The following is a 144,179-nucleotide window of genomic DNA, read 5'->3' on the forward strand; positions in this document are numbered from 1 at the left end:
CCTACCAGACAGAAAAACGCAGCAAAGCCTCTTTATCGTCAGCATATACAGTCCTCCTCGGGACCAACTTCCGGAATTCGACCACTTTATTCGTGAACTCAGGAAACGCACGAAAGGCCATCAAGTTGTCATCATGGGAGATTTCAACGCCCCACACACAGCATGGGCGTATCCAAATACCACCAAGAAGGGAGCCCGCGTACACGATACTGCCCAACAACACAGGCTGACCCTCTGGAACGACCCGCTACAGGCCACGAGAGTCGGAAACAGTGTCTCCAGGGACACAAACCCGGACCTAACCTTCACATCGAACGTCCTCTGGGCCGAGTGGAGCCGACTCTCGGAGACGCTCGGAAGCGACCACCACATTCTCCAACTTGACATCGCCCACAACCGGAAGCAAACCAAGACTGGAGTTGCCCGACTAACAGACTGGAAGTCTTTCAGAGACAACCTCAGCGGCAACACAACAATCGACGACGTTGACCATTGGCTCAAGGGCCTTCTCATCACCGCAGAACACCACACCAAGAACATCCAACTAAGCACCAACAGCCCCGCAGTCGACCCGCATCTCCTTCATCTCTGGGAGGCCAAAAGAAGCCTCCTGAGGAGGTGGAAGAGGCAGAAACTGAATAGAAAACTTAAGCAACGAATCGCCCTTCTCACCATACAGGCCCAAGATTACGCGGAGCAACTTATTAGGCAAAATTGGCACACCTTTTGTGGCAGCCTACAAGGAACACTCAGCACCAAGAAAACCTGGCACCTCCTACGCGCTCTCTTAGCTACCGACCGCAGCAAAATGCAACAACGGCAAGATCTGCGCAGACTAATCCACAACCACGCTGGATCGGAGCATGATCTCCTTCGTGAACTTCAGCAGAAACTTAGCTGCGACAAGCCCATTTCGTCGGTGAGCGGCAAGGCGTACGACGGCGCACCAAACCCAGACCTTGATCGACCATTCACGCAAGCAGAGCTCCACGCAGCCTTAGCCAAACTCACTAGAAACACTAGTCCCGGCAAGGACAGAATCACTAATAAGCTCCTACGCAACCTTCCGCAATCGGCCGCAACAGCACTACTCCAGTACTACAACGACTGCTGGGAAAAGGGGGACCTACCAGCAGCCTGGAAGCATTCGGAGGTCACCATGATCCCCAAACCCAACAAACCCCTTCGCATCGAAAACCTCCCTCCCATCTCCCTCACGTCCTGCGTGGGCAAACTCCTCGAGCACATGGTGCACGACCGGTTAACCCCATACCTCGAGGACAACGGATACTTGCCGCACACCATGTTTGGATTCCGACAGCATTTGTCCACGCAGGATGTACTCCTGCTCCTCAAGGAAGACCTGCTCGACTACCTTGATCGCAGACGCAAATCATCAATACTGGCAGTCGACGTAAAGGGCGCATTTGACAACGTAAGCCACGAAGCCATCCTCCGCAACCTCGAAGATACAGGCTGTGGAGCCCGGATCTATAACTATATCAGCAGCTTTTTGACACACCGAACAGCAACAGTAGGCGTCTGCAATCTCCGCAGCGATAAATTTCGGCTACCCAACAAAGGAACTCCACAAGGATCAGTTATTTCACCACTCCTTTTCAACATCGCAATGATCAAGCTGCCAAAACAACTCAATGCCATCCCAAACCTATGTCATGCCCTTTACGCCGATGACATCACACTCTGGACAAAAGCACCTACTACTGGACAACAAGAACGCAGTCTACAAGAAGCCATCGACGCCATCGAAAGCTACCTCCGAGACTGCGGTCTCCAATGCGCAGCTGAAAAGTCGGAGCTTCTCGTGCTCAGAGCACGGACGCGAGGACGACCGCCAAACTATATCGAACCCGATCCTAGCGTCTTCCTCAACGGAACCCAAATCCCTACAGTCGACTCCATTCGCGTACTCGGTCTTCACATCCACAAAGACGGATCAGGAGCGGCCACTCTTCCGCGTCTCCAACGTACACTGTCACAAGTTACGCACCTTGTCAAGAGGATAACCAATCACAGAAGCGGACTTAAGGAGGAGGACACGCTAAGGATAATTCAAGCTCTCCTAAGTAGCCGTATCACCTACGGCACCCCCTACCTGACACTCAAACCGGCTGAAATCAAGAAACTGAATGTCATCATTCGAAAGGCAATCAAAGTAGCCTTGACCCTTCCACCCACGGCATCAACGGAGAAACTCCTCAAGCTCGGCGTCCACAATACGTGGGAAGAGCTCTCCGAGGCTCATAAAATCAGCCAACTAGAGCGGCTCAAGCTCACACCCACCGGACGTGAAGTTTTGCGCTACCTCAACTACAGTGAAAGCTACATTGCCGAAACAGACCAGAAAGCAAGAATCCCACCCGCACTCCGTGAGTGTATCAGCGTTGCGCGCATACCGCGCAATATGCATCCGACTTACCATAAGGAGCGTCGGCAAAGCAGAATCCGCGCACTCAGCAAGAAATACGCGACAAACCCTGATACGACGTACACCGATGCTGCCCGGTATATTCAACGAAACGCCTTTGCCATAAGTGTCACGGATCCCCAAGGCAATGAACTCGCCGCTGTCACCATCCGGGCAAAAGCCGCCGAGACTGCAGAGGAAACGGCAATTGCTCTGGCGATAACTTGCCCTGAAGTAGCCGTAATCCTCACTGATTCCCAAGCAGCAGCTCGCAACTATCAAAAAGGACGCATATCAGCAACCGCACTCAAGATACTTCAAAATCACATCGCACTCGCCCCGCTCCCCGACACCCACATCAACTGGATTCCAGGCCATCAGGGCATGACAGGAAATGAGGCGGCACACGCCGCTGCCCGCGAGCATACCAGCCGGGCTTTCCTGCCATTCCACACTAGGCCGGCCACCAACGTTGATGACATCGCTCTAAAGTTCTCGGAGATTCTGCAACACCACCGATTCAGCAGAAGAACGTATCCATAACCACACAAGAAGCTGAGCAAAGAGGAACAAGTCATCCTCCGCCGCCTACAGACAAACACCTATGTACACGGAATAATCATGCACAGACTATATCCTACACAGTACTCATACACATGCACCCACTGTGACGTCCCAGACACCCTGCAACACATGGTCCAAGATACCATGCAAACACCATCCGCTAAATGCGCACTGCAAGTCCTGGACTCCCTTGAACCAGTACTTGCAGGTCTACAGTAACAAGATGGCTTGCCATCCACAACCACTGCGGCCTTTCCGGGAACAAGTCAAGTGCGCTTCCATACTTCAATGGAATGCCAGAGGGCTGCAGTCACGGATGTCAGAATTTCGGCACTATGTTTTTGAGAACAAGTTCCCGATTATCATCATTTGTGAGCCCCATTTTTCAAAAACAATTCGACTGTCGGGTTACGAGTCATTCGTTTCTTCATCATGTGTTGAACGAAGTCAAGTTGTTGTGTATATTCGCAAGGAGCTCACATATGTTCAACAAAAAGTGCAGCCTCACGACGACAATCATTACGTATGCCTCCGTGTCAAAAAGAAGAAGGTTTCCTTCACACTAATAGGCGCCTACCTATCACCATCACGTCGACTTGATCGACAGAGACTAAACGACATACTCATGAAAACTCCAGGTCCTTGGATAATCATGGGTGACTTTAACGCCCATCATCCACTTTGGGGAAGCTTCAGGACTAATCAACGAGGCACGAGTCTAGTTGATCTCGCTGCCGAGCACGGACTGAGAGTTTTGAACGATGGCAGTCCGACTTATCTCCGAGGGGCGACTTACAGTAGCTGTTTGGACTTGACATTAGTGTCTCATAGTATACATTCTAAAGTTCAATGGTTCACAGACATTGAAACTCATGGCAGTGACCATATGCCTACCTACATTAATGTCAGAGGCTTTGACAGTTCTAGTTCGCCTATGCTGTCAAGACAGACTGACTGGCAAGCATACCGACTTTCGATCGAGGACAAGTGCAGACAGGAACATCCCGAGGCCCTTGAAGACATTATCATACAAGCGCTGCAGGCTTCTACGCGGACGTATACACCATCGACAAGACGCACAGATTTCGACCAAGAACTGGAGAGGCTTCGTGCGATCCGCCGGCGGGCCGAGAGACGATATAGGCGTACTAAGTCTATTTATGACTTGAGGGAAGCCCGACGCATTCAGAAGAAAATTCAGCGTGAGATGAACAAACTTCAGCATCGACGATGGAAGAGCTTCTGCGATTCCCTGGATCCTCGCAAGCCGTTATCCCCCGTGTGGAGAACTCTTCAGGGTCTTCGATCACTTCCACAGCAACGTCGTCCCTTCACAGCACTAGCTCTACATCAAAGTCGACCAGAGCTTGAAGTCGCTGGTGATTTTTGTGCAAAGGTTACTGGTGACATCGTTCCACTGATGGACCTCTCGCTACATGACGTCCCTGTCGCGAGAGATCAAAGTATGGAAGTGCCTTTTACTATGGAAGAAATGCAAGCGGCTTTGGCTATGTGCAGGCGGTCGTCATCACCCGGTCCCGATGGGGTGACCTACGCTGCCTTAAGACACTTGGGTTCAACAGCGCAACGCTGTTTGCTGGATATCTTCAATAAGTCTTGGCATGACGGCATAGTCCTCGACGAGTGGAAGTGCAGCCGATTGGTGCCTCTATTGAAGCCTGGAAAGTCTCCGCTGGACCTTACATCGTACCGACCGATTGCACTCGCGAGTTGCATCGGTAAGGTCATGGAGAGGATGTTGCTGACACGTCTGGAGTGGTACCTTGAATACTATAACATCTACCCTGATGCTATGGCTGGTTTTCGACGTGGACGGTCTTCAATAGACAACGTCATTGATCTTGTGACCTCCGTGCAGCAACAAAAAGCTATGAAGCGTCTCTCTGTGGCACTCTTCTTAGACGTAAAAGGTGCCTACGACAACGTAACCCACGAAGTCATTCTCCAAGCTCTTGAGGCTGCAGAACTTGGAGGCCACGTTTTTCGATGGATTAGGAGCTATCTCTCAAGGAGATCAGTGTTTGTTCTTACAGAAGATGGCCCGACAAATAGATATATTTCCAGTCGTGGTGTCCCACAAGGCGGAGTGTTGAGTCCGACTCTTTTCAACCTCGTTCTAGTGGGGCTTACCGAAACGCTACCACAGACAGCCAATGTCTCGCTCTACGCAGATGATATTTGCATCTGGGCGTCCGGCGTGACACGGCCACAAGTGCGCGCTAGAATACAGAAAGCAGCAACCCTGACAGTGGCATACCTTCGCCGACAAGGTCTGACAATATCTACGGAAAAATGTGCACTAGTGGCATTTACACGAAAACCGATGTATTTCTACCCGGTGCGCATCGAGGGCCACTCAATTGCATATAAAAAAACTCACAGGTTTTTAGGCGTTATTGTGGATCGAGACCTCACCTGGAGTCCCCATGTCTCATACATGAAGAAAAAACTCATTTGTATTGAGAATATGTTTAAGTTCATAGCTGGAAAATCGTGGGGACCATCCGTGCGCTCTATGTTACAGCTATACACGGCACTATTTCTCGAATTTCTTCGCTACAGTCTTCCAGTCTTGTCGAACACATGCAAGACTAATCTCCTTGCACTACAGAGCGTACAAGCCCAAGCACTTCGGACATGTCTTGGCCTCCCGAGATGTTCTTCGACAGCTGCGACGATTGTCATTGCACAGGAGCATCCGATCACCACCCATATCGTCGCAGAGACGCTAAGAGCGCACATTCGACACCTTTCACGACTACCATCCCACCATTTAGCCAGTTTGCCAGCGCGACGCCCACAGGCTACATACTGTAGTATTGTGACGAGACAACACGAGTCGATACCTTCTGGCTTCAAGCCTGCAAAACGCCCAACATCGGCATTGTGGTGTCTGCGGCAAATTCGCGTGTGCCTCTCAGTTCCTGGGATTGCTAAGAAATCAGACCTGTCACCCTTAGCCCTGAAGCAGTTGTCCCTGCTTTGCCTACACGAGTCTTATCTTGACCGAATACATATTTACACGGACGGTTCTACTAATTCCAACAGTTCAACCGGAGCAGTGGTTGTTCCATCGGACGCCGTCTATTTGCAATTTAAGTACTCTCACAACACCACGTCGACAGCAGCAGAACTTGCGGCTCTTCAAGGTGCAATCCAATACGTGCTCCAGCAACCGCCAAATCGCTGGGCCATTTTCTGCGATTCGAAAGCAGCCCTACAAACTCTGCAGTTTGCCCTACGTCACGAGTTACACGAACAGCTAGTGTACGAAATAAGACAAGCTCATCACCACGCGATTGGGAAAGGACACGACATCGTATTTCAGTGGTTGCCGAGCCACTGCGGAATTGTTGGCAACGACAGCGCCGATGAAGCTGCTCGCTCGGCTCATCAAAAACATCAGCGAGTGCCTATACCACTCTCAAGAACGGACGCTGCGCGGCAACTTCAATCACTTGCTCGCCACATCACACTTCAAAGATGGAATTCACCAGGTTTCAGCAACTCACGCTTGCATTCTCTCGACCCTGAATTGCGACTTCGCCTGCCACCTGGACTCTCCCGTGGAGAAGCAACTTTACTGTGTCGCGTGTGGTTGGGCGTCGCATTTACAAATTCCTATTCATTCCTAATAGGAATGACTAACAGTGCGGCATGCAATTTGTGCGGCTGCGATGAGACGCTAGAGCACCTTCTGTGTCATTGCCCAGCTTTTGACGCTCAGCGACGGATACTTCAAACTCAACTCAGCATGTTAGATAGCAGAGTGCTGTCAGAGGAAAAGATTCTGGGACCATGGCCTACGCATTCCTGCATGCGAAAGGCCACAAAAGCTCTTCTTCAGTTCTTGAAGGAGACTGGACTATATGAGCGCTTGTGACAGTGGATCTTCCCCTGCGACTGACTGTGTGAATAACTGACTATTTATGTGTTTTTTCTATTTTTTTTCGTATTCTCGCTCCTTATCTATTCTTCCCCTTTCCCTCTCCCCAAGCGTAGGGTAGCCAACCGGGCACGTCCTTGGTTAACCTCCCTACCTTTCCCTTCTCGTTTCTCTCTCTCTCTATGGTCCAAGATTGCCCACTGCGTGACACATCCCCAGACCCCAACTCACAAGCTCAACAAGACGACACAAGACACGAGGAGCATTCCAACTCAGCGCACTTCTCTACCACCCCTGAAACGTGGGAGGCGAAGCTTTCCTCTGACGACCTGGACGATCAACGCAGTCTTGTCGCCCGGGCCAAGGAGGCAGCCCAAGCCAGAGGGTTCCTGGAATAAGAAATCCTCCCACCTAGGGTGAACCGGGTCCTGACTCGGATTACCGTTTTGGAAAATAAAAGTTTATTTCTCTCTCTCTCTCTCTCCTAACTGCAGCAGCTACTACCTTTTGCAGACACTTGATAACTAGTTACCAGCGCTTTACTCACGCTCACGCATACAGGTGAAATTGCCCTACAGGACCCGCCGTGGTTGCTCAGTGGCTATGGTGTTGGGCTGCTAAGCACGAGGTCGCGGGATCGAATCCCGGCCACGGCGGCCGCATTGCGATAGGGGCGAAATGCGAAAACACCCGTGTAGTTAGATTTAGGTGCACGTTAAAGAACCCCAGGTGGCCCAATTTCCGCAGTCCTCCACCACGGCGTGCCTCATAATCAGATCGTGGTTTTGGCACGTAAAACCCTATAATTTAATTTAATTTAATTTTTGAAATTGCCCTACAGGAACAAAGCTAAAGATGTGTTGAACACCGCAATCATTGGGATCCGGAATGGGTTGATGTAGCATAAAGAGAGAGAAAATTCAATGAAAAGCGGCACGATGCAAGGTGCAATGAGTTGCAACAAAGGAAACAAATAAAAATACCAAAAATACCTACGAATTAGCAAAGAGGCATCAGCCCGCACCCTGACGTCACTTCTGCAAGAAACACCGTTTAACACATGGCTCTCTTAAAATGTCACTATTGTCACCTGTCACTATTAAAAAAAACACCGCATATCCACGGGGTGAATGATGATGAGTGGGCGAAGCTCCGGAGGGAATCATCGGTAAACCGTGAATCTTCCGTGTAATTCGCCCAGTCTCGCCGCACTAAATCGAACGATTGACTTCCACCAATGACACGCGCCATATGTGACGTCATTCCTATTTTAGAACAGCGCCCTTCATTATAATTGCACCATCTCCCGCTTAAGGGGACGCTAGCACAAACGCGTTAGAAACGTGCAGTACTCTCTAGTAAGGGGGAGAGGCCACAGCGTCTTACGCAGCCGTTTACACATGCCGGAACGTGCACCGTGTTTGCCGACGCCATCACATGACTGCTGAGAGAGTATAACCCCCGTATTCATAAACGCTCCTCGACTTGAACTTGACTTGCTACCGCCTTCAACGCGTTTCGAACGCGCTGCCCAAGGCGGTGGCAAGTCAAGTTCAAGTCGAGGAGCGTTTATGAATACGGGGGTAAGGCGGAGAGGTCACAGCGTCTTACACCAGCTTCTTACACGGGCCGTAACGCGGTAGCACAAACGCGTTAGAAACGCGCAGTCTTTCGTTAATGTTGGGTATTTATTGTCATCGTGGTGCGTGTGTCCATGTGCGCTTCGTGGCGTAGTGGTTAGCGCCGCGCGTTCAGAAGCGAGTGGTCCCTGGTTCGATTCCGCGCAACAGACACAACTTTCGGAATTTTTTTTCTGATAAAAGTAGACGTGGCTACCTACTACGACGACTACTACTACTACATACTACAGAGGAGGGACAGACCCACATCCTAAGGAGCATCGCCCCTAAAAGATGTGCAGATCCAGCGCACATGTTGGAATCAGTGTGAGACCAAGCTTTGATGAAGCGGTTAATTACTTGCTTTAGAACGAATGGCGGTGCGTTCAGTTTGATGCGATTCGAAGTGTAATCTGATGGAATGTTTATGTTTACCCATTACAACTGTCACAATTTTATTGGCATGCCATTTTTATGTTTACGCACTACATCGCTCCAAAGCTACGCGTAAATAGAGCCTTCAAATCAGGCTGATAAATGCTAGACGTTTACGTAGCGAGGTCACAAGGACTAGGGCCATGTATCAAGCTTGTCGAGAGAACAATCGTAATGGCAAGTGTTTGCACAGTAAACGACCCATAACATATAAAAATTCTGCACCTCTCTTGTGTCACAATTGGACACACCTATTCTGGAGGATTGGCAAAGAACGGATACACACCCCGTGTCACATACGAAGTGACTAAATAAAAGAAAATGAAGTAAATGACAGAATCCGCTAAATGTAATTCAACGATTTTATTAAATTCTAGGGTCTTCAGTTTTATTTCAGTATTATCTTCCAGAAAACAAAATACACATTTCTGGTAGGTATACCTGGCAAAAAGCTGTTTTTTTTCTTCTTTTACAGCTTGACTGAGCCCGGGCAACCTAGAAACTTTTAGCAGTGGTGACATTCAAGAGATCAAACAGATAATCGATAAAAAAGTTAGCCATCAATAACACATACAGGTGACATGCACATATTCTTGCACATATGCTCACATATATACTAACACACGCATATATTGTTAACACAGAAATAAACCTACTTTCCAAATTAGTTGCCAAAACCACGATTTAATAATGAGGCACGCTGTAATGGGGGACTCTGGAAATTTTGAACACCTGCAGGTCTTTAACGTGCACGCAATGCACAGCACAGGGTCATTTTTGCATTTGGCCCCCATCGAAATGCGGGCGCCGTGGTCGGGACTCGATCCCGAGACCTCGTCCTTCCCAGCGCAATGCCATAGTCGCTAAGCAACCATGGTGGATCAATAAATGCAATTCACTATTCTATTAGCAGATCGGCGTGCTTTAGGAATGCCTGGGAGCCGACATTGTGTATTAAGGCTTTATGCAGACAGTTTTTTTTTGTTGTTTTTTATATAGATGATGATAAAGGCTGTCGCGTTACACTGGTACATACCGTGTGGTGTGACAAGTTACCGGTGTCACATATGAAATCATCGCCGCCGACTCCTCAGCGTCATCATCAGCTGCAACTGATATCGTTCACGTAGCGAGACTAAAGCCATACCCCACACCTTTCACCGCGGATGTGTAGCTTTCTACTGCCGGGCGTGACGAAACAGCCGCCACAGTGTGGCTGCACTAAAGAGGAACGAGACGACGTGTTCCCGCTTGATACAGCGTCGCTTCTTGGCTTCCGTTGGCTTCCGTGTAAATAAATTGTAAATAGCCCTGGACATCAGCTACATCTAACTTTATTTGCGCAGAACACAGTTGCCATACTTGGTCAGCATACATGGATTATACAGGGTGCCCCCGCTATCACGCCGCACGATTTAAAAAAAGAGGAACGGCGTTACGCGAAGCAAACCTAGTGCGTATTGTTTCCAGTGCAGTGGAGTAGCCGCCAGTAATTTTTTCGTTGCTGAGATTTTTATTTTATTTTTATTTATTTGGTACATACTGCCGGCCATTTTTGGAGGCCTTAGGCAGGAGTGGGAACAGGAATATAATCAAATACAAGCTCAGTGTACTAAAGCAAAACAAAATCACATAATAAAAGAAAAGAAAACATCAAAGGACACACGCGCCAATGCGTACAAGCAAAGCACAAGAAAAGCTATCAACATTGATTCAAATACATAAAATGATAACGTGCGCACACACTACAGGTGTGATAGCGCCTACGGCGCTCAATTTCTGATCGCTTGTAGGAATGAATCAATATTTGGCTGTTCAACCACATCAGGAGATAAGGCGTTCCAATCTACAATAGTCCGAGGAAAGAAGGACTACATGAACGCGTTAGCCACTCATTTAAGCTCAGAAACCTTTTTTGGCTGAAGAGACCGAGTAAAGCGGCTTATGGCAGGCGCTATGAATTCGGATTGAATATTTCTTAACATGTTGTGATACAACGAATAAAAAAGTTTTAACCTGTTATGATAACGCCTCGTTTCAAGTTTTTCTAGTTCTGCTTTTTGTATGAGGTTAGATGGGAATACTTTCCAGGTATAGCAGTTCAAGATGAACCTAATAGATTTTCTTTGGATGCTTTATAGTATTACTTTGTTAGCTTCTGTCCAGGGATTCCAGGCCGCTGCAGCATACTCCAGTATGGGCCTAATAAACGTCTTGTACGCCAAACGCTTTATTTCTGTTGTTGAGTGACCCAGCGTACGCCGAAGATATCCCAATTTTCTGAGCGCTTTTTTTTTGTAATGAACGCCACATGTTCATTCCAACGCAAATCAGAGGTTATCAGCACTCCCAAATACTTGTAGCTATGCACTATTCTTAAAGGTTGGTTATTGATGCAATAGGTAAATTCAAGTGGTTGCTTGTTACGGGTTATGGTCATTGCTACCGTTTTCCCACTATTTATGGTCATCTGTCATGTGCTACACCAGTTCGCAATTGTGCTTAATGCTTCGTTCAGTAAGACCTGATCATTAGAGCTAGAGATTTCCTGGTATATGACGCAGTCATCCGCGAACAGCCGGATTTGGACGCCTACATCCTGAACAATATCATTAATGAACAAAAGAAAGAAAACAGGGCCGAGAACGGAGCCCTGCGGAACACCAGACGCCACAGAAGCTGAAGAGGAAGCTATACCATCAATGGCTACAAACTGGCGCCTTGACGAGAGGTATGCAGCAATCCATGCCAGAAGGCGATCGTTTTTAAGAATGGGCTTCACTTTTAGTGCTAGCTTAGAATGAGATACCTTGTCGAAGGTTTTCTCGAAATTCAAAAATATTATGTCCACCTGATTATGTCTGTCTAATGCTATAGCAATGTCATGTATTGTTACTATTAGTTCGGTTACTGTAGATACTCCTCTAGGAAATGCATGTTGCCGGTGGTCAAGTAGGTTATTGCTCTCAATAAAGGAGGATATGAGCTTAAATATAATATGTTGAAGAAATTTCACTGAAGTACATAGAATTGATATAAGCCTGTACGAGGAAGGTGATGAATGCTCGTCCGCTTAAGGTATGGGAGTAATATTAGCAAATCTTCAATCGTCCGGAAGTTCCGCACGAGTCAATGATTTGCGAAATAATAGTGTTAGATACTTCGCGCACCATTCGGCATATCGTACTAGGAACGCGTTCGGTATCTCATCAATACCAGGTGATTTCTTGATATTTAAATTCAGAAGCATCGTCAGGACACCATCCTCACTAACAGATACATCATCTATAGGCAGTATTTCTTCGAAAAGCGAGATGTTTGGAGTGTTACCAATATCCTGCGTGAACGCAGAACAGAAGTATGTATTAAGTGTTTTAGCTGTTTCAAAATTATCGTCCAGAACTGTATCACCAATAGATAGACGTGGCATTGACTTCTTTTTCGTCAACAAGTATCGCCAGAACTTCCACATGAAAGAAGAAAGTTCTTCGATTGCACGTTCTGAAAATGGTCTTTCGCTTTTTTTGATGCTGTTTCCTAATATGACGCGTAGCTCGGTAATCTTTTCCGCGTTAGCGTTTGTTGGATGGCGCTAATGCTTATTTCTCGCTTTTTTAAGATTACGCCCCAAACGAACGAGGTCCTTCGTCAACCAGGGGTTACAGCTGCGCACAGTGACGGTGACAAGAACATTTAATTGCGCACAGTCTCTCGTTTTTTTTTTTTTTGGTACCAACTGCGCAATGCATCGACGAACCAATTCCTTTAAAAAAACCTCACTTGTTCGACGGAGGCATCAGCTGATTCGTAAATAGTGTTGAAATCAGACAACAAGCTACCAAGCATATCCAGTACGTCGACGTCACTAGCACGTGTAAACAACGGGACTATAATTTCTTTTTTTTAAGTTTCGAAGAAAAATGCATTTCTATCGACAATGATACAATGCTGTGATCAGATATGCCATCAAAATGTTGATACTTGGATTCCTCAGTAATAGCTTACTGGAAACAAGAAAAAGGTCCAATATAGACTCTGCATTCGGTTGAGCGCGTGTGGGTAATTTAACTAATTGAGTTAAATTGTGCAATATGACGATGTCAACGAAAGTTTGAGACGCGTCATTAAGAGCTTCTGGAAAATCGGCGGACCATTTTATAGTTGGTAAGTGGAAATCGCCTGTCAGTAACAAGTTGCAGGAACGAATGGTGTTTGTACACAGGAATTCGTACGTGCTACATAAAAGTGTTTTTCCGAGCGTGAAAGACGCCCGCGAATACACGCAAAGTGCCTCGAGCGACATGTCGCGCGGCAATTCTGCGTGTATTCGCGGGTTCCTTTCACACTCGGAAAAACACTTTTATGTAGCACGTATTGAGCAAGAGAAAGCTGTATCGGGAGTTTTTCATGTTGCTCTACAATTTTCTCATTGACACTTTGATAATTAGGGCAGTACTTCCCGAGTTAGATAATTAATTACAATTAGGTAATTAAAGCTCAGCAACGAAAAAAGTTTCCGGCGGCTACTCCAGTACAATGGAAACAGTACGCACTAGGTTTGCTTCGCGTAACGCCGTTCCTCTTTTTTTAAATCGTGCTGCGTGTTAGCTGGGACACCCTGTATAGGGCTGTTCAATTGTATTTTCATTTGACGCACACATAACGTTTCCACGTAAAGCCACAAATATATTCGCCGAGCTAACTAACGACCCAACAGCACCCAGCAGCTTTGCTGCCACGCCTAACCCCGGAAAGGAGGATGATATAAGGATGATGCTATAGCTAGATAAACACACAACCTGATGATCCATCAACCTCAGCATCTAACCGTCACTAAAGGAAAAAACGGGCCTACGTGGAATCTATTAGTGACATGGCAAAGAACGTGGCAAACTTAATCAAGGTGCGTAGAGCAACGCGAAGAAAGCTCCATGAATCAAACCAAGGCTAGGCGAGTGAAACCAAAGCTCTGAAACGAAAGGACTTGTTCGGCCATCTAGCGGGAACACACGTAACCATCAATAGGCAAGCAAAATAGCCTCAAAGATTGCGCAGCGCTGCGGAGGGAACACCAACGCTCAGCACGGTGTGCGCGTGCGCGCGCGCGTGTGTGTGTACAATAGAAGTGAACTCTTTGAAAAATTGGTAAGTGTGTCTTTAAAATGAAAGAACATGATGCGGTGGATCGTTCGAGGCTGAGGAGCGTGCTGTTGACGACGAGTTGCCAGTTTTCGCGTTCCCCTGAGAATTCTCAACGTAGTCTTGCGATTGGGAAGATTCTTGGCATGTCGTCACTAAGCTTGGAGCTTCGACATAGCCGCAATATAAAACTGCAATGGGCCGAAAGGCGCTGTCATTGCTCTGCCGATGATCCAAATTGGAGGCGAGGCCGGTTTGAAAATCGCTGATACGGAAAATACTTGAAACGGGTTATTAATGTATGTCGAGTCTTGATCTACATTGAGGTATCACGCAAGTGACGACTACCAAAGGCATATCCGTGTGCAATGTGGTGTGCAGCGCCAGTGTAACATCCCCATCTAGGCAACCAGCAGCACTCCGAGAAGACAATTTAGGGTAGCGTTAGTGCTCCTAAAATTTCCGCGATACGATTTTGTAGGCATTGTTTACCTGACATCTAGCTAGGCACCGAGCTATAGAACTGTAACATTAACCAGACCGGAGAGGTCGTTAACACAGAATACTCTATAAAACGATCTGGTGACAATGACCGTGAATATGCCACGATCATACAGACACACGCGACACGTTGAACAAATATTGGGGCCCTAAGGTCTCGGGTGGTGCCTGCGCAAAGACACCTCGTCGACTCCAGAGAGTTGGAAAAAATGTTGGAGTTTCACCCGAAAGGTGAAGCATCGATTGTGATAGCAAATTATTGGACAGCTACATTAAGTAAGGATCCTTCTTGTGTTATCCTTCTTCATAGTATATTAACAACATATACTTCCGTTGCGTGACAGAGGCAAAGCACTTTGGTGTGCATTTCACAAGTACTCTTTCCTGGTACGACAATACCACCTGAACAACAAATAAGGCAAATAAAACTCCCATGTTCGTGGCCCGTACTTTTCATGGCAGTCCTACAAGCATAAAAAAACTTCTGTGCAAAACATACCTAAGACCTTTTCACGAATGCACCTGTGTGCTGCGCACCGAAATCAGCAAAACGTAAACGACTTTCTGGAAAGCATACAAAATCGAGCCGCCAGATTTATCATCACTAATTATTGTCGTCTCAATAACGTCACAACGATGAAGACAACATTACAGCTGCCTTTGCTATGCCACCGTAGGCGCTTCCTCCTTTCAAGGTTATTTCATATTTACAACGAGCTCACCGGCATAAACAAATCAAGATATATCTTAAAACATATCTCAATGACCAGACCATGGCTTCCAAGTTCGGAAAATAAAATCTAGAACCAATTAACTAACATACTCGTTTTTTCCGCCTACAAGTTCTCAATTCAACTCACTTTCTGAAGAAGTGTTGAGCATTGAATCAAATTCAGTATTCTACAATCGAATTTAATGTATATAAGAATGAAAATACATTGTAATCTTGTTTTACTTCTTCATATCCTTGCCTTTTTCTCCTTGTTTTCATGTAATGGCTCTGCATCACCGTGTTTCTATATGCTGCGTTTTATTGTAGACTGTTTTTAATGTACTATTTTTATAGCCGTGTTTGACTTCGCGTGTCACCGTGAGCCACGCTGTTGCATAAAAGAAAAGCAAGCAGAATTACCCTCTCCCTCTCCTCTATAATGGCCTGAGGTCAATGGGTTATTGTTATTATTATTGTTATTATTATTATATTGTTATGTTATTATATTGTTATTATTATTATGTTATTGTGACTAATTAATTTTGAGGGGAACACAGACTATAATGCAGGTATACTCACATGCGCATGCGTACGCCTCTCCATATTGGTTCTGTCGTCTCTTGTCTTTTGCTGCGCCTCAGTTCTGGTGAAAAGAGCAGCACATACACCGTCAGTGGGCCCGCACGACAATGTGGGTGGCGGCACCGATGGTGTTAATGCGCCTCTAGCGTCTGACATTGCCGCGAGGCCCAACTGGCAGCACACGAGCCACTTTGATTGACAATGGTCTACAGCATCATATTCTCGCCTTGTGGTGACGTTGAAGAATAAGGCGGTGACACGACTACGAGTCATGAAGCTCTTTATTGGCCGTACTTGTGACCACAAAACAACATTCAAGCACAATGATAACGGCGAGCACAGTCGGCGACCACCGAAATCTCATGTGAGATCAACAAGCGCGGTCCCTTTTTAAACATGAATCTTTGAAGGTTGCAGCGTAATCGCTGGTGCCTGCATGCCTTACTGAAAGTACAACATTATTCGCGTCACGCACACAGTCATTAGGTTAGGCGACAACATAGACAACAGATGGAATCAACGATAACATTCGGGAAAGTTTCGATGTATGTAAGGCGCGCCCTCCACTGAGAGACACCTTTAAGTTGTTAATGTGTCAAAAGCTATTGCCGAAAAAAGGATGAACAAATTATAATGTGCGCGTGTTCATTCATTAGCGCTCAACCATTAGCGCTCAACCGTGACGCAATCCTGCCTTTCTGCCTTTCAGGATGAACCACAAGAACTGCACATTGGTTTTCTCTCGAAGACAGTTTGCGCAGTACCGAAGAAGAACACTGTTTCGCTGGCATACAATTAACCAGACTACTCCACCCTCCCCTCCTAACGAAACAAAAAAGGAACCTGCCAATATATTTTATGTATGTGCGTACTTTATATGGAACAGTGTGACCAAGCATGCATTACAGCACTTTCTGTAACGATGTAAATTCGTCAATCGCGGAATAATAAGGAATCGTCAATATCTCGAGGAAAATATACAGCGGAACGCGTATATCAATAAAGAAAAACACGAGTTGTGTTTGCTGGGAATCAAATGATGGAAATACGCCTTTTGATTTCTGTGTTTCGCAATGAGACTATGTATAAATAAGGTAGTGGCATTTCTTACAGCGGCCAAACAAACCTTAGCATTGTCATTTTTATACCTGTTTTTACTCTTTGAGGAGCCGGCCATTTTTTCGCCACGGCGCAGTTTCGCCAAGGGCACCACCAACATAGACACCTAAGGCTTAAAAAGCATAGGCACTGAGTCGACAGACGTGTCGGAGCTGCAGACTGGCACGACAGAGCAAGAGCCTCCTAAGTCAACTACTTCTAGTACAAATCCAGCACAACCTGTAATTGATCTTCCGACAGGTTGTGCACAAGTTTCTGCGTCCATAAAACCTCAGAGCAGTGGCCAAGAGACCATGAGAGTGCTGAAATGAGAGTGCCAGACCGACTAGGAATGGCAAACCAAGCGCAATGTCTGCTCGTAGTCGTCACTAGAAGCGAGCGTCCTATATCAGCGCCACACCAGAGCAGAAGAAGGAAGATGAAGAAGATATATGGCGGCTCGCGTCCTCTGGTCTTTTTATAAACAGCTTAATACGCATCTTATTTTCTTGTGAATTACATGGTATGTTCATTTATAGGCTATAAAGGGACTAGCTCGCCTTGCATAGCCTAGTAATTTGCGCTGTGTTGCTCCTACTGTATACAAGACAGATCTACAACGGAACGCCCTTGTGCCTTGTTCCATGCTGTCTTCGGCATGTGTGCAGTAAACTATATTGCAAGCAAAAAATTATGGTGTTTTACATGCCAAAACCACGATTTGATTTGGAGGCATGCGTTAGTGTGGAATTTCGGAATAATTTGGACCACCGGGAGTTCTTGAACGCACACCTAAATCTAAGTACACGGGTGTTTTCGCATCTCGCCCCTATCGAAATGTGACCTCCGGGGCAGGCATTCAATCGCGCGGCCTCGTGCTCCACCACACCACAGCCACTAAGCAAGCACGGCGGGTGCAAGTCATTCAAGCTGGGTATATGCAATGGAATATACTACTTTCGTCTATTGTTATTGTAAGTACGCGCGAAACTCAACCTGGTGGATCCTTAATTTAAGGATCTCATAACGAGAGGAATTGGTCAGCAGTGAGTGCAACAATGGCTATCTAGGAACCTTTGAAGAGAAAGAAAGTGAACACTGTCGCGCTGGCATAAAGATATAATGATCAAGCTCCGTGTTAGACTAGTGGTTTCATGCTTTACATGATGCTAGCGACTACCATATTGGGATGACAATCAGGAATAGCTCCTCTGTTTGCCTTAGGACAAGCCGAACACTTATTAGTGCATCAAAATAAAGGATGTGTAATATGGTACATTGATTACATGTTTCCCTTTTAAGTTGTTTTCAGGTGTGTGACCACTTCAACGCCTAAGTGCACATGGGGAGGTATGCAACTTATGCGTCAGAAAATCTTCGCACCACGCTAATTTTGGAACTAGACGTTGTTCTGGCCTAATATATCGAATTTTAAAAAGCGATTCACTTACTGCCTGTGTAATAAAAATACCGACCCCACTTTCTCATGTTTATTTCCTTTGAAATCCTGCTAAGAATACTCAGCAAATGCAGAGGATGTTAATTCTATTAAATTCTGACGTATACGTGGCAAAACCAGGATTTGATTACGAGGCATGCGGCCGAGGGCACACCGCAATAAGTTTTACAACCTGAGCGAGGAGCTTTGAACTGAAGTGTGTGGTGACGACGTAGGCAATAGAAAAAACATTTCCACAGAACTTATCTCAGGGTAACTGCTGACGGTAATACGATTACTATTCCAACAATGCAGTGAAAAACAACATTTCTGGAAAATAATGATGTAGGCTGCAGAAAATTCAGGTATTTCGCAGCACGCTTATCGCTTAAATGCTTCAAGGGTAATCGCATTAACTTTGTCATTCATCGCCACATGGGCTTTGCCGCAATTTTATTGCTTGCTCAATCTTTCGGATTTTATAAATTCAAATGTCTCTTTTTTCTAGTTTATCAGCTTCGTCAGTTGCATTGCTACTTTGGAGAGCTTGCGTACTTGTGGCAATTGATTGAAAACATTTTTACTCGAGATGAAAATACGAGTCGAATGGGATGGCAGCCAGGTCTGGCCACCCTCCGGTTTCCTCCCCTGCCAGGTCCCGACTGATGAGCCATTGCACCCGGTCAGGGTCATCGCTGCAATGGATGGCCTCCGGTTGCCCAAAAGTGGGGTTGGGGTTAAACAAGGGAATTGAACTGGCAAGCCTATGTTTCGTGGTATTGGTCGGTGAGATCTCCGCAGTAAAGGCAGTGTTAAAATATATCTGATATATTCCTTGGAATGAAGATATGGTGAAATCAGAGTTGATGCAGCGTAATCGATGCAGTGAAAGTTGACTTCAACAAACATCGTATTGATTGCAATGCTGCCAATGCTGGACATCTCGTTTTGACACTGCCACCATATCATCATCAGGCTATATTTATGTCCACTGCAGGACGCAGGCCTCTCCCTGCGAAATCCAGTTACCCCTGTCTTGCGCTAGCTGATTCCAATTTGCGCCTGCAAATTTCCTAACTTCATCACCCCAACTAGTTTTCTGCAGTCCTCGACTGCCACTTACCTTCTCTTGGTATCCATTCTGTAACTCTATTGGTCCACCGGTTATCCATCCTACGCATTACATGGCATGATATATATATATATATATATATACGACACGAATACCAAGATAGCTGTTTCTAGGAAAGGAATAGCGGGGGCGTTCATGGTGAGAAATAAAACTAGGGGCCTGGGTGAATCACACCGGTGATGGCACTGATCATAGCAGCGTTATTCCAAAATTCTTGTTTCAGAAGAAAATGAACTAATCAATAGTGTGGCACACATAAAATGGCGTAGCTAGCGTACATTCTAAAAAAATATATGCACAATGATTAAGTCGCAGGTAAGTATGTTGCTCGATATAAATGCATGACTGTGGTGTCAATAAGTCAGAGGCATTCGCGCAAACATGAGAAAATAAACCCTTAATTCTGTAGACGAGCACCATAGGAGGTTCCAAGTAGAGATTGCGTATTTTAAGGAAACTCGTATTTATTTATTTATTTATTTATTTATTTATTTATTTATTTATTTATTTATTTAAAGATACCTTACAGGCCCAAAGGGGATTGAGTAAGGGGGGTTTACTCAATACAATGAAAGCACAAGCAAACTAGTATAGAACAGGGTTACAATGCAAGTGAACATCAAAACGCAACGCAACAGAGTAAATTGCAAAATGTAAAGCAAGTTTCCAACGCACGTGAAAAAAAATGCAGCACAACAGAATACGTTTCCGAAATAAGCACTAAAAGAGCCTTTGAGTGCAAGTGAAGAAAAGAAAAACGCAATACATCGCAAAATAAGCAAAAGAACTTAAACGACGAGACAATGTCACAGCCCTATTTAACGAAAAATATGTACCTCAAGCTTGTGGCGAAATGTGTTAAGGTTATTATCACAGGCGATATCATCGGGAAGATCATTCCACATGCAGATGGCTTGTGGAAGTGCGGATGTGTTAAAAGCGTTCGTATTGCCAAAGGTGCGCGTGAAGCTGAGGTGATTATGTAGCCTGCGTGACGTGAAAAGGGGGTGTTCAAGGTGTAACGAGTCTATTTTATTGCTGTAGGCGTACTTGTGGAACAAGCATAGGAGAGACATTTGACGGCGGATGGCCAATGGTTGAAGGGAATGATCAAGTTTAAGTTGTCACACTTGAATGATTGTCATAGTTCCTTGATATGTAACGGGCGGCTCTGTTCTGAACTGTTTCAAGCATGTTAATTTGATAATGAGCGGAAGGGGACCAAACAGATGAGGCATATTCAAGTTGTGGGCGGACGAAAGTTAGATAGGACAATTTGCGAACGTTTGAGGGGCAATTGACGGAGGTTGTCGTAGATACCCTAAAGTTTTTGAGGCTTTCGCGCACGCAGCAGTGATGTGTTGAAACCATAAGAGGCCTGGTGTAAGGTAGACGCCAAAATATTTATAACATGATGCTCGGGAAAGCTTGTCTCCCTGTATGTTGTAGGAAAAAATGGGAACGCCACGCTTACGTCTGAAAGAAATAATTTTACATTTGTCAGTATTTAGGCTCATCAGCCTGGTGCTACACCAGATAGAGATAATGTTGAGATCGTCTTGAAGGATCAGGTGGTCTGTTTATTGCTCTGTATAACATGCAGTCATCAGCAAAGATTCCAATACTTGATGTGTTATTTGGCAGGTCATTTATATAGATCAGGAAAAGAAGCGGGCCTAGAACGCTGCCCTGTGGAACGCCAGAAAAGACGTAGGAAGAGTGATCGTAATATTATCTATCCCCTATAGACGTAGGAAGAGACATCTATCCCCTAAAGCCTACCTACTGACATAAATAAAATGACTGTATATAAACACACAACATTAACAGCGATGTTCCATCAGGATTACGGCACACACATGTCCTGTTCGGTGCAAAGCGCAAGCGCAAGCTACAAGACGACGCACTTTTTCACCGGATTTAGCGGGGCGCCTGACGAGCAGCCGAAAGCCGAGCTGAAAGTCGACACATGGCGAAGGGCGGTGCTGCACTTGTCGGATAGGGGTTCCGAGTATCCGCGGCACTTCGCGAAGCACCAGGAGACGAAAAGCAGCTGTGTCGCCGTGAAGCCCCTCACGCCAGCCAGGGTGTAGCGCGAGCCGTGCGCTTCGTACGCGTCCGCCAGAACGTTCAAAGCCGCGATGTCCTTCAGCGTAGCCCACGCGCCTCTACGGTAAGAGCTGTTGGTGCACCTCAGCGCTTCGTTCAACGCTGCGTGGGTCGAACTGCTGTAGCGAAGGTAGTGCGAGAGGGCAAGTCCGGCCGAAGCTGTAGCCACGACTCCACCGAGCGCGCCGAATTTCACGGCGTCCACCAGATCGACGTCGTACAGCGGGAAGGAGAGGGCGTAGGGGATGAGGACAAAGTCACCGCGCCAATATTCGAACAGCACGAATCCTCTCGAAGCCAAGGGTCCCAGCACACGCGAAACCCGGCCTCCGCTTCCCGACGACCGGTATTTCCACGCAGTCTGCCAGTTTCTCGCCAGCGATTCGTGCATATCGGGGAGGAGCATGTCGGCAAGACCACTGGCGTTGTCGCTCTCAGGTGTGGCTTGTTTCAGAACGGCCATCACGGTGTCGAGAGAGGACCACTGGAACTCCGTGTAGTTTTTTGTCACCTTGGATGTTCCCGTTGCTGCGAGGTGAGCAGCGAACGCGTTTCTGATTGCGAGGACGATGCGTTCCACGTCCAGGCGCACCTCAGGGAGAAAAACGTGAGCATTGTACGGAGCGAACAGCAAGTCTCCGATGAAATTGTAGACGAGTGCGAAGCACCACCGCACCTGCTTGTATTTGATCGTTTCGTAATTTGTTGTGCCGTAGAAGTTGGAGATGAGCACGTGGTTGGAGAATGTACTGACGTACCGCGCTGCCATCCAGGAGACAAAAAGGTGAGCTCTCGCTTCACCTGATTGGCTCCACAGGTCGAAGAATGTCCTCACGTAATCTACGCTGTCGCTCTCGAATCTGCTCACCGCGGTCAGGTTGAATTCCGGGAGCAAGTAATTCCATCTGTCTTCATCTGTATTGTTCACCAGTTGCAGACCAGTGTGCTTCCGGGCGTCTGCGAGGGGATGAAAGAAGACCTCCTCCAATTCAGTGGTGTCCTCGAATGTGACAGCCTCTTCATCGTGGCCTTCGGAGAAGTGCGTTTTGAGTAACTCGAAGCTTCGTTTCCGCCTTTCATCGTTGTGTAGTCTGCCTTTTTCTTCCGCAGCCAACAAAAAGGAGTAGGGCACGCTGATCCACATAGTTTGCTTGGACACAGACATGGTAACCACTACTGGCCAGTTTAGCAGCATGTTCAGGCTCAATAGCGTACGCGCAACGTTAGGCGTCGCCGATCTCCGAGGCCACACGATACCCGCACGCACTAAGTAGTCGCGAATCACGGGCAGCTCATCGCGTTCGCCGCGCCAGACAACGTCACAGGAGCGGTAGAAGCGCCCGGCCTTGTCGAGGTTCGTCTGTACGGTTGTGTCTGTTCCTTTGTCCTTGCTGACGACCTTGGTCATGACGTCTACCGCATGCATGACCAGCTCTGCGTTCACCGAGTACTTTTGTGTCCTTTGCCAGCGACTGCAGACGTACGCGTCGAAGTTGCTGCAGGGATCGACGGACTGGTCCACACTGTTGGCGATGAGCTTGGCGAACTCGCTGCAGGCAGGAGTGGTGCACACCACGCTGTCCCAGTGTCCCCTGAAGAAGTCTAGGACACCGATGAGCACCAGGACGCATGCGCCCAGCAGAATCGCTGTGGTGGCTGCCACTGCGGCGGCGATGCGAAGCCCCGAAGGGGTCGATCGAGCACTCGGAGAAGTCAGGCCCTATTGTGGAGTGAAAAGTCAACAGAGAAAAAAAGATCCTATTGTGGAGTGAAAAGTCAACAGAGAAAAAAGATAAGAAAATCTAGGTCTAGGAAAACACCACAAAGCACAAACTGACGAGTAACGTACACAGGCAGACAGCGAGTAAATAATACGTGAAAAATTGCGATTACGATTACCACATTTAGCGCACGTTGATTCTTTCGTTTCACAATCAAACACTAACAAGTTAACGCTAACTAGACCCCATTCGGCCATTTTGTTCCTCCTTTCTGATATTCTAATGTCGGCTTCGGTTAGCTTTTTTTTTCACTCCAGCACCTCTAGCGAGTGACAGAGTAAATAGCGCTAGAATAATCACCGTTTTCAACTTTACACGTCATGTAGAGTTCTATTTTATATTTTCCCTGTCTTCTTTAGTCAAATACCATTCAACGACTACGCAGAAACGTGAAAGTTATGATTTATTAAGAATTCAGTAAACTTTTGTTTCGTCACTAGTTGCGTGGTATTTGACATTCAACTTGCCTTTTCCAAGTCAACTTCGCCGCATGCCTTTACCTTCCCATGGCATGTGCTATCCCACCGGCGTGCCCCCCACTGGTTAGATCTCGGAGTCAACATCTCGTTCACTGATGGATGGCGCTACCTTCACGCATGGCTTTACAACTCCCCCCCGTCAGCTTGCCGTTCTGACGTTTTACCGTCAATAATCGATCACTCCTACTGGAGCCAAAACAGCTGTTCGCTGTCTATGATGCATGGCTATGTCACGCAACAAATTTCTTCTATCTTAACAATTTACGCTAGTAGCAATGTCACATTTTGTTGTTTAACGTACGCATGGTGTGGTGGCGCTCACAGAGGTGGCCCGGCTCGTGTGAGTAAAGGGTGAAGTCGGTCCGGAGACGTAGAAAACGGGCGAAATAGGCGCCGGTCTTCTCGGCATCGATCTGCGTCATTCAGTGTGAGATAAGGAGAGAAACGTCAAGTGCTTTGGGCGTGTTTAGAGGAAGTAATATTGTAGGGAGTTGAACATCCACTATAAATTGTGAATGTTAAATTGCGGACGCAGCTGAAGGGGAGTCTTTTTTGAGTGAAGGTGTTTACTAACCGAGTTTAGAGAAAGTAAACTTAGAGAGTTGGACAAAAAAAAAAATGTGTAGGTTGAATCAGGAATGCAGCCGAACAAAGGGGTAAGTAAAACATCTTGTGCGTGCTGTTCAGGGTGTATGAACACTAGTCTACAGAAATGAAGTGAACAAATTGACAAAGGTAATTTATTCACGCATTACAAAAGCATATATGCTTAACTTGCGGTACAGCCAAGAGGGGAGGGTCCACCCTTGCAGTTGTGCAGCGTTAGACCTATTCGTACTGGGCTCGCTGTGATGCAATGTGGTGGGCGAAGATTGGTATCACTCTGTCCTTCTGCCCGAGTCCATTCACACCATTTCTGGATCCTACCTGACGAACGCGGGGGCGCTATAGCCGAGCAATCATCAAATTTCTGCATCGAATTGCACACCTAAAAGAGTCCAATACACTAATGAGCACAACTTTGAGTTTGAATAATCATGCCAAATATGGCAGAGGGAGCTCTCTCAAACGCGACCACTCCCTCTCGGACCGCTAAATATACTGTCCAGTTAGGTCGCTATTACCGGCAAGAGAGAGAAAAAATTTAGCTGCGTTTGCGTCATGCGTGGCGCGACAACAGTGCCATCTGTGCATCATCTGTGCAGTCATGACTTCTTCCCTCTACACAAAAATAACGACGTAAGGCAAGTGGTTTGTTCGGTTGCATGCGAAGATATGAGAGATAGTAGCGTTACAAGTTTTCGTTGCATTTCGTTACGTACATGTACACGCCGCGGAGGCTTAGCGGCTACGGTGTTGCGCTGGTAAGCACGAGGTCATTTCGATGGGGGCGAAATGCCAAAACGCCCGTGTTCCGTGCAGTGGGTGCGCCTTAAAGATCCCATGGTGGTCAAATAATCCGGAGCCCCCCCCACCACCACCACACACACACACTACGGCGTGCCTGACGTTCAAATCGTGGTTTTGGCACCTAACACCTCAGAAAACATTCGTTACGTATATGTAACGTTCCGTGCAGTTTTACCAAGCGACGCCTTACGCTTAGCGAAATAAAAGATGCTCGAGGGACGCAAATTGAGGACGTGAGGTTGATATACCTGGTGGTCTTTACGATACTTAAACACCTTCAGAAGACATGCCGTGGGAAAGCAAACGAAGACAGTGGGGGCTGAATGTTAGTTGAAGTGATAAATAGATAATTTCGAGGCATATGCACACGACACTCTTTCTTTTTTTGAGATAATGCAGAGTTTTCTTTTTTTTCTTTTCAATGGTTATCAGTTTAGCGAAGGTGATATTTTTGCAGAGGAGATACAAGACGAGGCGAGCAAAGTCTACCGCTAATTAAATGACGTTCAGAATACGAATTCGCAAAAATTAATTGACCTTTTATTTGCACTTTCTAGAGACTCGAGCAAACAATGATGAATGGAAGCCGGCATAGATCAGATAGATTTGTGTACAGAAAATTTGGACATGGTCAGCTACAGATCGAGTACTTTTCTAAGAGAATGCATAGTTATGAGCACTCTACTGACTCAGTTTCAATAAAAAAAATCTCGTCGTCTTACTCACGGTCTAGCGCTCTTCGGAAGAGACCTTGCTTGTTTGCTTCCTAGACTTCAGAGCCAGAAGCGGCGAAGCAGATACCGTCTTCTTCTTTTTCCTCTTCTTCTTCTGCAACACCGCGTGTCACCTAATGCACGTGGTGGGCAACAAATGGTTGCGAGGTTGTTGTTTTATTATTTATTTTTTTCCATTAAAAAAAACAACTAGCGTAGCTTGCACTGGAGGCGCAATGCTAAAGAGACAACGGAGCCGTTGGGCACCTAGCTAGTCCTGGCTTTAGGCTAAGCTAAGCTCTACCAAGTCATCCCCAGCATTTTCCGGAATTTATTGATTATTGATCGATTATCGATTAGCTAATGATTGGCTATCGATTAGCTACCACAAGGTATTAGCCACGTATTTGGGCTAGACTGAGCAGTACAAATTCCTCGCCAATATTTTCCGGAATTTATTGGTTATTGGAGCTTCGGGGATCGGACGAGAACCGGCTTATTCAGCATGGTATGGCCGATGGCGATTATCGAAGATCGCAGGGAGAGGCCTTCGTCCTGTAGTGGACATAAATATAGTCTGATGATGATGATTGATTATTGATTGGTTGTCGATTAGCTATTGATTGGCTATCGATTAGTTAACGCAAGGTAATGGCTACGTATTTGGGCTAGGCTAGGCACTACCCCAGAATTTTCCAGAATTTATTGATCATTGACGATTGATTATCGATTAGCAATTGATTGGGTATTGCAACGTGTTGGCTACGTATTCGGACTAGGCTAAACACTACCAAGACATCCCCAGCATTTTCCGGATTTTATTGAATATTGATTGAGTAACGAGGCGGTGGGAATCGAACCCACAACCTCCCGCAGCCGTGGCCTCGTGGAAGAGCGCCCGCCTCGACTGCGGGAGGTTGTGGGTTGGATTCCCACCGCCGCCGGGCACCCACTGGCTCAAAAGGGTACAAGCGTACCCCAGCCTGGCGTTCGGCTTCCTTCAGGGGTGATACGCTTGGGAAAGGAGCCTGCGCCCTGAATTGCCGTCGAAACCCTCGTGAAGACAAAAAACAGAAGCTATTTATTGGCTACCGATTGGCTATCGATGACTGACTAAGCTTAAGTAGTCCCCAACCATGCTTAGCTATACTTAACCAGGCTCAGCTTCGCTAGTTCTCAGGGGTGCAGGACATTGAGCTTGGCCCCTTTCTGCCCGACCGCCAGGATCGGCCCACATTTTTTTTTTTTTTGCGGACGACTAACGGAATAACGGCCGCCTTAAACAGCTCCGCTGTTAAAACTGCGAAATTTAACCTAGGCTAGTTCTTGAACAAAAGTTCTTCATAGTTGTATTTCCAGTACGAAAAAAAAAAACATCACACATTTGCTACATTGCAGAATCGAAGCCCAATTTCAAGGGAGGCTGTTTTCTTCAAGTAGTTGCATTTAGGACTCAGCTGCTTGAAATTAACGACAAGGCATTGAAACGTTGCTCAAATATACCACGCCCGTTTAAAACCTTGTCCCCGTATAAGGCTTTCGAGCACTTTATTGAAAAAGTTCATACAGATTCTCTACTCTATCAGCACGCATTTGAATTTGTAATAATAATACATTAATACATAAATCCCCCCAATACATAAAAGCCACCCATAGGTAGTAAGTTGTTTTCCGTTCAGTTTCATTTCCCTTAAGCTTATCACGTCTACACATCAATTAGAAACTACCGATGATTTCCTATACGCTTTCCTTTTCTTCGTTATCTGTTGGATTCATATGGCTCCTCGGTCTCTCTTCTTCTCTTTTATATAGATTTATCGGGGCGCTGGGAAATCTAACTTAAGATGACCGCAAGGCTCCTTCGAGCACTTTCTTAATAAACAGTTTTTTTTTTCTTTTTTTTTTTACAGGTCACGCCTGCAAACAAGCAAGCCTGTATATATACATATATATTTTTCATTTTTCTTGAAGAAATGTTTATTCCTCATTCTCGCGGCAAAATACGCTGGCAAGTGGCGCGAGGAGGCAGGTAAACCTTGGAATATGCGTATAAATATACAACGACAATCAAGTACGCACACAATGGAGAAGGGCATGCTCCACTGTAAAATTTTTTTTTCGATACTTCATTTAAAGCTACCCGGTTCTTTGCCAATCATTCAAAAGTAGGCGTGTCCAACTTCCTTACAAGGTTATACATAGAGAACATCACGACAACGAGAACAAGACGCAGCGGCGTGCAAGTCCGGCAGCGAAGGCAAAATAAAAGATCAATTGACCATAGTTTTTACAGCGAAGCTGTTAAGGGCTCACTCTTCGATGGTCGCGTCCGGCAATAGAAAAATACTCTCATTGGCCGTATGCTGTATGTGTGAGTGAAATCGCGCGAGAGCGAGGAACGCGTGCTTTCACGGGGACCGAACGCACGGCGGAGAGCAAACACGACTTCCCAGTGGAAGGGGAGCGGTGGGCGAAGAGGGCATCGAGGCACCCTATACTGTGCGTGTGCGTCTCCGCTCTCCCACTGCGGCGCATGCGCGCCGCACTGCCGGCCTCTAAGTCACATAGCCCTGCCGGGCGTCACGTAGCCAGCGTTTTGACAGCGCTTGTGTGCGGTCACTCAAACAACGCGCACAATGTGCACAAGGCGTATGATGAAGTTAGCCACACTGCTATACTTGACATTATGCGTTGCGTGGGACTACCCGAGCGCGTCTGTAATTTTGTAAACTGCTTCCTCACTCAACGGACGTTTGACGGGAGACGCAACCGGCAGCTTCAACGCAAAGCGGGGCGTGCCCCAGGGGTCTGCGCTTGCAGCGTTGCTCTTTAACCTGGCAATGTTACCCCTCGGGTGAGCTCTGGCAGTGATCTCAGACATATACTACATTATATACGCCGATGATATTACTCTATGGAGTGTACACAACGACTTGCAACGACAGGAATTCGCCTTAGAGCAAGCACTCAACGCAGCCGACGAGTAGTGTCAATCCACAGGACTGACACTTCCAACAAAGAAGACGCTCTACATGTCGGTTGCGAACAGCTGGGGCCGTCGACGGCTTCTGAACACGCCTATCTACCTGCATCTATCTGGATATGCTCTGACACCAGCTCCCCAGCTACGCGTACTAGGCGTCGTCATCACGGCAAATGGCTCAGCAAAAGCTTAGATCCGCGAAATTAGGCAGCAAGAGCACCGGGTGCTTCATCTGATCAGACGCATTTGCTCCAAGGCGGGGGGAGCCCATCGGCCCGCCTCCGAAATCCGGTCCCTCGCCCATCGGCTACCTTGCGCCGCCATAAGAAGAAACCGATGCCGCACTCCTGACAGGTTCACTGGTGGCCTACACCGATGCGAGCTGCACGGACATACAAGTGGTTACGTCCAGCGTGGATCAAGGGCGCCCGTCCATAAGTGCTAATTATGTGTACCGTCTGACAACTCCGGTCCCATCGGTCAGTTCTGAGCTTTGGTCATACGAGACGCAATAAACTTGGTGACGGCTACTTCCACGTCGCCAGCACCGGTTATAATAATGCGCACTGACTCCACCTCGGCCATAAAGGAGATTCGGAAGGTATACAATGCCCACACTGTCGCAGACGAAATACACCGAATGACTGCACAGATGCCCGGTCAGATTCGGATACAGTGTATATTTCTGCTGACCCACAGTGAGCTGCCACTAGCTGTGGAAGCACATTTCCCAAGTGACCCCCAGGGCGATTTCCTCCACCGCAAGGAGATTCTCCACCGCACCACACGAGATTTAATTCCACCGTGTGGCTCAAACCTCCCAGGCGGCCTTACACGCCAGGAGGAGGTGGTGTTGCGGAGACTGCGTGCGGGGGTGACACTTACGCCATCGAGCACCTATGCCTGGCCACAACACCTCCGTGGATCATTTGTGGATACTTGCCCATATTGCTCTGCTCAAGCGTCCGCGGTAACAATCAAACACCTGTTGTGGACATGCCCTGGTCTATACCAGGTACGACGGCGCTACCTGCAAACAGTGGGCCTTCATCCTACGCGACCACCGGATTATGTATAATGACTCTATGGAAGCAACCATCGAGCACTATTGCTGTTCATAGCCGAAACCAGCCTACATTTCTATATTTATTGGTTTATGCCGTTGGGCGAACTTTATAAATAAAAAAAACTGTGGTCGACGGCGGCGGCAATTTCCCCGCGTTCGCACCGAACGCACGCGGCGTTACTGACGTGTTTATGAAGAACGTGCCAACTTTTTCCGTACACCCTATGGCAATGTACCGTAGCAAATCATACGACCATGGTGCCTGTGGTCACTAAATACATGAAAACCACCAGATCATATATATTTCTCATTGTTTAATAGTTCAAATAACCAATTACGCCATCCCATCTTATTAGTCATAATTGTAAATACATAATTCCCACCATAGTACAGTTTCGCTGTTCTTCCATCTCCACCCCAGTGGAAGGGCTCACAGTTTTTTTTTATTTTTTACTAGAATCAACCTCATTTGTAGAAATCATTCCTAAATAAAACACCTTGACATCAAATTTGCCTAACTGAAGCGTCACAATATGTGTGGTAGAAAATTTATATTCAGTTTTTCTTTTTCTTTTTTATAGGCAGTTAAAGCGTCCAGCTGCTTGGGCAGCCCTGACGATGGACGAAATAAAATGTCATGGAGGACGGAAATAAAATAGTAGAGGAAATTACGTCACGTAGGCAGCCTTGGCAAGCGAAGTCTCCGTGAAGCCATTGTCCTCACTTTCCCCCTCTGAGTATCGGGCGGACATGTTACCTCTGAGACTCAGTGTATTGGCTGGTAAATACTATTTGGTTCCCGGTAGCTTGTTATCGATGCGCACTTATTCGGCTTCCATGCCGTAGCTCTGCCTGCCGAGCGGAAGCCCTAAAACCTACTGTGTGCTCTGACGTGGCGATCACGTGTTGAGCCGACACGGTTGTTGAGCCGTACCGTTGCTTTTCTTGCCTCAAAACATAGCCGAATCCTGATGCCGCAATGCTCTCTCCTAATAATTTTCGTCTTTCATACAGAGTACATTTGGCGTGCTTGAAGTGGGCGGTTTACGCGTGGTTTCTGTTCGCATGAGCGTCTCGGCGGTTAGCCCGACAGGGTTGCTTCAGGCGTTCTCTCCCGTGTGCAAGGGGTGTGTGGCAGAGTGGTTTCGAAATGTTATGAAGCACACGACAAAGCGCTGGCCGTGCACTTGCCAAAATGGCGGTCGCTGTGACCTCAGAGGCACCAACTTCGAATTGAAAATGTCGGCTTAAAAAGTGCACTCGGAGCCCTGATTTTTTGTGTGTAACCTTGTTAGGCCCTTGACTTTCAGAAGCAATCATAAATTTAGATTTCTTGAGAGACCGCGCCATGGACCGTTTAGGCTATAGAAAGCACGGTAAATTTTTAAAACGCTGTGTTGATCACAGACTCATTCATTGTACCTTTTGTGAAAGCAAAATTGACTAATTTCTCCACCCGTGCTCCGCTGAGCATGGATAATTCCCAGACATACCAGAATGGAAGAGGTGGGATATGGTGAAACTCGTCTCGTGGTGGCCGAAGAAGAAATAGAAGAAGATCGAAGCAGGCTCAAGAACAAGCAAGCCAGCAAGGTTGGCAACCGGCATTAGAAACCAGAGAAGTATGGGACACAGGCAAAGCCGGCCCAGCATCCACACGACACCTGACCCTCTGTCCGCGGACGGCGTGATCACGCCGAACGTGATGGTGCGCACGAGCACCTCTTCCAGCTCGCCTAGCGTCGCCATCATGGCACCGAATGACGGGAGCCGATTCGGCACGGAATGGTGAGCGTCGAATGCTGCTTCTTTAAGAGACGTTTGCATGTTTAGGAGGGAGCTCGCCATGAGGTCCTCTAAAGTCGACTACGTGCAAAGAGTAGTAGCAACCGTAGTATGGCTTCATTTGCTCCTTAGATTGTTATGCCCAGTGTCATGAGCCAGGACCCCATTCGCTGTCGCAATCCGGCTGAACTAGTTTTTGCTGGTCGTCCACGACTGTACAGTAAAGAGCGAGTTTTCTCTAATTTGGCCTCATTCAACAGATTTCATGGATACTGTGTATTTAAGGGAGCAAAAATATTAACCGCGACCCATAACTTCTTTTTTTTTGTACAGAAGTTGGTAAATTTTAGAAGAGAAAACGTAAGAAATTTAGTCATGAAATTGGGAACACTCAAACTTGCAACGAGAAATTTATATCAAGGCAGTAAAATTGAAATAATAGCGCATCGAAAGCTAATAATATTGCTGTCGTTCGCAAGTGCTTTTAGAAACAGACAAAAACGTTTATTCAGGGCAAATCTGCAGTAGAACCCGCTGGGAAGCAGGGGATGCCGATGTAGAATATAGCGACCACACTAAGACCGCCAGTCGAGTGGCTTGGAATAGAAAAATTACAATATGACTCTTGCATGCTTTTAAGTCAGTGTCGGGAGGCGAAAATAGACTTGCCTCCCTTCTTTTTTTCACGGTAATATCAATTTGGTACAGAAGTTATGACTTCATTGAATTCTAAACTACTATATAAGGTTCGTCTGCTTTTAAATATCACTGGGTGCGTTTTACTTGATTACGATGTCATATTTTGATTAACGCTTACTTTGTAGCGAACTTTATACATTTATGTTCTTATTTTCTCATTTTTGTTGTTTCTGTGAAACTTTCGTTGGATGAAATTGCTACATATATTGTGACGAATTTGTCGAGCAATGCTTCTATTCAACGACAACAATCTTATTTCCTTTCATGAATCACTGAGGAACACTGCTAAAGGCCATCAGAGGATTTGACATACTTAGGCTAATGAAAGAATTTGCGCCATCAGCTCAACCGTCCTCTTGCAGGAATTTTTAAATGTTTACGCTTCCTCAGCGCAGAGTATGTTGTGATTTTGAGGCTATGTATCGAAAACACAGCCGAATTTATAGTGGAACATACCCGACCTGTTCAAACGTAACGTAGCTTCGTTTGACACTGTCTTGCTTTCCTAAATTCTTTGATTCCGTAAAACTTCCTAATCTCACTCTACCTAACAATCATTTACCGCCCTCTAATGTGTTTCACGAACTTTATATACATTGTTTTATTCTAATAGATGACAGGACATTTGCTCTTTGCATTACAATATTTACCAGGTTGAACTTCTTAATCCCGGCTGCAATAACTGCTACAAGCGTTTGCTTTCTAACTCATGCTGTTTTCTTCCCGCATATAACGTCAGGCCATTGATGTTCCGCTTTATCTCTTGTTGCGTGGTCCTGAGTTTCAGTTCAAATTTATTTCTGATTTTGCAAGGTTTGTTGATAACACGGCAAGAGGCGACATAAATGGATGCATCCCTAAAGCTTTGTAACTGAATTAATTAGCTGAATTACCTTTACCAAATGATAGAGAACCTTAAGCGGCCCTGTTTAAGGTTAAGTTTGAAGAATATGGTACAGAAAGCAACAAGCAAGCTTCAGTGTCGTGGAAAGGAAACAAGAGCTTGACAGTGACAGTTAATTTTCAAATCACTGACAGAGGTGGTAAAAGGGATTAGGATACTGACAGGCTTAGAACTAAATAGAACTAATTATGGAAGCAGCATATAAACTACCAATTTCCCATTTTGGTAAATGGAATAAGGCAGAAAATTAGCTTTAATGAACGCTTCAATAAAAGGCATCTTGGAAGATTAGTGTTGGAATTTGGTACTGTGAAAAATTTAGAGTTTCTTCTGTGTTCACTGTCTGTCTGTCCGTCTTCTGTGTTTTCATGAGAATCTTACTTCTATTCTTTCATGTGCGTTTTGAATACATTAAGTGTAGGCGTGAATGTATTTTATGTGAACAAAAACCATGTTTCAATTGTCTCAGTTATCTTGTGCGACATTATTGTTCTCAGTGTTTTTATGTATTAGAGTGCGTTTACACATTGTACGTGAATATGTACAATGGAATTGCATCACATTTCATTGCGCGTCTGTGCGCTTTCCCAGCTTGAAATGCTGACTGGAGCAAGAGCCCTTTTCCAGCTATGTGCCTTTAGCTCTTGCTTCACTTTGTTTTGTATGTGGAAAAAAAGAATAAACTTCTTCAAACAATATCTACTGACGTAATAAAGTGGTTTACAGAGCATGTGACACTCTTCTGGCAGCTTAATAATATTCTTAAGCAGTACGCAATCCATACACCAAGTCAGTACTAAATGATTGGTTCGAAACTCCGATGAAGAAAAAGAAAACTGAAAGCATATTAGTTATAAAACGAGTGGCAAAAACGAAAGCGATAGGCTTAACGGTAATTATAGGACCACAAGAAGGAATGAAGCAGGGGGCCGAATGAAGAGAATCGCAGTCGGGCTCAGCAGATAATTAGGTGTTCTAATGAGCACAGAAACTTTCCTGTCATATGATAAACTATGTTTACGCAATACATTAACTGGATATCGCCGTTGGAGGCATCCTTGCTATGGTGGTCAAAAACACGCTACATATGAAAAGCGTATGAGTGGTGTAATGATGAGAGCTGATTCCCCATGGTAGCGATAACTTTGCCACGAAGTTCAATAAAAAGAATATGTTAATAAATCCCTACCTTAGGAGGTTATACGTGCCAAAACCGCGATGGGAAGATGGAGCACAACGTAGTGGGCGACTGCCAAATAAATTTCAGCACTTTGGTTTCGTTAACGCACACCTAAATCTAAGTACACGAACATTTTTGCATTTCTACCGCATCGAAACGCCACCGCCGTGGCCGGATCTGTCCCACGACCTCAAGCTGAGCAGAGCACCGCTGTTGCTACAGGGCAAGTGCGGCGGGTAATGAGGTCATGTATGGACAGTCCAAGCGCATTTCTGCCGTCGCCGTGAGGCTCCGTATAAAGTCTAAACACGGTAACATTGTCGTCGCGCGCCGTAGCCTGTATGTGCGACTGAAACCTTGCGAGGATCAGCCGACGATCGCGGCTCAATCTTGCGCGCGCGAGGGAGGAAGGCGGGGCGGAAGAGGGCCGACTTCGTCGCAAGCGAGTCACAGTGGGGGGGAGGCGGGGCGTTCTACTCCCCAGCTGCTGCTTACGGCACGGCTGTATCTTGAAAGCGATCTGCGACGTCGCGAAAGTTCACGCCCGCGCGGGCCTCATCTTAAACACTATTTGCCATGTGGACTAAGTGCGCCACGCTGAGTGCCGGTAGCTTCGTATTCGCTGTGCTTTCGACGTTTAGTTGGCGTTGAAGCGAGAGACAGCACGAAGGCCAATTCGCTCGCTGCTGCTGCAGCGCCTTCTCAATCCGGACAGCGAGTTCGCGTGGTCTTCGAGCGAAACGTGCGGATTACCTCAGTGCGCGTGACAGCGTGCTTGTTAATTTAGTTAGTAAGCGAACGTTAAGAGCTTCATACGGTCGAAAAAACGATCCTTAGTTCGTAGAGCTGTCTATCGCAATGAATGCTTCGCCTTTCGGGTGGAACTGTGACAGTTTTATTCAGTTCTTCCGCAGCAAAGTAAGTATAGTGAAAGTGGCAGGATGACTAAACAGGCTGGTGACTGTGGCGCACTTCCGTAGTCTTACCATCCTTATGTTCCCTGTCTTATGGTCCGTCCTTAGCGGGCTTTACGTTGTTTGTTCTAGACGTCAGCAAACTCCGTTGCAGGCTGCCACCCACACTGACGGCCGACGCTGAGGCGTCCGTGTCGCGTGGTGTACTGCAACTGGGCATCGACCTCCTGCGTGAACTGCGCCGCTCCGACCCCGGCGAGGCCAACGTGGTCCTGTCCCCGTACGCTGCCGCGAGCGCCCTGGAAGAGCTCCTGGTCGGATCCCGTGGAATCACGGCCGCGCAGATTTCGGCAGCGCTGTGCATCCCGCCAGGACAGAGGGTACGCTTCCCGGGGAACGTCATACAGCTTTTTGCAGATTGTTTCTTTAGGCTCTACAGGCTCTTTATAGCAAAGAGGTCATTAGGGTTTGAAGCGGGTGCTTCCGAAAAGAAGTTCTTGTGCAAAGCTGACGTAATTCCAGTAGAATATTTTGCTGCAATTCCTATAAAAATGACTTAATAGCTTAGGGCCGGTTGTTTATATGGCAAAACTCCACGCAGTCACATGTCATTGTACCCCTATTTTTTAAATGCTCAAAATCGCAGATAATTAGACATGCTCAACATTGAATTTCGATGCTCAGTCCAGGCAATATAAATACTGAGCGTGCCTGGAGTGCAGGAAAGGCAGCTCTGTCATCGTATTTAACGTAAATGCCCCAAAAACCAAAAGAAAAAAAGAACGCGACGACGAGCCAGAAAGGGCAGATACTGATACGGCACGTTTTCCCTTGAAAGCATGTGCCGCGATGCGTTGTATCAATATTTGCCACGACATGCCATCATTCAAATTTCGAAACGCACTTCGTCACGGCGTGTTTCCGCCTGATGCATTATTAGGCTACATTTCCTGCGTTGCGGGCGCGCCCGGTTCGTATATTGCCCGGATCTTAGGATGGCTATGCCTGGACTGAGTGTAATAATGCAATGAATAATATCCCGAATTAGCTGCGATTTTCAAGATTAAGTAAAATTAAGGATTGCTTGTAAAAGTGACTGCCATGCCATTATGGCTCCTAAATAAGTGCCCCCCCCCCCCCCCCAAGATTATAATAGAAAGCATAATGGTACGATTTTATTTTTGCTGTTCCGACACTCGCGTATAACCGAGAAAGCATGCCTTCCTTGTCCTACAACTCCTCCACGATAACGCCAGTTGGCTGCGCCCGTAGACGCCTTATAAAATTGAATATTCTGGAAAAAAACCTATAGAGTTAAATGAAGAACCAATTTGGCTTGTAAAAATTTTATTTCATGATTTCCGACGATTCTGCAATCTATGGATACGGCGCACAATTGACAACTAGGCATGAAGACCCGTCCTTGTACCTCAGCAAAACTGCCGTCCCACAGTTCACTAGTTGCCATTCTGCAAGGACGCCAGTACACTATGCAGGAAGAAATCAGAATAAAAAAATCCACTTTTAATGCGAGAGCAATATAGGCTCCGCTCCGTTCACCCACTTTTGAGGTATCAGATTCGTGTTACGAAATAGATGCGCCGAAGGAAATGCAGTCTAATACAACGTCTCACTCACGGGAGACCCTGATCATGAGAAAGAAATTTACAGTGGAACAAAATTGGGTTGGAATGCATACGGCAGGCATTGTCAAAGCCTGACTGGGAGCTTATCACTGTCGTTGAAAAGAAAATTGAACAGTCATTGCATTCTACCGCTGCTAACATATGGGGCAGAAACTTCGAGGTTAACAAAGAAGCTCGAGAACAAGTAAAGGACCGCACAAAGAGCGATGGAACGAAAAATCTTAGGAGTAACGTTAAGAGACAGGAAGAGAGCGGTGTGCATCAGAGAACGAACGGGGGTAGACGATATTCCAGTTGACATTAAGCGGAAGAAATGGAGCTGGGCAGGCCATGTAATGCGTAGGATGGATAACCGGTGGACCATTAGAGTTACAGAATGCATAACCAAGAGAAGCGAAGCGCAGTCTAGGACGGCAGAAAACTAGGTGGGGAGATGAAGTTAGGAAATTTGCAGGCGCAAGTTGGAATCAGCTAGCGCAAACAGGGGTAATTGGAGATCACTGGGAGAGGCCTTCTTCCTGCAATGGACATGTATATAGGCTGATGATGATGACGATGATGGCAACGTCTCAAAGCAACAAGCCGTCATAAGGGAAAAGTGCGAGAAATTGGCGCATGACGCACATGCATGACCTTTCATGGCGCTAGTCTGGCATGAGGGAAGCATACCGTATGCGTTATCATGGCTAAATTATTGGATGTACTGGAAGACAGAGATGTTCGATCCCACCATAGGTCACGCGTTTCTTTGTAGCACTTAAGGCAGACTTAGCCAAATATGTAATTATGTAATATAAAACTCAAGACGGTTGAGCGTACGCGAGCACGTCCCGCGTTGATTTATCGGTCAGGTTCCGAAGCTCCGTCCCACAGTCCGAGAGATGCCGGAATCGCTTTTATTGAATATTCAAGTCTCGGAGCTGTACGCAGACTTTCAGAGCTGTGAACACGTTTTACAACGGAGCTGTTAAAGCCTCGCTAGGTTGGTCTCGTTGTCGTGCGCAGCATCGAAGAGCTGGGAGAGCGTGAAAGCAAAGCATACGAGTTGAGGAGGTGCAGATGGAGTATGTGAGAGAGTCAGACCGAGAGAAATAAATAAATAAATGCAACGAAATGAACTTTCTTTGCGGTGCGGGATTTGAAGCCGGGTACCCACGGTCCGAAGGCGAGCGTCATAACCACTGCGCTATACACCCACGCTTGCAGAGCTACGCTGTTTCATCAGATTTCACAAGCGCGAAACTGGCTTATTTCTTTTTTACTCGGACAGATAGCTGAGGACGGCTGCCCGAAGACGATTCGCGCGGCGTATGCCGCCATGTTGTGAAAGACTCCCTCTGCTTCTGTATGGGATTTGCAGTTTTTGAGACCGAAGCGAGTGAGAATCGAATTGTGCCTAAAACGAACCGAATTGAAGGGTATATCGAATATTATGCGAATAGTTCGCGAATGTTATACAGCATTCTAAGCAGTATTATAAAAAAATTTACATCAGTCTATTCACAAAAATATATAGTTTCTGTGATTACAAAGCACATTTTATGTAAGCTTTGTTAAATGCACAAAGGTATCATACGTAAAGGTTCAGCGGAACCCCACTAGGTGGAGAGAAGTAATTAAATGGAAAATCAGACATCCACCCAATCGTAGCAATTGCTACAAAGGAAACCTATACGGGTTCCCTGAAAGAAAAGCCTCGCATTGAAGAAAAATTCGTCCTGATCCGGGACTCGAATCCGGGACCACCTCCTTTTGGGGGCAGCCGCTCTACCATCTGAGCTAACCAGGGGGTTAGATGGCAGGGCGGAGTCAAATTCATCGACAACTCGAAGCAAAGGCAAGTGTTTGACGTAATAGTTCAGCGGAACCCCGCTAGGTGGAGAGAAGTAATGAAATGTAAAATGCGACATTTTCCATTTAAAGGCGTCATAAGCAACAACTAAGCACAATATTTGCTCAAACATTAACAGACTTTAGGAGAACTGGTGGTCATGCATTATCAGTTTGTAAAGGTAACATTGAGGACCAAATAACGTCTAAGTATATATAATCGATACCAGTCATGTATGCGTCTGCGGCAACGGCAGATGGGAAGAAAAAAGAATTTTTCTCTAGTAGAGATTGTTGTAGGAGATGGTGCCACTATTCGATAACGTATGCTAAAATGAAATGTATTCTGATTTAATTCCGTGAGAGGACACAGGTGCCGTATCTACACATAAATAGTAGCAAACAATACCCGCTGATCAATGCGGTGTCTAATCAACATTTTATTGCGAATGATCTTGATTAAACGGAAAAGTCTGACTGAATGAGCTGCCCAGCGTGGATGAACATATCGCACTTATACTTTATTTTAATGTTTCGATCTTATACATAGAGATGAGGGAGCTCGGAAAAAAACTTTTGCAAAAAAGCCTTTTTTTTAGTTTTCTTCTTAGGGCATAAAAAGCGGGGGAAAGAACGAAGGGTTCGATTATCCCCACAAAATAGACAGTATTGAAGTAAATAATGGCAAATTTAAATAAGTGTCACTTCGTGGATATAAATATTCAGGCTACACAATATTTCAGCCAGTTTTTGTAACAATTTTGGCGCTGATGATGCGCCGCATCTTCATCGTTTGTTGCTCAGAGAGGCAACTACTTCTACATGCGTCGTTGATCGGTCGACACTGCCTCTGACCTTTTACGTAGAAAAGGCGATATGAGGACAGTTCTAGTGACGAGCACAATCACAGTGATCTAGAAAAAAAAAGGACTTTGAGATCTTCTCAGACGCCTTGCTAGTTTGTCTATTGAAGTCGGTGTCTTTACGAAGATCTGAATTCTGAAGAGCTCACACACGCATACACACACACACACACACGCACGCACGACGCTGCTGTCGAAGGCTGAGTCCACCAACACTCCAAGGGACCAGAGGGAAAAAGCGTGTTCTCCTGAAATTCCCACCTAAGCGCACCATTGGGATGGAGAACTATGGTAGCTTCCGGCCACATGGGCATTGTATAGCCTTCAACCACCGCTCCGGGCTGACTGGCCGGTCATTTAAGTTCTTGATACAACGTGACCACCACCGGAAGTTTCGCTGTCAAAAATAGGCTTTTCACGTGGAGACACACTGCACTTGCTTCTCGTTTTGAAGTGGTCGCATAAAAGGTGCTGTAATTAATTATTCGTGGTGGTTTAGAATAATTGAAGCGTCACACCGTAATTCGAGAACTACCTAAAGATTGCAATAATTTGGCCATAAGAATTTCATGTTAGTACTTCGGCACTCCTTTAAACTATTGTAAATCGCACATGAGGCAAGATGTTGGCAGGTCTGTGCAGCATTTTCAAGCACATTGTGTACGCCTAAAGGCGCCAACACGTTTGACCTAACGTAACTATGTCCTAATTCAGAAAAACAGCTTCCGGCAGTGCATGTGCAGAGATTACACCAGCCTCGCCTCCCTGATTAAATAAAAGTCGGAAATTCGGAACGAAGAATTTCCGAGCGCATATAAAATTGGGTTAATTGTTATAGAATAGTCATATCTTGCTAAACATTTATAAACACATGTTTGCATGTACCCTCAACTACTGCCATTCTGCAATTTTGTATGCTAAAGAAACGTTGGAATATTTATCCAGCGTTTCCAAAATTTCCGCAAAGAAAACAGTTTTTTTTCTCATTGCTTCAAACATTCCGGAAATATTACATCATTTGTTCTACGGTCGACGATGAGAAGTGTTAGAAACGTATTCGAAAGATATTCGTATTTTCAAAGAGTGACAATTCGATCTGAAGATCTAATCAATCAATGACTTCTTGATTTCAGGACCAAACCGAATAGAACGCTATTGAATTCGTTGTTCGAAAGCTGCACATTAACTTATATGGGTACATCGCGTGTTCCAGACTCCTGATATTACGCGCTTAGCTATCACGACTGTTACATCGAAGCTTTCTGTTCCATTTTGTGTGTTTTATATGCACTGTGTAGTTGATGCTGCTGAGTCTATGTTTTCTTAAAGGATAAGCGCAGTGATAAGGCCTGCTTGCGGTCCTTGACGCTTGATTTAATTACATGCTTGCATGACCAAATTTACCACCACTCTTCCGTATGGGGCATGTTCCAAGCCTCTTTCCTGGCCTATACCGGGGGTTGTGCATGGCCGCGCCAATAAAAGTGCACCATTTTCTTGTTTCAGCTGGGTTATTGTTTAACACTTTCATTATTTAAGTCTGAGAAGACTTAAGATAAAATTCATGCGTCGTCGGTGTTATGTTTAAAGACATTTATTACAATTTTGGGCTGCCATTGTCAAAATTCCAAGAAATAATTTTGTCAAGAATGTAAGGCAAGGTATGATCAACTTTAGTGATAGAATGGTGTGGCAATATAAGCCGCATATACCGCATGTTATATAGCAAGGCGTGGCATATGCATATACCTAAACATATACGGGAATTTTCGCTCATGGGCACCGGTGCCGGACGCCGACACCGGATTTTCAGCGACGGGGGCCCTTAACGCTATCGCGTTAAAAACCATTTCATCAAAGCGACTCTAATGCTTTCGTGTTCCCACACGTAAGCAGTCTTAAGTGTCTCTGACGTATTTTACAGTGAAGCTGTTAGGCTATAGTTGGTTGGGATGTTTCGTGGCATGCTCATCCGAAAAACGGCCACTGGAAAAGGTGTTTGACTTCCCGCGGCACAGAATTATGTTTTCTCGTGTATTGGAACTACAATCCGATAATACCATGTCTGCAGGTTTTGGGTAAGTCCTACTTTAAAATTTTATGACGCATTATTCTCTGGGAAATTCAATTAGTTACATAACGCACTTGCGCTAAGCGGAGGGACCACAAGGAGGCGATGTATGCTGTAGTAACGGTACCACCACCTATAGCGGCCGCGGCCACTCAGACAGACCTCAAACGGCAGCTGAATAAAGCTTTGTCTTTCACTTCCCACGTAACAGATTTATGTTTTCTCGTATATTCGCATAACATTCCAGAGCTATCATATCTGCAGCTTGTGTGTGTATGTGTGTCGTACTTTACGCATCTTATGATGCAATTCACTTTTAAACATTAATTCAGTTAAATATGACATTTGCGTTCGGCGGGTGGCCCAGAAGAATGAGGATGTATGCTGCACTTCTGCACACGTGGGTATACACGTGACGTACGTTGCTTGAGGTAGTGTTAATTTTGTAACGTCGTGTAACATCCGCACCAGATTCGCTGTACATCCACATTCACAGGGGGGGGGGGGGGGGGGGAATTGAGGCAGATTCTTTTTTCTACGCGCGGCTTTAGGCGCCTGCAGGTATCTTGTACGCGGGTCCCATTGGTGAAAATGCGGGGTTGGGTGAATGGTCAGTAGGCGCTAGATTTTTCTACCAATGCACAACCCTGCTGGTTTAACATTGACGTTCGTGTCTCTGCGAAAATGTCGTTCTTGAATGTAAGCAATACCTTTACGCAATACCGACCGCAGGTGAGCGCGTACTTCGAGAACTGTGACCGCGAAATCCCAAACCGGCGTCGAAGCGACAGCAAACGACGCTTTGACATGGGCTACCTGAACAATGTGCACCACGAGCAGACGTTGGTCACCATCGACCCGGAGACGCAGGCGAGCGAGGTTCTGCGCCTGGAGCGCTTCAGTTGGGACTTTGCCAAGGCAGCCGAGGAGAGCCGCCAGGAGATCGACCACTACTCTCGCCTGTATGCCAAAGCCTTCGAGCCCGCCGAGATTCTGCCACAGGGTGGGTGGCATTGTGGGCCACTTGTGTCCCGTTGTAGAATGGGTCCTTTCAACTTAATTAAACTTAAATTATTGGGTCGGACGTGCCAAAACAACGATCTGATTATGAGGCACGCCGTAGTATGGGACTCCAGAATAATTTAGATCACTTGGGATTCTTTAACGTACGTGCACCTAAATCTAAGTGCGCAGGTGTTTTCGCATTTCGACCCCATCGAAATGCGGCCGCCGTGGCCGGGATTTGATCCCCCGACCTCATGCTTAGCAGCCCAACACAATAGCCACTAAGCAACCCCGGCGGTTTCCTTTCAACTCAAGAGTTTTCTACCAAATTTAGCAGAGAGAACTCTGGCACTACACTCGAAAGAAAAAGAAGATTAGTGTTTAGTACCTTTAGGGCACATCTCCTCCACAAACATGAGCCGTAATCTGTCTTATTTGCGCTTCGTTTCTAAAAACTCTATAGTAGCTACATTACTGACAAGAATGCTATGCCGCGCTGATAAAGCGCATGGGTCATATTGTGCAAGATCATATTGTGACAGAGCGATGAAGAAGACGTTTGGAGAGTACTTGAAGAAGACGAAGCTCGGGACATCGCGTGCTTACTATGATCTTGTCAGCCGCTGCCAGTCTTGTAAATACACTGTAAATACATTTCTTACTTCTTTTCCCCGTAACATTTTTGGTGGAGTTTGCGGGCTCAAGCGCAAGACGGATTTACGCAGCGGGCGCTCCTTGGCTGCATCTACCATGCCAGCTCAAGGCGAGGATGCTTCGGGCTCGTCGGCCCCCACGCCAACCGTCATTCTGGCACAACCGCGCGACCCCGGCACCTTTTCCGGCACTGACAACACGGATGTTGAAGACTGGCTTCAACTTTATGAGCGGGTGAGCAAGAGCAACAATTCTCACCAGACCGCCATGCTGGCTAATTTGATATTCTATCTCGCGGGAACGGCACGCGTCTGGTTTCAGACCCACGAGGAGGAACTTACCACCTGGGACATTTGTAAACAGAAGCTCACGGATTTGTTTGGCAAGCCTGTTGGACGCCAGCGCGCCGCTCAAAAAGACCTCGCTTCGCATGTCCAGGACGTGCACTGAGTCCTACCTCACATATATCCAGGACGTGCTCGCTCTGTGCCGCAAAGTGGATTCGAGAATGTCCGAAGCTGATAAGGTCGCACATGTCATTAAGGGCATAGCAGATGACGCCTTTCACCTCCTCGTGTTTAAGAATTCTTCTACTGTACAAGCCATCATTACCGAATGCACGCGTTTGAAGAAGCCAAGAGACGCCGCATTGCCCACCCGTTTCCCCGCCTCCCCAACACGGCTGCTACGTCCACCTGCGAAGACCTCCGCAGTCTGCCCACGCCCAATCGCTCTGATGACATCGTCCACATCATCCGGCGTGAAATCGAGGCCGCATCTCCTATCCAAGCCCCAACCCTTGGCTCCGACAATTGCCAGTCCACAGTTTCCCTGATCCAGACCGTCGTACGCCAGGAATTGGCCAACGTTGGCTTGACCAATGTCTGCTCCATTCATCGGCCTGACTACGCTTCTTCCACCTCTGTCATGCGCCCTCGCAACGTGAATGCCCCTCCGCGGTATCGCAACCCGGCTGAATGGCGCACTCCAGACGACAGGCCAATATGCTGCACTTGTGGCCATATCGGTCATATTTCTTGTCACTGCCGCGCTTCGTGGAATTCGACCCCTTGGCCCTATCTGCCAGCCGACCGCCCGCCTCATGCTGCTTCTCGCTTCCCACCGCGCATGCAACCAGTAACTCCTGGCGACACTTCTGGGCCCGCCCGCTCTAGCCGCTCTCCTTCGCCACATCGCCGCTCCTCCCGCTCGCCCCCATCGCGTCGGTCACCGTCGCCCAGCTCCTTCCGGCGCACGCTTTCGGAAAACTAACGGGTGCAGCACCTAGAGGTGATGCTGCTATACCGACCCGACGCCTAAATCCTCTTCTGACCCTGCCCACACATCGGAACCTCATCAAAGTGAACGTGGATGGTGTACCTGTTACGGCTCTGATTGACACTGGGGCGCACGCATCTGTCATGGGTGCTCAGCTTCGCCATCGCCTCAAGAAAGTCCTCACTCCTGCGCCGTCGCCTGTGCTCCGAGTAGCCGACAGGGGAACGCCGGCCGTTATTGGCATGTGTCCAGCTCGTGTGAGGGTCGCCGATCATCATACTTCTGTTTTATTCTATGTCCTAGAACACTGCCCTCACGACCTAATCCTGGGACTTGACTTTCTCTCAGCCCATTCCGCCTTGATAGACTGTTCTGCTGGTGCTGTGCAACTCGCTCTACCTCTTGCTATTGATCCCCCCGATAGTGCTCCGATCCGGCTATGTTCCACAGAGCATATTCGCCTCCCTCACCTTGCCGTTACCTACATAGGTGTTTCACCCGTTCAGCCCATTCCAGACGGTGACTACATCGTATCTCCTAATCCGGATGTCCTGCTCTCGCATAACGTCGCATTTCCTCACACCATCATTACCATTACCGACAACACGTCCTGTCTTCCACTAGTGAACTTTGGACTTAGTGCACAAGTTCTCCCGCACGGCATATCACTTGCGCAAATCACGCCGGCCCGAGACTACCAGATTTCGGGTTTAACTGCTGACGACTCCTCGTGGGCAACTCTCGCTGTGCCTCCTGCCCCTTCAGACTTGAATGCCCTAATGAAAATGATCGCGCCCGACCTTCCGCCCCAGTGTACCAATGAACTACGTTGCCTCCTTGCCTCGTACTGGGACTTATTCGACCTTGGAGACCGTCCTCTCGGACAAACATCTGTTGTCAAACATCGCATTAACACCGGGGATGCGAGCCCAATCCATCGGCGACCCTACCGCGTCTCTCCTACCGAGCGAGACATCATCCAACACGAAGTTGATAAGATGCTTTCTCGTAACATCATTGAACCTTCTTGCAGCCCATGGGCATCCGCTGTTGTCCTAGTTAAGAAAAAGGACAACAGTTGGCGATTTTGCGTAGATTATCGGCACCTAAACAAGGTAACCAAGAAGGACGTCTATCCGCTACCACGCATTGACGATGCCCTGGATTGCCTCCATGGAGCACAATATTTTTCGTCCATAGACCTTCGCTCCGGGTACTGGCAAATTTCCGTCGATGACATGGACCGTGAGAAAACGGCTTTTATTACTCCCGACGGCCTCTATCAGTTCAAAGTGATGCCTTTCGGCTTATGTAATGCCCCAGCCACATTTGAACGAATGATGGACGCCCTTCTACACGGTTTCAAGTGGTCCATCTGCCTCTGTTACTTGGACGATGTGATCGTTTTCTTTCCGACTTTTGCGACGCTATCCACGGTCCTATCTGTTTTTCGTCGGGCGGGGCTACAACTCAATTCGTCCAAATGCCACTTCGGTCGTCGTGAAATTTCTGTGCTCGGACATCTCGTCGATTCTTCTGGTGTCCGTCCTGATCAAGATAAAATCCGGGCAGTGAAAGACTTTCCCGTGCCAACGTGCGCCAAGGACGTTCGCAGCTTCTTGGGCCTCTGCTCCTACTTTCGTCGGTTTGTCCACAATTTTGCGGACGTTGCACGCCCTCTTACTCAGCTCCTCAAGAAAGACGCGGCCTTCATTTGGGGCCGTGAGCAAGCTCGTGCTTTCACTGAGCTGATCCGGCTGCTTACTAACCCTCCCATTCTCGCTCACTTTGACGCGTCAGCTCCAACAGAAGTCCGTACCGATGCCAGCGGCCATGGTATTGGAGCTATCCTGGTCCAGAAACAACAAGGACAAGACCGTGTTATTGCTTACGCCAGCCGCCTTCTTTCCTCTGCTGAGCGCAAATATTCCATCACTGAGCGCGAGTGTCTGGCTCTCGTTTGGGCAGTGGGAAAATTCCGCCCCTATTTGTACGGCCGGCAATTCACAGTCATCACTGACCACCACGCTCTGTGTTGGCTTTCATCTCTGAAAGATCCTTTTGGGCGCCTTGGCCGATGGGCTCTGCGCCTTCAAGAATACAACTACTCAGTTGTATACAAGACAGGCCGGTTACACCAAGGTGCGGACTGCTTGTCGCGCCATCCTGTCGACCCACCTGACGTTTCTATGGCCAGCATTCCTGTCACCGTTCTCTCTTTGAGTGCTTTTGACGATATCGGAGCGGAACAACGCCGGGACGACTTCTTAAAAGACCTTATTCAACGGTTGACTTCAACGACGCCCGACCCTTCCCTTCGAATGTTTGAACTCCACGATGGCATCTTGTACCGCTGCAACATGCGCCCTGACGGCCCTGACCGACTCTTAGTGGTCCCTTCGCATCTGCGCCGGACTGTTCTCGCCCAGCTTCATGATGTGCCGACTGCCGGTCACCTTGGCGTGTCACGGACTTACGACCGCGTTCGTCGGTGTTTTTTGGCCTGGTCTTTACCGTGACGTCTGCCGTTATATTGCTGCGTGTGACCTTTGTCAACGACGAAAAAAGCCGACCACACTCCCTGCTGGCCGCCTTCAACCACTTGACGTGCCATCAGAACCATTCTTTCGTGTAGGCGTTGATCTTTTAGGCCCCTTTCCTACGTCTGTTTCGCGAAATAAGTGGATTGCTGTAGCAACAGATTACGCCACCCGATACGCAATCACACGGGCTCTTCCGACAAGCTGTGCAACCGATGTCGCCGATTTCCTACTAGAAAACGTCATCCTTCACCACGGTGCCCCTCGACAGCTCCTCACCGACCGAGGCCGCTACTTTCTTTCTAAAGTTGTTAATGGCATTCTACACTCGTGCGCGACTAAACACAAGCTTGCTACTGCTTACCATCCACAAACGAATGGTCTAACCGAGCGTCTCAACCGGACCCTCACTGAGATGCTATCCATGTATGTCTCCGCTGACCATTACGACTGGGACGTTGCATTACCATTCGTTACCTTTACCTACAATTCTTCTCGCCACGATACCGCAGGCTTCTCTCCATTCTTCCTCTTGTTTGGCCGCGACCCTACGCTACCTTTCGACACCCTCCTGCCTGATAGCCTGCACTTCACATCAGAGTACGCCCGGGACACCATAATCCAGGCACAAGACGCACGCCATATTGCCCGACGTCGACTTGTGGACTCGCAGGAAAATCAGCGGCGCTTATATGACACCCGCCATCGTGACGCCCACTACACACCGGGCGCCCTGGTTCTCCTTTGGTCTCCGTCGCGACGCGTTGGCCTCTCGGAGAAGTTGCTTTCACGCTACTCTGGTCCTTACCGCGTCTTGCGTCAAGTAACCGACGTCACCTACGAAATCGCCCCTCTTGACCCCACCGTGGCTCAGCCTCGTTCCGACGTAGTCCACGTCGCGCGTCTTAAGCCGTATCATTCGACCGCCTCCTAACCAGCACCGGGTCGGTGCTTCAGCCGCCGGGGGTCATGTGACAGAGCGATGAAGAAGACGTTTGGAGAGGACTTGAAGAAGACGAAGCTCGGGACTTCGCGTGCTTACTATGATCTTGTCAGCCGCTGCCAGTCTTGTAAATACACTGTAAATACATTTCTCACTTCTTTTCCCCGTAACATTTTCTTACATATTAAGATACATCATAACATCACATCATGGCGATTCCGACGGCAATGACCACGGTGAACATTAGCCACGAGTGTCCATTAATTGGTCATCGCAATAAATGGAAGAGCGGGTACGACGTCGGGGGGCATCGCATTACACACATGCACAGCAGTTGACCAACGGCTCACCAAAGAGCTATGCGCACTAACCTCAAGCTTTGGCTGCTTCAACAAGCGCGGCGCGCGGTTAAATCGCATGTGCGCGCGTTTTCTGTACTTGTATTCGGCATTTATATAGAGTACGTTTTTTTTCATTCTCAGCTCTGTCATTGTGGCACCGCGTGTTTGCTGGATAGCTTATGCAATGTGCTCTGTTAGGTGCTTGAAGCTGTAGCATAGCTAATGGACGAAGAAGTCATTACTTACAAACTCCTGAAGCACAAAAGCAATGCGAGAATTAGGCAGTGCACGGAATGTGAGTGAGAGAGAACACGCACAAAGCCCAATTGCACCAAAACTTGGTGTCTGCGGTGGCTATCTCATGTATCTCATGTGCGCTCGGTGGCTAGCGTCCTCCAACGGTTCGGTGTGGCTTGACTCTCTTAATCTAAAACTCTATAATAGCGCATGGAACAGGACAACTCTTTACCCAAACTTGCCGATCACATTTGTCCTGTTTTTACTGGACATGCATGGGCGACATGACTCGCAGAGTTTCAGTTCGTACACTCAAAGCGAGAATCCAACTCGAACAGAACTACTGCGCTCATTAGTTGCATGCATGGAGCTTTATCAGCTTCGAGCAATAACAGAAATATCGGAGATTGCATATTTCACATCAGACGAGTCTTCATGCGGACGGAACGAGTCCGGCTGGTTGTTATGCTATAGTTCAATGTTGTTTTGAAGGCTTCCGTGAGAAAGTCGAGAGTGTATGATCGTACTTAGCTTAGGTGTGAAGCGCATTCCACTGCGAAAACATGTTCAGGGTCGGTTTCGATTTCAAGGCAGTACGCCTCTTGAGAATGTAGGCCGGCCAAATACCCAAGGGTGCAGAAACCGGGCGGGCGTGGCTTCGTTGTATCCGGTGGACAAAATGAAGTTCACTTTTCAATAAAGGGTCCCTCAAGCACTTCTTGAACATAGTAAGAGAACGAAGCCGATCTGTAGAAGAATGCTCGTGTGAACATTGTGCCAAATACGATTGCACTGCATGCTGCAGGTAATTTACGATGTTTTGTCAAAAGCCAGGAAAAATTGTTTGTCTAACTTTGGAATTACGTCATCACCAACAGCCATTGGCTGACTTCGTGATCGCGATAACCTTCTCACTAATACTATTGTTGCTAATTTTGAGGTATATAAACGTTAAATATTTATGTCTGCGATCCCAAAAATAAAGAAAAAGCATTTAGTCTTTGCAAAGCCGGCCTAGACACTACAGTTGCGCGTAGCTGCGTTGTCTCCAAGATTCCAGCGGCGTGCTGCGAAGAGTGGTCGCTGCCGCCGCCAGGGAGCGCCACACCGAGCCCACTCGTTTACCTTCTCGCCACTGAGACGCTAAACTTTTGGGCAGAGCATTGCCTCCTTGCCGCCTGTCCTGCGCACCTTATAGCGCGATAGGGGATAGGAATGAGGAGAGAAAGTAACTCATCGGTGCGCTAGCTATGTCTAACTCCCCTTATACTTGAATGATTTGGAGCATTTTAACGCCAGGAAATTCGCGAGGCCAAGTCACTTAATAAATAGGTCATTCTGTGATTAGTTGTAAAATTGCTTCATAGTCGATCCCTTTATTCGCTGGACGATGTTTCGACTATTGCTTTTTAGTGTCCTGCATAGGTGGTCGGCGACGATCACCTAAGCGTACACCATGCAAGCACACCGCAACTACGCAAGGAAACACATAAAACTAACTACTGGGTCTCAGAGAAGATGACAAGAAAGTCCAGTCGTGCCAGATTACTGTGCATTTTGAATATTGCCTCTTGGGCAAATTGGTACACGTCCACGGCTGCCAGCAGCCTGACTGAAGAAACGGAATAAGTAAAGTAGGGGACACCACACAGCACTCAATATAAATTTAAGTTTATTACAAGTAAAACGACAGTTTCAAGAATAAGGGCCACGTGGTCTTAACCCCCTCTGTATGCACTAATATTCACAAAAAATAACCGCATATCCATGACGTGATTGATGATGAGTGGGCGAAGCACCGGGGGATCATTCGGGTAAGTCAGAGCTACGGACGAGAGAGAAAGAGAGTGCGCGTGGGGAACGAGAGAGAAAGAGAAAGAGAAACGAATGCCCTTGTGCACCGCAGCGCCCCTAGCTACGGACGAGAGAGAGAGCGCGTCGGGAACGAGAGAAAAAGAGAACACAGCTGCGCCTCTAGCGGGAGTGGCGAGTACTAGCGTGGCTACGACGGCGCGACGAGGGACAAGGCTCAGCCCTAAGGAGATTCGCCCCTAAAATAATGTGGCATTCCACTCTTTGAAGCTGGTGAACAGCGAAGCTATCTGGCGCACGACGGAGAGCACATGACCTACGTCGTCTTCCATGGCGAGCGGCTTGCGGCTGGCCTTTCGGGAGCGATCGTCGTTGGTGCTTGCCGCCCGCCGCCACTGGTTGCATTCTCGCATCTGTTCTCGCCGTCGCTATCCGTGGGCATGCTGCTCCTCGGGAGTGCGCACTATACGCGGCCTTCCCATTAAGACGAGAGGATAGAGGTGAAATTCAAAGTGGAGAACGGCAACTTGTTTTCCTTCCTCAATACTGACAACGCACGACGGTGCCGCCGCCCCGGGAGATCAGAAGGAAACTAGGCACGCACGGGGTTGGAACGACGAAAAGAGAGGGCGGTATGAACGTAGACATGGCCGACACGGGCCGCACAGCTGTAAATCTGAGAAACATCTGCCACATAGCCTACCGACCTTGAAAATGGTGCTTATTGATAACGAATTGATGATGAAAACAAAGTTTTGCTTAGAATGAAGGCGATTTTGTTTCAAATTCGGGAGCTGAGTTTTTGGACCGGCAGATCTGTTGACGGACACGAAAAATGCATAGAACCCGAGCCATAGAGACGTTCGCTGTAAATGCAATCCATGAAGTAAAGCTGCACCCGCCGTGGTGGCTTAGTGGCTAAGGCGTTTTGGGATGATTTCGTGGTAGCGGTGACGTAATTTGGTGGGGGCGAAATAGAAAAATGCGAATATACTGTGCATTCGGTGCACGGTAATGACACCCAGGTGGTAAAAATTGATCAGGAGTCCCCCTTTATGGCGTGGCTCATAATCAGATCGTTGTTCTGGCACGTGAAACACCATAATTTACTTTTTCTTTTCCAGATAAAACTGCACAACTTTGACGGTTAGGCGCGCATGAGGCGGCAAAAAGCAAATTCTCATATTGCGAGACATGATAGTTGCAGATTTAGCCAGTTAATAAGCTGTGAAAAATTGTGTGTGAGGTTCAAGGTATAACAGACTGACTTCTTGAACTAAGGAACAAGAAACCCAAACACAGACGAACACAAGTGACAAAAAGAAAACAGCAGTTGTTCTCGCCTGTGTTATTTTTTGCTTTTTTTGTTTTTCGGTGGTCGTTCAATAACTTGCTTTGTCATACGCTCAATCATGTCCGCGGAACCTGTCTGAATATGTTCATCCCATGTACGCGACAAATAGTATGTACTAGTTTACAAATATGTTTTGTATGCTAAGTTCCAAACGAGATTTTTTTTGTCGTACTAACCAAGTGTTCCTTTCATTCTATACTGTTTTTCTATATGCTCTATGTGTTCGTTGTATTTATTTTGTGCTATAAAGTGTCACTGACAAGATTACTAATACATATTTGTAAATGACCCCACTACTAGCCTTTGGCTAAGGGGTCATACAGTGTTTGCACACAATTTGTATTAACTTTGAAGAAATAAACTTGAAACTTGAAACATGTAGAATCAACGAGCCTAATTATTGAGGTTACTGAATTCTTGCCCATCCAAAATGTGGTAGTACTGAATTCTTGGCCATCTAAAAGCTCATTACCTATGCAGGTTGCATCACCCCATGCTCCCTGGTGTGCATGGTGAGCGTGGTGGACTTCCGCGGCTCGTGGAAGCAGGCGTTCGACGACCGCACCGCAACGAGAGAGATATTCTACGAGTCCGACGGCACCTTCACGCCCGTAGTGATGGTGCACCAGACGGGACGCTTTCGGTTCGCCAAGTGCGCCGACCTTTGTGCCACGGCAATCGAACTGCCATACGAAGAACCCGGGAGGTCCCAAGTAACCTCGCTGAGCCGATCAGTCTCCAACGCAAGCTCGCCCAAGAGCGGTATTACCACGCCATCCGTGTGAGTCACTGATATGTTTCCTCATCAAACATTTTATACGCTGTGTTGAAATGCTTGTAACTTTTGAATGCGTTTACAAGTGTTTCTGTGCTTACTCAACGAGAAAACTGTCTGTCTGTCCATCCATCGCGTGGTACGATCGCTTTCAAGATAGAGCCCGCAGCAGCGAGCGACTTTACCTTCGTGCCGCCTGGCGCTTCAACGGAAACGAAGCGCCGAAAACACAGCGTGCGGAACTACCAGCAGTCGGCACTGTATGTCGGCTTCGCAGATCGCATTCAAGATACGGTCCGCGTGGCCGTGCCAGAGTCCGCTTGATCCGTCCGTGCCGCGCGGCACCGGAGTCCTTTGATCACGGTTCATAATGGCTCGACACGGTTGCACAAGGAAGCTAAACAGCGATAACGGCTGATGGTGATCTAAACGTCATCAGCACCCACGGCGCCGCCACTTGCAGTACTTTGCTTGCGTTATAAATGCACCTTGCGCCGCCGTCCGCACCAGTTTGTGTCGCCGCAGCGCTGCCGTTTGTACTGGCCGGATCAACTGTCATACCACTGATAAGCAAGTGGCACAATGCTTGCGCATACTCCCGGAGGAGTTTCTGCGTGAATTTTTATTGCGATAGCAATTATATGGACACTTCAACCGATTTCTGCCGTCGGCGTCGCCGTAGTCGTCACCGTCGCTGTCGCCGTCAGGTTCCCTATAGATAAAATCTTCGCCGCGCGCCGTATGCCCGAGCGGAAGCGTGCGGGGACGCGCGCTATCACGGAGAGCGAACGCACTCAATCTCCCACGCGCAAGCAAGGAAGCAGGAAGCCAGCGCCGGAGGGAGCTGGGGGGGGGGGGGGGGGCGCACTTTACTCTGCCAACAACCGCGCTCGTCGCTCGCTCCGCACCGTCTCTTATCTCCACACGGCTCTGACCTTTATGCGCCGTGCATTCGCCGCTCAGTTTCCGTTGAAGCGATAGACCGCACGTACCGTCGCCCGCTGCGGCGTATGCTTGCTGCCAGCGTTTTGACAGTCGTTGTCTGCAGTCATTCAGTGTGATCTATTCGTGTTTGTTTGTGCGCGCTCACACCACGCTTGTTCATTCAGTTAGTAATAGTCGGGCCACATTTTCCAACGCACGCTACGCATGCAATGCTGCCCGGATCGGCAGTGCAGCGCTACAGGTGTGTCCCTTCGCACGCGCTGCCCACGGGAAGCGCTTCTCATCAACACCACCGTTTCACACGCGCCTTCTCGTGGTCATCGAGTCTCTCTTCATGTCGGTCTACTTACGCCGCAGCACGCCTGCTTACTTAATCAGCTCATGTTTACTACAATTCATATTGCTACCAAAGCCGCTCACCTTACTTCGTATGACACCCGCCGGGGTGGCTCAGTCAGCTAAGGCGTTGCGCTTCTGAGCAGGAGGTCGCGGGATCGAATCCCGGCCGCGGCGGCCGCATTTCGGTGGAGGCGAAATGCAAAAACGCCCGTGTGCTTGTGTTGTAGGGCACGTTAAAGAACCCCAGGTGGTCAAAATTAATCCGGAGCCCTCCACTACGGCGTGCCTCATAATCGGAACTGGTTTTGGCACGTAAAACCCCAGAAAGAAGAAGTACTTCGTATGACCTTGCTGTGTTGCTATCGCATTCATTGCTTCGCCCTTAGGGCGAACCTGCGACATTTTATTGCGATAGCAATTATATGGACACTAAAAAGCAGATTTCTGCCGTCGCCGTCGCCGTGAGGTTCCGTATGACGTCAATGAAGAGTAAATCGTCGCCGCGCGCCGAACGCTGTATGTGCGAGTGAAAGGGCGCGAGGGGCGCGCGCTTTCACGGGGAGTGAACGCACGGCGGAGAACAAACGCGCGTTCGTCGCCGATGATAAGTGGTTCTTGAGGGAAAGGGAAAGGTTGGCGCTATCTTCTGCAGCCCTTGAGGGAGCACGGCTCAGCGCCAACGGGGAGGGGTAAGTGGTAGCGAAAGAAGGGATAGAGTGGAGTCGCCATGGCTGGGCGAAGCAAAACCGGCAGGCATAGGCGGCACGTATCAGGCCGAGATGGAAGGCCTTGGTGTGCTGCAGAGTCTGCAGGGGTGTTGTGCCAGGCCGGTCAGGCCCGGGGTGGGGTGGGAGGCCGTGAGGCCTTCCCGCTTGTAGAAATGTCCTTAGAGGCGTGCGGAGAGCCCTGACGACTCAAGGAACTCCACGACGCCTCGAAGTGCAGAAAGGTGGTGTCGGCCGGGGAAGAGGAGATCTTCCTCCTTGCCAGAGGGGAGGCCCAGGCGGCGGAACTCCCGCAGGAGTGGTTCGTCGCCGTGCTCCCTTAAGGGCTGCAGAAGTAGGCGTCTCTTTCCTCCTTTACAATCACCATATATGTAGAGCAAACGCGCCTTCTTCCGATGCGCGAGAGGCCGTGGGGTAGGGGGGGAGGGCGAGGGAAGGGAGGCGACGTTTAGCTGCGGCACCAAGTGCCTATTTATATCAGAGGCTCCGGCAACAGTCACTAACGCCGCACGCATTTTGAGCAAACGCGGGCAAAACGCCGACGGCGTCGACAACAGTTCTGAGTGTTGCCGGTGCTGCTGCATGTCTAAGTTTATACAGCTGATAAAGCTAATATCATTACTCCGTATAGCTCACTACCAATTTGCTATCGCAATTGATGCTTCGCCTTTCAGGTGAAACTTTGACAACTTTTTTTATACAAGATTCGGATGGGTGCTATATAGACAGTACTCAGACAATCGACAGTCACAAAGGCAACCAAACCACCGCTGTGGCTTAATGGCTATGTCGTTGCACTGCTAAGAACGACGCCGCAAGTTCGTTCCCCGACCAAGCGCCCGCATTTCGTTTGAGATGGCATGCAAAAACGCTCGTGCGCTTAGAATTAGGTGCACGTTAGAGAACCCCAGGTTGTAAGAAATAATTTGAAGCCGCCCACTACGGCGGACCTCATAGGCATACCGTGAATGTGGCACGTAAAACTCCAGAATTTCGTCCATTTTATCCAGGCATCCTAAACTAAGCTTCCAAACAGTACAACTGTAATCCCTGTAATGCCCTCACCAGAACCGCAAGTGACGTGATATTCACGCATCACCGTAGTGCTGGCCTGAAGTTAGGGTCCTTATCAATGGCCTCCGAGATTGCAGCCGGGCAGGTTTGATGGCCTCCGAGAAGGTTTCACTCCGGCCGTCCCATTCACACGGAGCGAACGTTAATTCAGTTTTGGCGCAGCTGGTTCCTTACCCGCGCCTCGGCGCTCTCAACCGAGGGCTTTTCATGTGCTCTGGTACCGTTGGGACCGAGGGGAGGTTTTCGAGCGCTCTGGTACCGTTGCTGCGGCCTGGATGAGTCGAGAAAAAAAATGCTTTCGCGCTGTCATGTGAGCTCTTACAGATTTGGAAATGGCGGCTGATGGTCTACGAATAGCAAAGGTGCATATTGCACTTATTTATTCCTAAATGCGTTAGTTTTTTTTTTCGCACACGTACTTGCGCTGCATTCACGTTGGTGTGTAGAAGTGGAATGTACATGCAAGAGCTGGTCATTCCACGGGGAACGCACTTTACATCACAATTTGCGGGCTATAAGAATGTTTATGCATTTGTGAGCTGATTTCAAAGCCTTGAAGAAGTCGCCTCCAGCTGTCGGCGCTTGCTTTCGTCTGTACATTTCGCCATCGTGATAGGACTTGAAGGAAGATGCAGCATGATCCGCTGGCAGAAACACTCGTGTACTCAGATCTATGTGCCCGTTAGAGAACAACGGGTGGTGAAATGTAACCCGGACCCTCTCAACACCGCCTGCCTCATAATTATGCCATAATTTCGCCAGGTACGTCCCACAATTAAATAAATAATAAAGAGTTATTGCATTTATTATATGTTTATTTATTTATTTTATGTGTTACTTTCTGCGGCAGTTGTTACTACAACGCTTAATCTGCTAAGTCACCAACTATATACGTTGAGGGTCACTGCCGTGTGATTCCGAAAATTTGAACACTGTTTACTGACAGGAAGCAGGATTGCGTGCATTGACGTGCAGCAGATCACATACGAAAGCATTCAAAAGTTAACAGAAGAGTCCAGAAAGATTTTTTTTTACTTCTCTGTGTATCTTAAGCGGGATTTGTCCGCAAACGGACAAACCAAACTTGCTGGAAAAATTATGCCATTCCAAAGGCAAATATTCATGGTGAAATGTCACTCAAAAGTGCACACTCACGAAGAATGTTGCAGCTAAGGCGGAGCAAGCTTTAGGAAAGCTTTTTTTTTCTTTTTGATTTAAGAAAATTTGTTTCCTCTGCTGCGTGAGTTGGCGTGCTATTGCCTGCTGCACGCCGCTGTCTCAAGGCCCGATACAACGAGAAATTGTGCAGCAAGAGTGGAGTAATAAATTCTGCAAATATTTACTCGTTTATTAGTATATGTGGTTGCTTCGCAAGCAAGCATTAACCACAACTAAAAACAGTAATGATTAAAATGTTAATTACTTCGAATACAAATATACTAGTTGATATTCTGCATGCCTGTTTGCGGCATATTTATTAGATTGTTCTAAATACATTTATCTATGAATACATTGCATGCGTTCACGAAGGCATTGGGTAAGTAAGGGAAATACCGTTACATTAACGTAAAACAAACGCTGAAGCTGCAACAAAAAGGTTGCAGTTTCACCCGAAAAGTTAAGCATCGATCGCGACAGCATATAGCAGACAGCTATACGAAGCTGGTATAATCTTTTTGTCGGCAGTATAAACTTGCAAACATTCCCCTAATTAAATTAACAAACATGGTGTCACATATGCACATGTAAGCATGAACACCACTCGTTCGATGACCGCGGAAACTCGCTGTCAAAACGCTGGAGTGAGGAAGCGCGGCGGCAGCAGCAAGCGAATTAACCTTCCTGCTGTCTTTCGCTTGAACTCAAACTAAACGTCGAAAGCACAGCGCATGTGGAGCTAACGGCATTCGGCGAAATTTGTCCACATCGCAGATCGCGTTGAATATGAGGCCCGTGTGATTTCGCGCTTGGTCCACGTCGCAGATCGCTTTCAAGATCCGGGGCCCGCGTTGCCGCGCCGTAAGCATCGGCCGTGAAAGTAAAACGCCCCGCCTCCCCCTCGCCCCCCCCCCTCCCAATCCCTCACGCGTGACTGAAGACGGACCACTTGCTTCCATCATCATATTCATTAGCCTATTTTTGTGTCCACTGCAGGACGAAGGCGTCTGTCTCCCTGTGATCTCCAATTACACCTGTCTTGCGCTAGTTGATTCCAACATACGCCTGCCCATTTCCGAACTTCATCACCTCACCTAGTTTTCTGCCGTCCTCAACTACGCTTGCAGTCTCTTGGTATCAATTCTGTAACACTAACGGTCCACCGGTTATCCATCCTACGCATTACATGGCCTGCCCGGCTCCATTTTTTCATCTTAATGTTAACTAGAATATCGGCTATCTTCGTTTGCTCTCCGATCCACACCGCTTTCTTCCTGTCTCTTAACGTTAGGCCTAACATTTTTCGTTCCATTGCTCTTTGTGAGGTCCTTAACTTGTTCTCGAGATTCTTTGTTAATCTCCAAGTTTCTGCCCCATACGTTAGCGCCGGTAGAATGCAATGATTGTACAATTTTCCTTTGTACACTATATGTGTACAGCGATACAGCTGCGCTCTTCGGCAGTCCAGTTTTCTTTGTCTGAGTTGCATTTATGGAAGCGTTTATGGACTCTTCGGATGAATTTACACGCATGTGAAGATGGCTGTGAAAAAGGTTTAGAAATGCTTTTAGATGCGAAGCATCTTATGGTCAGCTATGTCACTCCCTCTCTCCCTCCATCCATCCGCCGTGCGGCGTCCACACCCCTACTGCGCATGCGCATCCTCCTCCCCCTCCTCTCCTTGTCTCATCTCCTCTCCGCTCGGCATTCCTCCTCTCCTCTCCGGATTGCGCAACGAATGGCAACACCTACGGCTCCGCGCGCGATAATGCGAAGCAACTTAGATTAGAGGCGCGACGATAGGCGCCCCAGAGGCACCGGCAACAGTCACCAAGGCCGCGCGCGTTCGGTGCGAACGCGGGCAAAACGCCGACGGCGTCGACAACAGGTCTGCGCGTTGCTGCTGCTGCTGCATGTCCAAGTTTATACAGCTGATAAAACTACATTGAGTCGACCCGGCCCATGGCTGCTTCGCATACCACTCAGGGTTCTCCTACGGGAAGATGGTGGAATTTTTTTATTTTCAGAATCACACGTGTTCATTACACCTCCGACGTTGAATATGTCAGTGCAAACCCTAAAAGCCATATTTTGGCTTTTCCCATGTTTATTACTAGTCTTATCATTAGTATCCTCTGTCGACTCTGGCGCCCGACACCTTAGCTAGGTGGCTTGGCGCGACAAACGATTCTTTGTCACTAAACTAATGGCACTATTACCAACCACTTTCTCTCGTTAAACGGTAGCCTTATGTTTGCACATTCACTATTACATGGTTGGAGGGCTGTGTTAAATGTGCCTTCAGCGCACCTTCGCATTTTTGCTAATGCACTAAGGTGGCTACTTAAAAATACTGCTTACCCCAAGTGCCCTGAACTCGGCTGCAAGGTGCTGCTTTTTTCAAAAGTGCAGTAGGTTTTCTTTAGTGTATCCATGGCGTAATGTCAAACACATGTTTAAACTAGTAGCAGCTGATCGGCAAGTTTGTCACTTGAGAATTTGTTTGGGCAACCTTATTAGCATATTGAAATTTAGCAAATAGGAATTAAGTAAGAGCGAAAATTTTGACAGAACCCATCTCCCGATGACTGCCGACGTTGATGCAATTAGCATTCAAGCAATGTAGCGACAGAACGTGTTGTTGAAGTCGCCTTTATTTATAATCTGCAATGGCCATCCTGCTATTTAGCTTGCTTCGGTTATATGCGACGAGCCCTGTATGCGGAATCGACCCATTTCGCTATGACACTCTGTTGCCAGGTTCGGTTATGACAATAACGGTATGACAAGGGTATAACGGCGACGCAGTGACAACAATGAAATGGCGAAGAATGAAGGACGTCAGTGTAACGATGAAGGCGGTATGACAACGAGACAATGACGACAGCGTGACGGTGATGGAATCAAGAGAATGAGATAACGACGCGTTTATCACAACAACGGCGGGACGACGACTGTATGACAGCGATTACGCGTGATGACGATGCCACGGCGCCGAAGGTATGGCGGGAATAGCAAGCTGGAATGACGGCGATCAAATGACCACGACCAGTCATGATGTCTGTATGACAACGAATGCATGACGACGACAGTATGATGACGCAATGACCACGATGGCAAAACAATGACGGTATAATTACGATTGAAAGACGATAGCATGATTACGACGCAATGACAAAGTAATGACGTTGATTGAACGACGAAGGCGCTGTGGTGACGATGGCATGAAGACTATGGCACGATGATACTGAAATGACGATGATGACACCACTGCAGCATAACGATGACCGCATGACGAAAACGGGCTGATGATTGTATGACGACAGTGGCGTGATGAAGACGGTATGACGAGAATCGGATAGCGATGCTGCTGTAATTACGAAGAAGGAATGACCACGGTGGCATGACAACGTTGTCATACGAAGGTATGACAACGAATGAGGGCGATGGCATGACTACGTTTGATTGACGACAGCAGGGTTACGATGAAATGACGAAGAGAGAATGACGTCAGTAGAACGACGAACGTGGTATAATGACGATGGCATGACGGCAATGTGATGACAATGACTGTTGACCACGACTGTATGACGGTTGCACCGCCAGAAGGCGCAGAATGTCCAGAGGGAAGTGTGATCGAGAGAGGAGACCGGCACACCTCATATTTGACGCGTTTAATTAGGCTATTCACATGCTTGGATAATCATCCTACATGATTCGATCCTACATAATAATCCTACATCATCCTGCAGTCATAGTACGAAATGTAATATATATATATATATATATTGTACTGAAGAAGAACGAGCAGTATGCACTGCTTCAAGAAAGACGACGACGACGAGTTGGTCGAAGCCGTGTGCCTGTGTTGCCTGCGCTGTGTAACCTCTCGCTGCAGTGCTCTACGCTCTAATTAATTCAACTAGAGTGCCTCTCTACATTTGGTGGAGGTGCTGGGCCCTTTACCGACCTGGAACTCCGCAGCCGGACGCTCCCTCCCGTTTCTGCCATGCCTGAGGACGCCGAGCAGCCCGATCCTCCCCAGGCATCGCCTGTTGTCTGCTCCGGTGCTCTACGCCACCGCGATCCTCCTGTCTCCAGTGGCGCCGACGATCATGACGTCGAGGATTGGCTATCCTCATACGCCCGAGTAAGTGCGCATAACAAATGGGATGACAAGGATAAACTGACTAATGTCATCTTCTATCTTTCTGGAGTCGCTCATCTCTGGTTCCGGAATCATGAATCCGACCTTACCACCTGGACTGCTTTTACTAATTACTTCAAAGAGGTCTTCGGTCGCCCTGCTGTGTGAAAGCTTCGTGTGGAACAACGCTTGCGTGGTGGCGCTCAGCAAAAGGGTGAAATCTTCACCAGCTACATTGAACATGTCGTTGACCTTTGTCGGCGCATTAACCCCACTATGCCAGAAAGTGAAAAGATAAAGAATGTCATGAAAGGCATCGAAGATGATGCCTTCCAGATGCTCTTGGCGAAAAATCCTCGAACGGTTGACGAGGTGATCACCCTGTGCCAGAGCTACGACGAGCTCCGCAAACAACGCCTCACTACGCGCCGAGCTGCCGCGCCGGACGACACGATTTCGGCCCTCACCGACAGTTTGAATGCTGCTCCCGCCCACTCCGCGTTCCTCGACCAAGTCAAACAATTTGTTCGAGAGGAAGTCGCGCGTCAACTGTCCCTTTTGCCTACTACCCGGTCGTCTGAGTCCTCCTCGTCTCCGGAACTACGTCGGGTCATACACGAACAAGTGAGCGACGCACTACCTCTCGCTCATCAGCCCCCTCCAGCGCCGGTTCCGCTCACGTACGCTGCCGTCGTTGCCAGTCCAAGACCTCCGCCTGCAGTTTCGCACTACACGCCCACAAGCGGCTTCTACGCGTCGCCTTCTGCAGCTGCAAACTACGTGCCCAGAAGCGACTTCCGCGCGCCTCCGCAGCCCCTACGCCCGGCTCAGCATTGTGCACCCCAGCCTGGGCCCCCTGTTCACAATCCGTGTCGTACCCAGGACAATCGGCCCATCTGCTACGCGTGTGGCTTTGCTGGCCACGTGGCACGATTTTGCCGCCGGCGGAGTTGGTACCCTCCCGATACTGCGAGACCGCAAGGGAATGCATCTGACTCCCAGTCCCGCTATGTTCCACCTGTTCCGCACTTCGCTTCCTCGTCTCCTGCTCCTCGAAGTTTCACCACTCGTCGGTCTCCCTCTTCCCGTCGACGTTCCCTGTCCCCCCTTGTCCGCCGCCCCCCTGCTGTGGAGGAAAACTTAAATGCGCAGTTCCGGAGGCAAGAACTGCGATGTCATCGAACTGCTCAAGCCCTCGCTTATTCCCTGCGAACGTCATTGAAGTTTATGCGGAAGGTATCGCTGTTCACGCGCTTGTCGACACCGGTGCTGCGGTGTCAGTGATTGCCGACCAGCTTCGCCGTACGCTCCGAAAGGTCGCGACGCCATTTTCCGCTATTTCGCTACGTACAGCAAGCGCTGAGCCAATTGAGCCTGTAGGAACTTGCGCCGTCCGTGTCGCCATACAAGACAGTTTATATCGCATTGAGTTTGTTGTTCTTCCCCGCTGCTCTCATGCCATCATTCTAGGATGGGACTTCCTCTCTTCTAATCGCGCACTTATTGATTGTGCCCGTGCAGAACTTGCGCTGACTCCATTTTGCGGAAGTCTTTCTGAAGATTTGCCTCTTTCTTCTGCTAGAGTGTTCGTCGCCGCCAACACCGATATCCCTGCTTTCTCTTCCGCCCTTGTGCCCGTTTCCTGTGTTGCTTTCTACGATTCCGCACTTCTCTTCACGCCGTCGAAACTTGCTGCACGCCGTCATCCCTTCTTGCTTCCCTTCGCCATCCTTCCCATTCGCCAGGGCTCCAGCGCACTTTACGTTACGAATCCGTTTTCGTGTCCTTCAAGCCTACGACATGGCGAGTGCCTCGGGTCTGCTGACGAATTCGAGCCGAACTTTCTCTACGATGTACCTGATGACTCGACTCCTCTTCAGGTTAACGCCATGGCTCTTCCTGTCTCTGTGTCTGAGCCAGCATGTGACAGAACGTTTGCTCGGTGTATTGATCCGCAGCTCACTCCGAGTCAGCGCGCGCAGATCGTCGACCTCCTTACCCGATTTCGCACTTCTTTTGACCTCCAACAACAATGTTTAGGGCGTACAGCTACAGTCGTTCATCACATCGACACCGGTAGCCATGTCCCACTAGGGCAGCGTCAATACTGTGTGTCCGCGACGGAGCGCCGTGTCATCGACGAGCACGTAGGCGACATGCTTCAACGCGACGTTATACAGCCTTCCCACAGTCCTTGGGCCTCTCCAGTAGTGCTGGTGAAAAATAAAGATGGGACAATTCGTTTTTGTGTGGACTATCGACGCCTGAACAAAATAACCCGGAAAGATGTCTATCCTCTCCCCCGTATCGACGACGCACTAGACTGCCTCCAAGGCGCTGAATTCTTTTCGTCCTTAGACTTACGATCTGGTTACTGGCAAGTCCCGGTGGCTGAGTCAGATCGCCCGAAAACGGCATTCGTTACGCCTGACGGCTTATATGAATTTACCGTGATGCCCTTTGGCCTGTACAATGCGCCTGCCACATTTGAAAGAATGATGGATAACATCCTCCGCGGCCTCAAATGGCAGACATGCCTTTGTTATCTCGATGACATTGTCACCTTTTCCCCGGACTTTTCTTCTCACCTGCTCCGACTCGAACGCGTTCTCACTTGCCTCGCCGATGCTGGACTCCAGCTCAACATCAAGAAGTGCCGCTTCGCCGCCCGACAGCTAGTCATCCTTGGCCACGTTGTTTCGAAAGATGGTGTGCTTCCAGATCCTACCAAACTCCAAGCAGTCGCCGAATTCGCACGACCAAAGACCACCAAAGACCTCCGCAGCTTCATCGGATTGTGCTCATACTTTCGCCGTTTCATCCGCAACTTCGCCACCATAATAGCGCCTTTGACACAGCTTCTCGCGGGTAACCACGACCTCTCGGCCTGGTCGCCACTTTGCGATGCCGCATTCACGACGCTGCGTCGTCTTCTAACCTCACCCCCGATTCTCCGTCATTTCGACCCCAGCGCACCGACAGAAATTCACACGGATGCTAGTGGTGTCGGCATTGGCGCTGTTCTTGCGCAACGAAAGACTGGCTTCGATGAATACGTCGTTGCTTACACCAGCCGCGCTCTGGCGAAAGCGGAAGCCAACTATTCCGTTACAGAAAAAGAATGCTTGGCTATCATTTGGGCCATAACTAAATTCCGCCCTTACCTCTACGGCCGCCCATTCGACATAATAACTGACCATCATGCCCTCTGCTGGCTGTCGTCCTTAAAAGACCCTTCAGGTCGACTCGCTCAATGGCCGCTCCGCCTCCAAGAGTACGACATTCGAGTGCTGTACCGCTCTGGCCGTAAACATACGGACGCGGATGCCCTGTCCCGCTCCCTGTGTCAGGCCAGCCCAATTATTCGAAGGTACCAATATGCGAGTCCTCCCTCACCGCCACGGACATGCTTTCGGAGCAGCAGACGGATCGATGGATTGTCTCTATGCTGGCTTTTCTGTACAACCCATCAGCGCCTTCTTCTGACCGTACACTGCGTCGCCAAGCACACCACTTCGCTGTTCGTGACGGACTCCTTTACCGCCGTAACTACCTCTCGGACGACCGCAAATGGTTACTCGTGGTCCCACGGCATCTACCTTCGGACATATTTGCAGCGTTTCACGATGACCCGCAATGCGCGCATGCAGGAGTACTAAAAACGTACGCACGCCTGCGACTCCGTTATTACTGGCGCGGAATGTACCGATTCGGCCGCCGATATGTGCGCTCCTGCCTCGCTTGCCAACGCCGCAAGAATACTCCTTGTTCCTCAGCTGCCCCATTGCAACCCTTGCCTTGCCCCAGGACGCACCTTTGACCGCGTCGGAGTTGATCTTTACGGGCCCCTGCCGAGTACTTCAGACGGCAACCGCTGGGTGATTGTGGCAATATACCATCTAACGCGTTACGCGGAAACTTCGCCTCTGCCCAGCGCATCTGCGCGTGATGTTGCATGGTTCCTTCTGCGTAACATCATACTTCGCCATGGAGCCCCCAGAGAATTGCTCAGCGACAGAGGCCGTGTCTTTCTCTCTGAGGTTATAGAAGCCCTACTCAAGGGATGCCACGTAATTCACCGCACCACTACTGCATACCACCCGCAGACTAATGGGATGACTGAGCGCTTTAACCGTACTCTTGGCGACATGTTATCCATGTACGTCGCATCTGACCAGACCAATTGGGACCGCGTTCTACCCTTCGCGACGTATGCTTACAACACCGCCACACAGACCACTACGGGATTTTCCCCGTTCTTTCTTCTTTACGGACGCGAGCCCTCCTGCACAATGGATACTATCCTCCCGTATCGCCCTGACACAACGGAGTCTACTGCCCTGTCCGAAGCTGCTGCACACGCGGAAGAGTGCCGACAGCTCGCCCGCAATTTTACTACGGAAGACCAGCAGCGACAGAAGCACCGTTGGGATACTTCCGCCTCTCCTGCACCCTATGCTCCTGACTCACTAGTCTGGCTTTGGGTTCCCGCCACCAGCCCTGGACTTTCAGCGAAACTCGTTTCCAAGTACCAGGGTCCCTTCCGTGTGGTCAGTCAAACGCTTCCTGTGAACTACATGATAGAACCCCTTGAGCCACCTTCGGATAAGCGCCGCCGAGGGCGCGAAATCGTGCACGTTCAGCGGCTAAAGCCTTATTTCGACCCCCCTGTGCTCTCCTGCCCGTAGGTCGCCGGGACGGCTCCTTTTCTCCGGGGAGGTAATTGTACTGAAGAAGAACGAGCAGTATGCACTGCTTCAAGAAAGACGACGACGACGAGATGGTCGAAGCCGTGTGCCTGTGTTGCCTGAGCTGTGTAACCTCTCGCTGCAGTGCTCTACTCTCTAATTAATTAAACTAGAGTGCATCTCTACATTATATATATATATATATATATATATATATATATATATTGTTATTGGTATCAAGGTTATGCCTTGCGATTGTTTGTGTGCAACCGCAGTGTGGATGCATTCGCGGGCCCGGAGTTCTCACTGGTGGTGCTTCTACCCGAGCAGAAGAACGGCCTTGAGCTGTTGGAATCAAAGCTGAGTGCGTTCACGGCACTGGCCTGTTTCGACCAGCTCAGAACCCAGAAACAAGTCAGGGTGAGCTTGCCACTCTTCAAAGTCAAACAGGTACGTGAGCACATTGGAGAAGGAAAGTTACGGTGAAAAATTCATTCTACGAGAACAATCGTGGAGGCTTATTATGGCAGTCGGGAGCGCAGAAATGTTGTCGAATACTTTCTGAACATCTCCTACACTTCAGTTTGAAACACGCTACGTTAAATACACGCCTTTTGTAATTGAGCCGGGCGTCTTGTCGTAGGTTTATATTTTGGCTGGCGCCGTAGGTTTATAGGTTGGTGGCGCCGATGCTCGGTTCAAGCGCGAGCTTCGCGAGCCCTCAGTTCCGGGTCCGCTTGCCGGCGTTGCCGTACTGCTGCAACTGTGCGAGCCCTCAGGTCCGGGTCCGCACACTGGTGTTGCCGTGCAGCTGCAGCTTCGCGAGCCCTGAGCTCCGGGTCCGCTTGCCGGCGTTGCCATTTTGCTGCAGCTTCCGGCGCCCTAGACTCCGGGTCCGCTTGTTGTCTGCGTCGCCGTGCTGCAGCAGCTTTGCGAGCCCTCGACTCCGCTTGCACTTGAGCCGCCACTCTCGCTTTTCATCCATAGCGGGCGCGCCGTTATCAGAAGCGACCGTTATCATCCATGGCTGAAGAGAGAAAGCGCGTGTCGGGAACGAACGCCCTTGTGCACCGCAGAGCCCCTAGCGGACTTCATGCACACCAGAGCTACGGACGAGAGAGAAAGAGAGCGCGCGTCGGGAACGAACGCCCTTATGCACCGCAGCGCCCCTAGCGGTCTCCATGCAAACCAGAGCTACGAACGACGAGGGAGGGACAATGTTAGGCCCTAAGGTGCTTCGTCCCTAAAACAAAGGCACTCGTTTTGCCCGTTCCTATCCTCGTCCGTGTTTTCTTTGGGCCGTTAAAAAATCTCACGACTTGCAGGCGCGTTTTGTGATGCTAGAAATTTCACGCCTAGATTTTCCAACACAAATTACTACAGCGAACTCTGGTGATAGTTTAGGCGAGAGCTGGAGGAATGGCGCTTCGGCCAGCATGGAAATGATGTGCGAGCACAAACTTGCATATACCTCGCCTATTTCGCATCAGACTGCTTTTTTCAGTTCCCAAGTCGATCTTTACCGACAGAATATCACGTTATAAATGCAACAATTTGCAATGATTGCGCATGTGCACCGATGATAATTACTTTGCTGTGTTGCGAAAGCAATGAGTGCTTGTATTGGGAAAGAACATACGCGCAATAAGTAAACCCGTAGTCACGTTTAAAACTACAAGCACGAACATTAAGCAAGTCCTTGCACTGAACGTCGTAGGAGCGTACTCTAGCAATTTAATATGAAACGCTATTGTTTCCCGTAACCGTTGCCTATAGAAACGCTGCTGCGTCAGGCAGCCTGTAACCGCCCACATGTTCCTCTTCTCCGTCAGGTGACAGATATGATACCGGCCCTCTGCGCCCTCGGCGTCGGTCACGTGTTCACACAGGACGCCGAACTGTGGGGCTCAACGGCTGGCGAGAAGCGGGTGACGCTGATGCACCACGCGGCCGCTTTCGAGACGGCGCAGACCGGGGGCCGGCCCCAGCCGCGTCCAAAGCAGCACGCGGGTCACCTGCGTGGACTCATGCACAGCTTGCGCACCTTGGTGAAGGTCCCGCAGCAGCGCGCACAGTTCACCGTCGACCGGCCCTTCGCGTTCTTCGTCACTTGCGCCCGCCCGCAAGCGATCATGCTGCTGGGTTCCGTGCGCCGCATCTCAACGTGACATCACGAAGAACTGCACGGCCCTTTTGCTCGTAGTCTGGCTTTTATGGACACGTCAATTCGCTTTCTTATGCTGAACGGAATGAATACATCGCTTAGTTTCCCGATAAAATAGAGGCTTGGCCTTGAACATGCTCAAACGTGCTCTTTTATGTGGAGTCTCATATATTTCTTCACAGTTCAAAGCACGCAAAAAAAAAGGAGACAGGCTGGGTTTTCAACATTCCCCTCAATGTTGCCTAAAACCAAAGTACAGCGTAATGCCATCAGAATTGGAGGTCGCTTAAGCTTCGCCTTTATAAGAGGGGAACACGAACGCATTCAAAGATCCCTGACTTTTTTCTCTTATATTCAAATTACATTACGCCGCTATCACGTCTCTGGGTTGTGGTTAAGTCGTACTTTACGATTTTTCTGACGTATTTTCTTCGAGAAATTAAATTTTTGTTCACTAACGCCTTGCGCCACGCGAAGCCCGGTCGGGGTGGTTCGGGATGGTGTGGTTCCGCATGATTATTTTCGACAGACGCCGATGCTTACGCCGACTCGGACACCGGCGCCGAGGACGACGCTGGATTTTCTACGGCACGGAGCCCTTAACGCTGTCGCGGTAATATGCGTGTTAATATGCCTGCCTTTCAAGACTAAGCTACACTCTCACAGATTCTGAAGACAGCATTGGAACTATTACAAAGACTTTGAGGACGCCTAGGCTTCGCCTACAATAGTGGAACGCGACAGCATTCAAAGATCCCTGTGTGCTTATGTAACTGCAGCTTATGTGACCGTAATGTTTACCGGGAAAGGCTGGCGACGAACGGTATGCACGAAGGTGAGATTTCTGTTAGAAACGCGGCCTCTTGCATGCACAGCCACGCCAAAAAATTACATCATCTTCAGGTTTCTGTCATTGTTTCGCACTTTTAATATTTAAGTCTCAGAAGATTTAACATAAAAGACATGCGCTGTCGGTGTTTTGTCTCATGATATTTGTTTGTGAGCTGTCGTTTTCAAAATTCCCAGGAATATCATTGTCAAGAATCTAAGACAACGTATGCGGAAGTTTAGTTGTATAATGTTGTGGCAATATAACCCGCATATACTGCATGACATATAGGAAGGCGTGGCATATAAATATACCTTTAAAATTATGGTTGATCCCTCTTTCATAGGAATTGGTAGAACACGAAAGTGAAACGTGTCTTCACATAAGTTGATGCAGGTGAAGAATTAAGTTGCAACTAGCCATCAGCGCAACACTATACCACTGCAGAGGGATGCCCTACTATTGCCACACAAGCGAAAGTTGAACGATTCGCGACCGGCAAACAACCCCAGGAGACACTACATTGCACGTGCTGGAGCCCTGCAGAATTCCGCCATAAACCACAGGCGTTCGCAAACCATATATACAAGCGAAACCGAACGAGTTGTTAGTCAGTCGCCTCTTTAATTCACGGTCCGTTGCAGTGAAAGGCGCACGATTTGCGGGTCGATGACGGTGTTGCAGGGCCGTATTCTGAAACGATTTGCTTCGGCGATACTATCGCCTGGGCGACAATATCACCGTCAGGCGCGCGCTGATTTGCTGGTTGAACAAACTTGAATGATCATGCTCAATCAGCCAATCAGCTCATCAAATTTTGCTAAAACAGCCAATCAGCGCACGCCGTTGGCCAAGGCGATAGTATCGTTGGAGCGGATCGTTTCAAAATACGACCCTAGGTTTGCTTGGCGCACGGCGTCCTGAAGGCGCGCAGCGTCCTGCTGCCGAGCCACTTAGGTGAAGGTATGAGCATTTTGGTTCGGCTCCGTAGTGTGTCGGTCAGCCAGTTGATTTGCGACGCGCTCAGCTTCAGGAATGCGAGTGGCACAGCTCGCAATGTGCGCCGCAAACGCGTGAAGGCGTTCTGCTTGACGCTGGTGTGTCTCTCGCCCGACCAAAGCGAGATTCGCCCGTCGACGGCGTTGACTTTTTGGGCCGCTTAGCGTAGCAGTTGTCTTAGTTGGTACCACCGCAAGTGAAGTATTAGGCGGCTTGTAAGCACTGCCGATCCATGTTTAGGCTGCACTCTGTACTCGACGAGGCGTCACAGGCTAATCCGACGTGAAAGACAGACCATGTGCGGAAACTGCGGCGTCACCTCAGCAGAATCCCGCGTTGGAGCCTCCGCTGTGCTGAGAGTGCCGAATAGCTCAATGTCGGCGCTCGTTAATGTCATGATGCAATACTTCGCTTCACCGCTCCTAGATGGCGGCACCATCCCTTTCAAGACTTCATATTTTACGCGTTCGCCACGCACGTCACATCCGTTACAGGAAGCTGATTGTGGACCATGGCATAAAACCCTTTCGTGCTAATATATACGAAACGTTTTGCTCACGGACAACTCCGTCGACGCCGACACCGGATTTTTTTGCGGCACGGGATCCTCAACGCTATCGCGCCAAAAGGGACGCAAACTGACACACACAATTTAATTTGCTGTATCGCAGGTATGGTGAAACCGACATGGTGCACACGTTGGACAACACAAAGCACTAACTTCTAGCAGATTCTGACTGGTACACAGCCCGATGACCAATTGCACTGCATGCGAAAAAAAAAGCCCCAGAACATAAGGTTCGATTGCACCAAGTCTGTTGTATGGTGATTTTCTCACTTGTGGAAACTAGATTGGTCAAAGAAGGAAACGCATAAATCATACGTTGCGGTAGTAAAAAAATGGTGTGCTTTAGCTTTGGTTAAACCTGGTTGATAGCGAAAGCTTCACTGCCCTGGCTAGGCCCATTGTCAAGCTATGGCCGAGGTGTGGTTTCGCAATGATATACAGACATGTTTGCAATGAATGCAGTATTTATTCATAATTTTTTATGCCTAGACACTGCGGTGACCAGTAAAGTATATATAGTCAGACTTGGTTGCAACTCGCAGCCGGGCCCAACTATACTCGGGCAACGGCGGCAATGTCTCCTTTCAGGGCTCCGTAAAGGCCTAAATATAGTCAGACGTAGCGTGAACGCGTGCACACATTATGTCACGTTGGCAAGAACAACAGCGGCTATAGTTCCACCGATGGTTCGACGTACTGGCGCAGCCAACATAACCGGACGCGCGGCCAATGCGCTCTGACGCGCCCGGCGTCTACGTAACCGGACGTGCCGATAACGTCGGACTATAAACGCGCCTTAATGCTCTCTTGTGGTTTGACCTCTACCACGGCCGCTACGTAAAAAAAAAAAGGTGCGGCCTGCTCCGTAGCGTTGCCGTCAATGGGCGAGCGCGTCTCGGCTGAGTTGACAAGTTTCGGCCGCTGTTTTTTTGTGAGGACGCCACTGCTCCGGTAGGCAAGGCAAACGCCGGTTCGTGCTACAATGTGGTTGCCTCAGAATTTATGCGTGTTGGTGTGCTTTTATTGCGATAGCAATTATATGGACACTCAAAAGCAGATTTCTGCCGTCGGCGTCGCCGTCGCCGTCGAGGTCGCCGTGAGGTTCCGTATGACGTCAATGGAGATGAAATCGTCGCCGCGCGCCGAACGCTGTATGTGCGAGTGAAAGGGTGGGAGGGGCGCGCGCTTTCACGGGGAGTGAACGCACGGCGGAGAACAAACGCGGGTTCTGCGCCGTGCTCGCTTAAAGGCTGCAGAAGTATAGGCGTCTCTTTACTCCTTTACAATCATCATATATGCAGGTGGTAAGTGGTTCTTGAGGGAAAGGGAAAGGTTGGCGCTATCTTCTGCAGCCCTTGAGGGAGCACGGCTCAGCGCCAATGCAGAGCAAACGCGCCTTCTTCCGAGGCGCGAGAGGCCGTGGGGGAGGGGGAGGGAAGGGAGGCGACGTTTAGCTGCGGCACCAAGTGCCTATTTATATCAGAGGCTCCGGCAACAGTCACCAACGCCGCACGCATTTTGAGCGAACGCGGGCAGAACGCCGACGGCGTCGACAACAGTTCTGCGTGTTGCCGGTGCTGCTGCATGTCCAAGTTTGTACAGCTGATAAAGCTAATATCATTTACTCCGTATAGCTCTCTACAAATTTGCTATCGCAATTGATGCTTCGCCTTTCATGTGAAACTGCGACAACTTTTTTCGTGCTCATTCTCGTGTGCTTTTTTTGTGTGATCGTGTGTGTGAGCAGCTTGCCTCCTGTTTCCTGTGCTTGAGTACGGTTCCCTGGTGTGCGCGTGTGTGGCAGACGGTTTTTCTGGCGGTGTGATGGCGCGAAGCTCTTGTGTGCCGCTGTGCAACTCGGCGAGAAGAGACGCTACTGTGAAGTACCAGGAATTCGCCTGCGCTCTACAGCGTCGGGAAGCGTGGCTGAAGAACATTTCTCGCCGAGGGCCGTCAGGAAAACGAAGCAAGTACGAGCCAAGCGAGAGGTCACTGATATGTTCATTAAATTTTACTGAGAATGACTATAAAAAGAACACGAAGATTAGGCTTTCGCTTCCGAATGCGGAGCCAGAAGGAAGAAACGTACGCAGAACAAGCGCTTGTCATTTCTTGGCATCTTAGTTAGCCACCCTTTTCTTGACGCGCTACTGATTGCACGTAATGCATCTTTGCTAGCCTGCCCAACCTGCCGCACTTGTCAGATTGCAGAGAACAGAGAGATATAGGAAAAGTTATATTTCGGTAGAAAATGCGTCAGGGCCCTTTGGCCACCCTCCACAATGCCTGCATCACTCACTGCTTCGTCTTGAAGAAACACGTAAATCCACTCCCGATTATTCGCAGTAGAGCACTTCTTTTCATTTCTAGTGAGTCGAGCAGGCAGCCTTTATGGGGAGGATTGAGGCCCACTCTACAAACAATTGGCACTCCTAGGGCAGACATTTCACATATGTAGGGCAATCGGCACTTCTAATAACGACTTCAATATTCAATCTGTTGTGCGCAAATATAAAACGTGTTATTTATGGCCTGATTAGAGTCACTGTCGCGCGTACCAACGCGGCTGTGGAAGCGCTTCTCCGTGAACAGCTGTACCAGAGTTTCCTAAACACAAAAAGGCACTTGGTCTACATTATCCGTCGAGTTTCCTGGTTCGTGACGTGATGGGAGAACCAAATGCTGCGGAACGCGCTTCGACACTTGCTGTTGATACGGCGACAACATATAGCCCAGCTTCATACAGATTGAGTACAGTGCTTCCACCCTCTATTTTAAAACCATCGTAAAATGTTCATTGGTCCGAAAGCCGTGCCAAACGGAAGCCATTTGAAGACATTTGCGTGAGCAGTCTCAGCCGCTCCGATATCTGACCCTTTCTAGGCAGTCGATCTATGTTATTCACCAGCTGTATTCTAACTCGGAACATAATATTCTTATTTCTGTTGGTAAATGATTTTGGAGTACGCTTTTGTATTCAGTAATACTAAATGCAAAATGGTACGCTAATAAATTTAGTAATACTGCAGATGCCGTAACGTCTAAACCCATTCAAATTGGTTTTGTAAAAAAAGAAAGAAAACCTCAGTATTGTGAGAACATTGTGATGTCTGCGATGACCACTGGACTGTGAAGCACAATCACAATTTAAACACTACCAATGTGAAGGTACCCGTTGCTTCATCATGGTCACGGGTCCTATATATGCGTCATAGAGGGAGTTTCGGCTGCATCTATGTAGCTGTGGAATAATAAGTTGCGTTCTAGACGGCCATTTTCAAAGCAATTTATCTACGGACGAACTCGCTAAAATGTAGCCAACTCTTCGTTCAAGTCACTATAAAGTCGTGGATCGCTTAACAGACAAGAAATAAATCTAGTGGCAACATTGCTAAAATGGCAAAAATGATTACAGGTACGTAAAATTAAAGAAAGTCGCAGTTTCGCTCGAAAGGCGAAGCATCAATTGCGATAGCAAATTATTAGAGAGCTATACGGAGTAAGGATAGTAGTTTAATCGGCTGTATAAACTTGGACACATGCGCTAACTAATTGAATTACCAAGCATGGTGTCAGCGCGCACAAGCACGCATGAATAGATAACACTTAATAACCTCACTCCCCTTGCAAAAATGCCTATTAACATTATTGAGAACTCCTACCACCTTTCTATTTACTTTACTGACATTCTATTTATATTTACATACTAGTGTGATGAAGAAGACGTGCAACATGTTCTGCAGATGATGCACACCACCAGCAGTAGCAGCATGGTGATCGCTCCGCAAAAGACGACGCCGAAGTTACCGCTAAGAGCGCTGCCCGACGTAACTGTTTAGCCGCCCGTTCTGTGCCAGTCTATCCGAAGGACCTACATCTACGCCTGCATCAATAAACCTCATTTCAATTGGTGGAAGGTGCTGGGTACGACCTGCCAAGCTTCCATCCTGGAACTCCGCACCCGTACGCTTCGTCCCGCTATGCCCGAAGACGCAACCACGCCCCCACCGTCCACGGCCCTGCCATCGACGGCCCCGCCGTCCACGGCCCCTCCATTCACGGCCCCTCTGCCCGTCATCTGCTCCGGGGTGCCTTACCTGAGGGATCCGGTGGTCTTCAGCGGCACCGACGACAGTGATGTGGAGGACTGGTTATCGACTTATGATAGGGTAAGCGTCCCCAACCGATGGGATGACACCGCTAAACTGAACAATGTCATCTTCTATCTTTGAAATGTGGCTCATCTGTGGTTTAAAAACCACGAGAAAGATTTTACCACCTGGTCTGCATTCAAGGCCGCCCTCATAGATGTGTTCGGACGCCCCGCCGTGCGCCAGTTACGCGCTGAACAGCGTTTGCGCCAGCGCGCCCAGCAGCCGGGCGAGTCGTTCACAAGCTACATTGAGGACGTTCTTGACCTCTCGAAGCGCGTCAATGCCTCGATGCCCGAGTCTGACAGAATCAAGCACATCTTGAAAGGCATTGACGATGACGTCTTTCAGATGCTTCTTGCAAAAAACCCGACCAGCGTAGCGGAACTCATCAAACTGTGTCAGAGCTACGATGAACTCCGGAAATTTACAGCGGGCCTTGACACGTCACCCGGTTACTAACGACGACAGCCTCGCAGGCCTGGCCGTCCACTCGGACCAGTCAACACTGCTGCCACAGCTCCAGGCGTTCATACGCGAGGAAGTTGCTCGGCAGCTCTCACTGGTGCAGTTTGCTCAGCAACAGCCCCAGCCCCGTCCTGCTCCTTACCTGTCACCCGCTATTCGGCAGGCGATCGAAACAGAAATTGCCGACGCTGTGCCAGTGTCCCCTCAGTCGCATCCGGTAGCTGCTCCTCTCACGTACGCCGACGTCGTCGCACGGCCTCGAACGCACCCTGCTTTCACACCGCGTCAACCACTGCACGCGCCGACCCCACCCCGCGCCCCTGGCGCTGGCCCCATGGCCACAAACCCTTGGCGTACTCCTGACGACAAACCAATTTGCTTTGCCTGTGGCCGCCCCGGACATATCGCTCGCTACTGTCACCGCCGCATGCCGTTGGCCGTCTCATATGGCTATGAACCAACGACTCACTATGCCGACCAGCCACCGCTCCGCTACACTCCAGGATCACCTCTAAGAGCTCCTGATCGTCAAGCGTCCTTCGACCGACGATCTCCGTCACCACGTCGGCGCTCTCTCTCCCCAATGCGTCGTCGTCCCATGCCTTCAGAAGAGGAAAACTAAACGCCGCAGTTCATGAGGCAAGAACTGCGTCGCCGTCACAGCGTCCAAGTCCTCACAATTCTCCGTCGAATGTACTTGGTGTTTCTGTTGAGGGAGTGTCAACTCTTGTCCTTGTGGACACTGGTGCCACCGTTTCTGTAATGAATGAAAGACTCTGTCGCTCCATCCGGAAAGTTACGACGCCTGTTGCGGGTGTAGCCCTCCGTACCGCAACAGCGCAGCATGTTCAGCCGTTAGCAGCTTGTACGGCCCGAGTTGTAATTGAGGACATGATGTACATTATTGGGTTCATTGTGCTGCCATCCTGCTCTCACGACGTCATTCTTGGATGGGATTTTCTTTCGCGACACAAAGCCATCATCGACTGCGAGCGGGCCGAAGTCGAACTTTCTCCTTTGTGCGACCTCCATTCCGACGATTCTCCCGAACATCCCCCTAAATTAGTCGTCGCTGAGGAGACCGACATTCCTCCGCACGCCGCTGTTGTTTTACCTGTGTCTTGTGGAAGCATCTCTGACGCCACTGTTTTGTTCGCCCCTTCTGAGACCTTCATCGCAAAAAATACTGTACTGCTTCCCTTCGCGACCCTCGATTTTTCGGCTGGTTTCAGCCATATTTTCGTATGCAACCTTTTGTCCGCTCCGCTCACATTGCTCCGTGGCCAGTGTCTCGGCCATGTCCAAGCCATTCAGTCCCTGTACATCGTCGACGTGCCCGATGCTACTTCTCGCGACGACCTTACTGACATCTGCACTCTTTCTGCTTCCGACAAGTCCTGCACCGACATCATTAGCCCATCCATCGCTGACGGCTTTACACCAAAGCAGCGTTCGGAGCTTATCGCCGTCCTGTACCATTTTCGTTCTTCTTTCGACGCTATTCAGCCTTCCCTTGGACGCACGTCAACTGTCACGCACCACATCGACACGGGCTCCCATTCACCACTGCGGCAACGCCCATACCGTGTGTCTCCTACGGAGCGCCGTGTCATTAGTGAGCATGTCGACGACATGCTTCGCCGCAACATCGTTCAGCCCTCTCACAGTCCGTGGGCCTCGCCGGTCGTTCTCGTTAAGAAGGACGACTCTGTCCGCTTCTGTGTTGACTTTCGCCGCCTAAATAAGATCACCCGCAAGGACGTGTACCCTCTACCGAGAATAGATGATGCCCTTGACTGTTTACAGGGGTCTGAATTCTTCTCCTCACTCGACTTGCGCTCAGGGTATTGGCAGGTTCCCATGGCCGCCGCTGACAAGCCCAAAACTGTATTTGTTACCCCTGATAGACTTTATGAGTTCAACGTGATGCCCTTCGGCCTCTGTAATGCCCCCGCAACGTTCGAGCGAATGATGGACACTGTTTTGCGTGGATTGAAATGGCAAACGTGTCTGTGTTACCTCGACGATATTGTCGTCTTCGCTCCGGATTTTACGACACATCTTCACCGCCTCAAGTGCGTTCTGACGTGTCTTACCAACGCTGGGCTCCAACTTAATCTCAAAAAATGCCACTTTGCCGCTCGAAAGCTAACCATTCTTGGCCACGTCGTGTCTAAGCACGGCGTGCAACCTGATCCCGCGAAATTGCGTGCCGTTACTGACTTTCCTAGGCCGACAAATCTCAAAGAACTTCGCAGTTTCGTCGGCTTATGTTCATACTTTTGACGTTTCATTCGCAACTTCGCGTCCATAATACGCCCTCTGACACAGCTTATGGGTAGCTCCGGCGACCTGTCATCATGGTCTCTAGCCTGCGACGAGGCGTTCACTACTTTACGACGTCTTCTCGCTTCACCTCCTATTCTGCGTCACTTCGATCCTGAAGCTTCGACGGAGGTACACACAGACGCCAGCGGAATAGGTCTCGGCGCCGTGCTAGCACAACGAAAACCCGGGCACCCTGAATGCGTTGTTGCTTATGCCAGCCGTACCCTCACCAAAGCTGAGACCAACTATACTGTGACTGAAAAAAATGTCACAGTTTCGCCCTAAGGGCGAAGCAATGAATGCGATAGCAACACAGCAATGTCATACGAAGTAAGGTGAGCGGCTTTGGTAGCAACAACACGCAGAACTGTTGTCAACGCCATCGGCGTTTACTGAAAAAGAATGCTTAGCCATCGTATGGGCCCTTAGCAAGTTCCGCCCTTACTTGTACGGCCGCCCATTTGACGTCGTCACAGATCATCACGCCCTTTGTTGGCTATCAAATTTGAAAGACCCATGTGGCCGCCTTGCCCGATGGGCTCTTCGACTTCAAGAGTTCGACATCAACGTCGTCTACCGCTCTGGCCGCAAGCACTCGGATGCTGATGCTCTGTCACGGTCTCCTCTGCCTACCGACCTTAGTTGCCTGTCAACATTAACACCCATCGTCCTGCCTCTCACCATCGACAGAATTGCTTCAGAGCAGCGCCACGACCCCTGGATAGCGGCCCTCCGCGACCTACTTTCTGAGACGCCCACGCTGCCAGCCTCTCGCGCACTCCGCCGCCAAGCTGTTCACTTCACCATTCGCGACGACCTTCTGCACCGACGCAACTACGCATCTGACGGCCGTAAATGGCTACTCGTCATACCGCGCAGCCTGCGCTCCACTATCTGTGCATCCTTTCACGTTGACCCGCAGTGCGCCCACGCTGGAGTCTTCAAAACATATGAACGACTTCGTCAGCGCTACTACTGGCGCGGAATGTTTACATACGTCCGCAAATTCGTTCGTTCATGTACGGACTGCCAACGTCGGAAATCTGCGCCTTGCCGTTCAGCTGCCCTTCCCTGTCCCGCCCGACCATTTGATAGAGTGGGCATTGATCTCTATGGTCCGCTTCCTATGACACCCGCCGGTAACCGCTGGATCATCGTCTGCGTCGACCATCTTACGCGATATGCTGAAACTGCGGCACTACCTTCCGCCACTGCGCGTGACGTCACCTCCTTCCTGCTGCGCTGTTTCATCCTCCGTCACGGCCCACCTCGTGAACTTCTCAGCGACAGAGGGCGCGTCTTTTTGTCTGAGGTTGTCGAAGCTCTTCTAGCTCAGTGCCACGTTATTCATAGGACAACCACCGCCTACCACCCCCAGACGAATGGACTCACGGAACGTTTCAACCGGACCCTGGGTGACATGCTGGCCATGTACGTCGCATCTGACCACACAGATTGGGACCTTATCCTACCATTTGTTACGTTCGCCTACAACACTGCAACCCAGACTACCACTGGATTTTCTCCCTACTTTTTGCTTTATGGCCGTCACCCATCCCACACCATGGACACCCTGCTCCCCTACCAGCCCGATGCTTCTGAGTGTGTGCCCGTTTCGACTGCAGCACGTCATGCCGAGGAGTGTCGCAAGTTAGCGCGCCACTTCACCACCGCTGAGCAACAGCGCCAGAAAAGGCTCCATGACGCTCACTGTGAGCAACCTGTCTTCTCTCCCGGCGACCTCGTCTGGCTGTCAGTACCTGCGCATGCTCCTGGGCTCTCTTCAAAACTTCTTCCCCGCTTCGATGGACCTTATCGCATTGTCCAGCGCACGTCTGCGGTGAATTACCTAATCGAACCACTGACACCCCCCTCTGACCTGCGTTGTCGTGGACGTGACATTGTTCACGTCGATCGCCTTAAGCCCTACCGTGAGCCGCTCGTGATCACTACTGTTTGAGTCGCCAGGATGGCTGCTTTTTATCCCGGGGGTGATTGTGATGAAGAAGACGTGCAACATGTTCTGCAGATGATGCGCACCACCAGCAGTAGCAGCATCGTGATCGCTCCGCAAAAGACGACGCCGAAGTTACCGCTAAGAGCGCTGCCCGACGTAACTGTTTAGCCGCCCGTTCTGTGCCAGTCTATCCGAAGGACCTACATCTACGCCTGCATCAATAAAATCATTTCACTAGTAACATTTGTTCATAGAGTGTCAAAATACTTCTTTCTTAGTTTTGTATAAAGAATATTTTAAATACACCGTTAACAGACTTCCTTCTTACTTTTGTGTAAAAATGTTTGAAATACACCGTTAAAATACTTCCTTCTTTTGTATACAGAACATATTAAATGCACCGTTAACAGGCTTTGCTCTAACTTTTGTATAAATAATATTTTAAATACACTGTTAACGAAGTTCCTTCTTACTTTTGTATAAAGAATGTTTTAAATACACCGTTAAAGACTTCCTTCTTACTTTTGAATAAAGAATGTTTTAAATACACCGTTAACCGACTTCCTTATAACTTTTGTGCACAGAACATTTGTTCATACACCGTTAAAGACTTCCTATTTTCTTTCCTATAAAAATATTTTAAATACACCATTAACATACGTTCTTCTAACTTTCGTCTAAATAACATCTATGATACTCCGTCAAAGGCTTATTACTTTTGTGTAAAGAATATTTTACTATACACATTCAAAATATTTATTTTCCCAAAGGACAGATGTCTTCAGTACGTCAACAGCTCCTGTTGTTTACCAAAAGAAAGTTTAGAATCGGAAGTAACTTGCGAGATTTTTATAAATTTGACGAACACACATTAATGTGGATATATAACATAGTCGGGAATCAAGCTCTTTGTTTTAAATCGCAGCTCCAATCCAAGTCGGTTGCGAATTGTTGAAGAAGTGCTACTAAAATATCTAAACAAGTATGTTAAACTGTTATTGGAACAAAATCTTTTAAAGGTTCGACTGGACTAAGTGAGCCTGCGGGGACTTGAGCAAGTTAGCTTGCGCTACACCAACTGAACGGTGTGATGATAGCGCAGTACTCTGCAGGCCGCGCACCAGTTGCACAGCTTTAGCCCGGCCTTTTATGGCCGATTAACGCTCGAGCCGCACCACCCACCTGTCGCACGCGCGTGATAAGCTGCACATTTCGCGCACTGGTGCACACATTTCGGTTTACACTAGGCTCGCACATGCAGTGTAAACCGAAATATATGTACCAATCTGGAGAATTGTAGAATTTGTCCCCAGGACCGCGCATGCATGCAGGCGGTGTGGCGTGCCGCTCGAGCGTTAATCGGCCCTTACCTACGCACTGCTATTGCAAGGCCACCAGCTAGCTTTGTAACGAGATAATCAGGTCCGTACACTCTGCGATATAAGTAGTGCGCCCTAAGCTTGAACATGTCAGCACAGAAGCGTCAAGGTCTGTGTTAAAAAGAAGAAAAAGAGCCAGAACTCAGAGTAACACGGTGCTGGAACACTGCCTCTGAAACATCCTAAAGGCCTGCAAAATACAGCTGCTGGCTTAGTGAGAGCAAGTGTTGACCTGAGAAAGTGCACAGGTCGAAGACCAAAAAAAAAAAAAAAAGCTGAACTCGTTGCAAGTGTCCAATTACTGCGAAATTATTCTGTGCAAAAAAATGAAATTGTCCTTGCCGTATAAGAAATGTAGCTTTGTTCGCGTCCCTATTCACACGCTTTCGTCCCTTCATCGTACCGACGGCTCCTCCACATTAAAAGAAACTGATAGGACGTTGCATCACAGCGAAGGCAAAGTAACTATAAATGTCAACTCATCTGCTTCACGGCGTTTGTTGCTTGATGTGAGAAAACTGGCCGAAGCGTGATAATTATGCAATAATAATATTCAGTGCTTTCGCTCCATCACACGGCGACAAAGTTCTGAGCTCCGATAAGGTTTTGCGGTGGCCATACGGGATTCGTAACTACGGCATTCACAATTACGGAATTTTGCGGTACCAAGAGCCAGGATGTCAAATGTGATGCTTTTGCCGTGCTTCGGGGGCCTTAAGACCCGTAAAGTCATAGCCGCCACGCCTTGAACATCTCTTTAACTATTAAAGTTATACTACTTGACAAGAATAACTTTCAGCATTGTTTGCGCTGGGCGCTATGAAGCAAATTTTCGTCTTTGAAAGCAGGCAAGGGCTATCTGAAGTTCTTGTGTAAAATACAGTAACCATGTAAGTTACCCTATAGGATACAATGTTTTAAAATTTTATTGCATTTGGTGAAAAAGTCGTCTTCAAAACAATAGTTTGCTCGAAAAATAAAATTATACATCCCCTAACAGCATAACAGAATTAAGCCGGCTTTCTTGTAAGCTTATTTTTCGACCTCGGCCGTAGGATGCATTTCTTCCTCTAAGTGCAGTCGCCCAAGCGCGCACAAAGGCCCGTCACACCTAATCACCGATAGGGAATTCCTGGTGTCATTCAACTCTCGCAAGGTAGTGGGGTGCGCATGGTTTGGCGGTGGTCAAGGATAGAAAGAATGTCACAAGCCCCTCTCGCGCATGCGCACAAACTTGCACGTGGTCCGAGTCGACCCAAAGAGGAGATTTTCGGTATCGCTACCACTTCCTGTGGCACGCCGGCGTTTGGGTGGCTAGAATCCACCCTACCAGCGTGGTACGGTCGGTGCGATGTAGGGGTGTTTGGTCGTGTTTTGTAGCAGCAATTTAGCTATTTTTGCTGTTGTTTATGCTTATTCTGTATTGTGGCTGATTCATCAATACAAGAGTACTTTCCAGGCACACGTGTAAGCGTAAATTATGACTTGAGTAGCCACCTAGCACTGTGCTTGCGTAGGCGACAGCGTTTGCTTCGTTCCGTGATGTGAATGTTTCTGCAACTTCTCTGCCAGCTGCGATGCAGTAAGTTCTGGTATTTCAATACTGGCACTGTCCGTGTTGTTGTAAACTGCACACTGAACCAGTAGCGAACAGCTGTTCAAGACAGCGCTGCGCCGAAGTTCTCTCGGTCTCCAAATTATAATAAAAGGTGTGTGCTTTTCTATCATTTTTCACAAACATATGTTGTTTTTTTCAGTTTCCTTTACCGCATTTTCGCAGGTTGTTACGAGCGCGAAATGTAATGACGGGGAATGTTTTAAAAACAATTTTCTTATTCACTTGAACTATGTCACGTCATGCGGTTCGCTTGAAGTGGCTATAAAGGCGAAGCTTACAAACACGAGTTTCTGACAGAGATCGCGATGACTTAATTTGTGGTAAACAATGTATGATCATGAACTAATTCTTTGCTCATTCCTGCTCAGGCTCTAGAGGATGAGAAGTCGTGAAATATATTGCTTATAGTTTAACGAGCTTAAATCATCGTGTTTTTTTTGTGTGTCTTACTCGTTTAAAGTACAGGATCTGAGTATCGGATGGTAATGCACAGCTAACTGCTACTCACTTCCTTTTTTTTTCAGGATACAACGCCCGGGATCTCACAGCAACAAGCTCACAAAAAGAAACATATCCCTTATAGCTAAGGTGCAACTACAACGAACGCCCAGAATTCTGAAGCAGCTTCGCGTAACTACCGTCTCATTTCTGATGTTCCAAAGTTTGACTGACTGAATATTGTAATAAATGTGTGATGCAATCTTCGCAACGCTTCCAATTTGTCAAACCTTTATTTTCAGTAGCTTCTTTCGTACCCTGTGGCTTCAGCTGCACAACGCATCAAGCGCTTAGATAATTTATGAATAATCCAGTAAGATTCCGTAAACATATACAAAAGGCGACAGACGTTAATGGCGCCCAATAAATGAAATGAATAGTTGCGGCTCTGAGCGTAATAGGGTGGTAGGCTGGTGTACTGGGTGATCTAAAGTTATAAATTTTGTGGTTAGCATAAATTTATAAGCAGCATTGAACATGTTTTTATTCGAATACGGTGACCATCTATGAACAATGTTTCTAGAATGTGTAAAGCGAAAATGTTGGTAGGAGGTTTGCAATAATTGACAAATTCATGATGAGGCCTAGAACTGTTAGTAGAAATCTGGTAGGATGTTGACAAAGTCTACAAACATGTTTATATTCAATGTACGTGGCCAATTCTTAGAACAACGTTACTAGGGTGTCTAAAGAAAGCGCTAGTAAATTGTTAATAGGACGTTTACAGACAGCGTATGAACATGCTTCAATTTATTGAACGTTAACAGGAAGTCTAAGGAAACGTGTTTCTGGACAGTTAGTAGGAAGTTGACAGACAGCCTATGAGCATGCTTCAATTTATTGAACGTTTATAGTAGGTCTACAAAAACGTGTTTCCACACAGCTGGAAGTTGAAGATACTTCTAAATAATGTTGGTGGCCAATTGTTTCTAGGGTGTTACTAGCGAGTTGTTAGCAAGACTTAAGACCGTTGAAAGGATTTCTATTGACTGTTGGTAGGTTCTCGTAACAATAGTCTATAGACGGTCTAAAAATGTTGATAGAAATTTTTATAAGAGACAGATGCTGTAAAAACACTGGCGTGAGCAAGCGCGGTTACAACAGCGAGCGAAGGTTCGTGCGGTCTATCTTCAACGGAAACTGAGCGACGAAACCACAGCGCATACAAAGGTAGGAGCCGTGTTACAGATCGCTTCCAAGATACGGTGCGTGCGACCACCCGCAGCAGCGCACAGTACAAGTACAAAGTTGCTCGTAGAGCAGAAGCCGCACCCCCTCTCTCCCGCGCTGCCTTCTCGCTTTCCCCCTTCCGCGTCCGAGATTTCAGTTCCCCGTTTGCCCAGTCGCAAGATAGGCATTTGGTGCCGCAGCACAACGTCGCCCCTCCCTCCCTCCCTCCTCCCTCCCATTCTCCCACGGCCTTTCGCGCAACGGAAGACGCCGCGTTTGCGCTCAGCCGTGCGTTTGCTCCCGGTGAAAGCGCGCGTCTCTCGCGTGCTTTCACGCGCATATACGACGTACAGCGCGCGGCGAAAATTTTATTGCCCTTGGACTTTACACGGAACCTCACGGTGACGCCGATGACGCTGACGACGACGACAGAAATCCACCTGGAGTGTCCATATAATTGCTATCGCAATAAAAAGCAACGCTGATTTCGTGTTTTCAGGAATGGTTAAGGTAAACGGCCCCAAAAAACAAAGGATGAGGCAAGCGGCGGAAGATGAAACTTTGTTTTGGACAAACAGTGACAGTCTTCTATAGCTCAGACAGAGAATCCTAGCTGCGCAAGCAGGGATACATTAATAAAGAAAACAAATTTACAGGGGCGCTAATATGAAAGAAACATTGGCCTCAATTGTTGTTTTGATGGATTTGCCAATGTGCAGCCGACAACGCTGGTTTTCAAGAGTGGGAGGAGCAGCAAATGCCCTACTTTTCTGCCCCATGTTTATTTCACGGTCTACCTACCGGTCGGTGTCGACGTACTTCACTGACACACCCAAACTGCCATAGCAACTCCTGGGGCTAGAAGCGGGCTCCGCGTTTAGGTGCGGTGCTCGACTTGCATTGCCGTGAGGCGGGAAATGTGGAAAGGTGCGGCACATGGCAACAAGCTGATGCGACAGCAACGCCGCCACCAACATCCCTCGCTCAACATTTATTGTGGTTGTCAGTTGTGCTTGTGCTTGCACGCGGCTGCCGTCTTCATCGAAGTTTTTGTCGCTTGTGATTTTTTTAATGCAGTCATTTCTATACTTACCCAACAAGAAAACTGTCCGTACGTCCGTCCGTCCCTCGCGTAAGATGATCGCTTTCAAGATAGCGCCCGCAGCGGCGAGCGACTTTATCTTCTCGCTTCAACTCAAAGGAGGCGGCGATAACACCGCGCGCGGTGTTATCAGCAGTCGGAGTTTATCTAGTTTACATTATGCATTCATACAAAATAAAGGCTTCTTCTTTCCTAAGATATACAAGTTTGAATTATGCTCAGCGGTCCTCACCGGAATATAAAGGGCTGCCTGTGCTTTTTTTACTTCATTAATAAGGTTTTTAATTATCTCATAAATTTTTACTCGATCAACTAAACACTATAAATATAATTCTTATAGGTGAATAGCTAACTATTTACCTAACTTAAACTGGAATGGTACTTAAATAAAGAATGGGTTTGAATTGTGCTAATTACCTAAATAATTGATTACTTAGGTAATTATTCATTGTGTAAATTTTTGTAAATACATTTTTCATACTGTGACTTAGAAATGAAGTCTATAAGCACTCTCTTCACGTAGTATTCATGTATTGTTTGACTGCTATCTGCATAGGAAGGAGTGGGATTTCTGCGATATAATTTTGCGTCTACGACAAATAATTCTAAGAATTGCATGTGCATTTCGGCACTTCATTTTGCATAGCCTAATGTTCTATAAGCGACAATTGTGACTTCCACCGCTTACCTATTACATTATAATGGATTTCACACTGCTCCATTTTATGTAAAGAATGGACTCCCGCTCCGTTTCAACATGTTTAGCATTTTCAAACGCCTCTCACGCAATACTTCACCTAAGATTATGTGAGGATCTTGAATGAAATAAATAAAACTGCAAACATTCACAGGCGCAACCCGCGCAACAATTGCGGTCGTTGCAGAGCGGTCCTGGTGAAATAAGTGACTTCCATACAGCCCATGATGATGTTGGGCCACCTGGCGACATCTACAAGAGAAGCGTAAGCTACGGGCCCCACCCTGAACACTCTATATACCGACTTCCAATACACTGTATCGACGCACATGGCGGCTTCACCTTCACATGGAGTTACCTTCACATGGCGGCATCCGGTCGCTATTGTCTGTCGTATTCGTTTTCGTATTCACGAAAAAGCAGTTCTCCGTTTTCCGTGAACAAGGCAAAACTTGTCGTCTACTTGGCAACCTTATTAAGTTATCCATTAGGCTTGACACCGCGAACATAGACAAAAGAATGCGAAAGAGGCGACAAACGATGACAAGCCTTCACTTCCAACAGATTATAATTTTCAAAAAGAGCACACATATATACAGCGGTGCACATGCGCGATTTCACATGGACGCTTGCTCAGATGCATGACACAACACAAACGCTTGACACCTGTCATTGTCAAAGAGCGGGCGTATCCTTTCTCCCGCATCCCAAATACGATAGCTCCTTAGTCGACCTGGCTATAGAAAGCTTGCTTACCGCCTTTTTCTGTACAATTGCCGCTGCTTCTAATAAAGTGTGGTCTGGTCATGTGCGTGTCTAGCAAAAACGTGCTAGGCACGATGATTTTCGCGAAAGGCGAAACATCGATTGCGATAGAAAATTAGTGGACAGCTATACGAAGTAAAGATAGTAGTTTTATCAGCCGTATAAACTTGTAAACATAGGCATACGAAAAAATTAACAAGCATGGTGTTACGCGCGCACAAGCAAACATAAACGCATCTCACTCGATCACCGCGGAACTCGCTGTCAAAACGCTGGAGTGAGTAAGCGTGGCTGCAGCAGCGAGCGAGTTGACCTTCGTGCGGCCGTTCACATCAACGCGGACTGAGCCGTGAAAACACAGCTCAGGGCGGACTCTGTCCCCGCCGCAGATGTCTTTCAAGGTACAGCGGCCCGGGCGGAAGCGCGCGCGGCGTAAAACGCGCCCCTTCGGAGGGTTGCGCGCTACTGCAAGACGGCGCGCTTCCTTCTCTTGCGTGCGCGATATTGAGTCGCGATCACCGGCTCACCCTAAGACACTTGCACTCGCACATAGAGCATACGGTGCACGGCCAAGATTTTATCACCCTTGGACACTACACGGAACCTCACGGCGACAACGTCGGTGACGGCAGAAATGCGCCTGGAGTGTGCATATAATTGTTATCGAAATAAAACCAGCGGTCGCATAGCGATGAGGGAGGAATGCAATAACGCTCGCATATCGGGCATTGGGCGCACGTTGAACAACCCCAGGTAGCCAAACCATTCGGGAGTCGCCAGCTACAGTGCGCCTCATAATCAGATCGTGGGTTTGCCACTTATTAAACCAGAATTGATTAAAACTTTTTCTGCCTTATTGCACGATAGTTAACTTATCAATAACGAAAGTTGACGCGCGTCTTTGTAGTAGTCGAACAGCCCGAGAAGCACGTCATTACAGTGGACGACACAAGCGCTTTCTTGTCCCGTGTCTCACATGGTTAGAATATGATAAATGGGTAGCAACTGGTTCACATGAATGCGTCACAGACAGAATACGGGTTCTGTTTTATGCCTTTGCACTCAGTCTGTCACTTTCTCCTCGTAAACACATGGAAAGGCTTAGTGTGATCAGGCTACGTCCCTGAATGTTGCAATACAGATGTTTATTTTGTTGTAAATTTTAATTACAGCCGAAAATCTGCACTCTCTATGCTAGAGTAGCTTAAACACCTCGGAAGAGCAAACTTCTATTTAAAGTTAATTTCCCGGAATTCTGAATCGAGAGCACCACTCTTAAGCAGCCGGTAATAAAAAAACGTAAAATTGAAGTTTCTAATAAAAAGTAACACATTGTACCATATTTCAAAAAAAAAAAAAATCGGCACCGAAGCGCAGTTGGAGAACGCAAATGAAGAAATAAAAAAAAGTCCGCCCCGCGATCTTCATATATCAGGAAATTATGCAGTTCCGCACCGACGATTTCGACGACGTCCTCACCGCGGCCTGTCGGAGTGGCGGTCTAGGTCTCGCGTTCTGCGCCAGCACTCGGGTCATGGCCCCAATGGCCTTCTGCAGCTCGGCGTCGATGGCGATGAGCGGCGTCGTGCTGGGACCTTCGGGCCCCGCTTCCGAGAGGTCCGACAACTGCTGCGGCGTCGTCAGTTCCTCGTCCGGCTCGACCTCTTCGACGCAGAAGCAGCAGCAGCAACGCACGCTTCCCAAACCGGAGACGCTGACCAGGTCCACGAACCGCTCGTCGAGCTTCTTGCGCGAGTCGATGCGCCAGAAGGGGCTGCGCAGGCACATGGCGAGCTCGGTGCTCGTGAAGCCCTCCGTGGCATCCGCGATGTCACCGAGTGAAAGTGAGGCCGCGTAGCCGTCGGAGCCCGAGAGGAGGTGCTGCGCAATCGTGGCCCGGCACGTGTGGTCGGGAAGCGGGACGTAGACGCGCCGCTGGAACAACGCCTGCACGCCGGAGGTCAGGAGCCACGGGCTGTTGGTGACGCCGATCACGTAGCGGCGAGACGCCGGGTCGCGGTCCCAGTCATCGAGGACATCTTGTATGCACTCGGAGAAGACCTGGAATGCAGGAAGATCCGTGACGTTCGCAAAGATAGAGCATCAATTGGCAACAGGAGTACGGGACGATACAGGGACTAATTTAAACTCCCTAAATATGCGCAGGCATGTTTCTAAATTTTTTGCTAAATTTGTACAAAGCCAAGGCTTTTGTTTCAACTTATTCTCTATTTATTGGATAACTGCATACTGCGCAATCACAGCACGAGACCTCGATGTCCAGAACGTGCGCCAAATCATGAATTACGCTCAATGCGACAAATTCAAAACGCTTGCCAAGTGAAGCGCTCTTTGTTGACTTAAGTTGTGTTGACATGTCGTTAAAATAGGGGGATGGTGAGCACGTCGTATGACTGACACGCTAGTTAATCCAAAATCTGTAGCAGCATTGCTACCGTTTTGTCGAAAGTGTGCAAAAGAATGACAGGAGAGAAAAGGCGGGAAAGGAGCTTCCCATGCCGAGATAAATGTGAGCGGAGCTTTCAAGTGTCAAATTTATTTATTATACATACTTTCAAGGCCCGTAGGTGCTACAGAAAGGAGTGATACATATACGCAAAAAGAATGCAGAACAATGAATACAATATTTGTGAGGTGGCTGGGAAAACAGCAGTCTTGAACCTCGATGCGTCTGTAATAATGGCGACTGATTCGGGAAGGTGGTTCCATTCATTGCAGGTGTGAGGTAGAAAACAGTAATATTACGCATTCGAGCGACAAGATGGCACGAAATCTTTATGAAGGTGATCGCTGCGGTATGAAAAGTAAGAAGGAGGAGTTAGAAGTTTCTCTTTTAATACCGGGCTGTGGTAAATCTTGTGGAAAAGGCAGAGGCGACTGTACGCACGACGTACTGAAAGATCCGTTATGTTAAGGGTTTGCTTCATGAGTGTTGCGCTAGAATGATGAGAGTGGCTAGATAGAATAAAGCGGGTCGCGCGGTTCTGAATGGCTTCGAATGAGAGGGTCAGTGGTACGTCTGGGGGATCCCAGATGGCCGAGGCATCTTCTAATTTTGATCGAACAAGTGTTTTGTAGAGCGTCAGCTTTAGAGATGCAGGAACGAAAGTTTCTGCCCAAATAGCCTAGAGTGCGATTAACGTTAGAAGTTATATATTCAACATGATTGTGCCATGATAGATCGTGAGTGATATAAAGGCCGAGATACTTTAAAAAAATAATGACAGAGAGGAACGATATTCAGAAAATACATGCGGGTGTCAGTATTGTTTACGCGGCGTGCTATGCGCACATATTTGCATTTATGTACGTTTGGTTTAATGTTCCATACATTGCACCATATGGATAAATTGTTAAAAGTCTTCTTGTAGTTTAGTGGAATCGTCGGGGTCACTAATCTTACGTTATATTACGCAGGCATCAGCAAATAGGTTAATTGAAGACGATTTCACGAAGTCAGGGAGGTCGTTAATATAAATTTAGAAAGAGCAGAGGCCCGAGGATGGATCCCTGTGGGTCCCCTGATGTAACCGATGAAAAAGCAGAGGAAGCGTTATTGGCAGTTACGTACTGGGTTCGAGTGGAAAGGAAGTCTTTAATCAAAGCTAATACTAAAGGATCAATGTTAAGCTGATCGAGTTTAAGGTTTAGTAGATCGTGCGTTACGGTATCAAATGCCTTAGCATAGTCCAAGAAAATACAGTCAACCTCAAAGCTATTGTCAGATGCAGCAAAAGATCATTAGTAAAGCAAGCTAGTTGGGTTTCGCACGAGTACATTTTTTTCAAGCCATGTTGACAGGAATGAAAAAATGAATTCGTCTCTAAAAAGTCAACAAGGTGAGAGTAAATTATTTGTTCCAAAAGTTAGCATGGGATGCTTGTCAATGAAATGGGACGGTAGTTCTCGGGAGCATGCGCATTGCCTGACTTTGGGACTGGAACAACCTTACCTTTCTTCCAGTCACGCGGGAGCGAAGAATAATGCAACGACTGAGCAAAGATTTTAGAAGGAATAACAGATAAAAATACTTCAGTTCATTTTAATATTTTTGAAATAATAGTATCAGGCCCACTGATAGACAAAATCTGCAGACTATTGATTGGCCGGCTAATACCAACCCAGTCAATTAGGAGAATCTCTGAGAGAAAGAGCCAAAACAGTGTCGATGTGTGGTGCGTGTAGCTTTTGGCAACGCCGTCACGGCGTGGTATGTAAGCACTGCACCAGGCTGACAGAGACAAGATTCAGCGGTTTGTGGGATAACCCTTCTGCCCACGTGCTGCCCAGTTTTCCTGGATTGCGGAGGAGCGGTTGAATACCCACCCGATGCCAACAAGCTGCACTGTATGTTTGGCAAGCCTTTTTGAAACGGTAGCATTGTAAGAGGACATAATGACTTGCTGTGCGTTCGAGAAAGTCGAGCATCACACAGCCGTTGCGTGGTCTGCAGGTGCCTAATAAAGGAAATAAATTAGGACAAAATATTTTTGACAACACTCTCATGAGCAGAGACACTGCACAACAGTAATCATTTTAATCGCTTGAATGAGGTTATTTAAGATAGGAGTGCTTTTGTAGTTATGTTATGGTGCTTTGCTCATATCTTTAACTTTTTCATAATTTTTCAAAGTTATGACTCTTAAAATGTCTAAGTGACTACCGTTATTTAAAAAAGAACATTGTCCAAACTCAAAAATTCTGTATTTTTTGCTGACATAATGTTATTGTTGGGGATCCGGCACCGACATGGCAGCTGGACGCTTACGCCGCCTTTTTCTTCAGTGGCTGCAGATAACTACCGTTCTTCAAGGCACCGTATCAGAAACGTGCTTCCTTACGGAGAGCGTTTATTCCGTCGATGAAACCTGCCCGGCTTACCTGTGTGACCGGCCACCGTTGGACACGACAGCGCTACCAACGCTCCTCACCAAATGCATCGACTGGCAACCCTGGACAACCCTGGAGAGTAGTGGGCTACATAAGGCTCGCTTTTGGCAAACCACTTCGGGATCCGGCGCCGACATGGCCGCTGGACGCTTACGCCGCCTTTTTCTTCAGGTTGGTTTTTCATATCGCTTTGTTAACGAAAAGTCATTAAAAAGTCGGCACCGGATCCCACCATACATGTTTTGCGTCTGTATCGAATGTTGTGCATGACAGTGAAGCGCCTAAAAGAAATTACCTTGCTCAGAAAATGTTGCTGCTAGCCGGCGACGTCGAGGAAAACCCTGGGCCCCTTACACGAGCGCAAGAAACGCAAATGTTCGACATCATTTTGACTATACCCACAATCCAGCAAAAGCAGTCTGAACTTTTCAATGAAATTCACTCTATTCGAGAGACCCTTGAACAAAAGATAACTGAACTAACAGCAAAAATCAAATGCGTTGAAGATACCGTGGCGTCTGTCATCCCGCTAAAAAAAGAGGTGAAAAGCCTTGTCGCTGGCGGCGATAAACTTTCGTTCATGTGTACTACACTCCAGTCATTGCATGACGACCTTGATAATAGGTCTCGAAGAAATAACTTGATCTTCTGTGGCTTGGAAGATGCGCAAAAAGAGACTTGGTTTGATTCTGAGCAGAAGATAATTGCTTTTTGGTCTGAGAAACTGGGACTACAAATTGATCCTAAGTCTGTAGAAAGGAGCCATCGGCTGCGTAGTTACGCACCTGTCAAAACGGGACCAATAATAGTTAAGCTGTTATCTTTCAAAGATAAGCAACACATACTCGCCGCTTGTACAACGCTTAAAGGTACAGATTTCAGTCTAGGCGGAGACTTCTCCCGACGCATTCAATTTGAAAGAAAACACTGGCATCCTTCGCCCGTGGCCGTGGACGGCAATTTGAGCTACGTTTTAACAAGCATACGATGGGCAAACGTTCGTATATCATTACGCAACAAATTCAGTGACCACGGTATCTCAATAGCCACCAAAGAAATCGCTCAGGAAAAAACCTAGTACGAACGATCTGGTATGCATAACTGTAAATTGCCGCAGTCTGAAAAATAAGGTTAACAAATTCTATGAATTGTTAGAAATGACCTTACCACACGTTGTGATAGGTACGGAATCCTGGTTAGACCGTTCAATAAGCGATTGCGAAATATTTACCCCTCAGTACTTCGTATATCGCAGAGACCGGAACACACATGGTGGGGGCGTGTTTGTTCTGGTCCACGACAGCCTCAAAAGTACTAACATTAGTGTGAGCAGTGACTCATGCGAAACAGTTTGGTGCAAAGTGTCACTGCAAAATGGTTTGTCTTTGGCTGTTGGCGCGTTTTACAGACCACCTGGAACGAGCAATGCCGAGCCTATATTTGAAATGAATAACATTTTGATAAGCTTAGATGCCACATATCTCCTCCTCGGAGGGGATTTCAACCTTTCAAATATTCAATGGAGGGATTTGCTGCCGACGTTTACCAGTACATCTATCCTTTATCCACATCTATCCACATCTATCCACACCACCACATCTATCCTTTCGTGAATTCATCGATGCTCATTCCCTGTTTCAGTTTGTACGCACGCCAACAAGAATGGCATCAAACAGTGCAAATGTTCTAGACCTACTTTTCTCGAACGATCGTGATCTTGTGACTTCAGCTATCACAGTTCCCGGCATATGTGGCCACGAAGTAGTTATGGCAAAATTATCCTCTGCTGCAGCGCGTCGTCGCATTGTTCAGCCACGTAAAGTTTTCTTTTATGAACATGGTGACTGTTGCGCCATTTCGCATGCGCTGGATGCATTTTTCCCGGAATTCCTGTCGCTTTGTACTTACGTTGAGACCAACACCACATGGAATGTTTTGAAAGCAACATTGTTGTCTCTAACCCAGACGTTCAGTCCAAGCCGCATCATTTCGGCAAAGCGCCGAAGCGATAAGGGGTGGATGAACAAGAAACTTTGGGATTTGATAAACAAAAGACGTCGCCTATTCCGTAGGTACTGCCAATCTCCGAGCCTAATACTTCATTAAAAGTTGAAAGAACAAAGCAAGATCGTTACTAAAGAGACAGAGAGGGCACATTACCTCTACATGCAGAACCTTTATGAAAAAGTTAGCAGAAATCCAAAAGAAATTTGGAAATATATAAAAGATTAAAATGTGCCAAAAGCACCATTCCGGATGTAATCGATGGAACGAACTTTGCTGGAAATCCTGAATCATAGGCGGAACATTTTAACTCATACTTCCAGTCAGTGTTCTCCAAACCCACCGACACGATTATAGAGGTACCAGAGTCTTCCAATTTTACGCAAATGAATGATATAACCTTTACAGAACATGGTGTTACTTTGCTGCTACAGAATGTCAAAGTAACTTCTCCCCCTGGCCCAGACAAAGTTTCCAATCATGTCTTAAAGAACTGTGCTTCTTCAGTTTCGCCTTATTTGACAACGTTGTTCACAAAGTCCCTTGAACAAGGTGAACTAACCCTTGACTGGAAGCGGGCAAACGTAGTTCCCGTACACAAAACTGGAAATAAAGCAAACACCAGCAACTACAGGCCTATTTCACTAGCAAGCATAATCTGCAAAACTTGCGAGCATATAATCTAAGCCAGCCTAATTGATCATCTTCAAAGCAATAATTTTTTCTGCAGGAATCAACATGGATTCAGAAGTGGATATTCATGCTATACACAATTAATAGAATTTACTCACGTTATTGCTGAATCGCGAAACAGTGGTAATCAAGTGGATTGGATATTTTTAGACTTTAGAAAAGCCTTTGATTCTGTGTCAGATAATATCTTATTACAGAAGTTATCTGCCCTTAACATGCCGACTATGTTGCTGACATGGATAACTACATATCTGAGCGAACGAAAGCAGTGCTTAGTGTTAGATGGAGCAAATTCATCAGAAGCACCAGTGTTATCAGGTGTCCCGCAAGGGTCGGTATTAGGGCCGCTTCTCTTTAAGATCTATATCAACGATCTTCCAGTACATGTGTCCAGTTCAATCAGGTTGTATGCAGACGACTGCTGTGTCTATCGCAGTATCCTTTGTGAAGCGGACTCGAAGCTGCTGCAAAAGAATGTTGATTTTATTTTTTCCTGGTGTCAGGATTGGAAAATCGCCCTCAATCTGTCGAAATGCACCACAATCATGTTCACACACACCAAAAAAGAAATCCTCAAATCTACAGCTATTTACTAGGCGGCGAACGCGTGACTGAGGTTTCAGATTATAAATATCTGGGAGTAATGTTTTCCAATGACCTTTCATGGAACATACACGTTCACTACTTATCATTGAAAGCCAGCCGTACACTCAACTTTATCAGAAGGAATTTCTGGCAAGCCCCTCTTGAACTCAAAGTATTATCATACCTAACTAACGTCCATCCAATTTTAGAATATGGCTGTTCTGCTTGGGATCCCTACACAAAGCAGAACATAAATGAGCTTCAGTGTGTGCAGAAACGTGCTGCGCGCTTCGTTTCTGGAAACTATGACTTCCGGAAAAGCACTACTGCAATTCGGAATGATCTGCGTTAGTCACCACTTGAGAACAGGAGGAAATGTCTTAGATTGTGTCTTTTGTATAGCATATTCCAGGGCAGAACCGGTATTGACAAGGACAGGTATATTAAGCCACCAACTTATGTGTCTCATCGAACCGATCATTCAATGAAAATCCGGAATACAAGTGCAGGGTGAAAATTTTTAAGTATACTTTCTTTCCGAAAACAATTCACGATTGGAATGACTTACCAGACCATATTGTTCCTGCTCCTCCCTCATCCTTCTCTACTCACCTACAGCGTTTAATGTTTAACTTCTGATGCACTGTTTTGTCACCAAGCCGTTTGGTGCGGCTTGGTCTTCTTCGCTTTGGTTTTTCAGGTCTGTTTCTTATGTCCTGCAGAGTTTGCATATTATTATGTATAATCGTATCCTTTTGTATTCTGTTTTTGTATTGTATTCTGAAGGGTGTTGTTGGCCTGTCAGTGTCTGCGACGTCTGGAAACGTATGTGTTGTGTAGTATGTATGTATGTATTAAGTATGCATGTATGTATGTATGTACGGATTGATCTGATTCCCGTTTTTCTGTACTCCCCCCTACAATAATGCCCATTGGGTGCTGTAGGTATTGTAAATAAATTAATAAATAAATAAAGCAAGGCTCAGGATACCAATAGCGAGGTCACATCTTTATCCCACATTATTCATATAAAAATAAATATAGACATCGCAACTGTGTATTTACACTTTCTTGAGATCCAAGAGTTTTCAGCTTTTTTTCTCTAAGAAACCGAGAAATTTATTTACTTATCTATTTAGAGTACCCTCAGGGTCCAGAAGCGTGTTACAGCTGGGTACAATAAACAATAAAAAAGGTCACAGTTTCGCCCTAAGGGCGAAGCAATGAATGCGATAGCAACACAGCAATGTCATACGAAGTAAGGTGAGCGGCTTTGGTAGCAATATGAATTGTAGTAAACATGAGCTGATTAAGTAAGCAGGTGTGCTGCGGCGTAAGTAGACCGACATGAAGAGAGACTCGATGACCACGAGAAGGCGCGTGTGAAACGGTGGTGTTGATGAGAAGCGCTTCCCGTGGGCAGCGCGTGCGAAGGGACACACCTGTAGCGCTGCACTGCCGATCCGGGAAGCATTGCATGTGTAGCGTGCGTTGGAAAATGTGACCCGACTATTACTAACTGAATGAACAAGCGTGGTGTGAGCGCGCACAAACAAACATGAATAGATCACACTGAATGACTGCAGACAACGACCGTGAAAACGCTGGCAGCAAGCGCATATATACGCCGCAGCAGCGGGCGAAGGTACGTGCGGTCTATCGCTGCAACGGAAACTGAGCGGCGAATGCATAAAGGTCAGAGCCGTGTGGAGATAAGAGACGGTGCGGACGAGCGACGAGCGCGGTTGTTGGCAGCGTAGAAGTGCCCCCCCCCCCCCCCCCCGCCCGCGCTCCCTCCGACGCTGGCTTCCCGCTTCCTTGCTTGCGCGTGGGTGATTGAGTGCGTTCGCTCTCCGTGATAGCGCGCGTCCCCGCACGCTTCCGCTCGGGCATACGGCGCGCGGCGAAGATTTTATCTATAGGGAACCTCACGGCGACGGCGAAGATTTTATCTATAGGGAACCTCACGGTGACGGCGACGGCGACGGCGACGACGACGGCAGAAATCCGGTAAAAGTGTCCATATATTTGCTATTGCAATAAAACACGTTCACACACGTTCATACACGTTCAAACAATTATTAGTATTTAGAGTGAAAACTCGAAATATCATCAGTTAGTGCAATCTCGAAAGATGATGCCTCCTCGTTGCAGGCGATGCAGGGGGGAAGCCGGTTCCACTCGGCACTGGTTTTTGGCAGAAATGTATCGGAGAAAACATTTGTGCGATAGAAAGGAATCAAAACTTCAACTCGATGATCAAGACGCCACGACATGTACGAAGGTTCTGAAATGAATTCTTGTTTAAGTGAATTACTTTGGTAAATTATTTTCTGGAAAAAGCAGAGACCGGAAATATTTCTTCGAAGTTGCACATAAATAAGGTCAAAGTTTGACTTCATTAGAGAAACGCTAACTGTGCGGGAATAATTTGAAAGAATGAAAGGTGCTGACCTGTTCTGAACTGACTAAATGGTGTCTGCTAATGTTTTTTTACGAGGGTCCCAGATTGACGACGCATACTGGAGCTTCAGTCTAATTAGTGTTTTGCAGAGCAGTAACTTCAAATTGGGTGGGGCTTTATAAAAATTCCATCGTATGTAGCCAAGAGATCTGTTTGCATTGTTAATGATGTGTTCGATGTTCGCATGCCACGAAAGGCGCCAGTTTAGCTGGATTCCGACATATTTATAGGAACTCACGTGCTCGAGGTTGCTTTCATTGATAATATATCCGAAAGGAGTAGGTGAGTTTGAGCAAAGCGAGACAGACATAATTTTGCATTTAGTTGGATTTAAGAAAATTAGCCATTGCGAGCATCACCCTGAAATGTTATCTAGATCACACTGAAGAATAAGTTGTCATGCTGATTAGGTATTTGACGGTATAAAACTCAATCGTCCGCAAAAAGTTAAATAGAACTAGTAATTCCAGCAGGTAAGTCGTTTATATAAATTTGGAATAGTAATGGTCCCAAGACGGACCCTTGAGGAACACCCGACTTCACGGCGCACTAGGAGGATAAAGAATCGTTAGCTGGTACAAACTGGGTTTGGTTGTTTAGAAAACATTCGATTCATTGCAGAATATTAGGGTCAATATTCAGAGTACTAAGTTTAAGAAGCAGTAAGTGATGAGACACCTTGTCAAACGCCTTTCACAAAATCTAGAATGATACAGTCGATGACTTGGCCTTTGTCTATAAACAGGAAGAAATAGTGTGTATAAACGATACTAGTTACGTTTGCCAGGAGTAGGTTTCGCGAAACCCATGCTGAAATGAAGGGAAGAAAGAGTTGGATTCCAGAAATGAGACAAGATTGGAAAATAGGACGTGTTCAAGGAATTTGCAAGGCACGCTAGGAAGTGAAATAGGTGTGTATTTAAGAGGAGAATGTGGGCTTCCTGATTTCAGCAGGGGGACCACCTTCCCCACCTTGCAATCTGCGGGCAAAGCTGAACACTGAATAGATTGGGTGAAAAGGTACATAAAAATATAGAGGAGTAAACAGCAGTATTTCTCAAAATGTTTGAAATAATTTCCTGGGCTTCACAGGAAGACGAGAGTTTTAAAATTTGAGTTAACTTTAATATCCCCGCAAAATCGACAACAAGCGGATCCATGGGAAAGCAATCTTGGTTGCGCATGTATGACACTGTATCAACACAGCAAACAGGAAATGATTTCGCAAAAGGATCATTTAGGACATTGCAACATTCTGCATTGCTCATGGTGTTACCACCGGTATCTGTAAGAGATATGTTATTTGTGTTTTAATTTGAACAGACCTCCAAAATTTTGATGGATTAGTAGAAAGAAGTAAGGGTAGGTGGGTAATTAAGAAGTTGCAGTTTCGCCCGAAAGGCGAAGCATCAATTGCGATATCAAATTAGTAGAGAGCTATACGCAGTAGGGATAGTCGTTTTATCGGCTGCTTAAACTTGGGATACATTCGCTTATTAACTGATTTAACACGCATGGTGTCAGCGCGCACAAGCAAACATGAATAGATCACACACGATGACCGCAGACAACCACTGCCAAAACGTTGGCGTGAGTAATTGCGGCAGCAGTAGCGAGAGAACGTTGGTGCGGTCCAGCGCTTCAATGCAAACATCGCTCTCCGTGAAAGCGCGCGTCCCTCGCGCGCTTTCACTCGCACATACAACATACGGCGTGCAGCGACGATCTTATCGCCCTTGGATTTTATACGGAACCTCACGGCGACGCCGACAGCAGAAATCCGCTTTAAGTGTCCATATAATTACTATCGAAATAAAAAAAAACGTTCTTCGCTTCTTTTAACGCGGTACGACAAGTATACAGCGAATTATAATAATCGTTCCAACGAGTAGATGTTCGACGACGTTTTGCAATACGGAAAAGGAGTTTTTTCTTGTTGTACAGTCTTTTGATGTTGTGCAAAACCAAGGAGAGCGTTTCTTTCTGGAAAGTCTGCGCAGTTGCACACATTTAGCGACAAGTGACGTGGCTTTGTGTTTAAACAAGCTCCAGTTTTCTTCCATGGTACGGCTGAAGAATTGGGGGATACAGTCATCAATGAATACTGGAAACTCGTTGTTAAGTGCAGTGCAATCGCCGCTAGCATAATTTCTGATAAATTTTGCATTGCTCTTCTCACATCTACAAAAATATGTAAAAAACAGTGATCGCTTAGTCCGGGGAACCAAGTTAAAGAAAGTACTAAGTTTGGTTCAGGGACAAGGATCAAGTCTAGAGTGTTAGATGTTCCGCAAAGAAATTCTGAATTAAAATTTTGCACCAAAAAATGTACTACTGAAAAAAGACACATTCTAAAGAACGTTTGCAGCCTATGGAGTTCAGCTTGTGTCCAAACAATAATCGTAATCTAAGTTGCGTGCCTGCTCTTTCTTTAACACTCTGCGCTCGGCCATGAAGGCATGCGCATGTTTAGCATGACGTAGGACTCCAGACAGGAAAGTAGTGAGAGTAGAGTTTTGAAGAAAGGAAGCGCCAATAAGACAGATGATTATTTTTCCAGATAAGATAGATTCCAAAAAGTGTGAGCTTCTTTTTATAGTGGAAAACTGAGTTTCGAGCAATGTAAAACTATTATCGCTCATGTTAACGTTGTGCTCATGTTTGGACATTTTTAAGAATTAAGACGAACCTAAAGACATCAGACAAAAGACCCAATAGCTTTATTCATTCCTCTCTGCAATACCATGAAGCACAGAGTAAGAATCCGCCAACATATAGACATATTTGAGACAAAGAAGGAGGGTGCTTTAGTGCCACACCAAGTGTCCGTCGAATAAGTAATAGCGTGCGTACTCGCTAGATCAGAGGGGAATTCGACGCGGTTGTCAATCGGAAGGCGCTAGAAAATTTACGCTGCCTGCCGAAACATGTATATATGAAAACAAAATTCAATTTTCGATACCGCAATTGTTTCACGGCATTATTCAAAATTCATAAATGTACAGCACGTCTTCTTAGCCTATTTTAACATTTCTGAAGATTTCAATGGAAGAAGGATATTGGGGGCGGTAATGTTACATTTAGAATCAAACGTGCACGTTTATAGCTTTCGCTATACTGTCACGCTGATAAATTCCATGACTACTTGTGGTGCCATTATAGGATCTTGGAAACTATATATTTTGTGGGGGGGGGGGGGGGGTTTAATTACAAAGCAGTTAGGGCTACGCAACAGCCTTGGTTCAAGAGCGTCGGTCGTGTATCGTGGGGGATGTATCGGCACAATTCAGGCGTTCGACGTATCCTCCATCTTCTGCCTTGACGACGTGGAAAAGTTGCACCTCAGTGCCCTGACACCTTCTGCTAGTACGCCTGATCCACCACCTTTAGGTATGTTCGACTCCGCCATCGACGACGAACTTGCAGAGGCGCAGTGCGAGAAACGTCTTGCACTCCTCCGCCAGTTTCTAGGCTCGTTTTATTTCCAAAAGACGTCATTAGGCCGCACGCATACTGTTCTCCACCCGATTTACATCGGCTCTCACACGCCTCTGCGCCAGCGCCCTTACCGCGTATCCCCTGCTGAGCGTCATGTGATCGCCGAACAAGCCGACGAAATGCTTCAGCGCGGCATCATTCAGCCGTCTTGCAGTCCCTGGTCGTCGCCTGTTGTTCTTGTCAAGCAAAAGGACGGCTCAATCCGCTTCATGCGTCGATTACCGCCGATTGAACAAAGTTACGCGAAAAGATGTGTATCCCCTGCCACGCATCGATGATGCCCTGGACTGCTTGCAAGGAGCCGAATTCTTTTCATCACTAGACTTACGGTCCGGTTATTGGCAGGTCCCTATGGCACCATACGATCGCCTTCTTAACATTCAATGTTATGCCATTCGGCCTATGTAATGCCTCAGCCACATTCGAAAGGATGATGTACAGTGTCTTGCATGGGTTGAAATGGAAGACGTGCCTCTGCTACCTGGATGACGTCGTCGTTTTCTCCCCCGATTTCGACAGTCACCTCCATCGGCTTTACGAGGTACTGAGCTGTTTGACGCGCGCAGGCCTTCAGCTTAACATCAATAAGTGCCGATTCGGAGCTCGCAAACTCACCATCCTGGGCCAAGTAGTCTCTAAGGACGGCGTCGACCTTCCCGATCCGCAGAAACTTAGTGCTGTTGCTGAATTCCCGACGCCTACCACCGTGAAAGCTCTTCGCAGCTTCCTAGGTCTATGCTCATACTTTCGCCGCTTTGTGAATAAATTCGCTTCTATAATAGCACCACTGACGAAGCTGCTCACCGGCGACAGCTATCTGTCTGGTTGGTCGCCGGCGTGTGATGAGGCTTTCGCAACGTTACGTCGTCTCTTGACTTCACCGCCCATTCTACGTCACTTCGACCCTACCGCTCCGACCAAGGTACACACGGATGCTAGTGGGATCAGCCTGGGCGCTGTCCTTACCCAACGTAAGCCGGGCTTCTCTGAGTACGTAGTTGCCTATGCGAGTCGTGCCCTTACCAAGACAGAGTGCAACTACTCGGTTACCGAGAAGGAATGTTTGGCAATTGTTTGGGCGTTGCAGAAATTTCGCCCTTACTTGTATGGCCATTCGTTTGATGTCGTCACCGATCATCATTCGCTCTGTTGGCTGGCTTCACTGAAGGTTCCGTCGGGTCGACTTGGACGCTGGGCGCTCCGTTTACAAGAATTCAATATTCGCGTCATTTACCGCTCAGGACGCACGCACGCCGACGCACTTTGCCGCTCGCCCCTGCCTTCCGATGTCGCGCCTGTTTCCCTTTCCGCAACTTCCTGCGCTAACATCACTATCGCTGACATGCCTTCAGAACAGCGCAAGGATCCCTGGATCGCCTCGCTGATCGGCGTTCTCTCTATGCCTTCGACGACATCAGCCCCACAGCTCTCTCGTGCCCTTCGTCGCCAGGTACCTCATTATGCACTTCGGGACGACATGTTGTACCGCAGCAACTACCAGCCCGATGGTCGAAAGTGGCTTCTTGTTATACCTCTCCATTTGCGCTCAGATCTGTGCACGCACTTTCACGCAGACCCACAAAACGCGCATGCTGCCGTTTTGAAAACGTATGATAGACATCGCCAGCGAATCTACTGGCGTGGAATGTACACATACGTCCGCAAGTACATTCGTTCCTGCATTGAGTGTCAACGCCGGAAAACAACTTGTCACATGCCTAACCCATTACCACCTTTGCCGTGTCCCGCTCGCCCGTTTGAGAGAATCGGCATAGACCCGGCGACGGCGATAGAAGCGTGCCACATGTCCAGCATAGCCGCAAAAATAACAGATAGGGCGATTGTCTGCAGTGCGCGATTGATTTGTGGGGACTGGTCGGCTGAACGGAACTGGTGGAGGCCGAACGGGTGCCGACGCGGCAGAATAGGTCGGTTGACGAGGCGGCCCGGCAGCGACGACTTGCGCATACGACAAGGGCGCAGACTCAGGAGGTAGCGGACGAGCGAACGGCAAAGCGTCAGTGACCTCTCCCTGTATAAATTGGCGTATCACTCAGGCCAGATGTTGCGCCTGGGCTGGCTCGGGCATGCTCGATAAAATGGAGAGCTGTCGGGCGACCTCCTCACGTACGAACTGCTTGATCTGAAGCAACAGTGCATTCTGGTCGCCAAAATCAACGCCGCGATCGAGTCGTCCTGTTCCAGAGGGTGGCGAGTTTGGGCACGTTGCTTGCTCAATTCGTCTAAACTCTGGCACAAGCTGACAACATCGGCGACGGATTGTGGGTCTTTTGCCAATAGCATTTGAAATGCGTCATCAGCTATTCCTTTGAGGATTTGCTTGAACTTGTCTGACTCGTGCATCGACGGGTTTATACGCTTACAGAAGTCGGCGACATCTTCAATATAACTGGTGAAGTTCTCACCGGGTTGTTGAACGCGTTCACGAAGTCGCTGTTCTGCGCGGAGTTTGCGTACCGCGGGGCGGCCAAAGATTTCCGAAAACGTTGTATTGAACGACACCCAGTTATTAATCTCCGCCTCGTGGTTCCGGAACCAGAGACTGGCGACGCCGGTCATGTAAAATATTACATTGGTCAGCCTAGTTGCATCGTCCCATTTGTTGACTGCCCTCACCCTCTGATAACTTATCAACCAGTCCTCGACGTCTTGATCGTCAGTGCGGCTGAATATCGGTGGGTGACGCTGAGGCAGCACGCCGGGAAAGACAAGTGGTTTGAGTCTGGGAGGAGCCTTGCATGGTGGTTTCTTCCGGCATCGCTGACGCTGGAGGTAAGGTACGGCTTCGTAGTTCCAGGTTGGGAGACTGGGAGAATACCCAGCACCTCCACCAATCTGTGAGGGGGTTTAATTACAAAGCAATTAGGGCTACGCAACGGCCTTGGTTCAAGAGCGTCGGTCGCTGTCTCGCGCTCTCCGGGCTGCTGGACTTCGTCATCCTCTCTCAATGGCTGCTGACTCTCTTCACCACTACAATATATATATTCTAAAGGTGTTTACTTGGAAGAGCTCGGAGCAGCGCAACGTCGACGGGCAGGGCAGTCACAGCTTCCCAGCACGAGAGGCGTTGCTGAGCGAGAGCGCCCCACCCACTAGCGTTTAGAGCCAGTAGCGCTGAATCCACTGGCTGTCTCTCTTCCCTACAATCACCCCCGGGAGCGATAAGGGAGCCGTCCGGTGACCTAATAGCTCGTCACGATGAGCGGGTCGAAGTAACGTTTTAGACGGTCGACATGGACAATGTCTCGTCCACGGCGGCGCATGTCTGAAGATGGTTCAACTGGTTCGATTACGTAGTTCAGAGGGGATGCGCGTTCGAGAACACGATAAGGACCTTCATACTTCGGGACCAGTTTTGATGAGAGACCAGGGGCAGTGAAAGGGACTGAGAGTCACACGACCGCTCCCGGATCGAAGGTGACCGTGGAAGTGGCGTCACCGCGAGTGCTCCTCTGGCGCTCTTGATCATCGGAAGTAAAGGCCCGTTCTAGGTCGCGGCACTCTTCTGCATGCCTGACCGTGGCAGAAATAGGCACACACTCGGATGCATCCGGCCGGTACGGTAGAATGGTGTCGATGGTGTGCGAAGGGTGTCGACCATACAGTAAGAAATAGGGTGGAAATCCAGTGGTGCTCTGCGTAGCGGTATTATACGCGTAGGTCACGAAGGGCAGAATGGCGTGATGATGATGATGATGATATGTGGTTTTTGTGGCGCAAGGGCCAGGTATGGCCAAACAGCGCCATGGCTGATAATGTTGTGTTAAGCGCTGATTGATTGGTTGCGATGATAGGATGTACCATGGCTGTAAAGTGGCCTAAAATCAATCGCTATCGTAGAAGCGTTAAACGATATATTGTATAAAATTATGATAGTGTAGTGTGGAGTGGTCTATGGGTACAGTACGAATGACAAGTGATCATGAGGCTAAAATGCAAGAGAATAGAAATAGCACGTATGCCTCCTTAAGGCCTTTGAGCCCAAAGGCTGGGAGGCAGGTGCTTTCTATAACGCAGCTACCGCAGCAGAAACCTCTGTTAAGAGGCCGTGCTACGGATTGCCTGGGGCTATACCATGAAAACTGTGCACATCTTTTAAGAATTCCATCAATGATTGGCATTCAAAGAGAGGTTCTATACCTAAAATCATTAGAGGATGAAGTGGAATTTGCTGCCGGTGTGGTAATAGAAAATGCTTTTTCCGATTAGCGTTCAATTCAGTGCATTGCAGCAGGATGTGAAGCACGGTAAGTGGCTCACCACATTTATCACACGTGGGTGGATCACCACCGGACAAGAGGTAAGCATGTGTACTGTGTGTCCTATCCTAAGTGTGCAAAGTGTTACTTCTATGCGGCGGTTCTTTGATACCGGCGGCCAGTTGCCAAGATACGGCTTGATAAGCTGTAGTTTATTTTCTGTTGCTTTATCCCACAACCACTGCCAATAAGCCCTCAGCTTTTTCTTTAGGGTGGGCTTCAGTTCTTTAGGGTGGGCTTTAGGGTGGGCTTCAGGGACAGTCGTGGAAGAGTTGGGAACGTTCGCGTGGACGGATGTGGCTAGCTGGTCAGCCAACACGTTACCTTCTATCTCTCGGTGCCCCGGCACCCAGCATACCATGATATGTTGCTTCGACGCATAGGTGGTGCATAGTACTGAGTAAAGGGATAGAATTACAGGGTTTTCATATTTTTTGACAGTTTTATAGCGTTTACGACGCTCAAAGAGTCTGTGTATATAACCGAGTTTGGGATATTAGATTCTTTAATGTGTTTAACGGCGGCCAATATCGCGTGGGCCTCTGCTGTGAAAATACTTGTGTTAAGGTGCAGAACTCCGACATCCGAAAAGGACGGACCGACCGCTGCGTAAGACACGCCGGAATTACACTTCGATGCATCAGAATGGCGTCCCAGTTCGTGTGGTCGGAAGTGACGTACATTCAAAAGAATGTCGCCGAGTGTACGGTTGAAGCGTTCTGTGAGGCCATTCGTTCGAGGGTGGTACGCAGTAGTCGTACGATGAACAACGTGGCACTCCTTGAGAATCGCGTCAACTACTTCCGACAGGAAGACACGCCCGCGATCGCTGAGCAGTTCTTGAGGTGGACCATGCCACAGGATGAATCGGCGAAGTAGGAATGAAGCAACATCGCACGCCGTAGCTGCTGGGAGGGCGGCGGTTTCGGCGTATAGTGTAAGGTGATCTACTGCCACAATGGCCCAGAGGTTAGCAGCCGACGTCAAGGGAAGTGCCCATACAAGTGCCCATACAAGGCAGGGTAGAGGCTGCCGACCAGCTGGCGAGAGCTGGGGTGAAGATTTCCGGCGCTGGCAGTCGGGGCATGAGCGAACAAACTTTTGAACGTAGTTGTACATTCCTCGCCAGTAGTAGCGTTGTCGGAGGTGCTGATAGGTTTTGAAAAGTCCCGAGTGCGCACACTTTGGATCAGAGTTTAACGATGCGCAGATCTCAGAACGGAGGCTTCGAGGTCCTACTAATAACCACAGGCGGCCGTCAGAGGTGTAATTGCGTCGGTGAAGCAGGTCGCCGCGAATGGCGAAATGGCGAGTTTGACGGCGTAACGCACGAGTGGTTGGCTGCGATGACGGATCAGCAAGGAAGTCTATGATGGAGGCAATCCAGGGGTCCTTGCGCTGCTCCGAAGCGATGGTCCCGATGTCGATGGAAGAAACGTCAAGCTGGGTAGTGAGCAGCATGCATTGTCGTCAGGCAAGGGCGAACGTGAGAGGACGTCAGCGTCAGAATGCTGGCGTCCGTTGCGGTACAGTACGCGGATATCGTAATCCTGCAAGCGAAGTGCCCAGCGGGCGAGACGGCCTGAGGGATCCTTCAATGACGACAGCCAGCATAATGCATGGTGGTCCGTGACGGCATCAAATTGGCGACCGTACAAATAGGGCCAGAACTTAGTAAGTGCCCAGTGATCACCAGGCATTCTTTTTCTGTGACGGTGTAATTGGTCTCGGCCTTAGTAAGCGTACGGCTTGCATATGCCACAACATACTCTGGAAACCCTTGTTCGCGCTGCGCTAGGACAGCGCCGAGGCCAACATGCCGGAGGCGTTAAAGGTGCGTGGTGAAGTCAGGGGCAAAAACAACTACGTCGTCTAGGTAACATAAACACGTGTGCCACTTCAAGCCGCGCAGAAATGTGTCCATCATGCGTTCAAAGATTGCTGGCGCATTACAAAGTCTAAAGGGCATGACGTTAAATTCGTATAAGCCGTCGGGTGTGACAAAGGCTGTCTTCGGCCTATCGGCATCATCCATGGGCACTTGCCAATAGCCTGAGCGTAAATCTAGAGATGAAAAGAATTCAGCTCCTTGTAGGCTATCGATAGCGTCATCGATTCGCGGTAGCGGGTATACATCTTTGCGAGTGATCTTGTTCAGGCGCCGATAGTCTACACAGAACCGCACAGAGCCATCCTTTTTCGTCCCAAGGACGACAGGAGATGTCCATGGACTGTTTGAGGGACGGATCACTTCGCGGTGAAGCATTTCGTCGACTTGCTCATTAATCACGCGACGTTCTGCGGCAAAGACGCGATATGGGCTTTGCCGCAATGGCGATTGGGAGCCAGTGTCAATATGGTGCGTGAACGCAGACGTCCGGCCGAGGGAAGGTTGCCCGACATCAAAAGAAGAACGAAATTCTTCTAAGATGCGCAGAAGCTGAGAACGCTGAGCTGGGGTGAGGCCATCGGCAATAGATAGTAGTAGCTACCTTTTGAGAGGAGGTAGTTCCTTTTTCTTGTGAGAATGTTTATCAGCCTAACCAAGTGGTACATGTGTACTTGAAACAGCAGCACAAACAGATGAGGAGAATGAAATAAGTAGGAACACATACAAGCGCCGACTCAACTAGAAGTTTATTCTTGAAGACAGGTTTTAAACACGTTGGAACTTGACAAAGATTAGAAACCATGTATGCGCGGCCTTTGAGATCAAAGAAAATTGTGTTTTCTGCTATGAGGGGTAGAACGAACAATTGTTTCATCACAAAGACTAGAACACAAGAGAAATTATGGAAGCCTTATTTATTGATTGCAAAGACGACAAATGCATAATCTATCTGTTGCTCTTAGTGGGAAAGAGTTGGGATTTTTAAAATAGCTCTCCTTGTTTGGTGGTATCACTTATAGGACATATTTCACTTTCTTGTTTTTTTTACCGGTATATTTATACTACAAAACAAGTCTTTCGTTCCTTTTTTGTTGAACCGGGCTGTCTGCCACGTACGCATGGCCATTTCTTTGTCAAGTTGGCCAGTGTGCTTAATATCTTTGTCGTCACGAACAAACTTCTAGATGAGTCAGCATTAGTGTGTGTTCCTACCTTATTTCGCCGTTCTCATCTTTGTTTGAGCCGTTTGTAAAGTATGTACGCACACCAAATTACCAAAGTATCCGTAAAATTGAGATACATGAAGTTATTTACACGATTCATTTCTGCAAGAATGGTATAGCTTCTCATCTTGTTTGTACTTAACATTGCTGTCCAGTTATTGTAATATATAGCCTGGAAAGACGTTTTCTGTCAGATTAAATAGGCACTTTCGATATTTTTTTTCAACATGGGTACTGCAGCTCCCTCCGTCTTTCAGTTACTGCTTTGTCGCAACTTTTATGTATTTTATGGAGTGAAATGCTGGTGGAATTATATATATTTATGTGTGCAAGTGTGGGAAATGGTGTTTTGTATGTGCATTTATTTGCGTTTTTCACTAGCTCTCCAATCTGGCTGTACAGTTATTGAAACCTTTTCTCATGCTTTATAATGAGTTGTTCTGGGCTCTTTAATGATGCAGGTGTAGGTGACCATTTATTTCACTGTTGGTAATTGTGTTAGCTGTGTGTCACTCTAGTTGTCTGTGCTAGATAAGTATTTTATGTCACTTTATTATATCATTGAAAGTATTAGCCTTGCATTAGCTTTTTGATTGACCGAGGTACCACCTAGTTGCTGCGTAGGGTGAAAAAGGCCCAAGAAAATGCTTTCATTAGCTTTGCGCAAGTCCAGAAAAAATTCACTGATCAGCTCACAAAATTCAGGAAATGACATCAATAAACTCTTCTGTACCCAAAAATAACACAAGGAATTAAATACTGTTCAGTTCTTGACTTATGCCGGGGAGGTAAGTTGCTTTTAGAGCACAAATGTTTTAGGAGCTTACCTCTGAAAAACATATTTCGGGTGTTTTGTATATATATATATACGTGAAGTCATTTGTTTCCAGTGTACTTGTTATTTTGCCTACTCACAGGCAGCCGTAAATCCTTCTGTGAGTGTTTACTGGGTGTGTGAAACATTTTACTGTAAGGTATACAGTGGTCTTCATTTTTGTATTTACACATGCAAGCCAAGAGTTTATGTGTTCAAAGTTAGTTACAAGGGTATGCTTCAGGTCGGCCTTTGAGTGACTTTGCCTTCTAGTCATAAACATACGTCACCAGATAAGACCACAGTGATTGTTCTAATTGAGTTCAAATGTATAGTATTTCAGATGTATTTACACTGTTAAGAGTTTTGTAGGCACTAGCCTGTGTTTCCAGATTCCATGCCGTTGTGGCTTATATACTGGAATAATGTTTCATGTGCATGTATCTTTGGTGCAAATAAAGGTACTTGAAATAGGTCAGTTTCATTGTTTTTGTTCGTGTTAGGAAAACTTACGAACAGGCACCGGTACATGCAAGTGTGGATACTAAAGCAATTTCAAAATTAAATGATTAATAATACACTAGCCTCACGACATATCAACAATATTTCAATGGCGAGTTACAAAATCTCAATGCTATCTTAACAGTGGCACAATGTATATTTTAATGCTGTGTCAATAACGACTCAACTGGTCAACAGAGCTACCAACACCATTACAATGCTGCATGAATGATAACCCAACAGTAATTCAACAAAATCTACCCAACAATATGCCTAAGCACAACATTCTTTCAACGGTAACTCAACAATTACCCAATATTTACTTGCCGAATTGTCTTTGAATCAAATTTCAGTGGCCAATATTCAAGAGCTCTCAACACTTCCCTCAATGTTATCCCAACAAAATCACAATGACTTTCCAATACAATAGTCAACATTGACCAATGGTATTTCAATATTTTGTCAACGAATTTTTTGTAAGGAATTATACGCTGTGCGCCTGCTGTGCGGAGGGAGAATCCGGCAAGGGGCGTCGTGACCTTTCAAAGGAAGCAACAAAGCTTTGCGTCCATAACTCATACAGTGGCTCCGGTATCCACGAGGGCATATGTGCGCACACCATCAACTAACACGTCTATCACATTGGTTGCGCTACGTTGAGGACTTTCGCGTTTCGACAGCGTCGCAGCCCTTGCCTCATGGGACTGCGACAATTAGTTTTCCTCATCCCGAGCTCCGGGACGAGGCCGCATCGGTGATGGGGAGCGTCGGCGTGGAGAAGGTGAGTGGCGGATGTTGGCAGACCGGCGGAATGGTGGTGACACAGCCCGAGGTTCATCGTCGTAATATGGGCGCGGAGAACCCACCATAGGACTTGGCGCATATGGTGTAGCGCTAGGCGACTGCACGTGACTACAGTGGCGTGCGACGTGGCCTGCGTAGCCGCATGCAAAACATATCGGCCAATTGCCCGCCGTACGCCACCGAGTGGCTGCGGCAGGTCCCATCCATCTGGGAGGACGCGTTGGACGCGGCGGCTGGGGAAGTAATTGCATGGCAGGCTGTTGTCGGGGCATAGCGAGGACTTCGGCGTACGTGAGACGTCCCCGTTGAGGGAGTTGTTGAGGCTCGGTGATGACTTCCGCGTAGCTTAGTGGCACAGTCGTCGGTACCTGTTGGGGCCTGGCCATGACTTCGGCGTAGCTGTGAGGCGCAGCCGCAGGAACGCGTTGGTGGTGCTGCGGCAAAACCTTGTGCAGTTCTTGCGCTATGACGCGGCGAAGCGGAGGCGAAAAACTCGGCGTTGGCGCGTGTGCCGGCTGCGGCTGTGCAAAATCCATTAATGAGAGTTTCCAGGCAACTTCCTCGTGGATGAACGCCTTCATTTCTGCGAGCAAAGCTGTCTGGTCGGACATGGCAGCCAAACCAGCGAGGTGTTAATTCGTCACGCAGTAGAAATCGACAATTCAGTGATCGCTGCCTGCGGAGTTGTTCATAGCTCTGGCACAGTGTGATAATTTGGGCCACTGGGCGAGGACTTTTGGCCAGCAACATGTTAAGGGCGTCGTCTTCTATGCCCTTCAGGATGTTGCGAATTCGATAAGACTCGGCCATGGTTGAATAGACTTTCCTGCATAGGTCCAGGACATCTTCAGTATAGCTGGTGAATGTTTCTCCTGGCTGTTGAGCTCGTTCTCGCAAACGCTGCTCGGCCCGCAGCTTGCGAACAGCAGGGTGACCAAATACATCGGCGAGGGAAGTCTTAAATTCGGACCATGTCTGGAACTCTCCTTCAGGGTTCTTATACCACAGGCTGGCAACACCAGCGAGGTAGAACAGAACATAGCTCAGTTTGGCCCTTCGTCCAACTTGTTATGGGCGCTTACGCTGTCGCACGCCGTGAGCCATTCGTCTACGTCAGTGTCGTCCGCTCCAGTGTAGATAGGACGGTCGCGATGACGAGGTACCCCGGGACACGCAGTGGCTGCGGCAGGACGCGTTTTCTGGGAGGCGTCTTGGGGCATGGTAGATCGTAGGGGGCGGGACCGGAGTTCCAGGATGATTGTCTGAGGGTACCCAGCACATCCACCAATTCTAAGGGTGTTTACTTGGAAGAGCTCGGAGCAGCGCAACGTGGACGGGCAGGGCAGTCACAGCTTCCCAGCACGAGAGGCATTGCTGAGCGAGAGCGCTCGACCCACTAGCGTTTAGAGCCAGTAGCGCTGAATCCACTAGCATGCCTCTCTTCTTCACTACTATATATGTATATATATTTAATCGCGGCAGTGGATGTGTGGTTTCTTCTAGCATAGTTTCAAGTATCGTTTAATTCGATTTTTGTTGAAATTCGTTTTTCTTTTTCCTGTGCTCAACGGTGGTACACTCTAAGACAGGTACCCAGAAAAAAGGGACAGTTAGTCATAAAAAGGGCGTTTTCAACCCTCAAGGAACTAACTGCAGGAGTGTGCATGTCGTGTGCAAATCTCGGATAATAAGTGTTTAGTCTCCGGTCGGAAGGAGAGCCACAGGAGGACGAGCAGCAGCAGTTACTCCCCATTCACTCCGTTGTATTGCTCAGTGTTGTTGAGTGAAGCGGCAGAAGCCGGTATTATATGTATAAATTGTAAATGATTTAAAGTTTGTGGACTGTTAATTGAACTACTTGCAGGGCAGCACTTTGTCTCTACATGAAAAAACGCGCGAAATTTAAAAGGTGGACTATGAAAAGCCATGCACTTGATGTGCGCACCAGAAGTGAACGATACGCAATAAACGCGCAAGTCATAGGTAGACTGGCAGATATTCTTGGTCAATGGCACCTAAGTTGCTTCCGTTACAAGATTACAAAATTAAGTGAAGTGATGTGTAAGTCAACCGTGCCCCGTTTGCGCTAAACCTACATACCGTAATGTGTCTCAGGGTAAATCATACTAAAAATAATCGGGCAGCTTTCTTTTGCATTTGCATGTTGTTGCAAGTTCAAGCAACGTTAGACTCTCCCCGCATAGCATGCACGAAATGCCGAGTCTATGTTTAACGCGTTCTCAGTATTTTGCTTTGTTATCCGAGCTGCCGTGGTGTAGTTTAGCGTGAATGCATGCGTTCAAATGTTGCTATGGCGCACTTTTTTCCAGCTTAATTATTTTTTGTATCAGCATATAATTTCCTAATGTCGTTAAGTGCTTATTTGAGAAGCATTAGAAAGAACGACTGTTCTCCCTTGAGTAGCACTGAAAATAGAAAATGTTAGTCCTTGAAGGAGTAACCACATGGGGAGTGTTTAACAGCTCATCCCCTTGCAGTCGCACCACAAGAAGACGAATGGTTGTGGCAGGTCTGTTACTCTTCAAAAAGAGTAAAATTGAGTGCCCTTTACGTCTTTTTTCTCTGGGGTGTAGTCACTACTTCAAGGAGTGCTCACTGCTTAAAGAGCCCCTCACCAAGTTCCACGGTATACTTTTCTTATAAAGTGGACGTTGATGAAACAGTTGTGGTCACTGACCAAACCAAGGTGAAAAATACAGAAACGTTTAGGAGCCAGTACGCCCGTATTGGCGAAACATCTCGTTTTTTGTACCATCACACGGTGAGTGACCTCAACTGTATCATCGTGTTGCCTGACTGGACGAATTTTCTTGTGGAACCCTTGACTGTACTGGATGTTGTAAAGCCCTGTCTGAGGAGTGGTTTAATACAAAATTTTTTCAATTTTCGTAATTTTAGATCAGATAGGCGAAATTGAAATTTCGCATTGTCATGCCACCAGGAGGCACCGTTTCAATGTAAACGTAAACACTCTCCTCAGGCCTCGACAAGCGCTTGCAAGGAGAGCGCCCCTTTCCTGCTTCCTCGGTACTGGCTCAACCTGGCCTGTTGAGCGCGCGCCCCCTGACCGTGGTGTCCCGCCCCCGAACTGTGCTGCTGCGCCGCGCTGGAGACGCTGGATGATTCATTTTGCGAGTGCCTGGCCTTCACCCGCGCAAGGGTCACTCTGGACAGATTCTACCGCCAGCAGGGCTTACCCTAATCCACCCTAGAAGAAATGGCGAAACTTGATGGAGAAACTTGGTGAGAGGCGCTTTAAGTGCGTATTCCGCTGTCCTTAAAAAAGAAAGAGGTTTAACTCTTTTAAACATATAGTTATCACGAGCAAAAGGTGTGTTTGGCTTGGTTTTGCAGAGACTATGCCCACAGTGTTTCATTATTGCAGGGTTCCGCGCTTGGTAAGCTTCTATATAACGTGCTAATTTGGCCTCCCATTGCTACGGTGTTTGAGCAGCCAACTTTTCCTTTGCTTGAGATTTCGCAGCCTGCCGTCTAGCTATATCTACTGGATGACAGGAGTCAGCCTGTCGCTTGCGCTGAAGCGCACGCGCAGACGGTCCAGCCGGCGCGCCATCCAAGGCGAGATAGAGCGACCATGCGCCGGCGATGCAGCCGTTAGGCCCTCGCCTAGTTACGTGGTACCGACGCGGCATGGCTCCGAGTGAGCGCAGCTAGAACGCCCCTGCGCAGCGGATCACGTAGCGTGACGTCACACCTACCACACATGCGCTGCGGCGGCGCGAGCTCATTGCGACGCAATGAATGACCTTATGAGACATGGCGTAATAGAGCATTCGCTCTAAAATTGAACCTGTACCAGTCGCCCAAATGTCAACATCAATGTTCAACCACCCAGCGGGTGCTTTTGTTCACACTGCACATACCTTGGACGCGTGCGCTGCTCCCACCCTGCATATCTCGTCCACCCTGTCCAGGATCACCACTGTGGGCACCACCGATCCGGTAACGTCGAAGATGCTCCTGACGGCCAGCTCTAGCTTGTGCTTCGGCTTGCGCAGCAACTCCGGCACGTACACGTAGGACACCGAGCAGACGCGGATGCCGCTACTTAGCGCTCTCGCTAGGCTGTGCTTGCCGGTGGCAGCGGGACCCGACAGGAGCACGGTTCGCCACGACTTGTGCCTGTCGCGAGGGGACGCCTGGGAGCCACCGAAGCTCGGGATCTGCGTGAACTGCAAGAGCTGCCGCAGCACGTCCGGAAAGCCGACGTCAACGCAGCGACCGCAGTGGCGGCCCAGAACGACCAGGCCGTCCATCTCGCAGACGTAGCGCTTGTCCACGGCCCGGGTGCGGCAGGGAGGTAGAGAGATACGCTCCCATCGCTCGGGCGAAGCCACGTGAGGACTGCGGAAAGTAAATACATCTGACGACGTTCTTAACCTGAACGCTAAAAAAGTGAGTTCAGAAGAAAAATCTTTTTTTTATGCCTACTAGTGCCCACCATTGATACATTGTTCACTCACGCAAAACGAGCGCACATATTGGAGAAACGGACACAGCGGCTGTCTTTCTTGCACTTCGCCATCAAAAACAAATTCTTTCGTAATCTTTGTTTGATTCACGTCATAGAAAGCTTTATCACTGCGTTGTCATTATCCAGATAAGCTTTGTGTTCTGACGCTGTCAGGAGGAGGAGGAGGAATAACTTTATTGAAAAGGGGTTGGGGTGAAAGGTTATGAGCTCGATGGGTAGGGCCCCAAGTCCAGGGCTCCACTGGCCTCTGCCGCCTGCCTTACGTGACCCAGAAGTGCTAGCTGCACCTCGGGGTCAGAGCTGGCGAGTTGTGCCTCCCATTGCTCTCAGGCATAACAAAAAAACACCGCATATCCACGGGGTGAATGATGATGAGTGGGCGAAGCTCCGGAGCGAATCATCGGTAAACCGTGAATCTTCCGTGTAATTCGCCCAGTCTCGCCGCACTAAAGCGAACGATTGACTTCCACCAATGACACGCGCCATATGTGACATCATTCCTATTTTATAACAGCGCCCTTCATTATAATTGCACAATCTCCCGCTTAAGAGGACGCTAGCACAAACGCGTTAGAAACGTGCAGTACTCTCTAGTAAGGGGGAGAGGCCACAGCGTCTTACGCAGCCGTTTACACATGCCGGAACGTGCACCGCGTTTGCCGACGCCATCACATTACTGCTGAGAGAGTATAACCCCCGTAATCATAAACGCTCCTCGTTGACGACCGCTGTCGCAGCTCGCTCGGAGCCAACCATCCTGCGTCCGCACGCGTCGGTGACCGGGAGCAGAACCCACTACGCCACGAAGCGCACATGGACACACGCACCACGATGACAATAAATACCCAACATTAACGAAAGACTGCGCGTTTCTAATGCGTTTGTGCTAGCGCGTTACGGCCCGTGTAAGAAGCTGGTGTAAGACGCTGTGGCCTCTCCGCCTTACCCCCGTATTCATAAACGCTCCTCGACTTGAACTTGACTTTCCACCGCCTTGGGCAGAGCGTTCGCAACACGTTGAAGGCGGTGGCAAGTCAAGTTCAAGTCGAGGAGCGTTTATGAAGAGGCCCTGACTTTGCTAATCGTTCCTATGTTCGATTAGGGTTCGTCACGATTATTCCCCGCCAGAAGAGATTTCGTCACACTCTTGACTTCATCTTATAACTATGCAGTGTGTGGTTCTCTTCATGAAATTAGTTGGATATCGACACTATCTTAGCCTTTATATCCGCTCTCCCGTCTTTCGTCGCATTCAATCTGTTCTCATGACAGAGGTTCACCCACGCGCCGAAATTGTAATTTTGCTTTAGCACAAATGATGCCGATGCTACATAATTAACAATCCCGATATGAATTTGAGACACGCCATAGTATGGCTCGTTCGATTGCTTTGGACCACCTGGGGTTGTATAAGGTGCATTGAATGCATGACACATGAGTGTTTATGCATTTCCCGCATCGAAAGACTACCGCCACGGCATGGGTTGAACTCGTGACCTGGAGCTTAGCAGGGCAAGTCCACAGCCACTGGGTGAAACGGTGGGTGGAGATTTGTGAAATCGAATTTCGTCAATGTTTGAGTCACGTTCACTCGGTGCTTTTTTTTGTAACCGTTATAAACATTTTCTGAAATCACCCGTAGCATGCAGCCCGATGCCCCTTATTCAGCTGAATTACTCGAAAGGCGGTTTATTATTCAATCGAGAATTAGGTATTTTTATTTTCGAATTTCCTAATTAAGTTTCTAGCTAATTTCAATATACCAATTGAAATTGCCAGTGAGCTTTCAAGGCATGTCCACTAGAAATGAATTCTTAGAATTTCTACAAGGGGCCCGCCGTTATTCCGTTAAACGTCCACAAATAATGTGGGCCGATCCTGGCGGTAGTGCAGAAAGGGTCCAAGCGCAATGGCACATAATCATGTGAACTAGCGAAGCTGAGCCTGGCTCAGTCTAGATAAGTATGGTTGGGACTACTTAAGCTTGATCAGTCATCGATAGCCAATAGCTAATCGATAATCGATCAATAATCAATAAATTCCCAAAATTGCTGGGAATGACTTCGTAGTGCTTAGCCTAGCCCGAATACGTCGGGCAATACTTTGCGATAGCCGATCGATAGCCAATAAATAGCTAATCAATAATCGATCAGTAATAAATAAATTCCGTAAAATGCTGCGGATGACTTGGCATTGCTTGGCCTAGCCCTAAAGCCAGGATGAGCTAGGTGCCCATTAGCTCTGCTGCCTCTTTAGCGTTGCGCCTCCAGTGCAAGCTACGCTAGTTTTTTTTTTTTACCCGCAGGTGTCGCGTAGTACATGATAATAAGAGAATGCAACCGGTCAATTATCCCTGATATCCTACTTCATGGCCTCACGACTGCGAAATTCGAGGCCCTCGGTATACGTGAAAGTGTACGCAGAGGGCGGTATGCATACATGGCAGTACGCATACAGCACAGTATAATTAGCTGCAGCAGAATATACTTGTAGTTCTGTCGTTCCAGTTAGACGCAACCTTTGGGAAAACAGTGCATGTAAACGCGCTACCGGTGCTTGTACACCACCGTCCGTGTGTTCTCTGCGTTGCGGATTACGTACTTGTATACTTATGTGCCATGGCCAAACCAAAAAAGAAATTAAATATAGAAAGAAGGCAGGTAGGTTAACCAGGACAAATAAAAATCTGGTTTGCTGCCTTACGCTGGGGGAAAAGTTAGCATAGAAAGCTAAGAACGAAATTGAGTTTGAGGAGGAGGACGAGCACGTGCTCACAATTAGGTAGCTTTTCCCAGTACAGCATATCAGTTAACACTACTAAGCGCCGAGGTGGCTTGTGCAGGATTGTTGTTTTTACGAATTTTAAGAAAGCTTTCGTATATATCCTAAAAAAGCCTGTTGTAAGCGAGTTGTTGCTTAGGTGCCGTTGTGGAGACGGTGCGATGAATAGTGACACGAACAAAAGCACACACACAAAGATACGCCTGGCGTTTCTTCGTGCATCTGTTTTAGTTCGTGCACTCATTGTCCGTGTTCTTCACACCAGCTATACCAGGGGAGGTATTATGTAAGAGTCCACCTAGTGGACATGTTCATTTCGCCTGCTGCTTAAGTGTTGATTGGCTGTGGCACGTGGCTCCTGTTGAAGCGCACCCCAGCCTTGCCAATCAGATCTTCAATAGCCGACGAAATGGACGTGTCCACTTGGTGGACTCTTACAGATTACCTCCCCAGGGCGTTCCTAGCCCCCTGCAACGACGACTTATGACTCCGGTGTTCAAAGATTTCTTCTAACAATGCTCTGTAATTAACACGAGCTTGCACTGTGCGATTGTGCTTGAGACAGTGTTAGACTGGATTCCCACAGCCGTCAAATGACCCGTCCCGTCACGGTGATGGCACCGTTATTTATCGTGAGACAGCGTTTTGTTGCCCGTTCACCTCAAAAATGGGTTCCCGGCTACGTTTGGAACATAAGCCAACATCACAGGCAGACAGTTCTTTAGAACAAACTTGACATGGAACGCTGTGTCACGAGAGACACCTGTGTCGTGACGGTGACGGGAAGGGGGGTTTGACGTCTGTAGGAATCTAGCTTTGAAGAGTTGATTACTCGCGGCGGCAGAGCCATAGCTCGCATATTTATCCACATGTCGCCCTCAGCCGGGCTCACCTGAGCGTCCCGAGCTTGGCAGCGTACGCGCGCATGCGGCAGAGGATGATCTCCAGGGCGTTCTCCAGGTGCATGGCGGCCTGCGTGTAGTGGGCCAGGGCGGCTGCGTGATCGTTGGAAACGATCTCCAAGTACGCTGCGCGCTCGGCGTGCTTGCGAGCTCGGCTCAGGCGGTTCATCTCCCGTGGGGCGGCGAATTTTGCACCGGACAATGAACGCTCAAATTTACCACACCCAGCCCTAGCGTCGTCTTCTTCTTCTATCTCGCCTGAATAACCGGCATCGATTCACGATACCCGCTTAGAGATCGTATCTTATAAAATCATAATTCAGCCTCCCGGCAATCAGAGAGCGATGATTGTTCTGCAACAAATGATAAATTTTGACACTTCTAAATAAAGGCAATGTGAGGTGTGGCCACACTCATGTACGTACTTATGCCAACTGCAAATCAAGAGGAAAAAAAGGAAGCATTGACAACTAATACCAATAAATTTCTATCTGTCCATGTACGGTTTGGCGGTATCCCCTTCGTGCCTGCAATGCAGTCTACAAAAAAACAATAACCGACTTTCTGCTCCCTTGTCGAAAAATTCACTTTAGTAAGAAGGTGTCGCGAGGTCCATATAAGGAAGCTTGGCAATGTCCCCATCCTGCTTTCATTTGGTGCTTCCAGGTTGTTGTACTGCCACCAGAAATTTGCAATCCGGTGAAAGACTTCACTCTTTACTCGCATCATCTTACTTCCTAAAAAGTAAATTACTGACGAGGCGTGGGGTTTTTTTCGGCGCAAGGGCAAGGGATGACCAAAAACCGCCGATTACTAATATTGACAGCGAAGCAGTTTAAGCTTTGGTTGCGCCGCGTAGTGCGAACAAAAACTGCTCTTGGTGATGACATCACCGCGCGTTGCCTAGCAACCACTTAGCGAAGCTGCGTGTGCCTCGCCTCCTCCTCTCCATGCCGTGCACATGTTGCCTTGACATGGGATGTTAAGGAGAGGGAAAGAGAGGATGCGAGCGGCGCGCGCTATGCTCGTGAAAGAGAAAGAGAAAATGAGAGCGAGAGAGAGAGAGAAATAAATTTTAGCAGCACCAACGAGGCAACGCGCAGAGCTGCTGCCGACGCCGTCCGCGTTTCTCCGTTTCCCCGCGTTCGCGCCAAACGCACGCGGTGTCCGTGACTGCAGCAGGCGCCTCTGGCGGTGGCTCGGCAGGTTTCGATCAGCCACGCCATGGCAAGTGCGGAGACATGGCTTGGCCGTGACATCACCGGGGAGATAAAGCTCGGAACCACCGCGACGGCGGTAGAACTCTCGTTGACTTTGTGGCAAGTACATGTGCCCTTGACATGGGACGACGAAAGAAGATCCGTACACTTGAAGAAGAAGCCGCTCATCTTGAAGTGCGTCGTGTGGCCAAGCGAGAATCTGCGCGTTGGCGGCGAGCCGATTCGGAATACCGTCCCTTGCAGTATTTAGCATTTCCTACAAAGCTTAGCCAAGCCTAGTAAAACCTAGAAGAAGCTAGGTCGATCAGCAGCTCCACTGTTTACTCCTGCCTTGCACCAGTAGTGCAAGCAGCCCACAGTCATTTTGTTATGATTAATATTTTTTTTCTCTCTGCATGCGTATAGTGACTCTTATTCTTTGAACATTATGCTTAAGTTATTTACCATAGTGTATATTTGTAAGTCATGGAGCATGAATCCGCTTGATGTTATGTATTTCCCCCCACTGTAATGCATGTAAAGGTGCTGTGGGTATTGAAAGTAAATAAATAAATAAAATAATAATTATGATAATAACACTAGTAGTAGTAGTATTAGTAGTGGTAGTGTTAGTATTGTTCACTCTAGCATGATTAACACCATGCACGAACATCTTTCCTCAGTAAGACAGCCTTTGCAAACTTCGCTTACTTATGTTGTGCAAACCGCCCGATACCTTGGTGATCGCTCACGGTGGTTAAATGCCACATGTGCGGAGGTAGTCACAACAACAATGGGAAAACAATACGAAAGAAACTAATAGGCGTTGGTTGTTTTATTAGTTACCTTTAGAGGGGAAAAACACCAAGACATTTTACGTGCAAGCATCTGTCAAATCGGTCAGATTATGTTTGTCGCCGTCAGATAAACTGAGCGCCGGAGGTGGAAGGTGCCTAGAGGTGGAGAAGAGAGTCGCCGCATTCCCGCCCTTTCTGTTTCTGCTTCAGTGCCGCCGGACTGGCTGTGCATGTTCGCGGCGTCCATAGGCATGCCCGTAACCCGCGTTAACGAAGTGAGACGTCATAATAGGATTTTTACCAGTAAAAATTTGAGAACATTACGTTATTTACAGTTTTATTTTGACTGAATATTTCGTTACCTTTTATTTATGAACATCAATAGCCGAACAGTATTTTTTTATTTAATGAGATGTTTGGTCAGTCCTCGATAATGGGCATGAGCCATAGTTAGAGGAAGAAAAAAAACAGCCGCCTAACTTATTCATTTTAATCATGCTTATGAATGAGCCCTCCTCAAATTTGTGCTATCCTTTAGTGGCATGATCCTTCATTTTTACCGTTTGCCTTTTACCACTTTTGGTATTTTGTAGAGTGTACTCTTCAAACAATCCAGTGTGGTCAATCCCTCTCGGCGGTGTGAGCCATATCTTGAGCCAACAACAGCAGAAACAACAGCAGCGTAGGGGCTTTTAGTCACGTTAGTCCATCCTGTAGCTGGTCTTTTGCTCTTTGTTAGAATAATTGAGTGCTTGGCCGCGAACGGTTGCGCCCAACCCGCGTTCCCGAAGTGAAACTTCACTGTATGGATGGATGGATGTAAAACTTTCATGAACGTCCTGAGGTACGCGACTCAGCGCGCAGCGGGCCGCTCCCACGTTGGAACAGTCAGGCCATGCCCGACCGCCGCATCGTGGGCCCTCTGGACAGCCCATAGTTGCGCCCAGGCATCGGGGCTCTTGATAGCGGAGAGCCACTTGTCCTCATTTATTTGTTCCGTGCCTCGTAATTAACGAGCGGCAACGCCAGAGCATATGGTCTAAGCTAGCGAAGTCGTCGCAGTGCCTGTAAGGACTACTGGATAAGTGTCGGTACACTTCACTGTAACTTTTTTTAAATTTTAAATGCGTGCTGCCTCAGTGCGCGTGGGTGGCAATTTGTGTATATTACCCAGCCTTACTGAAATAAAATTCTTTGAATAGACACTGCGTCAGTCGGTGCCTCTATACTCTCGTCTTTGTCAGTGATATGCAATACCTTTTTTTCCCTAAGCACTGTGAATCAACTAGCAATACTAGCTACCAAGAACCAACTAGAAAAGCTTGCCTATCAAAAGTTTTGTTGCGGTATGCCGCAAATCTGCTTGGAGCCAGAAGCAAGAAGTTTAGGCAAATGCACCTACTGGCTTCGCCATTCTAGTGGAAGCTCCAGTAGGCGTTAGCGCCACTGTTCCCCGCTTTAAGTATGCTTCGGCAAACGGTCATGATTTTGCTTTCGCTCCAGTAAGATCGGGGGTGCCTCTGGGGGTCCGTTTCAGGACCACTATTCTTTCTGATATACTGTTACAAGCGTGAACGTCTTGTACTATTTGGGTAGGTGTCATAAGCTGTACTGGGACACGGAGTAAGAGGGGTGGAAGAAAAGGACGTTTGCCTAGTGATCACGGAACTTAATTCGAATCGACTGCCTTCCTAAAATAGTCAATTATAATAAGTAATTAGAGCACTAAGCAGAATTCATCTTCTTTTTTCTTTCTTTTTATCTTTTTCTAATTTTTAAAAAATTCGTTTTCTCCAAACCGCCCAATTTTTGGCCAATCCCCCACGGTGAGTATGTGCCATTTGTACTGTAGATCATCATCATATCATCATCATCATCATCATCATCATCATCATCACGGAACCTAGGATGGCGCTCAATATCGTCGGTTACGTCGTGTCCCAATAAACGCTTCCTTAACAGAATAGCCCGCGTAACAATACACAAAGAATTTTCATACCTAAGTGTATTCTACTATAACATTGTTTGCAACAGATTGTGTAATACGCCTGCATAAATTTTAAGCCCCGTGACCGTACTGCAGTACAGATTGACCTTTATAGCGTTTCCCGCACCTGTTCCAATAGCCTAACGAAACGTAATGTTAAAAAAAGTAAAAGCATGCCTCTTTCTTCACAGCCTTACTCAGCTAATTCTGCTGATAACACTCTTAATAACACAACTCTAACATATGATATTTCTTAGAAATATATCGGCGTGATTAAAACCCAAGGTCTACCATATAATTTGCATTTTAATTAAGTAATCAGCAACGCTAATCACAGCTTAGGCTCCTTGCGACGAAGTTTCTCAAGCCCTAAGGACCAGGATACAATCCCGGCCACAGCGGCCGCATTTCTATGGCGGCGAAATGCAAAAACGACCGTGTCCCATGCATTGGGTCCATGTCAAGGAACCCCAGGTGATCAAAGTTCAACCGCAGTTTTCCACTATGGCGTGCCTCATAATCAGATCGGGTTTTGCCATGAAAAATTCTAGCTTGCAGCGCAATTGAACTTCTCTAACGCCCCTACTACTGTAAAGCTTTAACTCTTCAAGACCTCGATCAGTCCCAAACTTGAGTTAGGGTACCTTTTAGAGTATCCTAAATCGATTCTGGACGTACCTGAAAAGGTACGTCTAGAATCAATTTCGGTTAGAGTGCGTCGAGAATCGCAGCACCTGGTTTATTCTTTTGAACTATGGTCGCTATTCTCGAGTTTCGTCATTGACAGTAACACTTGCCTACAAGACCTTGCTCTGAGCCGAAAGTGTCCTCGACTGTGCCTTGTCCATAAAATATTTCACTTTAGGCATGTACTTAAAGAAGAGTTGCTTCATCAGCCATCGTACGTATCATCTCGCATTGATCATTCCCCAAAAAAGTTGGTGTAGCACTTTGTCACACAAAACTTTACCCAGACTCATTTGTACCAAGAACCTCCGAAGACTGGAACCACCTCCCTACCTCCATCACTGCCATGCCTAACTCGAAGAACTTAAATACAGCTGATAATAGTCATCTCTTTTCTTTCCTGTGCCCTCTGTAAAACGTTCGGGTGATTTAGTGTACGACAACTACAAAAATCTTAAGTAGGAAACTATGCGGCGTATGTCTACGGCAGCCAATCTTGCCTAAGGCGAGACCCACAGCCGGTAACTGTATTTATTAAAGGTGAAAATTTGTTGTCCCCTGTGGCTTCTCTGTGTTATCTCCTCACTGCGTACTGTGTATGACTGCACGACCACTGCCCTGGAGTGCAGCTTGGAAGACATGACTTCTCGATAATGCCACCTTCCTCTACTTCATCTGAAATACTCTCTCCCCCCCCCCCCCTATCTCCAATCTTGATTCGCTCTTATTTATGAGGCGCCGATGTCTTCAGCTCACACTGCTTAACAGCCGCCTTAAAGAAGGCCTGAATTTTAACAGACTGCTCGCTCAAATTACAGCAAGGTAACATTGTTTTGTATGCTTCCCCAACTTGTACGTATTATCACGCGGACCAACCATAAGAATAGCTCGTGGAGCATGCAGGGCGACTGCTGTCGCTATCCGCATACAGGCGCCGGTTGCTGACGGCACGTGACGCTAAGATTATTCAAGCCGTCTTCTGTACAGAAACGAGCCAGATAATTGGAGGGTAAGGGAACTTATTCTGTCTGTACACAGGAAAAACAGTTACCCTGGTGTGAAATTTACGTTTTCCTCTTTGCGAAATATGACTTCTGTGAACACCTGAATTAGGAGAGCGCTTTGAGAATAATAAAAAAAACTGGTAGCACGGTTCTGCAAGTAAACTCTTCTGCTGCTGCCTGTTATACGACTGCGTGAAAATATCTTTCTGCGATCTCTAGGAAGACGGGCGCAAACAGCCTTCGGCGGATAGAAATTCGATGCACGCCTTTCGCTGCGCAAACATGCAGCGCGTACGTGACATGCAAAGTCGTCTTTTAGAGATAACTCGCTCTTTCGTTTAAACTGCCTCATAAATACAACTGATAAGCAGAGTAAAATGTATAAGGCGGTATAGTCAATTCATGCAAGACGGCTTGCTTTTGGCGTCCGCATCTGCGGGACCGGTGTCCAATCATGTGTACGTTTCGATTAGAAGGACAACTGCTGGATTAAAAAAAAGAGCATGCCAGGTTCACGGAATTCTTAAACGTGCGCTACGGTACCGACGTCATTAGTGAAGCAGAGAAACGTGTGTTAGACAGGAGGACGTGTTGTAGGGCTGGTTGGAACCACGGAGTAAGATAAGACAGGAGCGCCGACTCCGCTCAAAGGAGCCCGCTAATACACGCAAAGTACCTAGAGCGGCCAGTCACGTGGCAGTTGTGCCTGGTCCTAATGGGATATTTTAATTAGCTTGTATGTTGCACGGTGTGATATTTTAGATGCCGAGCATCTTATATCGGCGGCCTGGCCCGCGGCGTCGTTGGCGTCGCCGTCGGCGTCCGTCCGCACCTCTCCTCATTCTCTCCACGCCAGCTGTGCAATAACGCCTCTCTCCCCCTCTCCACGCCATCTGTTCGATAACGCGCTTCTCCCTCCGTGTATCCATCCGCCACCTGTGCGATAGCGCGCGCATGCGCGCCTCTCTCTCTCCTCCTCCTCTCCGCGTCAGCTGCTTATATAAACCCATCAGCTGCTTATATAAACTATTAAAGACCATGATGCTCCGCATCAGCCCATGGTTCCCCTCGGGAAGATGGTGTCATTTTTTTGTATGTTATCTGTGACGTGCATTTTGCGTATTATTTCATTTCGCATACTTATCATCTGGGATAGCATGTTAGCCCCTCTACTAGGCAAAAATCTCCAGGACTCTAGAGCTTCTGTCTCTCTGATGAAGTAATTAATCTATCATAGAATGACATTAGCCGCAATGGTATTGCCACAAACATGTCCCTGAAACATTCCCTAGTGCATCTGAATCCATATAGCCCCAATAGTCGTGCACAAGTGTGGTGCCTGTAAAAAAAACTGTCAGTCCTTCCACTGGGGTGAAGATGGAAGTCTAGCGAAGCTGTACTAGGATAGGAATTATGTATTTACAACTATCACTATTAAGATGTGATGGTGTAATTGGTTATTTGAACTATTAAAGACTAAGAAATATATAGGATTCGGTGGTTTTCATTTATTTAGTGACCACAGGGATCATGGCCTTATGGTCGCTACGGTACACCGCCATAGGGATTACGGCAAAGGTTGGCACGTTCTTCATAAACACGTCACCAACGGCGCGCGCGCTGGGTGCAAACGCGGGCAAAACGCCGCCGCCGTCGACAACAGTTCTGCGCGTCGCTTGTATGATCGCACACAACCACTGTCAAAACGCTGGCGTGAGCAAGCGCGCCAGTAGTAGCGGGCGAAGGTTCATACGGTCTATCGCTTCAGCGGAAACTGAGCGGCGAAAGCACAGCACATACAAAGGTAGGAGCCATTTTGCAGATCGTTTTAAAGACACTGTGTGCGCGACAGCCCGGCGACACGCGAAGTACAAGTTGCTCGCAGAGCAGAAGCCGTAACCCCTCCCTCACGCGCTCCCTTCCCGCTGTCCTCCTTTCACATGGGAGATCGAGTCGCCAGTTCCCCGTCGCTCGTTGCGTTGTTCCTTTGAACGAATGGCACGTGGCCGGTCATGGCGAATCGTAAGGGCAACTGATAAGAGCGCTAGCACGATGTCTACGTGACGGAACGGCTAAACGCCGTTGTCGACACTGTTAGAAGAGAGGCGGGCGAGAACCCAGCGAGAGTGTGTGGAACAGGCGGAAGAGGCCGGCAATGTTGCGCACATGCGCACCACTAGGAGAGCGGGCACGCAGTCCCACAGTCTAGGGTGCCTCGATGCCCTCGTCGCCCACCGTTCCCCTTCCACTGGGAAGTCTCGTTTGCTCTCCGCTGTGTGTTCGCTCCCCGTGAAAGCGCGCGTCCCTCGCCCTCGCACTCTTTCACTCGCACATACAGCATACGGCCAATGTGAGTTTTATTTTGTCTACATTCGGACGCGACCATCGAAGAGTGAACCCTTAACAGCTTCGCCGTAATATCCTATTTCATTGGAGACTGAAACCACAATAAGCATTATCTTGCATCAGAGCGGCTGACATTCCTCCAGCGGTTGATTTCATATTGTCGCAACGTCAAAAAAAAAAAAACACCGCATAACCACGGGGTGAATGATGATGAGTGGGCGAATCTCCGGAGGGAATCATCGGTAAACCGTGAATCTTCCGAGTACTTCGCCCAGTGTCGCCGCACTAAATCGAACGATTGACTTCCACCAATGACACGCGCAATATGTGACGTCATTCCTATTTTATAACAGCGCCCTTCATTATAATTTCACCATCTCCCGCTTAAGGGGACGGTAGCACAAACGCGTTAGAAACGTGCAGTACTCTCTAGTAAGGGGGAGAGGCCACAGCGTCTTACGCAGCCGTTTACACATGCCGGAACGTGCACCGCGTTTGCCGACGCCATCACATGACTGCTGAGAGAGTATAACCCCCGTATTCATAAACGCTCCTCGACTTCAACTTGACTTGCCACCGCCTTCAACGCGTTTCGAACGCGCTGCCCAAGGCGGTGGCAAGTGAAGTTCAAGTCGAGGAGCGTTTATGAATACGGGGGTAAGGCGGAGAGGCCACAGCGTCTTACACCAGCTTCTTACACGGGCCGTAACGTGCTAGCACAAACGCGTTAGAAACGCGCAGTCTTTCGTTATTGTTGGGTATTTATTGTCATCGTGGGGCGTGTGCCCATGTGCGCTTCGTGGCGTAGCGGTTAGAGCCGCGCGTTCGGAAGCCAGGGGTCCCTTGTTCGATTCCGCCCTATGAACACAACTTCCGGAATTTTTTTCATAAAAGTAGACGTGGCTACCTACTACTACGACGACGACGACTACTACTACTACTACTACATACTACAGAGGAGGGACAGACCCACACCCTAAGGAGCTTCGCCCCTAAAACAGAGGTCGCACAGCCCTGATCAAGACGGATAGCAGCAGGTCGCCTTTTTAATACAGCGCGCTACTGCGACTTCTTCTTCTTCGCCACGACTAGATAGAAAACGCGCATGCCTGCTCGTATAGTCCTCCTCTTCATCGGAGTACAGGCGCGGCATTTGCGTCCCTCCGAAGGAAGCATCGTCCCGATGCGCATATAAGGGCGGTGTACAAATGGCACAGAGTAAGACACGCAAAACAAAATCACAAAAACAACAGAAAAGAACAAACGAAACTTAGTCCGACGGATACGTATTCATCCGCACGACATGCACCACTTCGGGTAAGTTCTTGCGGCGACTGGAGCTACTGTCACTGTCAGGAACAACCTCGCAGGTCACGTCGCTCAGGCGTCGAATCACTCTGTACTGCCCAAAGTACCGTCTTAGCAGTTTTTCAGAAAGTCCACGACGGCGTATGCGTATCCAAAGCCATACTTTATCGCCGGGAGTGTAGAGAACGGACCTGTGTCGAAGATCGTACCGTTTTGCATCTTGGCCTTGCTGATAGCAGATGCGTACGCGGGCAAGCTGTCTGGCTTCTTCGGCGAGCTGAGTAAATTCAACAACGTCGGTAGGTATGTCGGCACACTCGTGAGGCAGCATGGCATCCAACGTCGTCGTGGCTTCGCGACCGTGGACCAAGCTGAAGGGTGTCATTCGAGTAGTTTCTTGCCTAGCGGTATTGTACGCGAAAGCCACATAAGGCACAATCTGATCCCAGTTCTTGTGTTCCACGTCGACGTACATGCATAGCATGACTGCAAGGGTCTTATTAAGCCGCTCGGTTAATCTGTTGGTCTGGGGATGATATTCGGTTGTTTTCCGGTGGCTTGTACCACTTAGTGTGAGAACCGAGTCAAGACGTTCTGCAGTGAAGGCAGTTCCCCTGTCTGTGATGACTACTTTTGGGGCACCGTGCCCAAGGACGACGTTTTCGATGAAAAAATGAGCCGCTTCGGCTGCTGTGCCCCGATGCGCAGCTTTAGTCTCTGCGTAGCGCTTCAGGTAATCGGTTGCGATAATGATCCATTTGTTGCCGGCTGTAGACGTTGGAAATGGGCCCAAGAAATCCATTACAACTTGGGTGAAAGGCTGTCCTGGTACCTCGACTGGATGATAGAGACCTGCAGGGTTGCCGGGAGGTTATTTGCGTCTTTGGTACTCGGAACATGTATGTACATGATGTTTCACAGCAGCGGGTAGCTTTGGCCAATAGTACTTGCGTCGCAGTCGGGACAAATTCTCGTGTAGCCTAGATGACCTGAGGTGGCTTCATTGTGGCATGCTGTTAGTATTTCTTTGCGAAGTGATGCCGGTACGACAAGGAGGTACGTGTTGCCGCTGGCAGAAAAGTTCTTCTTATAGAGAACATCATTCCGCAGACAAAACGACGGCAGTCCCCTGGCAAAGAGTCGTGGGGCGCCTTTACTTCGGCCTTCCAAGAAATTAATGAGTGGGAGTAGCTCTGGGTCGTGGCGCTGCTCCTGTGAACTGGTGACGGCGTCGACGACTCCCAAAAATGCAGCGTCCACGTCCACGTCATCGGTACCTGCGGGCTTGACGGGTGACCGCGAAAGGCAGTCGGCGTCGGTCTGCCTTTTCCCAGATTTGTAAATTATGGTCATGTCGAACTCCTGAAGCCTAAGACTCGAGCGCGCCAGACGGCCAGATGGATCTTTCAAGTTAGTCAGCCAACAAAGAGAATGAAGATCGCTGACAACCTTGAATGAACGGCCGTACAAATACGGGCGAAATTTGCTAGCCGCCCACACCACGGCGAGGCATTCCTTCTCGGTAGTCGAGTAGTTTTCCTCCGTACGAGAGAGAGTTCGGCTAGCGTAAGCGATTACTTTTTCGAAGCCGTCTTGCCACTGCACCAGTACGGCCCCCAGACCAACATTGCTCGCATCGGTGTGAAGTTCTGTAGGGGCTTCCAGGTCAAAGTGTGCAAGAACTGGAGGCGTTTGCAGGCGCTGGCGTAGTTCGTCAAATGCTACTTGCTCATTTTCACCCCACAAAAAGGGAACATTGTCGCATGTAAGGCGTGTTAACGGGGCAGTAATACGTGAGAAGTTCGCAATGAACCGCCGGTAATAGGCGCACAGCCCCAAGAAGCGCCTCACTGCCTTCTTGTCGGGCGGTGTGGGGTACTTTGCCACAGCGTCTATTTTATCTGGGTGAGGTCGTACACCCTCGTAACTGACGACGCGGCCGAGGAAGCACAGTTCACTGAAACCAAAACGACATTTCTCGGGCTTTAACGTCAGGCCAGCTGAGCGTATGGCTTGAAGAACAGTGAGTAACCGGCTTAGGTGCTCCTTGAACGTAGCTGAGAACACTAGGACGTCGTCTAAATAGACCAAGCAAGTTTGCCACTTCAGGCCTGATTGTACGGTGTCCATTAAACGCTGAAAAGTGGCTGGCGCTGAGCACAGACCAAACGGAAGTACCTTAAATTCATAAAGACCGTCGGGGGTCACAAAGGCCGTTTTCTCACGATCTCTCTCATCGACTTCAATCTGCCAGTACCCGCTTCGCACGTCCATTGATGAAAAATAACGTGCATGCCACCGCCTGTCCAGCGAATCGTCTATGCGTGGGAGCGGGTAGACGTCTTTCTTCGTGACTTGGTTTAACTTGCGGTAATCGATGCAGAAGCGCAAGCTGCCTTCTTTCTTTTTGACCAAGACCACGGGTGACGCCCAGGGGCTGTTCGAAGGCTGTATCACGTCATCCTCGAGCATCTTGGTCACTTGCTTTTGAATCTCTTCACGTTCCTTTGTATAGCTACACGGTAGAGGTTTTCTCGAATCGGCCTCGTGGTATCATCCGTGATTATACGGTGCTTGGTCAGTGGTGTTTGTTTCACCTTTGACGTAGTCGAAAAGCAATCTTCGAACTGATGTATCAGCTCCAAGAGGCGCTGTTTCTCAGAAGGCGACAGGGTGGAGCTGACGTCGAAAGACAAATGTGTCGAGGCCGGAACGGTCGATTCTTGACGTTGTACAGCCAAACAGTCTTTTACTTGGGTGACTTGATCGCAGTAGGCAATTGCGGTGCCCTTCTGGATGTGACGGCGTTGGTCCCTGAAGTTCGTGAGAAGGACTTCCGCATGCCCATGAGTCATGTCGAGTAGGCCTCTAGCAATGGAAATGCCTTGGGTTAGCAATAGTGCAACGATTTGCTTCGCGATCACATCCCCATGGTGGGGCTTCTGGCACGAGACAGATACAAGGCGGCAGGAGAGCGGTTGGATGGTCACATCGTCGGCGATTCGCAGACGCTCATGTTGCCCGTCATGAATGGTGTCGGCAGAGGGGCTTGCAGAGAACGTCACTATGCGGTCCGGAATGTTTATGACGGCACCGTGATCTCGCAGAAAATCCATCCCTAAGATGAGGTCTCTGAAGCTGTCGGCGAGAATGACGAAAGTGGCAACGAAGCTGGAATCACAGATGTGGATTCGAGCGGTGCATGTTCCCGTTGGCGTTATTAACTGCCTACCGACACTTCTTATGTGTGGACCGGTCCACGGCGTCTTCACTTTCCGAATGCGGTCGGCTAGCTCCTGCCGCATGATTCAAAAGTCACCTGTGAAAGGCTCGGCGCCGTCTGAGAAGAAGGAAGAGTGGCCGATGGTGTAGGAACCGCCATGCTGGTGGCAGGCGCAACGGGAGGGAATTCCGGGCTGAGGCCGAGCAGGCGCCGACTGAATCGATGGACTGGTCATGACGAGAGGTGGAGCTTCCGGACTGGGTGTACGGGGCCTGATAGGGGTTGAACGCATGAGGTTGAAGGCTCCAGCACCTCCACCAGTGTCGCAACGTCAAAAACAGAGGTCGCACAGCCCTGATCAAGAGGGATAGCAGCATGTCGCCTTTTTAATACAGCGCGCTACTGCGACTTCTTCTTCTTCGCCGCTCCTTGATAGAAACGCGCATGCCTACTCGTATAGTCCTCCTCTTCATCGGAGTACAGGCGCGGCAATATCAAGATTTATTGAGCAGATTCGCTAACGTACGTGGAGGAAGAGAGCATGAATACCAAAACAAGCGGTAAGCTGGCAAGATCTCTAGTTCTTGCTAAACATTCCCATATTGACCGCACAATGCCGGCAAACAATGGCTAGCAATCTTTCAATGCGTACCAATAAAGATATGAACCGCGCAACCTTTCTCGTGCACTGATTCGTTTCAGCGCATGCGTACTCTGTTCACAGGCAAAAGAGCTTGCGCAACTTGAACCCACACATAGGCAGTTTCAACCTACTTCTTGTGCAGGGCGCTAGACAGCCTTCTCCTTATCCCAGTGCGGCCAAACTATACCATATGCCTTTCCAAGATCAGTCAATTAGCGAGAGGTGACAGAATGATCGATGCAAACAGAAGCTGCCCGCGTGCAAACAGGTTTCGACTGAGAGTTGCGTTCAAGCGCGCCTCACAGCGGGAGTGAAAGGCGTGAACGACCAGAGCCATCGTTCAACTTACACTCTCGGTGTAGAGAGGGCGTACAATTTGTCAGCAGTGTTCGGTTATTCTATTTGACAAGGCTATGCGCCTACTTCCGGAAAACAGAATTATACGAGCCGCTTTGTAAAAACGGCTTTCGCGAACTGACAACGAGTTCAAAGAATTTTACCGATGAGAAACAAATAGCTTGTTCATCTTTTCGACCTGATTTCTAAGTTAGGCATCATTGTTTTTGCTAGCACCCAACAAGGTTTCCGGAGATTCCCTTTGGGTGGAAATAGCAGGACCGACCATACAGAAAAAAGAAAACTTGAATTGCCACCTGCAAGCATCAAACTACTGAGTCTTACGCTTTCAGAAAAGAGAGAACAGGAAAGAAATTCTATAGCTCGGGCTAACCACAACAACCTCGCATGGGTGAATTGAAATCATGTCAGACAAATAACTCTACTAATTATACCCAATGGCGGCAATTAAAAAAGCATTCATTCTAAGGTTTTACTTGCGATAATCTAGATCTGATCATGACGCACGCCGTATTGAGGGATATAGTAAAATTAGAGCGCACAGCGTTTAACATACAGCGCGTGTGTTGTTCAGTCTTGTCCGTGTGCCTTTTTGCGCTCTTTTATTTCTCTATACTTCCATGAACCAAGTTCTCCAGCGGCAAGCCTCGTAGTGAGGGACACCCGAATAATTTTGACCACTTGGTGCTCATTAACGTGCACCCAAGGCAAGGGTGTTTTTTTATCTGGTACCCCCGTTTTTAATGCGGCCGCCGCAGCCAGAATTTGATCCCGCCTCCTTATGCTTAGCTGCTAAACTCCACAGTCACTATGCCACCACGGCGGGTATTGGCTGTATATGTTTATGTCAGGGGCGTATGGTAATAATTAGGTTTATTATTTCGGCGCTTAGGTGGTGCAAACAGAAATATAGTTCTGTATTTCGCAGCAAGTGGTAGATTTATCTCCACTGCTAGCGTGACCAGTAAATTCCGAGTGCTACCTAAACATCAGTTAAGTATAAACACGAAATGTTAACATTGCTCTACAAGTTCTCATCGCTTGCACAGAGACAAACTTGATGGAAATACTCTGGAGAAGTCTCCTACAAGTTTCAGTCCGCTAGAAATATGTGACGCGCTGTTCGGCCAACACTGCTCATGACGTGCGTGAGTTTTTTGTTTCGGGTAATGACTAAGGGAGAAAGGATGAAACGCAATCCTTGTATTGTTCTCTCCTATCTGCTGAGGCCGCTACGCAAACGGTAGGAGGACGTGCGTGTATGCCCTTATGAAAAAAAATTTAATGTCTTTCTATAGAGAGGCTGATGTCTTTATGCAACAGAATCATTTGAGTGGCTAATGACTGTCTAATGCGCTTTCTGATGTATTCCTAATGTGAGTCTATTACAAATTGGCCACCGTATTTCTATAGAGTACCTGATGCATGAGTTTCTGATGTGCACCTGACGCATGAGTTTCTGATGTGCATCTGACGTACGAGTTTCTCATGTGCACCTGACGCATGAGCTTCTGATGCGTTTCCTAATGACATGCAATTGAACGTTAACATTAGGTTGACATTAAAGGCTGCAATGCAGACATCTTTATTGTTGGTCATGCAAGCGAATGTTTGCAGTACACAAGTCAATAGATAATTTTTTTTGGTTCATTGCTATTATAATGCAGTGCATTAGTAACCCTTCTGAATGCCTGCACACTTGGCTTTCTATGCACTACATTAACATTCCTCAATTTGCATGGCACAAATCATCAACATAAAAGTATGGTCACTACAAAGAGTTGTAATGTAAACTCCAGCAGACCATTTCTGGCAATGAGTGGCTATCCATTGTTCTATATATGCGAGTCTACCCATGCCCATCAATCTTGGATGCCTAGCGATGCAGGCATTTGGATACAAATGCTGCATTGTTGAGCCAGCTATAAATTAAACAGGGTAATAAATGAGCAGATGTATATATAGTTGAGTTGGTTCATATTTATTTAAGAATGTGCTGACATAGAAATCACAGACATGACTAGATAGCACATACGGGGTGTTTTTTTAGTTGCACCAAATTTTTGAAATTAGAAAGATGTGAATCTTGGTCACGTTATCTTTACCATTCAAGTGTACGGATTGGCAGCCTCTAGATACATAGCAATTTCAGCACTTACGTGCGTAATTACCGAAGTTACACTAAATAATTTTCTAATTATGAACAATAGGTAGCTGCAGCAAATTAATACTGAGTACAAATGAGTACTACCGATCCCAACAATCAAATTTTTTAATAGCGGAGTTCTTGTGGGAGCTACGCGAACAATTAGTTCCTCTTGGCAGGCTCCTTGAAGCCGAAACTGGCCGCAAAAAGGGCGTCTGTGTCATGACGGTGGGCCGCCAAATTTACTTCGTCATTCTGTTGGGCATCATGTTGCGCTGTAACGCCAACCCTGCTCCTTAAATTGGGCTTTTAGATACTGCAGGCACGGCATCATATCAGTCTGTAGCGTCGACTGCGAACGCCGCAGAAAGCAAGGAAATAATGCAAGCTGCTCGCGGGGCCGAACTGGCGCTTACCTCGGAGATGTTACGAAAGGCAGGGGGGCGGTGACATCGACGACACAGACGCTCTTTTTGCGGCCAGTTTCGGTTTCAAGAAGCCTGCCAAAGGGAATTAATTGCTCGTGTAGCTCCTACATGAACTCCGCTATTCAAAATTTCATCGTTAGGATTGGTAGTGTCGACTACGGGCCCCAAACTACTCATTTGCTGTAGCCACCTATAGTTGATAATTAGAAAGTTAATTAGCTTAACTTCACTACACTTAAGTGACCAAATTTCTCTGTATCTAGAGGCCGTCAATCCGTACACTCGAATGGTAAAGCTAACGTGACCAAGGTATACATTTTTCTAATTTTAAAAATTTGGTGCAGCTAAAAAAACACCCTGTATTTAAGGACCACCTGCTTTCCAGGCTACTTAATCTCCCTGCTTAGCACGGAGGACAGGCTGCTTTTGAGCTGCACATTTGTCGTCGTGAACTTGCTGGAGGATGTAACCTGGAAGAAACAAGATGAAAATTTAGCATAGCATTGCAGCACACTAGCAGAACAATACTAACTTTCTATATCATTCGGTGGAACATGTGAACGAACAGATGCTGAACTTCAACCAATGTCAGATGCATGGTGCCGCCATTATTTATGGCTGTGCACGCGAAGGTAGCGAGAGCGTGTCCCCTGGTGGTCAGACGTGCGGAGTGCCTTAACGGGAAGAGGAATGGTGCATGGCAAAATTCCCGAACGACCTGCTAGTGTGTGCATATGTTTGTGAATGACCAGGTGCGTGTATTGCCACTGTGTCTGTGGGTCCACTTGCGCAGCCCTGAAAAAGCAAGGGGTGTGCGATAATGGACCAAGAGGCACAGCAATGGATAGTAGCGTGCAATACGAGCTAATTGAGTGGATGTGCGCACATGAAGTGTGTTGTAAATTACACCTTTTAAAAAATGTATTTTAATGCAGTTCTAATTACATTTACACTTTTCTACTTACTGTGCACTTATTTTGGTCATTGCTAACTTTTACTAGCAAATAATTATAAAATTGCAGCACCTTTCTAGACACTATTTACAGAAAAATGTATAGCTAAAATTTCATTTCTTTACGAACAATATTATGCATAGGCCCCAGTAAACAATGCGCTATACAGGGTGTTTTAGTTTAGCTGCACCAAAATTTTCAAAATTGCCTGTGGCAGATAGCACAATGCTATCTTTGACTTAAACTACTCAATTAGACAGCCATTACTTCCATGAGAAATCAAAATGCCTAATTGAAAAACTTAAATAATTATGCTAATTAACATTTTAAATAATTCCATTACAGTACATATTTCTATATACGAATTATAGCCGGCAGGTTCGCAAGTCGATCCACTTGGAACGAATTCTTGGGACTGAACCAGTTTCGAGATAATTTTCAAAGTGTCCGACGAAATGAATGGGCGTTCCAGTTAACTTTTTAAAGAAAACGCTGTTTTCTGCATCGAAGCACAAAAATAACTGGAACACTAATGCATTTCGTCGGACACTTTGAAAGTTAATATCTTGAAACTAGCGCAGCCCAGAAAATTTGTTCGAAGTGGATACACCTTGGAAACTCATTAGCTACAGTTTGTAGATTAAGATATGTGCCGTAAATAATTAATTTAAGGTAATTATTGTAATTTGGTTAAATATTCAATTAAGCATTTTGATTTCTTACGTAAGTAATGGCCACCTCATTGAGTAGTTTAGATCAAGGATTAGAACTGTTATCGCCACAGGCATTCTTTTTAATTTGATGCAGCTAAAATAAAACACCCTGTATATAAATATAGTACTATTACTATAATAGCATACTATTACTATACTATACATACATTACTATACTATACTACACTTATTACTATAATAGTATTACTATATAATATTTACTATATATAAATATAGTAGTAAATTACCAAAGTTTAGGTGCAAAAGAGCACTGTAGCAGACCTTTAAGACGCCCAGCTTATGGCAATTTAGCAGTTAGTTGGTTCATGACTTCAGGACAAAAACTACTGTGCTAAGCAGACGAGGACGAAGTTAGACAAGGAATGACATTACAGGCGCCATCTTCCAACTGTTTATTCGGCAGAAAACACGCTGTTTTATACATGATGCCGTCCAAAGTAATCATAGTAAAGATAAACGAACAGGAGTGAAGGGATCCAACAAGTGCTCGTGAGGCAGTGATCATCACAGTAGAGAGGAATGCAAAGGTTACAGCAGGGACCTAAACTGAACTATCAGGCAAGCACATAGGAACACGCGTCCATTACAGGCTCAAATCACACAACCAGAGCACCTGCAGTGCTCTGGTTGACCTCATCGTTCGCATTGACGGCCACCAAGTAGCCGCTCTTGTTGACACTGGCTCCCATTTTTCAATCATAAGCTTACACCTCGCCGACAAACTAAGGAAGGTGAAGACGCCGTGGCACGGACCCAACATAAGAACCGCCGGAGGTCAGTTGATGACACCTGTCGGGAAATGCACAGCCCGACTCTTAATCACCGGTTCAACCTTCGTCGCCACCCTCGTCATTCTTTCTGAGTGTTGCAAGGGGATGGATGGGTATTGGGGATGGATTTCCTGCGTGAGCACGGTGCCGTGATTAACATCCGCGACAGAAGCGTCACGTTTGCCACGAACTCCGATAATGTCACCGATGAGGAGCATCCACAACGTTGCTTACGTGTAGCTGCAGACGACGTGATACTTTTGCCGCGGAGTTGCTCTCTCGTACTCGTGCACTGTGACAGCCTGCAGAATGGGACTTGAGTCGCTGAACACATCAAGGCGCTAGCACTGAATTGCGGCATCTCCATTGCCAGAGCACTTATCAATGTAATCGACGGAAGCGCCGAACTCTTGCTGACAAATTTTAGTAAGGAGCGTCGACACATCATGAGAGGCACTGCTGTCGCTTATTTCGACAAATTAATACCCATAGAACACTGCCACTTAGCGCAGGAGATGACATCTACGATCCCCACAGCTGCGCCTATTGTAGACGTTAGTTCGACGTTAACGGCCGTTGAGCGAGACCGTCTTCTTGAGCTCATCAACCAGTACCAGGGCTGTTTCTCATCTGCGTCAAGAGTTGGTCAAACGCCACTTACCAAACATCGCATCATTACTGATGTCGTCGCTCGACCTATTCGACAAAAGCCTTATCGCGTGGCCCCAAAGGAACGCGAAGCAATCCAAAGACAAGTGAAGACGATGCTGGAAGATGGCGTTACTCGACCATCTAATAGTCCTTGGGCGTCACCTGTAGTATTATTGAAAAAGAAGGAGGGTATAGCCTGCGCTTCTGCGTCGACTATCGGAAGCTCAATTAGGTCACAAAGAAGGACGTTTATCCACTGCCACGTATTGATGATTCCCTGGAGAGGTTGCAAAACGCGTGCTACTTTTCCTCAATGGACTTGAAAAGTGGTTATTGGCAGATCGAAGTGGATGAGAGAGACCGTGAGAAACCCGCCTTTGTGACGTCTGACGGACTTTATGAATTTCAGGTCCTTCCCTTCGGTTTGTGTTCAGCGCCAGAAACATTTCAGCCTCTAATGGACACTGTGCTCTCTGGACTCAAATGGCAAACATGCCTGGTGTACCTGGATGACGTGATTGTCTTTTCCGCAACTTTCGACGAACACTTACGAAGGCTGAAAACTGTTTTTGAAGCAATACGATCTGCCGGTCTCACGTTGAAGCCATGAAAAGTGCCATTTTGGTTTTCAAGAGCTCCAGTTCCTCGGTCACGTCGTCAGTAACCAGAGAGTCCGACCTGATCCGGATAAAATTGCTGCCTTCGCTAATTTCCCGACCCCATCAGACAAAAAGGCCATGCGACGTTTTCTGGGACTATGTGCGTATTACCGGCGATTTATTGCGAATTTCTCTCGCATCGCGTGGTCGTTAACACAGCTCACCAGAGAAGATACCCCTTTCACTTGGGGCGAAGACCAGCAGCGGGCATTTCATGAGCTCCGGCAACGTATGCAAGCGCCTCCCGTGCTTGCCCACTTCGATGAAGACGTCCCGACGATATTGCATACCGACGCTACTAATGTCGGTCTAGGGGCGATGCTCGTACAATGGCAGGATGACAGCGAAAAAGTGACCGTTTACGCCAGTAGGACACTGTCCCGAGCGGAGGCTAACTACTCCACCACTGAAAACGAATGCCTCGCAATGGTATGGGCAGTTCTTAAATTTCGTCCGTATTTGTACGGTCGGTTTTTCACCGTTATTAGCGATCACCATTCGCTCTGCTGGCTCATTAATTTTAAAGATCCTTCCGGCCGGCTCGCACGTTGGAGACTTCTACTCCAAGAGTTCGACTTTACTGTCGCATACAAGTCAGGAAAACGGCAACCAGACACCGACTGCCTTTCTCGGTCTCCTGTTGAGGCGGCAGCACAAGACGATGACGACACGGTCTTGCTGGGACTCGTGGACACTGCCGATCTTTCACGCCAGCAACGGGATGACGTTAAATTGCTGCCGCTGATTGATTACCTGGAAGGACGAACCAACAGCGTGCCGAGGCTATTTTAAAGAGGGCTGGCGTCATACTGCTTGCGCCGCAACGCACTCTACAAGATGAACTTCTCCCCTAGCGGCAGCAACTACTTACTCGTTGTTCCCTTATCGCTTCGAAGTGAAATCTTACACGCCTGCCACAACGAGCCGACCGCTGGGCACTTGGGCTACACTCGCACATTGGCACGGATTCGGCAGAATTACTACTGGCCGAGACTTGCTGCGGTCGTTAAACATTATGTTCAGACAAGTCTGGATTGCCAGCGCCGCAAACCGCCTTCCGTCAAGCCAGCCGGCCTTCCGCACCCTGTTCAAGTACCTGCCACACCATTTGCACAAGTAGGCAGGGATTTTCGGGGCTCCTTCCCAACGTCTACTGCCAGCAATAGGTGGATAATCGTCGCCACGGATTATTTCACTAGATATGCCGAAACAGGTGCTCTGCGACGGGGAACAGCAGATGAAGCGGCGCAATTTTTTCTTGAATCCATCGTTTTAAGACATGGCGCTCCCGCCGTAGTCACCATGGACAGAGGTACTGCGTTCATGGCCAAGATTTTGGACATCGTTCTGCGTTTAAGTGGTACCGCCCACCGGAAGACCACGGCCTATCACCCTCAAACAAACGGGCTGACGGAACGACTCAACAGTACACTGGCTGACATGATAAGCATGTACGTCGATGTAGAGCACAAGAACTGGGACGAGGTTCTACCCTATGTCACCTTCGCGTACAATACGCCTCGTCAAGAGACCACTCGCAAGACACCCTTCAGCCTCGTGTACGGCCGTGAGGTTACGACAACATTAGACGCAATGCTGCCTCATGAATTTGCTGACAACGAGAGCGAGCAGCGAGCGACAACGAGCGAGCAGAAGCAGCTAGGCAGCTTGCGCACTGGCGAATCCACGAACAACAGGACTGTGACGCCAGACGCTACAATCTTCGGCACAGACCCGTAACATACCACATCGGCGACAAAGTGTGGGTCTGGACACCTATTCGTTGGCGTGGGCTCTCTGAAAAGCTCCTGCGTAGATACTTCGGGCCCTACATAGTTCTTCTACGCATCAGTGACGTCACCTACGAAGTCGTTCAGGAGGGCTCTGACTGTTCAAAGCGCCGACGGCATTTACCCGAGGTCGTTCACGTGCTTCGTATGAAGCCTTACTATGAAGACTGACAAGACTGTGTAGTTTTTTTCCTTTATCGCAGTTTGCCAAGCCTATGTCATCGGGACGATGATTTTTTTATCTACGGGGGGAGCCAATAGAACAACTATATTGCCGCGGGTATGTGCCAGTGGGGACGAGGTTGAAGTAGCGCGGGCTTTTAGGTGAAGCGTAGAGACGAAGAAGACGTTGTTGGTTTTGTTGACAATTGATAAGGTGTCCTTGTTGGTGCTGGTCCGCGTCCTCGTCGATCCCACGTCGTTACAATACTAGACATGTAATATATTATTTTGTACTGTATTAAAATGTATTCACGTTCGATGTCATTGTTTCCCAATCCTGTCTTGGCTCTGACTCGTACATACAGCATATATAAATAGATTACTACCTATTTTTGTAATGACTGTGCCGGAGAGATTGACATTTTTTATCGCTTGCTTCATAACGATTGCCCTTTTATAGCGACGTCTGTGGGAACATCAAAGCACTCAGGCTGTTGCCATCGCGAATGCGCTTTTGTACTCAGAATTTCAGAGATGCTAGCAGTGCCCATCGTAAAACTCGCTCACCGTAAGGTCCCAGCACCCTGACCGCAGCCAGTTTGCTCGATGAAGCCATCAAAACTTTTCGCCGATGCGAGCGGCGCTTTGAAGGCGTCCGATTCCATTGTCACCGCGCGCTAGATACTGCGGTCACACAGCCGGGCTCATCACAAAGCTTGTAACTCGCGCTTCCTCAAGTTCCCTCGCAATTTGACGCAGCGTGTTACACACAAACATTACGCCGGAACATCTAAAAAAAGTTTTTTTTTCAGAATCACTGAACACCTTCAAACTTTCGGTTAAAAAGGAAGTGCAGAAATTGATACCCGCGGCAGCGTCAGTCGCTGCCGCCGCGAACAGACGCACAAATGTCTCCAAGCGTCGCGCGAGGGACGCGGACAATGGGCGCGCGACAAAGACCGCTCCCGCTTTTACTCGCCTTTTCTAAACGCTGCGACGAGTTGCACAAAGACGGAAGAGGACCGCCGAGAGGCAGTGAGAAAAAAGTGGCGCCCCGATAATCCGCTCCGTACCCGCGAACAATTTCCCCGCGGTGGCCGGATTAGCAGAGTGGAGAAAACCGCGAAAAGAGCCGGAACGCGTGCGAGAGACTTTAAACTTGTGGTGACAAATTACGGCAGCCCGCTTTTCTGTTTGCCTGAAACGAGCCGAGAGGCATCCAGAGGGTGCAGGGTTGAGTCCCTCTCGGGCAGCGCCAAGCCAACAACACACAGCGCGGCGCCTAATCCTGTTCGGTCCGGGATGAAAAACCTGAATGCAGTGAGCTGCTTATCTCGCTTACGGTGACTCGTGACAGGGCACACACTGTTTGAGGTCGCCAAAGCGGTACGAATGAATGTGTACGCGGAACATGTTATTTCTTCTATTATTTTTTTTCGCTATCTCGCTTCACAATAATTGCAAGGGACCCCACTCGTCTGTGCTGGACAATGCGTTTCCTTGTCTGTAGAGCTGTCCGCAACTGAACCTCCGTGTGGCGCACGGGAGCCGTCGCAAGGTTTTGGTCAAATGCTGACTTCTAGGCGTTGGTTTCTTTCCGGCCTTCCTGCCGAGGCCCCTCTGTACGCTCTCGGCTAAACGTCGGGCGTTCTCTCTTGTTGTCAACGTACCGGCATTCTCCCACTATTCGCAATGCACACAGACGGTCGCGCCGCGTAGTGGCCAGCGAGAGAAATATTTCAAAGAGTATCCGCACAGTCAATGGCACAGTGTTACCGTGTGGCTCTCTATGCGCGGGCGCGTTCCGTTTTCCTAACAGCTTCTGCAGACGCTATGGAAGAAAAAAAAAGTGTTGCGTACCTCAGTGCACCAACCGAGCGGTGAAGGATGAGATAGGCCTTGATTTGTTTCCGGTGGACGCGCATCTTAAAACGAAGTCGGCGGTGAAGCTGCGGATCGGCAAGCCTGTGAATCCGCCAATGAAAGTTTGTAGCGCACACTTGGTCGCCGAAGACTTATTCTGGAGCAACATTGGTTAGCATGAATGCTAATCGTTGACAGTGTTCATGAAATCATAAAGATTATGCTTTTACGATGTGGTAGTTGTAGCTTACATGAACGGCACGTTCAATGCGGCACGAAAAGACAAGCTAACAAGTTCGCGCCTATGCCTTACTACGTCCGAACCCTACTGCTACAGCTGAATATTTGTAAATAAGGCTGCCCAAACGTTCCCGCAACAGTTGATTATTTGTAGAGCTATTTAGGCAGCTGGTGACTGGTTTTCGAGCGTAACTGACGGAGCGTAACTAGGTTCGGGGCTTCGTGCCGATCGCTAGCTCTGTGGTATATTTGCTTGCACTGATCTTTTTTTTATTGATTGGAAAGCAAGATCGGTGAAAAAAAAAGCAGATCGGCGTGCAGACACAGACACAAGAGAAGTGGACAACACAAACGCCGTTTGCGTTCTCCACTTCTCTTGTGTCCGTGTCTGCACGCCTTACCTATTTTGCATTATGAATCTTTACCAACTAGCTCAGCTCTCTGTCGTTCCATGATCGGTGTACGTTTTCTTACTTAAACCGAAAACGCTGCACTCCAGCCATAGCGTTCGTTCTGTAGATACGCTTCGCGTCGCATGCATCATTCAGAAAGGTGAAGGGCGTCATTCGCCGTAAAATAACAAGCACGCACGCACTTCTCGTTATGCACGCTTTTGGTTATGCAGCGGCATTTCGCAGCCGATGAGAATAAAATCTGAAAAATAAGAATACACTCGGCGTGCGACGAGAATGATGACAAAAAGCCCGGCGTGCTACCACACGGACGCGCAGTCGCCTATTCTGATACTCTCTCGGTCCGCCATCATGGATCGCCTCGCGCGCCACCTGTAGTCCGTGTGCATTGCGAATACTTGCTGACAAGGAAACACGACCACCTTCACATCAGTTGCCGTACGTCCTCACCGATTCCCTGGTCATGCAGGCATTTCGAGGTTCCGACGCAGGCTGCGTTACTGCCTGCGCTTCAACATTTGGTACGAACCGCACCACCATTGCCGTCAGCCATCGCCACTACCGCACGAAAACCTATGTTGAAACACTATTATCAGCTTCAGTGTACAATTTTACCGGTGCTCACGGGACAGTCGTTCGTAGTTTAGACAATATGACCTGAGAAGAGGAATCCTGATCAAGGTAGACAATATAGCAGTGTGTGGCATTAACTGTGCATTCTGAGATTCCAGCTAACGGCTCTAACTACGCAAAAGAAAGCCATGGTACTCTTTGGACTCAACGTTGCCATAAAAGCGATCATCGTATTTAATAGCTTATGCGGGCAATGCTGTCCATCCTGCAAAATTAACATTTAGGAAAGCAAAAAGCATGCACTTAAGGTAACGAAGCTGTGAGATTATTCTGCTGGTTACGCAACCCGCACAGATGATGTCACAGGGCCTAGTTTGATTCGCAGCGGGTACAATCGGCCGGGGATGCGTGTCAAAGTGCGGAAACGCACAAAAGTACAATACGGAGAGCAGCGAATATCGCTGGGAAATTGAAACGGAAATAAACGCGAAGATCAAACACGCAGCAATAAAAAGAAAAATAGAAATACCACATGCAAAAAGATGAAAGCGGAACGTGTCGCTGCATTTAGGGTACGACGACTGGGACTGATTTAATATATGGCACGACACGCACCTAAGCCCGGGACGCTGCACGTACAAACTTAAAGCAGTCGTAAACACACATTCAAAAATGCAGCTCCG

General features: G+C 47.9%; 3 protein-coding genes across 3 annotated transcripts; 1 reads left to right on the plus strand and 2 right to left on the minus strand.

Moving 5' to 3' along the window:
* Nucleotides 1-21,446: 21,446 nt before the first annotated feature.
* Nucleotides 21,447-30,848, minus strand: LOC119463472 (membrane metallo-endopeptidase-like 1). Its single transcript, XM_037724311.1, has 2 exons — nt 30,774-30,848; nt 21,447-23,384 (listed from the first exon to the last, which is right to left on the minus strand). The coding sequence occupies exons 1-2, from the start codon at nt 30,846-30,848 to the stop codon at nt 21,447-21,449; spliced, it is 2,013 nt and encodes a 670-aa protein (XP_037580239.1).
* An 872-nt stretch (nt 30,849-31,720) lies between these two features.
* Nucleotides 31,721-68,171, plus strand: LOC119463473 (leukocyte elastase inhibitor). Its single transcript, XM_037724312.2, has 6 exons — nt 31,721-31,884; nt 35,733-35,958; nt 42,721-42,991; nt 52,633-52,933; nt 66,279-66,453; nt 67,836-68,171. Exons 1-6 carry the CDS (start codon nt 31,721-31,723, stop codon nt 68,169-68,171), a joined length of 1,473 nt encoding a protein of 490 aa, XP_037580240.1.
* A 19,948-nt stretch (nt 68,172-88,119) lies between these two features.
* Nucleotides 88,120-118,732, minus strand: LOC125939788 (uncharacterized). Its single transcript, XM_049655225.1, has 3 exons — nt 118,554-118,732; nt 114,270-114,750; nt 88,120-88,757 (listed from the first exon to the last, which is right to left on the minus strand). The coding sequence occupies exons 1-3, from the start codon at nt 118,730-118,732 to the stop codon at nt 88,128-88,130; spliced, it is 1,290 nt and encodes a 429-aa protein (XP_049511182.1). The 3' UTR covers nt 88,120-88,127.
* Between the last annotated feature and the right edge of the window lie 25,447 nt (nt 118,733-144,179).

Source organism: Dermacentor silvarum, chromosome 9 (genome assembly GCF_013339745.2).
Source record: "Dermacentor silvarum isolate Dsil-2018 chromosome 9, BIME_Dsil_1.4, whole genome shotgun sequence".
Classification (NCBI taxonomy): Eukaryota; Metazoa; Arthropoda; class Arachnida; order Ixodida; family Ixodidae; genus Dermacentor; species Dermacentor silvarum.

Coding starts and splice junctions, on each gene's coding strand:
- LOC119463472 (XM_037724311.1), bottom strand. CDS start 30,848: ATGTCCGCCCGATACTCAGAGGGGGAAAGTGAGGACAATGGCTTCACG. Junction 23,385..30,773: donor CGCTTGCCAAGGCTGCCTAC/GTGACGTAATTT, acceptor ACTCCACAATAG/GGCCTGACTTCTCCGAGTGC.
- LOC119463473 (XM_037724312.2), top strand. CDS start 31,721: ATGGGACACAGGCAAAGCCGGCCCAGCATCCACACGACACCTGACCCT. Junction 31,885..35,732: donor AGCCGATTCGGCACGGAATG/GTGAGCGTCGAA, acceptor ACTCCGTTGCAG/GCTGCCACCCACACTGACGG. Junction 52,934..66,278: donor GGTATTACCACGCCATCCGT/GTGAGTCACTGA, acceptor GTGCAACCGCAG/TGTGGATGCATTCGCGGGCC.
- LOC125939788 (XM_049655225.1), bottom strand. CDS start 118,732: ATGAACCGCCTGAGCCGAGCTCGCAAGCACGCCGAGCGCGCAGCGTAC. Junction 114,751..118,553: donor GCCAAGCTCGGGACGCTCAG/GTGAGCCCGGCT, acceptor TACTTTCCGCAG/TCCTCACGTGGCTTCGCCCG. Junction 88,758..114,269: donor GAGCAGCGCACGCGTCCAAG/GTATGTGCAGTG, acceptor CCTGCATTCCAG/GTCTTCTCCGAGTGCATACA.